This window comes from Dromiciops gliroides, chromosome 1 (genome assembly GCF_019393635.1).
Source record: "Dromiciops gliroides isolate mDroGli1 chromosome 1, mDroGli1.pri, whole genome shotgun sequence".
Lineage (NCBI taxonomy): Eukaryota > Metazoa > Chordata > Mammalia > Microbiotheria > Microbiotheriidae > Dromiciops > Dromiciops gliroides.
Window position 1 is genome coordinate 27465861 of NC_057861.1, and position 141524 is coordinate 27607384.

Below are 141524 nucleotides of genomic sequence, written 5' to 3' on the forward strand. Positions count from 1 at the left end.
TCTCTCTCTCCCTTCTCTTCTCTTCTCTTCCTCTCTTTCTCTCTCTCTCTCTCTCTTTCTCTCTCCATCTCTCTCTCTCTATCTCTATCTCTATCTATCTATCTCTCCCTTCTCTTCTCCTCTCTTCTCTTCCTCTCTCTCTCTCTCTCTCTCTCTCTCTCTCTCTCTCTCTCTCTCTCTCCTCTCTCTCTCCCTTCCCCCCTCCATCTCTCCCTCTCCCATCCCAGAGGTCTCGGTTGTTTACTAATTGCTCAGGGACCCAGGATACTCAGTCAGCAGCCAACCTCCCAATGGTCCCAGACACCTGCCCCCACACTACCTCTGAACCTTTGAAAGAAGGGGGAGAACTCAGTGCTCTGGGTAGCATTGTCCAGGACGGTGAGGCTCTGAGGGAGCTTCAGATTATTGTTGGGAATAGCAAAGCAGACTGTGCAGGTACTAACAAGTGTTCCTGAATAATGAAAGCAAAGATGGACAGAGCTGGGAGTGAGGGGATTGGGGTGGGGGGGGTGACTTTAGAAAAGAGCATAGCACAGTTGGGAAGGGTCTTAGAGCAAAAATGTCAGAGCTGGGAGGACCTTGGAATAGAGAGTGTTAAATCTGGGAGGGGCCCTTAGAACATGGAATGCCAAACCTGGGATGGGTCTTAAAACAGAGAATGTCATACATGGAAAGAACATTAAAACAGAGAACGTCAGAACAGAAAGGACTTTAGAGGCCAGCTAAACTAATCCCCTCATTTTACCGAGACAGAAATTGATGCACAAAGAATCAATCAATAAACATTTATTAGGCGTCTACTATGTGCCAGGCAGAGAAGGGAATGTACTTGCCCAAGGTCACACAGAATGCCAGTAGCAAAGCTGAGAGACACTACAGCCAATCTACTTTCCCCCACACCATACCACATGGGTGTTCTGGCTCACTTAGTCTAGGTCACATTCTTATTTTGAATGCATACATTCTCCATGACCTGAAGGCATCACTTCCATATTTTGAAGGCTACTTTCTCCTGAAATTGCCTTATTAAGACGGTTATTCAGGAGGACCTGAGTTCAAATTTGGTCTCAGACACTTGACACTTACTAGTTGTGTGACCCTGGGCAAGTCACTTAATGCTCATTGCTCCACAAAACAAAACAAAAACAAAGGAAAGAGAAGGTTAGCAACATTCCCTTAATTCTTTCATTACTTGACAATAATAGCTAGCATCTTTAAAGTTTGCAAAGCATTTGATATCTTTTATTTCATTTGATTCACCCAGTTACCCTATGAGGTGGGTGCTATTATCATCCCCATTTTCCAAATGAGGAAACTGAAACTCAACAAAGTTATAAGACTTGTCCAGGATCACTGAGCTAGTATCACAGACAGAACAGAAATCTAGATTGTGCTACAACACTCTTTACACAATATATACCCTACTGAATCTCCAGTCAGCCGGCCTCTCTCCCCGCCTTTACCTGAGTAAACCCTGTCGATTCTATGTCAAGATACTAAATTATCGTTTCCTTGAGGGCAGCGACTGTATCATATTTATCTCAACATCTCCCTCAGCTGCAAGCACATTGCACTGTATTTGGAAGGCATTTAAAAAATTTCAGTTGAACAAGCAAATTCACATTCAACAAATATTTAGTGTCAATATATCCCTACGTGCACGTCTCTGTGCTGGTTACTGGGGTTGAAATGATGACTGTTTTTCCACTGCCCTCTAATGGGTGGATATGACATATATACAATTTAGGATAATATGGGGTTAAAGGTAATAGGTCAGGGGCAGCTAGGTGGCGTCACTTAACCCCAATTGCCTCACCTGAAAAAAAAAAAAAAAAAGAAAGGGACCTAAATAGATAGAGATGGGCAGTGAGGCTGGAGGGGTCTATCCTAAGCTTCAGAGGCAGCATGAGCACAAGGCACAAAAGACAAGAATGATGATGGAGAAGAGTCCAGTTTCTTGAGAACATAAAGGAGATGGAGACTAAAACTTTTGGTTTTATTAGTATAAGGAATTCCTGGATGAAGAAATTCCCTCTACCAATGCAACTGAGTGTCTTCCCTGCAATTTGTATTCTCAGAGAGCTGCCTGGAAAATGGAGAGGTTGTCAGTCAATAAACATTTTTTTTAAGTGAGGCAATTGGGGTTAAGTGACTTGCCCAGGGTCACACAGCTAGTAAGTGTTAAGTGTCTGAGGCCGGATTTGAACTCAGGTACTCCTGACTCCAGGGCCGGTGCTCTATCCACTGTCAATAAACATTTTTAAGCATGTATTATGTGCCTAGCACTGTGCTACGTTCAGGAGATACAAGAAAAAGGAAAAGCCATCCCCTGCTTTTAGGAAACTTACAGTCTAATGAGGGAAATAACATAAAGACAACCATATACAAACAAGCTATAGACAGGAGAAACTGGAAATATTCAACAGAAGGGAGGCATTGAAATTAAGGGGGATCAGGAAAGATTTCCTGTAGAAGGTAAGATTTTAGCTAGGACTTGAAAGAAATGAGGAACCTGAGATGAGGAAAGAGAGCATTCAAAGCATGAAGGACAGCCAGTGAAAATACCTAAAGTTGGAGATGGACTGCCTTATAGATCACAGAGTTAAATGACCTGTCTAGGCTCACTCAGACAGTATCAGAAACAGGATCTGAACTCAGGTCTTCCTGGATCCAAGGTCAACTTTCTACCTGTTAAGCTATGTTGCCTCAAAGCATGAAAGGGAATAATATAAAATAAGGTTGGACAAAGGCAGCATGGTAGTGTGGTAGATAGAAGGCCAACCCCAGAGTTAGACAGATCTGGGTTCAAGTACCATCTTTGACATGGTAGAGTTACTCTGGGCTAGGCATATCTGTAAGACTAAGTTGCAGAGAAGATGCCAACTTGCACTGGTAGATGGAGGTTCTTCTTCTGGGAGTTCCCCATACCAATGAAATCACATGAACAGTCCCTATCCTATCCCAGGGCACACTAGAGTATTGTGTTTTCTTTTGGGCACCATATGTGAATTGTAGGATAAATATGTCAAGATAATGATATGAAGAATAACAAAAAGCTAATTTGACCTTGGATTTCATGAAAAGAAACACATTATGGGGGACTAGGGAAGTGATGATCCCACTCTATTCTGCCCCTGTTAGACCATATCAGGAGTATTGTGTTCAGTCCCACAATTTAAGAAAAAAAAAAAAAACACTGACCAACTAGAGAGTATCCAAGAAGATACCAAGGTGGTGGAGAGTCTCAAGTTCATATCATATGAGAATCAATTGAAGGAATTGGGGATGTTTTATGTGGAGAAGAAAAGACATGACAGATTTATTCAACTGCTGAAGGATTATCATATGACAGAGGAATGAGACTAATTCTCATTGGTCCCTAGAATATAGAACAAAGATCCATGGCAGGGGAGGGGTGGAGGGAAGTGAAGAGTTGCAGGAGGCAAAGAAGGGAAAGTTGCCCAACAATTAGAGGAAACCCAAAATGGAATGGGAGGTGATTGGGCTCCTAACCTGGGGTCCATGAACCCAAAGAGGTGGATGGATAAGTTCCAGGGGGGTCTGTGAACTTGGATGGAGGAAAATTACATCTTTATTTCCACTAACCTCTAATTGAAAGTTAGCATTTCCTTCAATGAGCAATGTGGACAACAGACTATTATTCTGAGAAGGGGTCCATAGGTGTCACCAGACTGCCAAGGCACCATGATCTAAAAAAGAGTGAAGAACCCTTTATTTTGAAGTTTTTGAATGGAGTCTAGATTGGGTGTGTCTATGTGCGCACATGTGCATGTGTGTAATATCTAGCCTCCATTTGAAAACTTCAAAATGTAAATGTGTGTGTGTGTGTGCGCGCGCGCAGAGACAGGGAGAAAGACAGAAAGACAGAGACAGAGAAGCAGACAGAAATAAAGAGAAAGGCAAAGAGAGAGAGGGACAGACAGACAGATACAGACAGACAGAGACAGACAGACAGACAGACAGAGACAGAGACAGAGACAGAGACAAAGACAGAGAGAGACAGAGACAGAGAGTCTCCCTCTCACACCCAGGCTGGAAGCTCAGAGACCACTGACAGGTTGATCCCACTACTGAGTGGCTCAGGAGCCTTGACCTGCTCTGTCTCTAGCTCCTCCTCAGGCAGCCTAATAGCCTCCCACTCCAAAGGATTCGCCATATTGGTGCTAGACTTTGTGTAGACACCTGATTGACTTTAGCCAACTCAGAACTCTTGAGATTAAGCAATCCACCCATCTTCTACCTTCCCATTCAGTGGGTCACTCAATGAGCTAGTACTTTATTAAGCACCTACTAGGTGCCAAACACTGGTCTAAGTGCTAGAGATACAAAAAAAAATTTCAAAAAACAGTCCCCAATCTCAAGGAGCTCACAGTGTAATGTAGTCCCAGTAACAGAGACTAGAGGCATGTGCCACCACACCCAATGACCAATTACTGAAAGATCCTAGAGAATCCAGATAAGGAGTGAACCAAAAGGCCTCTGAGGTCACCACCAACTCCAAGATTCATAGGGAATCACGTATTTAGAGTTGGAAGGGGCTTTAGAAGCCAGGCAGCCCCACTCCTTCATTTTACAAATGATAAAACTGGTTGCTGGAGAGTTCAAGTGATTTGTTTAAAGTCACACAGCTAATCAGTGGGAGGAGAGCTGGACTTCAAACCCCAGTCCTTGGAGCCCCAAATCCATTTCCGTTGTACCATGCTGCTGTGATTTCATGATTCATCATCCAGACATGGTACATTTCAACAATAATCAAGGACCGGAGCCCCACACATATGACAATTTTTATTTTTTACTTGTGTTTTTAGTTACCCTCTAACCTCTACCCCAGGATCACTTCATCCTCCTTAAGCCTCTTGAAGATTATTTAAAATAGCAGACATTCGGTGAAAGAGATTACTCTGTATTCAGAGCATTGCAAAAAGTAAGGATTTTAAGCCAGTGGAGATCCATATACCCAATGTACAAAATTAGACTCAATTATTTTTAAAACAATGCCTCTCTTAATTTGCAAATGAGCTGAATGGAATGTTAAATAGGGGCTTATTTTGGATGCCATCAACAGTAGCTTTTTCAATTGAAGAGTTCCAAAGGCTCTCTTCCCACTTTCCTGCAAACTGTTTATTAATAACTCAGTGTTTTCCTTGGTTGAAATTATCCTTAAATATCAAAACTAGTCTCGGCAGGGTAGATTACAGAATCCAAAAAGTCTTAATTCGATGAAACCAACATTTATTAAGTAGCTAGGGATACATGGACAAAATGAAAGTCCTTACGCTCAAGGAGCTTACATTCTACTGGGAGAGTACTACATACACACACACACACATATATATACATGTATGTATGTATATATACATGTATGTATGTGTATATATATATATATATGCAACCAAGTACAAAGTAATAAAAGGCAGCGGCAACTATTTTTTATACTAGATAGGATTGGACCTAGAATCTGAAATACCAGAGTTCAAATATAACCGTAGAAATTTAGAAGCTGTGTGACCCTGGGCAAGTCATTTAATCTCTGTCTGGGGGGCAGCTAGGTGACGAAGTGGATAAAGCACTGGCCCTGGAGTCAGGAGGACCTGAGTTCAAATCCGGTCTCAGACACTTAACACTAGCTGTGTGACCCTGGGCAAGTCACTTAACCCCCATTGCCCTACAAAAAAAAAAAATCTGTCTGCCTCAGTTTCCTATGTGTAGAATGGAAATAATAACAGCATTTACTTCCCAGGGTGGTTAAGAATATAAAATAAATATTTATAAAGTGCTTTGCAAACCTTAAAGCTCGATGTAAATAAATGCTTTTTGTTATTTGTTGAGCCATTTCAGTCGTGTCCAACTCTTCGAAACCCCTTTTGGGGTTTTCTTGGCAGATACTGGAGGGGTTTGTCACTTCCTTCTCCAGCTCATTTTACAGATGAGGAACTGAGGCCAACAGGGTTAAGTGACTTGGCCGGGGTCACACAGCTAGTAAGTGTGTGAGACCAGATTTGAATTCAGGAAGATGAGTCTTTCTGATTCCAAGCCTAGTGCTCTTTCTATTCACTGAGCCACCTAGGTGCCACGTAAATACTAGCTATTATTAACTTTAAGTTTAAGAAAGAAAAACTGTTAATGACTGGATCAGTCAAGAGCAGCTTCATGTCAACGATGGTACCTGAACTATGCTTTGAGGGAAGCTGGAGATTCTGAAGACTGAGGGGAGGAACAAGTGTACCTGCAGGTATGGGAGGCGGCTTAGACAAAGGCATGGAGATGGGAAATGCAACATCATATATGGAGAAGGGCTAGGAGACTGTTCTAGAGAGTTTGTGAGGGGGAGTAAAGTGAAAGAAGACTGGAAAAGAAGGCGAGAGCCAGATTTCAGAGTGCTTTAAATGCCAGGCTGAAGATAATATAGTAAAGCCACTTCCATTTTATGATTAGGGAAACAAAGGAAAAAAAGGAAAAAAACTTGACCCACCTGGTCCAGCTTATCAGTGGCAAATTCTGGTCAAAGCGACAAGCATTTATTAAGCACCTACTATGAGCCAGACCCTGTGCTAACTGCTAAGGATATAAAGAACAACAAAATGATCCAAAATGAGATTATCTGACTTGAAGTCCAAGTTGTCATCCCAAGATGTTGCTTGAAGTCCCCAGAGAGAAGCTCATTTGATTCTCTCAGACATTGGGAGATAGAAAGGACCCTGGAGGTCATCTGATCCAATCTGTGTCAGACCGAGAATCCCCTCTACTGCAGACCCAACACATAGTCATGCAGCCTCTGCTTGATTACCTCCAGTGATGGGAAATTAGCTTTTTTTCTGTCTAGCCTAAATATGCATCTTTGCAACTTCCCCTCCCCCCACACCATTCTTCCTAGTTCCTCACTCTGGTGCCAAGATTAATCCTTATCCCCTTTCCCTTTCTTTTTTTCTTTTTCCTTTCCTTTTTTTTTTTTGCTTTCTGTTTTTGTTTTTTGGTGTGTTTTTTTCTTATCTCCTTTATAAATAAAAGCACTTCGGGGCAGCTAGGTGGCACAGTGGATAAAGCACCGGCCCTGGAGTCAGGAGTACCTGAGTTCAAATCTGGCCTCAGACACTTAACACTTACTAGCTGTGTGACCCTGGGCAAGTCATTTAACCCCCATTGCCTCACTAAAAACAAATAAACAAACAAACAAACAAACAAATAAATAAATAGCCAGCTTTAAAAAAAAAGTAATTTCTTTAAAAATATATATATAAATAAATACATAAATAAAAGCACTTCAAATTCTCAAAGACAGCTCTGATAACCATCCCTCCTCTCCCAGTCTTCTCTTCTCTGGCTAAATATTCCCAGTTCCTTCAACCAATCCTCCTAAAACATGAACTCGAGGCCCTACTTTATTGGAGCCCCTCTCTCTCCAGCATACCAATACCTTTAAACTGTGGTGCCCAGAAATGAATACAGCCCTCCAGGTGTAGCTTCACCTCCCTCATCAAGGCCTCCATTTTCACCATCACAGGGTTTGGATCTGATCAGTTTCTGGTTGCTGGAGCAGGATTGGCTTTGAGACTAGTTGGATTTACCTGACTTATCCCAAATTATTACATAAGAGTTGTCACTTAGTTTCCCCCATTAATTAATTGCACAGATACCCAAAGGGAATGTTTGGGAAACCGAGGATAGGATGGCAGAGAACTTCCTTCCAAAGGGTTGTCTATTTGAGTTAATCTCATATGTTGTTTGTTTGGTTTTTTTGGGTTTTTTTGTTGTTGTTTTTGGTTTTGGTTTTTTTGCGGGGCAATGGGGGTTGAGTGACTTGCCCAGGGTCACACAGCTGGTAAGTGTCAAGTGTCTGAGGCCGGATTTGAACTCAGGTACTCCTGAATCCAGGGCCGGTGCTTTATCCACTGTGCCACCTAGCTGCCCCATTTGTTTGTTTTTAATTAGACTAGAAATGAAGCACCAAGGATTTTTTAATATCTTGACAGATATTGTTAAGCACTTAGTAAGCAGTTCAAGAAACATTTGTTAAGTGTCTACTATGTGCAAGGCTTTACATTTGCCCCCTGCAAGGTGGTCAATAGAACACAGGCAAAGAAAGTGTAGTTCTCAGGGGCAGCTAGGTGGCACAGTGGATAGAGAGCACTGGCCTTGGATTCAGGAGGACCTGAGTTCAAATCCAGCCTCAGACACTTGACACTTACTAGCTGTGTGACCCTGGGCAAGTCACTTAACCTTCATTGCCCTGAAAAAAGAAAAAAGGAAAGAAAAAAAGGAAAGAAAGAAAGTGTGGTTCTCCATCACCAGGGTTGTATGCACATTAATATTCGATGAACAATGTCATCAAGTGAGGTGAATTTGGAGTCACTAGAGGCATGGCTACATCTCTGACTATGACTAGTTGTGGAACCATGGACCAATCAAGATGATAAAGGACCTCCAATCCATACCTCAGGTTCAGCTGAAGGAAATTAGGATATCGAGACTGGAGATGAAGGAACTTGGGGCCCTGTGTTCAGGTGTCTGAAGGGCCTTCACATGAGAGAGGCATCATGCTTATTCTGCTTGGCCCCAGAGGGTACCACCAGTAGCAATGGGTGGAAGATGAAACCAGGCAAAATTGAGGCCGGATGTAAGGAAAAACTTTCTAACAAAGAGAGATGCCCCAACAAGGAACAGGCTATATCTGCCCTGAGAGATGATGAGCTCCCTGTCACTAGAGACCTTCAAAACAAAGGCTGGATGCCAATTCGACACATATGTTGTGGTAGGGGTGACTTTCAGAGATGGTTTGAACTGGATCCCCCCTGAAGTGCCTTAGAACTTTCCAATTCTATGATCCTGAAGGTAGGCATGAGGAAGGAGAGTTTTCCAGGCATGGGGAAAATGCACAGAGTCAGTCTTGTTCAAGGAACAGCAACAGGGGCTTTGTAGTTTGAATGGCAAAGTACATGAAGGGGAATGAAGGGTGAGGAACCTGGAAAAATAGGAAGGGGTGAGGTGGTGAAAGGCTTTAAAAGTCAGATTTTATATTTAATCCAAGAAGCTCCTAGAAGTTCTTGAGTAGGGTCAGAGACACATTTGAGAAAAATCACTCTGTGGGGCAGCTCGGTGGTGCAGTAGAGAGAGCACAGGCCCTGCAATCTGGAGGATCTGAGTTCAAATCCAGTCTCAGATACTTACTAGCTATGTGACCCTGGGCAAGTCACTTAACCCCATTGCCTCAAAAGAAAGAAAAAAAAAGTCACTTTGGCAGCTGAATGGAGGATGGATTGGAGTGAGGAGAGACTTAAGGCAGGGAGACCAATTAGGCCACACAACTATTAAGTATGTAAGGCAGGGTTTGAACCTTCACGACTAACAATATACTCACTATGTCACAAGCCTCTCTAACCAGTTCAATCCATTTCTCTCCAATCTAACCTGTGTATGTATGTGTGCGTGCATGTGTGTATGTAGATATGTTCATATATGTATTCATATGTTCAAAATGCTCATATATATATACACACACACACGCAATTTGCACATAGTTGTTTTGCATGCCATCTCCCCCATTAGACTGATCTCCTTGAAATCGAGGATTGTTTTTGCCTTAGTTATCTTAGCTCTTAGCATAGTGCTTAACACGTGGCAGGCAGTTGATAAATGCTTCTTGACTTGACTTGACTTAACTTACCATATGCCAGGCATTTCACTGTTGTGGTTCAATCATTACAGTTGGGGTTGACTCTCCATGACCTCATTTGGGGTTTCTTTGACAAAGATACTGGAGTGGTTGTCATTTCCTTCTCTAGCTCATTTGACAGATGAGAAAAACTGAGGTCATCAAAGTTGAGGGACTTGCCCAGGGTCACACAGCTAGTAAGTGTCTGAGATCAAATTTGAACTCAGATCTTCCTGACCCCAAGCTTGTTCCTCTCTCCGCGCTGAACCACCTAGCTGCTGGTGTTAAGGGCTAAAATTCTAGCTAGTCTGTCTAAAATATCTAATGAGTGGTCGCCAATAAATTATAAGCTTTAGCAAGAGTTAGACTTTTAAGCATTTATTAAGGAGAATAAGAATTTGGTAAAGAGAGAAAGGCCTAGATTCCTGTCTATTAAAGGGAGAGCGCATTTCTAGCTCCCTTCTCCACCAGCGTCCTCAGGAAAGAGAGCGAGTCAGAGCGCCTGGCTCTTCCTTCTTCCTCCCACTAGCAAATGTCACTTCCTGACGCCAAAGAAAAGACCCATGTTCTTGCCCTCAAAGACCTTCCTTTCATGGTGGAACTTTTCTACAGTAAGTCTCCAGCAGGTGGCGTCATTCCAATCGTTACACTGGCATTGTGCTGGGGGATATAAAGACAACAAAATTAAATAGTTCCTGCTCTCAAGGGAGCTTACATTCTCCCAGAAACTTTTTGTTTGTTTGTTTTGCGGGTTAATGAGGGTTGAGTGACTGGCCCAGGGTCACACAGCTAGTAAGTGTCAAGTGTCTGAGGCCAGATTTGAACTCAGGTCCTCCTAAATCCATGGCTGGTGCTTTATCCACTGTGCCACCTAGCTGCCCCCCTCCCAGAAACTTTTGACTTTGTCCTAATTAGAACCATGTCCTAAGTGGCCACAGCTTACATAATTGCGCCTCTATCTTCTTTACTTCTTCCTAAAGGTTCAGGACTTCTACCTCCTCCATTCCCATAGGCTCCATTTTAGCCTCTTTCCCCCTCTCCCCCACTTCTGTTAACAGCTTCTTGTTGCCCTTCCCAAGGAAGCCTCTTGAGACTCTTAATGGTCCCTCTACACAAGGAGGGAGTGTGAGAAAAGCACTGGAATGCTAACCACTGACTCCTCCCCTCACCCCAGAACACCCTAGCTGGGCACTCAGCTCTCACATTAAGCCACTGAGATTCACAAGAGCTGACTGTTCTTTGCAGTGGGCAGCCCCAGAGGTAGAGTCTTGGAAAGGTGCCAGCTGCTCCTCCACTCATCACTAAGCCAGCTGCAGGCAGGACACCTGCCAGGATGGATTTTTCAGGGGCTGTTCAGAAACAAGGGTTGGAACAGTGACTCAGGAATAAGCACCTTCTCCCTCCCACTCCCCAGCTCTCACCCACTGCTCCTGTCTGGTCCTTGTCATAGCCTCAGAGGCCAAGCAGAACAAAGCTAAATTCTCTTGAATATGATAGTCCCTAAAGTATATGAAGACAATTTCATTTGGGGAGATAGGACAGAGGAAGAAAGGAAGGAAGAGAGGAAGGAAGGAAGGAAGGAAGGAAGGAAGGAAGGAAGGAAGGAAGGAAGGAAGGAAGGAAGGAAGGAAGGAAGGAAGGAAGGAAGGAAGGGAGGGAGGGAGGGAGGGAGAGAGAGAGAGAGGAAGGAAGAAAGGAAGAGAGGAAGGAAGGAAGGAAGAAAAGAAGGAAGGGAGGGAGGGAGGAAGGGAGGGAGGAAGGAAGGAAGGAAGAGAAGAAGGAAGAGAGGGAGGGAGAAAGGAAGGAAGAAAGGAAAAGAGGAAGGAAGAGAGGAAGGAAGTGATTGATGTGGGGGAAGGGGAGTACCTTATTAATAAGACGGTAAAACAGCTTTGAAAGACTTCAGTATGTTGAAACCACCAACCATGATTCCACAGGAAACATAATACCCACCTCCTAAGAGAGAGGTGATGGAGTCAAGGTATAAAATGAGACAGGGGCAGCTAGGTGGCGCAGTGGATAGAGCCCTGGCCCTGGAGTCAGGAGTACCTGAGTTCAAATCCGACCTCAGACACTTAACACTACCTATGTGACCCTGGGCAAGTCGCTTAACCTCAATTACCTCACTAAAAAAAATAAATAAATAAAATTTTTTAAAAATAGAATGAGACATATTTGGGGAAGGTCATGGCCAATGTGGGAATTTGTTTTGCTGAACTAAACTATATATGTTAGTAGCGAGCTTATTTTTCTTTCTTTGTTTCTTTTCAATTAGAGGAGGAGGAAGAGAAAGTCAGATTTTTGATGATTAAAAAAAAGTAATTTTTTAAAAATACAATAAAAATAAACATCCCCCATTGACATAAGAGGAAATTGAGGACCAGGAAAAAATAATAACAGTTGGCATTTTACAGTTTGCTTAGATATCGGCATTTTACTAAAGGAATTCCATACAATAGACATCAGATATTGGTGAGTAGCTTACCAGAGCACTAGAGGTTATATTGTTTGTTGTACAGTCATTTCAGTCATGTCCAAATCTTCATGACCCCATTTGGGGTTTTCTTGACAGAGATACTGGAGTGGTTTGACATTTCTTTTGCCGGGGGCAAAAAGGGTTGACTTGCCCAGGGTCACACACCTAATAAGTGTCTGAGGCAAGATCTGAACTCAGGAAGATGTGTCTCCTTGACTCCAGGACCAGCATTGTATCTACTACACCACCTCACTGCCCCATTACAGGTCATACTATGCAATAATAACCTTCCTTGGTCAATAAAGCACTCACCCAACCCAAGATTCTCACCATTTAATGCTGGAGGAGTACAGGGAGCAAGAAGAAAAAGACCAAAAAAAAAAATTAAGCTATTTATAAATATTATGATAATTGATGATGATCAACTTTTTCCTGGACCTCAGGTTCTTGTATGTCAAGAGATTGGGGGGTGGGGGTTGGACTAGATGACCTCCAACATCTTTTTCATTTGCAGATCTATGAACCCAAGATCACACAGGTCACAAAGGGCAAAGCCAGGATTTGAACCTGGGTCCTTGGACTCCAAGTCTAGTGCTCTATTCCCCATACCACATTAGTCCCCACTACACCCTCTTCCAAACTCTTATTTGGCAGGAGAGGGCACAAAAGCCCAGAGAAGGAAGTAGTTTGCCAAAAGCACACAGATAGCAAGTAGCAGAATTGGGATTCGAACTCATGCCCTTGGACCCAATGGTCTTTCCACTGTACCACATATGGTACAAACTGAAAGAGTGTTTCAAGATCATCTACCCAAAGTCTCCCCTTTTTTTAAAAAGAGGAATCATAATCATGGAATCTTAGAATTGGGACCTCAAAGGCTATATAGTTCAACTTTTCCCCCACCCTTGACATATGAGGAAAGTGAGCCCAGGAAAAAGTTCATAGCAGCAATGACAACAACAATAATAACTAGCTTTTATATCGCTCTTTAAAGCTTGCAAAACACTTTACACACATTAACTAATGAGTCTCACAACAAAGCCCCTCTACAATAATAACCAATTAATCAATAAGCATTTATTAAGCACCTACTATGTTCCAGGCACCATGCTAACTGAAATGCTGACAAGAGGTGATTTAGCCTGCATATGAAGCTCTCCAGTGAGGGAGACCCCACCCCCCTGCCTCCCAAGGCAGCATCTTCCACCACCAGATAGTTCTCATTATAAGGAAATTTTCCCATCATACAACCAAAGTTAGCCTCTTGGCAACTTCCATTCATGGTTCTTTGCTCTGCCCCCTGGAGTCAAGCAGAAGCAAGTCTAATCTCTCTTGAATTTGACAGCCCTTCAAACACATGAAGACATTTTCAACTGGGGAGAGGGAGAGGGAGAGATAATTCAAGGACATGAAGAAAGCTCTAATATCCCTGTTAGATCTTTTCTACTTTTTTCAACCAATCCTTTCATGGCAGAGTCTCAGAGTCCTTCACCAATCTGGTTGCTCTACTGTGAGACTCTCTCTGTCTTGTTGAAGTCTTTTCCCAATTATGATCCCTAGATCCATACAAAATAGTCAAATTACAGACTGATCAGGGTGGAGGACAATGGGAAGATTGCACTGACTTCTGTTGGCAGCCATGTTATTGTTTTTTGTTTTTTGTTTTTTTTTAGTGAGGCAATTGGGGTTAAGTGACTTGCCCAGAGTCACACAGCTAGTAAGTGTCAAGTGTCTGAGGCCGGATTTGAACTCAGGTCCTCCCGACTCCAGGGCCGGTGCTCTATCCACTGCACCCCCTAACTGCCCCTAGCCATGTTATTGTAATGTTGACTTTTTTTGATTTATGTATGGGACTTACATTTCTCTCAGTTCTATTTCATCTAATTACATTCAGCCCAGCATTCTAGCCTGAAAAGATCTTTTTCTGTCATCCGACATGAGACTGTTCCACCACCCAAGCTTGAGCCATTGGATAATTTTATAAGGATGACCTCTATGCATTCTTCCAAGACACTGGTAACAATATTAAAAGAACACAGGCTCAGGGTCAGCTAGGTGGCGCAGTGGATAGAGCACCGGCCCTGGATTCAGGAGGACCTGAGTTCAAATCCAGCCTCAGACATTTGACACTTCCTAGCTGCGTGACCCTGGGCAAGTCACTTAACCCTCACTGCCCTGCCAAGAAGGGGGGAAAAAAAGAAAACTTGAAAAGAACACAGGCTCCCCTCCCAAGAAATCCAGATGTTAAACATTCATCATCACATCACTGGGATAGAGACTCCCCCTAGTCCCATACCCTCCCCCAAAAAAAGCGAGAACAGAAGTGCTAAAAGGAATCTTAGAAAGGGGGACAGCTTTAGAAATTACATGTTGAATTTATACGATACTTCAAAAGAAAAGCAAGTTCTTTGTAACGGAGATGTACAGTTTCGTGTACAATCTCCTAGTCTACAATATATATGGCAATGCTCACTTGATTTGATGTTTGTTAAGTTAATAAAACTTTTGGATGTCCTCTAACACGAAAGAAAGAAGGAAAGAAGGAAAGAAAGAAAGGAAGAAAGAAAGGAAGGAAGGAAGGAAGGAAGGAAGGAAGGAAGGAAGGAAGGAAGGAAGGAAGGAAGGAAGGAAGGAAGGAAGGAAGGAAGGAAGGAAGGAAGGAAGGAAGGAAGGAAGGAAGGAAAGAAGAAACGAAGAAACAAAGAAGAAAGAAAGAAAAGAAAAGAGCACAGGGCCAAAGACAGATCCCTGGGTCACTCTGCTATGGATCTCCATCAAAGCTGACATCAAACCATTAACGACCACCAGCTATTCAACAAGTTCTGAATCTGCCTAACAGCACAATCATCTAAAACCATATCTCCCCATCTTGCCCACCAGGATACCATGTGTGACTTTATCAGTACTTTTGCTTACGTGTGTTAGGACCACATAAGAAGAAACTGACACACAGAATAGAGAAATTATTTGCCAAATGCCTAATAATAATAACTGGGATTATATATCATTTTATAGCTAGGTAGTGCAGTGGCTAGAGCATTCCACCTGGAGTCAGGAAGACCTGAGTTTAAAACCAGCCTCAGATGCTTACTAGTTTTGTGATCAGACAAATCCCCTGAGCTCTGTGTGCCTTAGTTTTCCCCTCTTTAAAATGGGGATAATAATAGCACCTACCTCATAAAGTTATCATGAAGATTAAGTGAGCCAATAGGTCTATTGTCCTTTGACTTAGAGCATTCTATAAATGCTAGCTATTATGCAGTGCATAGCACAATACCTGGCACATAGTATGTGCTTAATAAATGCTAGTTGACTGACTGGATGATTATCTCATTTGAACCTCAAAATAATCCTAATGAAGTAGGGAATATAGATACCATTATCCCCAAGGCTCAGAGGTCAAATGAATTATCCATAATCACACAGCTAATAAATCACAGATTATAGAATTGGATCCAGAAGGAACCTTCAGAGGTCATCATTTGTGTCACTGATAATTTCACAAGGATGATCTCTATACATTCATGCAATCAAAAGCATCAGAGAGAAGGTAGAATTGTTTAATCCTTGTTTTGTTTCTTTTTTTTCCTTTCAAGGCTGAATGATCTTTGAACTGGAAATGACATAACAAACATTACTAATAAGGAATCAATACCCAAGAGAAGTAGGAAGACAGAGAGTTTCCAGCTGCTCCCAATGAGTTCAAGTCTCTAGGCCCAGATGAACCACCTTCAGGGTGCTGGGGGGGAACTGGCAGATGGGATTGTTAAACCACTGACAAGGATCTGGGTTTTTTTCTAATTAAATTTTTTTTTCAATTAACAAGCATCTGCCTTCTCTCTTCCCTATCTCCCACCACCCAGGTAATAAAAAGAGAAAAAGAAAACCTGCAACAAATAACCACAGTCAAACAAAACATTAGCCATGTCCAAAAATGTAGGTCTTGCTCTGCATAGCTAGTTTATTACCCACCCCCACCCCACCTCCTTCCACCCTCACCCACCCCACCCCACCAGGAGGTAGGAAGCATTCTACATCATCAGGCTTCTGGAATCCTGGCTGATCATATTTTAATCAGAGTTTTCAAGTTGCTCATTTTTACAATGTTGTTGTTATAAATTGTATTATTCCAGCCCCTCCAATCCCCCACCCCTTCCTACTTGTGTCACTGATTATGTAAAATAAATCCCCTCCCTTTCTTCCCTTTCCCTTCTCCTTTATGCACAGCAAAATATAACAAAACACTCCCAGAATGCATATTTTATTTAATTCCCTCTATGATCCCCATTGGCATCATGGTTCTTAGAAGAAGCTTGTATCAGTCCCCCATTACCTCCACTCACCCAGTCTTCCCCAGTAGAATGCAAACATCTCATCTTTATAAAGTCATTTCCTATTGTTCACTTGTATTTACCTTTTTATGTTTCTCTTTACTTCTGTTTTTGTTATTCAAAAATTCTACCAAACTCTAGAATTTTCATTAGGAATACCTGGGGTGGGGAGAGAAGGAATACTTGGAAGGGGGCAGCTAGGTGGCACAGTGGGTAGAACACTGGCCCTGGAGTCAGGAGGACCTGAGTTCAAATCAGGCCTCAGACACTTGACACTTACTAGCTGTGTGACCTTGGGCAAGTCACTTAACCCCAAATGCCTCACCAAAAAAAAAAAAAAAAACCACATAAAAAAAACCAGGAATGCTTGGAAGGTCCATTAATGCTCATTAAAAGTCTATTTTTCCCCTGTAGTATTTTACTGTTTTTCTGGATAACTTAATCTTCATTCTACTTTCTTTTCTTTTTTTTTTTTTTTGTGGGGTAATGAGGGTTAAGTGATTTGCCCAAGGTCACACAACTAATAAGTGTCAAGTGTCTGAGTCCAGATTTGAACTCAGGTCCTCCTGAATCCAAGGCTGATACTTTATCCACTGTGCCACCTAGCTGCCCCCCATTCACCATACTTAGATCATTGCAGGAGTAGTTTCTGGGGACAGCTGGGGTTTGCTACTTACTCCCTCACTCCACCATCTTGACTGTATCTCCATAGTCAATGATTATTACAAGATCATAGTAGATATTTTTGTGTGTGAGGCAATTAGGGTTAAGTGACTTGCCTAGGGTCACACAGCTAGTAAGTGTCAAGTGTCTGAGGTAAGATTTGAACTCAGGTCCTCCTGATTCCAGGGCCAGTGCTCTTATCCACTGAGCCACCTAGCTGCCCCACAAGATCATAGTAAATGGGAGAAGTACTATAATGGAAATGGGAAAAGGCAAAAGTTACAACATGGCCCAAAAAAACCAAGGGAAAGCTTCTTTCTCTCTCTCGCTTTCAGCCTCCTCCGGTCAATGGAGTGCCTGTTAGCGCAGGCTGTGGTGTAAAGATGGCTAAGTCTAAGAACCATACCACCCACAACCAATCAAGAAAATGGCATAGAAATGGCATCAAGAAACCTAGGTCACAGAGATACAAGTCTCTGAAAGGGGTTGACCCCAAGTTTCTGAGAAACATGCACTTTGCCAAGAAACACCACAAGAAGGGACTGAAGAAGATGCAGGCCAACAATGCCAAAGCCATCAAAGCCCTGAGCACCGAAACCTCCAAGGCCAAGTTCCTCAGGCACGAGATGCCCAAGATCCCCAAGGCCGGTGCCCGGCGTGCTGGCCTCAAGATGGCCACCAAGCGTCCAGGCCCTAGGGTCGGCATCAAACGCCCAGGCCCCAAGATCACAAAGCCTGCCTCTAAGGTTGCCAGGACCACTGACCCCAAGGCCACCAAGCCCACTGACCCCAAGGCTGCCAAGTCTGCCGACAAGGTCAATAAGTCTGGCCCCAAGGCAACTAAGTCTGATCCCAAGGCTGCTAAGCCTGCTGAGTCCAAACCCAAAGATGCTGAGGCTAAAGCTGCAAGTCCCAAGCCTTCAAAATAGATGCTTTATTCAGGACAGAAGGACTTGTTTAAACCCTCAAAACACCCATTTTTCCCAGACTGTATGGTTATTCACTATTTTGTACAAATAAAGGAAATGGTGAGTAAAAAAAAAAAACAAGGGAAAGAACAGCAAACAACAAAAGAGTTGTCTCTTCAAAGTTTTTCATTGACAGCCTTATATGCAATTTTAATAACTTGAAAGCAACCAAAATATCTGATCATAGGAGAATAGTTAAATAAATTGTGGCATGATAACTAAATATACCACCGTGATGCCATTTCTACCTATAGGCATTGATTCTATATAGTAGAAGCAGCACTTGTTCTGAAGTCAAAAGGACCTGGATTACAAAGCTGTGTCTGTCATTGTACTGTATGACCTTGGGCGAATCACTTAGCCTCTCTCTCTCTCTCTCTCTCTCTCTCTCTCTCTCTCTCTCTCTCTCTCTCTCTCTCTCTCTCTCTCTCTCTCTCTCTCTCTCTTGCTCTCGCTCTCCCCCTCCCTCCCTTCTTCTCTCTCTCTCTCTCTCTCTCTCACACACACACACACACACACACTTGTAAGATGAGAGGGTTAAACTAGATGTCCTCTGAAATCCCTTCCTACTTTAACCTCTATGATACCATGTAAAAAAGGCAATAAAGGAAGCCAAAGAGACATCTGGGAAGTAATATTAAAAGGACGAAAGTGGAATCCCTAAGACTAGAACACACAATAACCACATCAGAGGAAAAGTGAATGCAAATGAATGGATCCAAACAGAATAGTGATGGAGGTTTAGGAGTGGCTAGAAAGTTATGACATTTTATGAGATGAAATTAATTAATTTCAATGTAAATAGCTGCTAAGTAAGTTTAATTAGTTGTACTGATGCTCAGTATTAAGGCTTTAATAAATAGTTTAATTAAAAATTTGAACAGGTCATGCCAGAGTAACCTCATTTTCTTTTCTCACAGAACTATAAGATTGATGGATCATAAGAATGCTACAAATTTAATTTATGTAAATTATAGGAAAGCATTTGGGGAAAAAAATCCCCCATCCTATTCTTGAAGAAAAGGAGAGATATGAGACAATAGTATAATTAACTGGATTAACTGGCCAAATGACTGAAGAAGCAGTTGCTAATGGTTTGATGTCAGCTTGGAAGGTCTCCGATGGAGGATCGAAGGGGTCTGAGCTTGGCCACATGCTCTTTAATGTTTTTATCAATGACTTGGCTCAATGTATAGATGACCTGTTTATCAAAGCTACCTATGGCACAAATCAGGTAGAGTGCAAAAGCATCTCCTTGACAAGCTAGTTCAGGGGATGCAATCAAATACAATGAAAGGTACAGGGCATATATATATGTGTGTGTGTGTGTGTGTGTGTGTGTGTGTGTGTGTGTGTACACATATATATATGCATATGTATAATCTTTTGAGTTTAAAAATATCTGAGAGTGGTGCAGTGGCTAAAGCACCTGCCCTGGATTCAGGAGGACCTGAGTTCAAATCCGGCCTCAGACACTTGACACTTACTAGCTGTTAGACCCTGGGCAAGTCACTTAACCTTCATTGTCCCCGCAAAGGAGAAAAAATATATATCATCTGAATAAGATGGGGCAGTTATGGTCAGACCAGAGTCCATCTGAAAAAAAAAAAAAAAGATCTTGGAGTTGAATAGACTCCAAGCTCAATATAAGTCACCAATGTGACAGAGAAGAGGAAAAGAAAAAAAAGCTAAAATGATATTAGGATGTAGTCAAAGAGATCCAAGAGGAGGACAAGACAGCTGTATATTCTCCTAAAGATACTGCAGATGGGTTATTGTGTTCAGTTCTGGGTGGCACATTTTTGGAAGGATATTGACAAACTGGGGAGCTTACAGAGGAGTACAATCAGAATTCTAAAGGTCCTCAAGATTATGCCACACGAGGACTGGTTGTAGGAACTAGGGACATTTGACCCAAAGAAGAAAAGTCTTGGGGGCAGCTAGGTAGCTCAGTGGATAAAGCACCGGCCCTGGATTTAGGAAGACCTGAGTTCAAATCCAGCCTCAGACACTTGACACTAGCTGTGTGACTCTGGGCAAGTCACTTAACCTTCATTGCCCCCCCCCCAAAAAAAAAAATAAAAACTTTTGGGCAGCTAGGTGGCACAGTGGATAAAGCACCAGCCCTGGATTCCGGAGGACCTGAGTTCAAATCTAACCTCAGACACTTGACACCTACTAGCTGTGTGACCCTGGGCAAGTCACTTAACAAGCCCCCCCCAAAAAAGTCTTATGGAGGGCAGGATAACTATCTTCAAATAGTCAAATGTCTCTCATGTGATGGGCAGCAGGGTAGAGCAGGTAGAGAGCTCCAAGACCAGTTCTCTCTCCACTCCTCCCAGCTGGCTGTGTGCCTCAGTATGAACCTTCAGGGTTGGAGGTAACTTCAGAAGCCCATCAGTAGCAGAGCAAATATTGACCCGTGCTGGTAGAGAGACACCCTGGAAGCTCCTTCCACAAATAAAATAAGAGGTCCCATCTATTACAAAGGGCCATGGAAGTGAGCATGGCCCTATTGAGGTGGATAGTGAATTGGCCTCCAAGACAGAAAGACATGGATTCAAGACCTGACTCTGACACAGACTGGCTAGGTGACCCTGGGCAAGTCCCTTAACCTCTTGAGTCTGGGCAACTCTCTAAAAAGTAGCTGGGGGGGGTGGGCAGCTAGGTGGCACAGTGGATAGAGCACCAGCCCTGGATTCAGAAAGACCTGAGTTCAAATCTGGCCTCAGACACTTAACACTAGCTGTGTGACCCTGGGCAAGTCACTAAACCCCAATTGCCTCAAAAAAAAAAAAGAAAAATGAAAAAAAAAAAAGAAGTAGCTAGGGGACCCAGGTGGAAAGAGTGCTGGACTTGGAGTCAAGAAGGCCTGAGTTCAACTTCTGCCTCAGATACTTATTTAATCAGGTGACCCTGGACACACCCCTCTTAACTTCTCTGGGACTCAGTTTCCTAATCTGTAAAATAAAGATAAAAATAGTATTTCCGTTCTGAGGATAAAAGGAAATCCTATTTGTGAAGCATTTCTGCAAACCTTAATTATATAATGTGTCATACTATATAATATATAAAGTATATAACTATAATATAGTTCTCTAACATATAATATGTATCATCTATAATAGAATTCTATAATATATAGTGTATATCATCTAGAATAGAATTCTATGGCACACAATATGTAATATTTATAATATATTATGTAATGCGTAATATCTATAATATAATTCTATCATATTAATAGCTAGTATTATATAAATGCTAGCTCTTAAGTTTCAGAGAAGGTGAGGACCTGCATTTGTGGAGGGGGTTTCCTTACTTGGGAGTTCCCTATATCACTGCAGTCACAGGTCCAGTCCTGAACCCTATCCCTGGCCTAAAGATGCATATAATTCTTTTGCTTGGCCCACAGATGGGCAGGAGCTTCAAAGAGGTGGAGGTAGGACCCATATCAGGGAAGACATCTCGCAATGAAAGCTGTCCCGAAGGTGTATGGGCTGCCTCCAGAGGAGGAGGAAGAAGAGGGTGTCTGCTCCTGGAGGTGTTCCAGCAGAGTCTGAATGACCACTTGTCAGAGATGTTGGAGAAGGGATTCCTGTCCAGATAGGAGGTTGACCAGCTGGCCGCTTGGGTGCCTTCCAACTGAGAATCTGTCCTTCAGTTTTTATTTGTCTTCCAGCCTTTGGTATCTGGGGCAAACATTTTGCTCCAAATCATCAAAGCATCCCAACCTGCTTCCTCCCGCTTTGAGAATGTTCTCATCCCAGGCAAAACCTGCCACCTAAAGAGAAGCTTCAAAGTCATGTACAGTCTATAAGGGCTCCATTGTGCTGAATCTTTTCTAGATTATGCAGATTTCACTCTGCTATGCCCTCCTCCCTTCTCCCCATCACTTACGTGATGCCACATTTATAAGACAGAATGAGGGAGAGAGGCTGGAGGAAAACAGGATCATAATTGTGACTGAGGTCTAGCAGGGGCCCATAGATCTGGAAAGAGCTGAGAAGAGGGAGAATTTATACTTGAACAATTTACTTTCTTGTACATTGTCCTCACTTAAAATATGCAAACACCTGAGCCTTGTACCTGACAAAATATATCAAAATGAACCCCTTGTATAATGTGACTCTATCTCAAGGACACTCAGGAAGCTGATGAGAATGGCATTTCCATTGTGTATGTTGGGGGGGCGGGTCTTACTCAATTGTAAATCTGTCTAATTAACTGAGAATTATAGTCCACATTAGGAGATCCTAATGCATGGAGAAGCATTTTGTCTGTTGTTGTTTTTTTAAATAAATGAAGGGGGGGCAGCTAGGTGGTGCAGTGGATAGAGCACCGGCCCTGGAGTCAGGAGGACCTGAGTTCAAATCCAGCCTCAGACACTTGACACTTACTAGCTGTGTGACCCTGGGCAAGTCACTTAACCCTCATTGCCCTGAAAAACAAAAAACAAAAAACACGGAAAGCCTATGCAGAGCTGCAAAGACAAAAAGTGGGAGTGTCCCTGCCCTCAGGGATCTTACATTCTAAGGAAAGAGTGATAACAACAACAGCAAAGCAGTTAACATCTCTATAGTACTTACTTTGTGTCAGATACTGCTTTGTAACCTCATTTGATCCCCATAACCATCCTGGGAGGTAGGTGCTATTATGATTCCCATTTTACAGATGAAGAAACTGAAGCAAACCAAGGTTAAGGAACTTGTCCAAGGTCATTATAGCAGATAAGTGTCTTAAGTTGGATTTGAACTCAGGTCTTCCTCACTCCAAATCTAACACCCTACCCTCCTGTACCTCTTAGCTGCCCTGCTTCATCTTGCTGGTTCAGATTTAGTCCTGCTTGCTTTTCCTTCAAACTTTCTAGTCCCATAGGTTCACAGCCTTGCAGTCATCCCTGCCTCTCCTACTACCCCTGTATCCAAACAGTTATCAAGTTTTGTAGGTTCTTAACCTTACCATGGCACCCCCTCTTCAGTGGCTCTCTATTGCCTCTAAAAGGAGCAAAACTGGTCCTACATCCAAAGCTTCCAAGAAAAGTATGAATTGGTCTCAGGCCATAGAAGTGCTCAAAAAGAACTCTGAAAATAAAGTAAGAGAGGAAGAGGAAAAAATGCAAAGAGAAATGAGAGAGATGAAGGAAAGTCATGAAGAAAAAAAAGTCCAACAGCTTGAAAAGACAAATTGGCCAAATGGAAAAGAAGGTACAAAAGCTCTCTGAAGAAAATAATTGCTTAAAAATTAGGATTGAAGGTGGGGCAGCTAGGTGGTGCAGTGGATAGAGCACCGGCCCTGGATTCAGGAGGACCTGAGTTCAAATCCAGACTCAGACACTTAACAATTACTAGCTGTGTGACCCTGGGCAAGTCACTTAACCCCAATTGCCTCACAAAAAACAAACAGACAAAAAAAAATTAGGATTAAGAAAATGGAAGCTAATGACTTTATGAGAAATCAAGACACAATAAAGCAAAACCAAAAGAATGAAAAAATAGAACGCAATGTGAAATATGCCTTTGAAAAACAACTGAAAATAAATTTGAAAATAATTGGACTATCTGAAAACCATGATAAAAAAAAATAGAGCTTAGATATAGGGAAAATTGCCCTAATATTCTAGAAGCAGAAGGTAAAATAGAAATTGAAAGAATTCACCCATCACCTCCTGAAAGAGATCCCAAAATGAAAACTTCCAGGATTATTATAGCCAAATTCCAGAGATCCCAGGTCATGGAGAAAATATTGCAAGTAGCCAGAAAGAAAGAATTCAAGTATTGTGGAACCACAGTCAGGATAACACAAGATCTAGAAGCTTCTACATTAAAGGATAAGAGGACATGGGATATGATATTCCAGAGGGCAAAGGAACTAGGATTACAACCAAGAATAACCTACCCAGCAAAATTGAGTATAATCTTTTGGGGGAGGGGGGATGGAAATTCAATAAAAGAGAGGACTTTCAGGCATTCTTTTTTTTTTTTTTTTGGTGAGGCAATTGGGGTTAAGTGACTTGCCCAGGGTCACACAGCTAGTAAGTGTCAAGTGTCTGAGGCCAGATTTGAACTCAGGTACTCCTGACTCCAAGGCTGGTGCTCTTTCTACTGTGCCACCTAGCTGCCCCACTTTCAGGTATTCTTAATGAAAAAACCTGAAATGAATAGAAAATATGACTTTCAAATACAAGACCCTAGAGAAGTATAAAAATGTAAACAGGAAAGAGAAATCATGGGAGATATTAAAAGGTTAAACTGTTTACATTCCTACATGGGAAGATGATATGTCTAACTCATAAGAACTTTCTCATTATTAGTATAGCTGAATGCAGTATACTTAGAGGGCACAGGTGTGAGTTGAATATAAAAGGATGATATCTTTAAAGCATTTATTTTTTATTGGGTTTTTGCGGGGTTGGGGGACAGTCAGGGTTGGGTGGCTTGCTCAGGGTCATGTAGCTGGTGAGTGTTGGGTGTCTGAGGCCAGATTTGGGCTTGGGTCCTCCTGGGTCCAGGGCTGGTGCTTTGGCCACTGCACCACCTAACTGCCCCATGTTGATACCTTTTTAAAAATAAAATTAAGGTGGGGCAGCTAGGTGGTACAGTGGATAAAGCATCGGTCCTGGAGTCAGGAGGACCTGAGTTCAAATGTGACCTCAGACACTTGACACTTACTAGTTGTGTGACCCTGGGCAAGTCACTTAACCCCAATTGCCTCACAAAAAAAAAATTTTTAATTAAATTAAGGGGAGAGAAGAATGCACTGGGAGAAAGGGAAAAGTGGAATGCAGTAAAGTATCTCATAAAAGAAGCAAAAAAAAGCATATGTAGTGTAGGGGAAGATGGGGGAGGTGCGGGAAAGTGAGTGAGCCTTACTCTCATCAGAACTGGCTCAAAGAGGGAATAACATACACACTCAATTGGGTATAGTAATATATCTTATCCTGCGGGAAAGTGGGAGGGGAAGGGGATAAGGGGGGAGGGGTAAAGGAAGGGAGGGCAAATTGCAGGATGGGACAGTCAGAAGCAAAACACTTTTGAGGAGGGATAGGGTGAAAGAAGATAGAAAATAGAGGAAATATCAAAGGGAGGGAATTTGATAGAGGGTAATACAATTAGGAATAGTAACTGTGAAAAAATTTTAAAGCAAGTTTGTATGATAGGCCTCAGTTCTTAAACACATAGAGAACTGGAGATTGGTACCTCAGAGCCATGTGCTTTGTTCCATACCTATCTCCCCATGAGAAGCCCAAAGATTTCTTTCATGGTTTCCCTTCCCCACCCCTTCCCTTCCCTTGCCCCTAAATAAACTACCATCTTATTCTAGAAAAAAAAAAACACATAGAGAACTGAGTCAAATTTGTTAAAATGAGAGCCATTCCCCAATTGATAGATGATCAAAAGACCAAAAATAAAATAAAATAAAATAAAATGCAAAACCATCATCCTGGCATATAAATCCTTCCATGGCCTGATTCTGATCTAGCTTTTCATCTTATTTCATATTATGTATTTCCCTTCACACACTCACTACTCCAGTCATACAGGTCTTATTACTGTTCACTGGAGTGAGATTCCATCTCCCACCTCCCTAATCTCTACCCAGACTACTCTTCATGTCTGAGATGTGCATTCCTTCCTTACTTCTGCCATCTAGAACTCCTAGCTTCCTTCAAAACTTGAGCCACAGTTCATCTCCCACACAAAGCCTTTCCTAATCTATTAGTCCATTCTCTCCCTCTCCTCTCCTCTTCTCTCCTTTTTCCTCTTCTTCCTACTCCTCTTTCTCCTCTTTCCTCCTCCTCTTCTTCTTCATCTCCTTTTCCTTCTTCTTCTCCTCCTCCTTCTTCTTCTCTTCCTCTCTTTTTGTTTCTTCTCCCTCTTTGTCTCTCTCTCTATGTGTCTTTCCTTTTCTCTATCCTGTCTTTCCCCATTTCTCTCTTCCTCTCTTTTCTTCTCTTTCTCTGTCTCAGTCTGTCTCTTTCTCTGTCTCAATCTCTCTGTCTCTGTCTGTCTCTCTCTCTCCCCATCTTCCTTCTTATGCTCACACCAGAAGTACTAATCTTCTTGAACACACCCTACATCCCACCAAACATAGAAAGTGCTTAATAAATGCTTATTCCATTGAACTGGAAAAGAATTGTGCAATTATACACCATGATTAATTTTTTTTTTTTTAGTGAGGCAATTGGGGTTAAGTGACTTGCCCAGGGTCAAACAGCTAGTAAGTGTTAAGTGTCTGAGGCCGGATTGGAACTCAGGTACTCCTGACTCCAGGGCCGGTGCTCTATCCACTGCGCCACCTAGCTTCCCCCATGATTAATTCTTGAAAATACCCCTTCTATGAGAGATGTCATTCTTTTATCTTCTGGGCCACCATGCTCATGCTAATTATCATCCTGAAAATCTCTACAGAAATTCATGTGAGGGGCAGCTAGGTGGCGCAGTGGATAGAGCACCAGCCCTGGAGTCAGGAGGACCTGAGTTCCAATCCGGCCTCAGACACTTAACACTTACTAGCTGTGTGACCCTGGGCAAGTCACTTAACCCCAATTGCCTCACTAAAAAAAAAAAAAAATTCATGTGCCTTTTCTCCTTCCAGCCCCTGATTGAGGTCCAATATTTGGGAGATAAATAGTATATCCCAAACCCATTATTTCCCTTACCCCCTCATATTTCTAGAGAATACACTTGATTTGGTGCCCTGCCCTCCCCTTCCTTTTTGGACTCATCCTACTATTACCATCTTTTTTATTTGTTAATAACCTTTTAGCTTTCTATCTGTCCTCCCTCTAATCCATTCTGTGTACAGCTATTGATATTTCATTCCCCTACTCAAAAATCATCAATAGCACCTACTGTTTACAAGGTAAAGTCACCCACAGTCTTTTTGCCTAGCATTCATGATCCTTTACATCCTGGTCCCAACCTACCTTTTCAACTTTCATCTCCCATTTGGGGATAATGGAATGAGTCCATGCCATTAGCTCCATTATTTGCTAGCTGTGTGATCTTGGGCAAATTTGAGCCTCAGTTTCCTCATCTGAAAAAGGGTGTGCTACTTATACTACTACTTGGCAAGGTTGGTATGAGTTTAAAGTTTCATGTGAATGTGAGTCATCATCTCTCACTCTTCCCCTGAAATGAGCCCTCCCTCCACTCAAGCCAGACTGGTCTCCTCCCTGGTCTTCAGACATACCTTGTTTCTTTTCTGCCACTACACCTTTACATGTTTTACCTCATTTTTCCTGTTCATTTTATCACAGTCCCTTCCTGACTCTCTGGACTTTCTCTACTACCCCACAGAAGCCTCCTCACCAGGCCCCTTCTTCTGATTGACTGGTTCCTCGAAGAACCTCCATTTTAAGGAAAGCACTCAGACCAGCCTTATCTTTATTCCCGTTTCACTACCGACTCTCTGGACTTGCTCCTCTGAGCTCCTTCCCAGATGCCTCCTCTGTCCCCTCACCCTTGAGCTATCTTCTTCCCCCATTAGAATGTAAACTCCTGGAGGGCAGAAACTGTCTTTCTTTCAGTGTTGTATGTTTCTCCAGGGTTTAGCACAGTGCCTAGAACATAGTAGGCACTTAATAAATGCTTGTTGACTTGACACTGTTCCTCTCTAGCCCACCCAACCTCATCTACCCTCTCTCCTCTTCAGCCTGCCTAATTCCACTAATTCTTCAAGGTCTAGTTCAAATTCAATTCAAAGGGAGGTCAGATCTCTCTCTTCAAGTATCTAATGTACTAGATACATGATAATGCACTAGACAATGTACTGTCTTAATAAATGCTCATTTTACAGATGAGGAAACTCAGGCAAACAAAAGTTAAGTGACTTGCCCAGGGTCACACAGTTAGCATCTGAAACCCAGTGCTCAGTGCACTGTGGCGTCACCTAGACCAACAGTTAGAGTGGTCCAAAAATAGAAAGGGCTGCTGCAAGAGATGGCGGGTTAACTCTCAAGGGATGTCTCTGAGGAGAAACCGTTTGACTACTTGTCAGGTATGTGACAGTGGGGATCCCTCTGGGGATTTGGGTTGGATTAGATGGCTCTTGAGCTCCCTTGTGGCTCTGAAATGTTGATTCTAATTCAACCTCTTCTGCAATACCTTCCTCTTATCAGTCCAGGGCAGGCTTTTTCTCTCATTGGAACTCCTAGTATTCACCATACTAAGGGGTAACCTGATAAAATAACAACAACCACCAACCAACCAACCAACGTTTATATAGCATGTTAAGGTTTGCAAAACAGTTTACATTCGTTATCTTATTTGATCCTCACAATAACCTTATAAAGTAAGTGCTATTATTATCTCCATTTTGCAAATGAGGAAACTGAGAATTATTAGGGCTACATTGCTAAAAAATGTCTGAATCAGGATTCAAAACTCAGATCTTCCTGACATCAGGCCCAGCATTCTATCCACTATGCTATGCTGTTGCACCTAAAAAGCATTGGACACTTATTAAGCACCTACTATTTTATGCTTTGGGCAGCTAGGTGGCACCATAGTGCATAGAACACTGGTCTTGGAACCACAAAGACTTATCTTCATGAGTTCAAATCCAGCCTCAGACACTTACTATGTGACCCTGGGCAAGTCATTTAACCCTGTTTGCCTCACTTTCCTCATTTATAAAATGAGTTGGCAAACCATTCCAATATATTTGCCAAGAAAAGTCCAAAATGGGATCACAAACTGTCATACACGACTGAAAAATGATTTAATGATTTAAATTCTATGTTTGGTATTGGTAATACAAAAGGTGTTTTTTTTTTCTTTTTGATAACTTAATCCCAGCCCTTAAGAAGTTTCCATTCCACCTTGGCACTTTGGGAACAAGGAAAGAAATGTGTTTATTTATTTTTTTTTTAAGGAAAAAATTTAACATGGCCATATATAGGCAGGTAGGTGGCACAGTAGGTAAAGAACTTGGCCTGGAGTCAGGAAGACCCAAGTTCAAATCTGTCTTCAGACACTTACTAGTTGTGTGACCCTGGGCAAGTCACTTGACCTCTGTTTGCATCCATTTCCTCAACTGTAAAGTGGGAATAATAATAGTACCTATATAGCATGCAGTAGGTGCTACATAATTGCTTATTCCTTCCCTCAAATATAAGTATGAAAGAAAGTGAGGTATGATGGGATAAAAGAGTGCTTCAGGCAAAGCACTCAAGTTAGAAGAAACCTAGGTATGAATCCTGGCACCAAAAGCGGTGTGGCAGGGCAGCTAGGTGGCTCAGTGGATAGAGCACCAGCCCTGGAGTCATCAAATCCAACCTCAGACACTTAACACTTAGTAGCTGTGTGACCCTGGGCAAGTCACCTCTCATTGCCCTGGAAAGGAAGGAAGGAAGGAAGGAAGGAAGGAAGGAAGGAAGGAAGGAAGGAAGGAAGGAAGGAAGGAAGGAAGGAAGGAAAGAAGAAAGAAAGAAAGAAAGAAAGAAAGAAAGAAAGAAAGAAAGAAAGAAAGAAAGAAAGAAAGAAAGAAAGAAAGAAAGAAAGAAAGAAAGAAAGAAAGAAAGAAAGGAAGGAAGGAAGGAAGGAAGGAAGGAAGGAAGGAAGGAAGGAAGGAAGAAAGAAAGAAAGAAAGAAAGAAAGAAAGAAAGAAAGAAAGAAAGAAAGAAAGAAAGAAAGAAAGAAAGAAAGAAAGAAAGAAACTCAGGTATCTAAAAAGTACAGGTGAGGAATAGCAGGTATTTAATGACTATATCCGGATGGACTGATGTCTTCATCAACTCAATAACAGTCAATCATGCCCTCCAGGATTTAACCCTTCAAGCTCTGGCACACTCTCCCTTGGTCCTCAATGTCCTGATTAATGAAAGCCTCATGTGACCCACTATATCTAGATGATCCCAGCCATGCTTCACCTCGCTCCCCAACTCTAGGGGAGCAGGGTTTGTTTTTTGCTTTTGGGGGGTTGCTTGTATTTATTTTTCATTTTAATTTCTGAAGCTTTAACACCTAGCACAGCGTCTTTGCCCATAAATGCTTTCTCAATTGGATTAAATCTGGACTGAGGGAAAGTGCTTTAAAAACGCCAGGTTTTCCAGACTTTTCCCAGTTGGTAAAAAGCCAAAGAACACAGATTTTCATGGATGACCCCCTGCAATGTTCCATTAACAGCTGCCCAGAAAGAAACACATTCAGAAAGATTAAATAACTCTCTGCTCTCTTCTGAACAGCAGGGGGAAGAGGGGCCAGTTCCCGAAGGATCTCAGCATCTAAAAATATTATCACCAAAGGTACCTCTTCTCTCTTTGAGAGTCAAATCCCTAAAAAATGATAGCTGGGTACCCTCTAAATCAATCCATCAGCCTCTCTCCCACCATCTTAATCATCTTCTTCCCACCGAGTCTTTGGACTCCTCTGGACCATTCTGACATGTGAGCTTCTCTTATGGGGTCCAAGCCTCCATAAGACTTCCTTCCTGGCATCTCTTCAATATGCCATAGCGGGGGCAGCTAGGTGGTGCAGTGGATAGAGCACCAGCCCTGGAGTCAGGAGGACCTGAGTTCAAATCCGACCTCAGACACTTCATACTTACTAGCTGTGTGACCCTGGGCAAGTCACTTAACCCCAACTGCCTCACCAAAAAAAAAAAAAAAATGCCATAGGAAGCAAGTCACCCGTGCCCCTTCCCCATTGCTTTCCCCCATTAAAATGTCCCCTTGAGGACAGGGATTGTCTTGCTTGTTGGTATGTTTAAGCCCAAGGCCTACCTAGCACAATGTCTGACCTACTGTTTTGTTTTGGTTTTTTTAGTGAGGAAATTGGGCTTAGGTGACTTGCCTAGGGTCACACAGTTAGTAAGTGTTAAGTGTCTGAGGCTGGATTTGAACTCAGGAACTCCTGACTCCAGGGCCGATGCTCTATCCACTGTGCCACCTAGCTGACCCATGTCCGACCTATTGTAAGTGTTCAAGGCAGCTGGGTATCCAATAACTAGAGTGCTGAGTCTGGAGTCAAGAAGACCTGAATTCAAATCCAGCCTCAGACACTTACTAGGCTATGTGATTCTAGGCAAGTCATTTAACCCCAATGGCCTCAGTTTCCTCACCTGTAAAAAGAGCTGGATAAGGAAATGGCAAATCACTTCAGTATCTTTGCCAAGAAAACTCCAAATGGGGCCACCAAGGGTCAAATGAAGATGGATTTCAGGTCCTCCCTCCCAAAACTATCCTGTATTCATTTAGCATATATAGAGAAGGAAATATTTAGATATGTATACATTGTCTCCCTTGTAGAATGTCAGCTCCTACAAGGCAGGGATGGTTTCACTTTTTTCTTTGTATCACCAAAGCTTAGCACAGTACTTGGCACATAGTATGTGTTTAATAAACACTTGTTTAGTGATTATTTTATTTTGTCTTGTTAGATTTAGCTCAGTTTTCTAGCCTGTCAAGATCTTTTTGAACCTCTGCTTTGTCCTCTGGTGTGTTAATTAATTACAGGGGCCTGCTGTGGCTTCAGCCAAAGGAATTAATGGGTTTTCTGCACATCACAGTCACTGCACGTCCACCCAGAGATGATCCTAGGGTATTTACAATGCGTCAAAGTCAGCCCGTAGGCAGATGCATCTGCCTTCCTTCCTTTGTCATCTTCGTCCCTTAGCCCTGCAAAGTAGTACGTGTGTGTCTGTGTGTATTCTTGGGGGTCTGGGGGTATAGAAGGAATCACATCTCTAGCACCTGGTACACAGTAGGCACTTAATAAATGCTTGTGGGTTGATTGACTGACAGATAGACTCATAAAGTTAGTGCCATAAGGAACCTTTAGAGGTCATCTAATGATTTACACAGGTTCACACAGCTGGTCTTTGTCAGAGCTAGCTCTTGAACCCAGGTCTCCAGACTCCATGATCAGGATTCTTTCACCTAAATGCCCCATGATATGTCCCACACTGCCTCTAGGCAAAGGTAGACCATGATTGATAGAATCATAGCGGTCACCTTCTCTCACAGTTGTGGCAAAGGCATATTGAAGGTTCTGAAAAGGGCAGTATGGTCTACCACTTAGAGTAGGCTAGTCAGCCTATGGAATGGGTATTCTTGAAGGTTTCCTGGGATCAACATTCTCCAATTCCCTACCATAGGCATTTCCTCCTTTTCTTCTTATCTTTTCCTTCCCCCTTTCTTTTCCTCTGTCCTGTCATAAGGTCATTGATCTAGAGTAGGACTTCTTAACCCAAGGTCCATGAATTGATTAATATTTTGATAGCTGTGTTTTTATTAGTTATTTTATAATTATAATTTTATAATACTTCATAATTATGATATTTTATTCTCTTTTATCATATTTTTATAATTTTGGTATGTTAGAATTATGTTGTATATGCTATAATTATATGTTATTTTATAATATTCTAACTTATCATCTGTTAATAAATTAATCCTATTTTTCATTATATATTAGAGTTGGCCTACCTTGTAATCCCATATGTTGTTTTCCTTTACAATCTCATGTTTTATTTTATGCATTTAACAACATTCTGTAAAGGGATCCATATGGCTCGGCCAGACTCTACCAACAGGGACCATGATGCGAGAAAAGGTTAGGGAGCTTGAGTTCAGACTTAAAAGGATGTAAGAGGATGATAGAGTTCAAATTTCTCATTTGACAGATAAGGAAACTGGACCATGAATTAATCTGCCCAAGGTCCTATGGGTAGAAAGTGTCAGATGAAGGATTTGAACAGAAGCCCTCTCTTGCATGGGCTGATGATGAGTGAGATGAGCAGAACCAGAAGAACATTGTACACAGTATCATCAACATTGAGTGTTGATCTACTGTGATGGACTATACTCTTCTCACCAATGCAATGGTACAGAAGGGTTCCAGGGAACTCATGATGGAAGAGGTCTCCAAATCCAGGGGGGAAAAAAAAAAGAACTGCAGAGTACAGATGCTGAATGAACCATACTATTTCTTTTGGTTTTGGTGCTGTTGTTTTTTTCTATTTTGAGGTTTTTCATCATTGCTCTGATTTTTTCTCTTATAACATGACTAATGCAGAAATAGGATTAATGTTATTATGTGTGTATATATATAACCTATATCAGATTACCTGCTGTCTAGGGGAGGGGGGAGGGAGGGAAGGGAGGGAGAAAAATCTGAAATTGTAAAGCTTGTATAAACAAAAGTTGAGAACTATCTTTACATGTAACAGAAAAAAAATAAAATACTTTATTAATTAAAAAAAAAGAAAAACTGAACACAAGCCCTCTAGCTGCTGAGCCAGTGCTTTCTCCATCAAGATGTTTCCCAGTCTTTCATTGACAGGATTTTTCAAGGAGCACCTATGTCAGCCCAACCAGTGAAACTCAGAGCTGAAAAAAGAGCCAATCATGATTCTTTATGTTCTCAGTTTCCCCATCTGTAAAACGAAAGGGTTGGACTAAATGGCTATTCTCTTATAAATGCATGAGCTCATTGAGACCTGATCTCACCAGATGGGCTCAAATGGATTGATTCCATTCCAGTTCTCAGGATTTTGAGCACCAAGGTGGTAGGTTGGAAAGAGAACTGATCTTGGAGTCAGGAGATCTGGGTTTCAGCCCAAGACCTGCCCGCTGCTCACTGCACCACTATTAGGAAGGCACTCTTGTCTCTGAGTCTCAGTTGCCTTATATGTAAAGCTGGGAGAAAAATATCTCTATTAGTTCCCTCCCTTTGTGTTACAAGGAAAGTGTTTTGTAAAGCATAAAACCCTATATAAATGTGAACAATAGGGGGCAGCTAGGTGGCACAGTGGATAAAACACTGTCCCTGGATTCAGGAGTACCTGAGTTCAAATCCGCCCTCAGACACTTGACACTTACTAGCTGTGTGACCCTGGGCAAGTCACTTAACCCTCATTGCCCCACAGGAAAAAAAAAGCTAAAAAAAATTAATGTGAACAATAGTGAGCCAAAGTCTATCCAATGGGGTCAACTTTTAATGTCTCAATGCCTTACTTAAATATTTCAAGATTCTATGATTTATTGGTGTTGCCTAATCCCTTCACCCATATGTCTCAATCCCTTTGCAATTTAGTTGACAGTTTTCAAGAGTTTCTGTGACCCAAAATATTCAAAGCAAAAAAAAAAAAAAAATGGGGGGGGGAGAAGGAGTGGGGAGAGAAGGAGAGAGATGCTAATTGATAAGGGAATGGCTAAGCAAATCATGATACATGAATGTAATGGAACCTAAAGAAATGAGAAATAGGAAAAATACAAAGAAGCATGGGAAGACTCCCATGAACTAATGCAGAGTAAAGTAAACAGAACCGCGCACAGGGCCTGCTACAATAGAAACAGAAATAACTCAAAACTAAAACTGAGCACGATGTAATTATGTGCAAACTTGTGCCTGGAGAAGGGTTGAGAAAATGCACCTCCCTCTCTTTATTGCAGAGGTAGGGACTGATGAGTGTGGAATATTGAATATACAGTCAGATAAGGTTTATGTGTTGGTAAGGTCAGTCGAACTTTTCCTGTTTTTCTTTTTTCAATCTCTTACCTAAAGTGTTAGGGGAAGATTTGTTCTCCCACTCCAGGTTAATTGATGTCATCATAGATTACACACTGTTGTGCATTGATGAATTATGAAAACTTCCTCTCTAAATGAGTCAGAAATGGCAGTGGGGTTAGCTGTACTGAAAATTTGTCATACCTCTGGAGACTTTAAATGACTAAGACAAACTATCAGTTCCAGAGTTCAAGAGATGGGAACAATGAAGGCAGAAACAAGTGGTCAGGGAAGAATCTAGTTCTTCTCCCTTTTTTTTGGGGGGGGGGGAGTACAATGAGGGTTAAGTGACTTGCCCAGGGTCACACAGCTAGTTAATGTCAAGTATCTGAGGTTGGATTTGAACTCAGGTTCAGGTCCTCCTGAATCCAAGACCAGTGCTTTATCCACTGCACCACCTAGCTGCCCACTCTTTTCCTCTTTAAGGGAAAGGGGAGAATTTTTTCTCCTCCCCCTTTCATCAGACATGGTGTCTAACTATGGAGCTACTCACTCAGAGAGAAGTACCCCATCCAGCAGTCTAAGAATCAGCTCCATAGGTTTGAGACCCAATTAAAGAAAAAACATAGATACAGAATGACAGTCACTCAAAGTTATAAATTAACTCCAGAGAAATATAACCCTAATAAATTAAGATTTGAGCTTTGTGAAGATGCCAGCAGGAGAGAAAGGACTTCAAGATCCTGCAGTACCAGACTTATGAGTTGCCTTGGCCACATGTGTTACTTTAATGTATTCCATCATTGAACTATAAATTTAAGCCCACTTTTCCCATGGACACTAAGTATTTGTGGGGAAGATTGTTTTATAGTTACTGTTTCTACTATGCTGTATAGTAAATGTCTTTGCTATGAGCTAATTATATCTACTGGCTGACTATTAATGGGAAGCATACTGGTAGGGGCTTATGTGCTATAATTGATTGCCAAGGATAGCTATCAGGGCTTATGCTCCTTAAATCTCTTTCCGACCTTGAGGGGACTGGCTCTGTATCTATGAGTCTTCTTCAATAGCACCTCAAACTCTTTGGAGCTGACTCTGACTACTGAATGGAATGTCTCCTTCTGGAAAAGTGTCTCTAAAGATGGGGGAAAGAAGGTTGATGAGGAGGAGGAGGTAGAAAGAAATCCGCTCTACCCGCCCCCCAGGTGGTAAAGAGCTAAGTTTTTCACCCACTGCTGGCTCCTTTTTCAAAATCTCCAATCTTTGAACTCTTGAATTGTTTCCTATATCCCTGGCTTAGTTATTTGGAGCTGCCAAGAGCACAGCAAAATTTAAACCCACCCAATCCCTTTGCCCCTTCCGACTCAGAGAGAGGTGTTCCCACTTCATAAATGGATAACATGTTTCCATTAATGAATTAACACATTTTATCCTGTGCCTACATCAACTGGGCTGGGGTGAGGTAAGGAAACAAATCCCACCCCCATATACTTACAAGGCGTGGCTTACAGAGCATGAGATGGTGAGGTGACATATTTAGAAATAAAGGAAGGGGCATTAATAAAAATTAGATACAATCTTTAAAGTACTACTAACAGAATCACAGAACTGAAAGTTGTAAAGTAAATCAGCAGCCATACAGTCCAAACAATACACACGAGAAATCCCCACTATAAACTACATCATAATTCAATTTCTATTGTTTAAGATTTGGTTAGAACTTTATTTCATTATCTTTCGGTGCAGTGAAATCAGAGCTAGATTTGGGCTTGGGGGTCATGGGTTCATATTTTGATTAGTTATTTATTCATCATGTGACCTTAGGAGAGTCATTTCCCTTCTCTGTGCCTCAGTTTCTCCATCTGTAAAATGAGAGGATTAGATTAGATTATAGATGATCCCTGATGTCCCTTCCAGAATAAGCCACGAGCTCATTTCATCCTCACAGCAATCCTGTGAGGCAGAGACAGTAATACATCTCTATAACCTAACAGACAAGTGGTTTTCCCTGCCTAGGTATTATAAATGCCGGTGCCTTCTCCCCAGGAAATTATTATATGTAGATTTTTTAAATTAGTTTTCTCTGTATACAGTCACATGCACACGTTTTACATTCTAAATCTCTCCTTCACTCACTATCAAATTGATTTTCCTAAAGTATAGGCCTTTCCTCGAGGGAAAGACTTGTTTCATTTTTTTCTTTGAATGTCTAGTGCCTGGTACAGAGCAGGTATTTAATCAATTAACAAACATTTATTAAGCATCTACTATGTGCCAAGCACTGGGCTAGGCACTGAAGATATAAATGAAATGCCAAGAATGAAAAAACCCTATCCCTTATTGAGTTGAATGGACTTATGCCCATTTTGCAGATGCAGAAATTAAAGCCCTGAGCAGTGATATGACTTGCCCATAGACACAAGGCTAGCAAAGATTCAAACCCAGGTCCCCTGACCCCAACATCAACACTACTTCGACTACAAAACTGCAGGAAAGAACACTCAACTGGGAGGCCAGATAATTTACCTTTTTTTTTTTTTTGTAGGGCAATGAGGGTTAAGTGGCTTGCCCAGGGCCACAGAGCTATTAAGTGTCAAGTGTCTGAGGCCGGGTTTGAACTCAAGTCCTCCTGAATCCAGGGCCAGTGCTTTATGTACTGTGCCACCTAGCTGCCCCCCAGATAACTGACTTCTAGCCATGCTTCCATAACCATGAGACTGTGAGACCTTGGACAAGACACTTGACTGAACTTCAGTTTCCCTATCTATAACATGGGTGTGTGATGGGGGCAGTGGGGAAGACTAGACTATATGACCATAACCTTAGAGCTGGAAGAGTCTTCCCCATCTTACAGATGAGGAAACTGAGGCCCAACCAAGGGAAGCTAATTGGCAGAAGTGAGATTCGAACCCAGGTCCTCTGATTCCAGAATCAGAGCTCAACTAGATTATCACTAATGTCTGTTCCTTCTCTGACATCTTAGGACTTTATGGCTATAATTCCTCCCCTATTTGCCACTGTCCAGAGAACATAAGGGGGAGTGTGGCATAGTAGGTAAAGAACCAACCTCAAAGTCAGTTAGACCTGGGTTCAAATCCTCCTTCTGCATGGACACAGAAACCATAGGATCTCTAGAGATTCACCTAAGTGGTCAATGTCTCCCTGCAACTCTCAAACTAACAGCAGGTGCCAATATTCACTGGTAAAAGAAGTTCCTCACCTAGTAGCTCCCTAGGCCAATACAATTAGAGGTCCAGTCCCCTCCCTAGGAAAGGATATAAACTAGGTGGTACAGTGGTTAGAGTGCTGAGCCTGAAGTTGGGAAGGCCTGAGTTCAAATCTAACCTCAGACACTTACTAGCTGTGTAACCCTGGGAAAGTCACTTACCCCTGTTTCCTCATCTGTAAAGTGAAGTTAATAAAAGTGCCTACAAAAAAAGGCACCACCCTCAACCAAACCAAACTGGTCTCTCCTTGTGAGGAGTTTCAATTGACATATAGGAAAACAGACCCAGAGAGATTCAATAATTCACTCAATGTCACAAGATGGTTGTAAGGACCAAATGAGAGAATAATTGTCAAGCAATATTAAGTGCTGTATAAATGCTAGCTATTCGTAGTAGTATTTTTTACAGATGAGGACTGAAGCAAACAGGGTTCAGTGAATTGCCCAGGATCACACAGCTAATAAGTGTCTGAGGTTGGATTTGAACTCAGGTCTTCCTGACTCCAGGCTTAGCATTCTATCTACTGCACCACCTAGCTGCCATTACTAGTAATAGTATCAATCACCATCGTCCTCATCATCATTCTAAAACAAAGATTTGCTTTCTTTGTAAGAATATGCAAGAGGTGGTGGTGTAGCATGAACACTGGATTTGGATTCAGAAAACCTGAGTTCGAATCCTGGCTCTTCTACTTTACCAGCTGTGTGACCTTGGAGAATTGCTTTCCCTCTCTGCACCTTCTCCTCCTGGTGAAAATGGGGAGGGCAAAAGAGGGGGGCAGACTTGATGCTCTCTCTCAGAGCCCCATCGGCTCTAAATCCTCTGGTTGCGGGGACGTTTGGACCCGAGGTGAATGCAGCTGGCAAGGTAAGGTTTTATCTCCTTGGGTAAGCAGCCTGAAACAGCCCTGTCGCAGACAACTCACACAATCAATAAATCAAAAACAGCTCTGCAGAGTGTGCTCTCGTGCATACTTATGACCAGAAACAAGGAACCTACAGCTATTTCAGTGTTTAAATTGGTTTCAACCCTTAAGTCTCCTTTAACTCCAAAGGAGAAGAGGACACATCCCTGCCCCTGAAGGCAGTGGAAAGAGTGGCTTTGGGGGCCAGAGGAGCTAGGTTGAGATCCCAGGTCTGCAACTCGCAAGCTGTGTGACATTGAGTGAATCATTGAATCTCTCTGGGTCTCTGTTTTCCTATATGTCAATTGAAACTCCTCACAAGGAGGGACCAGTTTGGTTTGGTTGAGGGGGGTGCCTTTTTTTGTATCTCTAGTGTTTAGCTCAGTGACTGGCAATAGTAGGTGCCTAATAAATGTTTAACTGAATTACTTCAATGAAAGAGATAGCCCAGCATACCTAATCATTCCAGTAGAATGTGCCTCATAGAGTTGTTGTGATACTCAAAAGGGGAGGGAGAGAGAAAGGGAAGGAAGGAAGGAAGGAAGGAAGGAAGGAAGGAAGGAAGGAAGGAAGGAAGGAAGGAAGGAAGGAAGGAAGGAAGGAAGGAAGGAAGGAAGGAAGGAAGGAAGGAAGGAAGGAAGGAAGGAAGGAAGGAAGGAAGGGAGGGAGGGAGGGACGAAGGAAGGAAGGAAGGAATGTCAAGTGTTCTGCTAACTGGAAAGCATGCTTTATAAGTCAAATAGTAGTAATAGTAGTAGTAGTAGTAGTAGTAGTAGTAGTAGTAGTAGTAGTAGTAGTAGTAGTAAGAGCAGCAGTAGTAGTAGTAGCAGCAGTAGTAGTAGTAGCAGCAGTAGTAGTAGCAGTAGTGGTAGTAGTAGTAGTGTGTTGCCTAGGGTAGGATGGGAGGTGGCTAAGTGGATCTTCCCTCTCAGTGAATACCCTCAGCAAGGAAAAGCAAGACAAAGATATCCCACTCCTCTCTCCCTCAAAAGGATCATAGATTATTTTCTTCTGAAGCTAACTGCAGGGATATAGAGAGAAATGATATACATAAAGTAGAATGAAGACAATTATTTTAATGTTCTTTACACTCTTGAAATATAAGCAAATAAACTGGACTGTGTCAAAAACATTCTTTAATTTTTAAAAATGCATTATTAGGGGACAACTAGGTGGCACAGTGGATAAAGCACTGGCCTTGGATTCAGGACGACCTGAGTTCAAATCCAGCCTCAGACACTTGACACTAGTTGTGTGACCCTGGGCAAGTTACTTAACCCTAATTGCCCTGCAAAAACAAAACAAAACAAACAAACAAAAAGCATTATTAGGGGGCAGCTAGTTGGTGCAGTGGATAAAGCACCAGCCCTGGATTCAGGAGGACCTGAGTTTCAAATCCAGCCTCAGACACTTGACAACTTACTAGCTGTGTGACCTTGGGCAAGTCACTTAACCCTCCTTGCCCTGCCCCCCCAAAATGCATTATCTATTTGAACATTTATTAAACATCTACTATGTGTAATGTGCCCTGCTATCTCTTTAATTTCTCAATTTAAATATGTATATGAATACAGCCTAAGTCTGAACCAAATTCATTATATTCAGTGCCTTTTTCCTCAGGACATAAAGATGAGAATCTTCTGGTCAGGAAAGATGTTGGACAAATTTTGAAAGTGCAAAAGGTATGAAAAATGCAAAACCAATCCACTGAAGGACCTAGCTTCAGTTTTATTAGGATGAAGTGCAAAGATTTAAAGGTTTTTCCCTCCTCAAACCTTTCTAGAAATTCAAACTTATTAGTCATTTAAAGAAGCAGCACATCTAGCCACTCTTTTGAATGTGGAAATTGATTTAAATCTGGAAGATAAATGATGAAGGCAGTACAGAAAACTAAACTCATACATCCATGAAGAAGAAGAAATGTAACCTTAAAAGACATTTTATTATCTTTGGTTTTTACTTTTATTTCCAAATATATCCCTCTCCCACCTAGCTATCCATCCTTGGAACAAAAAAATAAAAATAATAATAGTGAGCATTTATATAGCATTTTAAGATTAGAAAAGTGCATTACATATCATCTGTGAGAAAATAATGGGTTTGGGGATGCCCAGAGGCATCTCACGGATTGACTCACATGGAGTTAACTTGATTGGAACCACACCTACCTGAAGGCCTGGCCCTCAGGGGGTGTGTTCTCCGAACCCTGACCTCAGCACATTCTGCTCACGGACCACCCTCAGGTCCAGTGGGCCAATGGAGTTGAGTGATGCTGGCCAATGAGCTTTGAGCAGTGTAGAAGGCCCGCCTCTCCTCCAGACCCAGAGGAAATTTCCACTCTCAGTTTGGCTCTTGGATGTGGAAGAGGACTTGAGGAACAAACAGGCCAAGCTGAGCTCTAGGCTAGATAGGCCTTTTCTTAACTTTCTTAGCCAAGTGTTCTCTCTTTACTAAGATTTGGCATACTTTAATAAATGCTTAATGCCCCAAAACTTGGCTAAAGCTTCTAATTTATAAGTAACAAATATATTAGAAACCCCAGTTAATTTACCCTAAACTTGAGACAGAAATAAGGCGACCACATATAATTTTATATGCCACACATCTCATTTGATCCTCACAGCAACGCTGTGAGGTAAGTATTATTGCTATTCCCATTTATTTTACAGTTGAAGAAACTTGAACCCAAGGGAGGTTAAGTGACTTGTCCATGGTCATACTCCTAGTAAATGATTCAGATGGGATTTGAACTCAGGTCTCCCTGACTCCAAATCCTGCGCTCTTACCCACTATGTCACCTACTTGCAAAAGGAAGGAAAGAGGGAAGGAAGGAAGGAAGGAAGGAAGGAAGGAAGGAAGGAAGGAAGGAAGGAAGGAAGGAAGGAAGGAAGGAAGGAAGGAAGGAAGGAAGGAAGGAAGGAAGGAAGGAAGGAAAGAAAGGAAAGAAAGGAAAGAAAGGAAAGAAAGGAAAGAGAAGGGAAAAAGAGTTTATCTCATATCCAAGGCTTACCTGTTCTTTAAAGTTTGTTTATATTTCTGTCTATTCATATTGACATTAAAAAGATATGGTCTTAACCCCAATTGCCTCACCAAAAATAAATAAACAAACAAACAAAAAGATATGGTCAACAATAGAATGTCTAGCTTGTATGTGTTCAATTTTTGGAAATGGTATGAGTGAGAGTGGGGCCATGGCTGGCAATTCACACAGAAAGACAGAATAAGATTGTTGGAAATGGTCAAGATCTGGGCTAGGGGCTCTGGAGATAAATGAAAGAGCTCCATTGATTTTTATTTTATAAATTTCAAAAGTGGGATAAAAGCCTGAATCCTGCTTTTCCTCTAAGCAAAAGGTAAGTTTAGAAGTTTCTGTCAAGTAGAGGGAGAAACAAGCTACTACAGGTCACTTTGCCCTCCCTATTATCTTACTCTGTCCATACTTAACTAGACTTCTCTATGGAGTGACTTTGATGGCAATGACTAGAAGAAAAAGTTATACCAATGGAAGAAGGGTGTGGCTAGTAAAGGGAGGCTCCAACCACACAAGGGTGGGGGCCATCACAGAGGGAGTAATTAGTTTTCCTCTTTGACCAAATACCTCCATATTCCAGACACAGCTACATATAAATGTAATAAAATATCATGGTTCTGTAAGAAACAACCAATATGCATGATTCAGAGAAGCATTTGAAGGCTTACAGGTACCAATGCAAAGTACAATACAATAGGTCCTGATTGGTATGATTAAAGAGATTAGATCCTAAGTCCTAATTAGAATGAAGTGGCTACATGTATTCAAATTAGCACTATTCAAAGTTATAATTATGGTAAAATATGGTCATTGGTTCCACCTTATTATAAATATAAAGTGCAAATTTGAATAAAGCTACCGTTCCTGGGACTCATTATTTGCATTAATTGAGGATCTAACTGTAAGTGAATCAGAAAAATAATATATACAATGACAACAAAGAAAATGGAAAGGACAATAGAACAAAACTAAACGATGTGTAATTATAACAAGAGAGAAGGAAATGGAACTCCCTCCTTTCCTACAGGGAGCTAGGTGGGGTGCTAGGTGGCACAGTGGATAAAGTGCTGGACTTGGAATCAGGAAAATTCATCTTTATGAGTTCAGATCCAGCCTAAGACACTTCCTAGTTGTGTGACCCTGGGCAAATCATTTAACCAAGTTTGTCTCAGTTTTCTTATCCATAAAATGCTGGAGAAGGAAATGGCAAACCACACCAGTATCTTTGCCAAGAAAACTCCAAATGGGGTAAAGAAGAATTGAACATGGCTAAACAACAATAACCTTTCAAAGAAGGGGGGGGGGGGACTATGGGTGTGGAATATTGCATATGCAAAGGCATCAAGAAACTTCATTAAATTTTCATTAAAACCTGAAAAGCCAGGAAAGGTATAACATACATATTGAGAAAGATAATAGATATATAAAACAGCTATATGTAATGCAAAATACCTTTTAAAAAAAAGTTCTAGATTGGAGAACTCATGTAATTCAGTAAGCACCTCAGGAGGTAATTCTCCTTTGTGTAAAAGAATTACACATTCGGAGAGATGAGGAATTTGATTTTTGAAAAAAACACATGTATACTTGACACATTAGCTGTGAGACCTTGGGCAAGTCACTTAACCCTCATTGCCCCACGGGGGGGGGGGGGAGCATACTTATTCAACAGAAGCAATGAGGTAAAAGCTACAAAAAGGCATCTTTCAGCTTGATATCAAGAAAAGTTTTCTAACAATGAGAGCAATCCAAAAGTAAAATGGGCTACCGTGAGTGGTGATATAGCTACAGCGGAAAGAACACTGCCTCTAGAGTCAAAGGACCTGAATCTGAATCCAGCCTCTATAATTTACTGTGTGACCTTGGGCATAGTTCACCCCCACCCTCCCCCATCTCAGTTACCTCATCTGTAAAATGAGGGGGTTGGACTCAATGGCCTATGAGATTTCTGATTCTCTTATTGAAAAAAAATAATACTGCATTAAAATTAACCCTTTCTGAATATGGGCCCCATCAGGCTCAATGGACAAAATTATTTTAAATAACCTGTAGAAATTGGTTGTTCTGAAATGATCCCCTGGGTCTTGCCTTATTATAATTGCTACCTTTACAGGTGGATTTTACTGTGTTAGCATTCAGGGATCAAAATGGTCTTACTTCAAATGCTGGTTGGTTTATTTTTTTTTTGGTTTTGTTTTTGTTTTTGTTTTTTAGGCAATGGGGGTTAAGTGACTTGCCCACAGTCACACAGCTAGTAAATGTCAAGTGTCTGAGGCCGGATTTGAATTCAGGTACTCCTGAATCCAGGGCCGGTGCTTTAACCACTGCGCCATTGGTTGGTTTCTTTTTAATCTCTCAGAACTTCTGATTGATAAACCATGTTAACATCTGATTTCCTATTCATTTCAGTTAAATGTATGCACAAACGAAGAGTCCCTAGCACAAAAAAAGCAGAACTGGCAAAAGTGTCATAGCTGCTGCTTCATTATTCTTGTTTCTAAGAAGAAAAATAAACTGATGTGACAACAGACATGCAATGGAATCTAATGACAGACTCCAAGAGTTTTTCTATTTTCAAGTTTATTGGATTTTAATACTTTTCTAAGCACTCAACCAACAACGATTTATTAAGTGATTAAGGCATGCCAAAATCTATGTCAAGAGCTAGGCTTCCAAATCAAAAGCAAAAATAATTCCTGCTCTCAAGGAACTTGAGGAACTATTACTAGCATTTCCAGAACTATTTCAAATAATAATGGAGAGAGTGACCATCTTTACCTTACTACTATATTTATTAGGAAAGCTTCTCATATATCTTCATTGCATATAACCTTGGGGTTTTTTTGTTTGTTTGTTTTAGATACTTTTATGAGCTTAAGAAAAGAATCCTCTATCTACTTTGTAAGACTTCTATTATAAATGGATGCTGTACTTTGTTAAAGGCTTTTTCTGCATCTCTTGAGATAATCATTTGGTTTTGGATGTTTTTGTTTTTAAAATTATTGCATTGATTATTTCCCTAATGTTGAGTCATCTACACATTCATTATACAAGGGGTATTTAACCCTTTTTGTTATGGGCCCCTTTGGCAGATTGGGGAAGCTTTTAGACCTCTTCTCAGAATGTTTTCAAATAATTGAAAGAAATGGTAAATTTCAATTAGAGGTTAGAGAAAATAAAGATGCAATTTTTATACAAGTTCTAAAACTATCTATAGACCTCCCAGGTCAAAAATCTCTTCATTATATTCTCTTAATTATTGATCTCATCAGCTCCCATGGCCACAATTATCATCTCTTTGCTGACGATTCCTAGTTCTATGTCAGGCAGCTAGGTGACAGTGGATAGAGTGTTCAATTTAAATCAGAAAGTCTTGAGTGCAAATCTAGCCCCAGAAACTAGCTGTATGATCCTGGGCAAGTCACTTCACCCTGTTTGCCTCAGTTTCCTCATCTTTAAAATGAGCTGAAGAAGGAAATGCCAAACCACTCCAGTATCTTTGCCAAGAAAACTGCAAAGAGACACAACTGAAGAATGTCCGAACAAAAAGATAGAGCTAGAAAGTGATATAAGATGATATAAAGCCGATGTAAAGTCACAGAAATGGGAAATGGAATCTTGTGGGTGAAGAACAATATAAGGACAGTGGTAGAAATATTGCATGCACAGAGGACAGTAATGTGTAAGAATTCTGAGAAGATAAGATGGGGATAAAGCCAAAGAAAGTATTTTTTTTTGGAGGCAATTGGGTTAAGTGACTTGCCCAGGGTCACACAACTAGTAAGTGTCTGAAGTCACATTTGAAGTCAAGTCCTCCCAACTTCAGGGCCAGGGCTCTATCCACTGCGCCACCTAGCTGCCCCATTCAGAAATGGCATAGGGGTTGGAAAGAAAGATAATTATACAACAGGCATATTGAGTTTGCAATGCCTATGAGACATCCAGTTGCAAATGTCTGATAGTGAGAGCAAGGATATGAAAGCCCAGAAAGGAGAGAGCACCTAGGAAAAGAGATAGTCATCAGTGTCAAATGCAAGAGTGGTCAAAGGAGGACTGAGAAAGAGACTTTAAGTTTGACAACTGAGATCAATAATCATATTTCAATTTTCATGTAGGTGGGAAATTATCTAAACTTTGCTTTAAAAAATAAACCAAGATTCTAATTTTCATATGGGCAAGGAAGAATGATCTAAACTTTGCTTCTTTTTCTTAACTACCATGATTTCAATTTTCACATAGGTAGGGATTTATCTAAACTTTCCCTTTTTTTTTAAACTATCAACAGTTCAATTTTCATGTGGGTAGAGAAGAATTAGTTAAACCTTGCAGGTTTGTGGGGTTTTTTAAATTATCCTAGTTGCATTCTCAATTTTCCACATATAGTAAGTATTTAATAAGAAGCCTGATAGAGTGGAAAGAGAACTTAGCTCTTAAGTCAGAGAATATGGGTTTAAATTTCAGCGCTATCGCTTACCTGTGTGACCTTGGACAAGTCTCTTGACCTCTAGGAGCCTGTTTCCTACTCAAAAATGAAGAGGATTAAGCTATATGATGCCTAAAGTCTTTCCCTGCTCATCATTCCACAAATGATCTTAAGCATTTGTTGAATTGGAGAAATGTGTGGTGTGAGATTCCTGGCACAATTATTTATTTGTTTGTTTGTTTGTTTGTTTATTTATTTATTTATTAGTGAGGCAATTGGGGTTAAGTGACTTGCCCAAGGTCCCACAGCTAGTAAGTGTTAAGTGTCTGAGGCCGGATTTGAACTCAGGTACTCCTGATTCCAGGGCCGGTGCTCTATCCACTGCGCCACCTAGCTGCCCCCTGGTACAATTTTTATTTGTTTTTATGTAGTTCCTCAGGGACATAAAAGTACAGTGTTATTAGAGAAATTTCTCTTCCACAATTTAAGGAACAGTATATCGTTTTACCTATGATGCAGACAGACTGGTACAAAGAATCATTGGGAAGAATTCCCAGATCTCTAGTACATATAACACCTTCTCTGAAAAACCATGTAGCAATAGCATAGTAGAGTAAGGGGATCATGAGCTTCACAGGTTTCCTGAGAACCAAAGAAAGAGAATCAGTGGCAGTTGAAATAAAGAAGTCCCCAAACACAGGATGACAAGAACTTCAAATACAACATCCAAGCCTATGTCCTTGAAAGTCTTCCATGGGCATCTTGCCTGTTTCTCCTTGCAGAGCTTAGGATATCGAAGCTGGGACCCCAGAGGGTGAATCCAAGGGTAAAATAAAGGAGGAATCCCATTCTACAACAAAAATTCACAGAAACTCAGATTTAGAGGGGACGGATCACTTTCCTTGCCCTAAATTATACCCTCCAACCCAGATATCTTTCTCCACCAAGCCTCAATGCAGGTAACTTTTGGACTTCATGTGTTGGCTTCCCCCATTAAAATATAAGCTCCTTGGGGGCAGCTAGGTGGTGAAGTGGTGCTTTCACCATCCCTGAATTCCAGAGGACCTGAGTTCAAATCCAGCCTCAGACACTTGACACTTACTAGCTGTGTGACCTTGAGCAAGTCACTTATTGCCTTAGGGGGAAAAAAGCTCCTTGAAGGCAGGAAGTGATTATCTTTTTATTTGTATCTGTATTCCAGGCCCTTATCATGGTGGCTGGCACAGTTAGTACTTAATAAATTTTGTTAATGAGCTGACTTCACCACATCCATTCAGTGGAACCACAAACATACCCAGGAGATTAAATTCCTTGGAAGGCAGGGACTGTTCTTCATTTTTGGCTTCTACCAAAGGGCAGACAAGTCAATAAGCATTTATAAGGCACCTAGTACATGCCAGGAATTGTACTAAGTGCTGCTGATACAAGGAAAGGCCCTCCTCCCCGAAAAGTTCCTGCTCTCAAGGAACTCATAGTCTTTTGGGGAGACAAAATGCAAGCAACAATGTACAAAGAAGAGACATCTTGCGGGACAGATTGAAGACAATCAACAGGGGGAAGGCTCTAGCATTAAGGAAAACCTGGAAAGGATTCTTATAGAAGGTGAGATTTTAGCTGAGACTTCAAAAGAAGCCAGAGAGGCTTGAAATAGAATGAGGACAAAGAGCTTTCATCGCAGGCAGTGCAGACACCGTGAAAATGCCCAGAGGGTGAGGATGGAGGGAACTGTGTGAGAAACAGCAAGGAGGCCAGTATCACTGGATCATAGAGCAGGAGGAAGAAAGAGGTAAGAAAACTGCAAAGGCAGGAAGAGGACAGGTTATGAAGGAAGGCCAGATGCCTTTAGAAAAGTTCGGTGAGTTACAAAGCATTAAGGTAGTAGTGAGCAATGGCCGGCCGCCTATTGGCTGAGACCATGGCAGAGAGAGAGACAAAGAATTAGCAAGCAAGCAAGCAAGCAGTGTAAGGGAAACCTAGCTCACCCTTGGTGTTTAGACAGGTGGTTTTTTTCCCCTTTTTTTCTCCCCTTTGATCTTTTTGGTAATACATGTCTTATTTCTATTTCAAGTTAGAAGATGGTGGAGGAGAGGCTGTGACTCCCACAAGCTCCAGATAAACCTATCCATTCACACCCAAGTAATGCAGTAAAAAAACAAAAATCAAAACACAAGTTAACTGATTTTTTATATATTATCGTTCTTGTGCAGTTGTGGTTCCTTCCCCCACCAATAGCAGAACACAAGGTCCACGAGAGCAGGCGCCATTTTCTCATTTTCCTTCTATCTCCACTGTTTAGTACCAAGTTTTGATCACTAGGAAATGGGGAGGAGTCTAAATCTATGATTTCATTTGCGTAGGGGGTCGCCAATGCCTGCCCTGCAAGTTATATCAGAGTTGCCTTGTACATATTAAGTATTTAATAAGGAATGTTAGATTGAATTTGTATCCATACCATCCTATGCTCACTTGTTGCGCTCTCTCCCTCTCCTCCCTCTCTCTTCCTCTCTCTCTGTCTGTCTCTCTCTCCCCCCTGCCCTCACCTCCCTCTTTGGGGTCCTTAGTCTTCCATAGCCAAATATCTGTGCTTACCTAGTCACCTCTACACAAGGCATCCCTAAGTACTGAATGGTATCCACTAGAGGTAAAAGTGGAATCCAGAAGAATAACCTCTTTTAAGATGCCTTAAGACCACAAAAATGGGATGCTTCCTCCAAGTCTAACCATAATATTTACTGAATGCAAGAAAGCTTTCCTCATGTAGTAACCACATTCCTATAACCCCTTAATGCCCAACCTTCTCACCCCAGTGGTTCTACATCCTGTTTCCAATATATTTATTTGGCTCACCTTATCCCTCATTTTGCTTTCTTGATTGTTCTTGAGGTGTTTCAGTGGTAGATATCACCAAACCAGAAAGTCTTCCAAACCTAGATGATCTATGTTCCTCTCTGTGGACTTCCAAAGGCTGTGCATACAGTGTACCAAATAAATGCAATGTGAATGAACTTATTTTCTTCATTCCAATGGACATTCTGATTCACAGCCATCTACAAATCAGCCCTTGCTCATGGATGGCAAGGATTATTTCACATTTGCCTTTATGTCACCAGCTCTTAACACACTACCCAGGCCATAGTAGGCACTTAATTGTCACTGCTATTGTTTGTCCTTCATTCTCAAAGAGGACCATGACATGGGGGTGATGTCATGACTTGTAGTGAATTAGATTAAAGTGAGGCAGGGCCCTTTCAAGGTTCACCAGCCTCACTCTTCTCCTGTGGAGCATTCTAGGTCTAGTGCAAAGATATAAATCAGGATAACTAGAGATGGTTCCTACATTGAGGCAAGGGTTGCAGTGAATGATGGGCTTCTTATTCTCTTCCTCCCTCCCTATCCTCCCAAATCCCAAAAAGTCCAAGTGGGAAAGAAAAAGAAGGCTGAGGGATCGTGGGGTTAATAGTACTGGCAGAAGGAGGAGGATCACCATTGCTAATAACGGTCATTTTTAGGCACTTCATAAATGTTTGTTGAGTGGTCTTTCCATTGTGCTTTCAGAATTTTTAATGAAATAAACAAGAACACCAGAAAATAAGAAAATGATTTTATTCCTAATTTTGAGTTCTGATACAGTTTACAAATACACTTTTACTCTGATAATTCAGCCTTGCCACTAGCAAAGCTGCTGAGCTAACACCCATAAATACAGGTCAGGAGGAGATTAACATCCACTATTGTTTCTATGCATAAACTATTCTTTTAATGTCGTTTTTTTTTTTTGACAACTGAAAATCAACTACATAATACGGGTGGGCAAAAAGGCAATAAGTGAGTCTTTTGAAACACTAAATGTATAATAAACACAGCGCATATTATCAACATTTACATGATTCACATCAAATTGATGACATCCTAAAATGTATTCCTTTTAAAGGATAGATTTTCAATAAAATATTACATTTCATTTAATACTCTGGTACAATACTTCATACACTGCAGGAAAATTAAAAGTAGGCCTAGTCATCAGCTTAAGAAAGGATCCCTTCTCATTAGCCTTTAGTAATAAAAAGAATCACAATTATGTCATAAATAAACAGACAAAATTAATAATTACAAGTTTTGAGGTTGAGCGTGGAAACATTTTTCAAATTAGTTTTGAGTAATAAAAAGTTATGAAAAACACTGAAATGAGCTCCTAGATTTATATGCAATCTGCCCCAAACAAACAAAAGAGGAGCAAACATTTTAGTGAGGATACAATAACAATAAACTATATTTCTAAACTAATATTGAAGAGGGAAAATTAAAAGTTCTGTCCAAATTAATGGCTAGCAGTCCTAATAATATAACCATAAATCAGCGTGACCATTTGCTATAAACCTTTTTTTTTAATTTTTATATTTTTTTTCTTACAATGCACAGTCAACGAAAACTGTACCAGGTTTGTACTGGTAAAAAATATATCCTATATATAGATATGTGTGTGTGTTGTGCCTCAGGAGTTACACTCTTAAGTTTTCTTGTGGTGTAAGTAATCTATAACCAAATATTTCTAACTCAGTTCTTTTTCCCATTCCACTGAACTAGAAATAATCCATGATGCCAAATTATTTTTTAAAAACACCTACTAGAATATCTCGAGATACAATGGGAGTCGATAAATAAGGTGAACTTGAAGGGAGCTTCAAAACAGTTCATTCCAGAAACATGAACATGCACTTTTGTCGGTGGAATCCCCTACTCCCTGGACACACTTTCTAGCAATCGATTAGCTATTATTTAATCCATCAGAGAAGGGTGGAATGAACAGGGTTGGGGAGGGGCGGGACCAAAGGCGAGCCAATTAAGCACCACCATTTTAAACATCTGTATTAGCTCTGGACATGCATTCCTTTCCCCCTTGGTGCAGCCCAAAGTTGAGAAAATCAGAAAGGACTCAGTGTGGACTTCCTTTACACAGGGGATGCAGGGGATGCAGCAGGGTCTCCTAGTATAACTACCTGCTTTGTTAACATGGGAGCAAATATTGCTCCATTACAAAAGAACACCCATTAGGGAACCACACTTTTTAAAAATAACTAGATTACTGACTTCACAGTGCCTCAAAAAAGTTCACAGTACGATGCCCTTGTCACTGCACATTTGTCTTTGTGCAAACACACCGCCAAACTCAACACATGCTACCATCTTCCCAGCAAAGGGGTTGGCTTTTTTTTTTTTTTGGAGGGGGTGGAGGCTGGTAGACAATGTGTGTGCTTACCTGGATAATCTACCCTTTGTTCTCAGTACAGAAGGGTGCCCCACATATCTGAACAATTCACACCTCTCTGTATTTAGATTTTTGTTTTATTTTGTTTTTTAAATGATTAGTTTTACGCCTTCCAATAGCAAAAAGCTGAATGGCACTTTGATGTTTTTAACTGTAACTAAATCTGAAAGAAAGGTCCCCACATCGGAAAACTGGCTGTTGGTGACAGTGTTGTGTTGTCAGTTTTATGCACGGACTACATATGAGTGCTCTGAGTTCAGACGTGCAGGTAATGAAGATATGTAGTCAGGAGCACATGCTGGTATGTGTGCAAGAAATGGAAATCCACCTTAATCATGGACTCTCACAGCTAACAGGACAATCTCCTCTACTTGTACCAAAGCACATTTCCAGCCTGTACAAGGACCTGGCCTGGAGATGCTCAAGATAATCCCTCCATCTCTCTCTCCCTTCCCCCTCCCCAATCAACCACATGAAAAAGTACATTCCTTTCAACTTGAGCAAACTGCCATGGTTTTCAGCAGGGCCACACACTAGGTAGAAGCTTCTGGTTTTCCCCTAAAGGAGTCATAAACTCTGAAATCTTCTTGAATTCATTGGTTTAATTCGGTTTTAATTCCAATACCCCATTCCAGACAAATTCTCCAGCTCAAAACACAGAATCCTAGTTTCATAACTTAAAAGAGCCAGCTCACTTTTGGACGATATGTAAATGACAGGAAACTCAGAATAAGGACCACAGGGGGCAAGGTAGGCAGTTGGCCAGAGTGCTACAATCAAGCATGGATACTTCAAATGAAAACAGGTTTTGAATGAATGTGCACACACACATTTTTGTGCCAAAAATTCCACTGTTCACGGCATGGCTCTCCTTGAGGGCAGATGCTATCTCTCTCTCTCTCTCTGTTTTTATTTTTGTTTTTTTAAATCTTGGCATCCCCCAAGAACCTAGCAAAGTGCCCTGGTGCTCACTAACAAACTAACTATTAATTCAGTTGAATAACTTATACCGTATGTGACTTGAACAATATGAAGCCTTGAAGCCTTCACATGGAACAATTTCCAAATCTTAGTGAAGGCATTCCAATATTTTTTCAACTCTGGTAGCAAAATTCATTTGTTGGCCACAGAATGAATGGGACTTCAAACACAACTCGAGGTCATCTGATTCATCCATCACTGACTGCTTCTGCCCCTGGTTCTGCTGCTCCTCATAAACCGCCTTTTCTAAACTACTGATTCTGCGAGCTCCACTTGCCAATCTGTCATGGCTCGTGCCCTACACTGTGCCCTACTGAGCATCACACAAGCTCACGTGCAATTTGGTAATATGTGACCAAGTTCTGATGACGCTTCATGGCTGCAAACTGTGGACTACCAGCCTTGGAAAGGTTAAAGCTGCAGGTCACCAGGGGCATGGGCGTGACAAGGCATACAGCACTTTAGCAACAAAGAATCAGACAGACAGAAGAGCAGAAAAGAGAGAGGAGGCACAGTCATGGAGCAAGAGCATGAGATCGCCACGCCCCCCGGCACTCACACAGTGTCCAGGGATCTAGAGGCAGACCCTGGGGGCACTGGGTCTTCCCTCTGGGGAAGAGTCACAGGACAGCATGGACGAGGGCTGAGCAAGACAAGAAGGTGTGGATGGGCTTTCACTGGCATCGTCACAAAGAGTGTCCGCCCATCTTGAGGAGATCCCAGCTCCACTGAGGGATCCAGTGCTCAATGATCATTCAGCGATCTGGCAGAACTAAGATAGTTTGACAATACTGTGATACTATACTTATTTAGGAAAATAAGAAAAGGTTTCATTAAACCAGTGTCCCAAACAGGACTTCACAAAGCCAAATGAAAGGAGTTACCTCACCATCAAGTTACAGGACAAGTTGTGTTCAGAGAGTGCAAATACTACTGATTCTACCCGACAGGCATTGACATTAATGCAACAAATACATTTGCACAATCAAACCATTGTACAAATATAAGGATATATGCTGGTGAAAGTCTATCCCAAAGTCAAGAGTCCAAAGTACTACAATAAAGTAGAGGCAAACAGAAGAGTTTCCAATTGTGCAATCAAAAGATGCACTCACCTCAATTCCCACAAACACAGGCTCTATACAGCCCCCTTTGGCAGAGGACCTGAATTCTCTCTCATCTCAGGCCCAGCCGCACCCAGCCTGATTGATGCAGTGGAAGCCCTCCACGGATCCCACATAATACAGCCAGCCAGTCTCACTGTGGTCTAGCAAAGGGCAAGGCGTTGGCCCTTCTGCTTGTGGGAATGACCAAGCAGGTCTTCCCAAATGACTGCAGGGAAAACCAATACTCTGGCCCAGCTCTACTGGAAAGAAGCTTCCCCCCTTGGTGATTCAGGCCTGATCTAGTCATTGAGTCGGCTCCACTCTGCCTCTGAGACAGAAATGAAAGACAGCCACAGGGCAAGGAACCTGAGTAGTTATCACAGGGGCTCAAAAGGAAAGTCACTAGAGGAGCTTATTAGTCTTTACAAACATGACCAAAAATACTTCAGCTGAAATAAACACAATGAAGACTGGTGGAACACAGAGAGCAGAGAGGGATGTGGCTCTGGAAGGCACTTAAGGTAAAAGAAGGTTGGTGAAAATCCCATTCAATGAAACAGAAACGAGCTACTGCTGGTAATCCTGCCCCCAGTCCTGGTGCAGACTCCTTCTTGCCTTGCTATGCCAACCCTCTGTGCTCACACAGATAGATCCACTTGAGGGGCCTGGCTCACACTGGCTCCTTCCACTGGATTCTGAAGTACAGATCACCTAGAGATGTGTAAGGCCTTACTGAAAACCAGAGGAGCCCCAAGCATGGGGAAAGGGTTCCACATATCAGCTCACACATGGCACAGCACGGAGGCAGGGGCTGAGCAATCATAAAGAATCACCAGATGCTCACTCAAAGGTCTTCTGCCTCCAACTGTCAAACCGCTAGATGATCATGATGCCCACAGGAGTCACCCCGGGCTGCTGCCACCTCCTGCCACTGCTACAAGCTGCCGCTTCTCTGAATGGCTGCGAATGTTCCCTCCAACACTGGTCATCAGCAGAAGGATTTTCCCTTGAGCATAAAGACAGTGACTCTGGTTCAAAGAAAACCTTCCACGACTAGGCTGAGGAGTAAATCAGCCATCTGCTAACAAAAGAAGGCACCTCCTCTCCAAAAGCCGTTGTCACCTTCCACTTTGAAGTGGCCAATTAGAAAGGAAATGCTCAACTCTGTGAGCTTTAGACATTAGGACATGATTCTATCCCCTATCATTTATAACAGATAGTAAAAAATTGTTCCCATTTGTACTGGATGTTATTTTGACAGATTTTCCGAAATCATTGCTCCTTCAAAAAGTGCCCTTTCATGCCTCACAGAGAGAAAGAGAATAAATCTGCTCCAATTTTAAAAAGAAAAATGCTGATCACTTGAATTTTAATCACCATCATCTGCAAAATGTGGAAATGAAAATTTAATAGCTTCCTCAATTTAAAACAAAATTCTATAAAATATAATATTGTCTACATTGTAGAGATGATTTCTTCTTATTTAAAAAACAAGCAATTGTAAATCAGGTATTGTTGAGAGAGAAAATCATGTTTCTTATATGGTTTTGCACTTTGCTTATTAGCGGAAGTTATTAAACAGTCAGAATGCAAACCTTCCAAATTCATTCTTCACATGAAAGTCCGTGCATCTTTCTTGACCTTTTGGGGGTGGGGAGGAATAGTCATATCTGGAAAGAGAAGAAAAAAAAAAAAGCAAGATATTGTTTAGGAATACATATCCAAAATGTTAATAAAAATAAAAACATTTTAAAGTAAGCATGAAACTAATAATGTGGAATTAATTCTATGGTGGAAAAAATAAACTCATGGAAAACCCTAACTTTCTATTTGTTAGTAAGAAGGACTTTTGTCTCTAATCTGAAGAGTTAAACCTTCTGAAAAGGTGTTAGGGCCAATAGCAGGGTAGAATATTTAAAAATCAGGCAGGATCACTGACTCAGAAGTGATCAGCTAGTCTAATTCCTTTAGTTTACAGAGGGGAGAGTGGTCTCTTGTGCAGTGCACGGACGATCTGATCCTAACCCTGTTGCACTGGATGGCTTGCTCCACCGCTGGCACAAAAGTGGGGGCCAACACTAACTGGTTCCAAAAATATCACGGTACATCAGAAAGTTGGCGGAAAGCTTCCTTACTCAATAAGAAATCTAGCTTCTCTGATACAGTGGACTTCAATAGGAATAGAGCGTACATCCCTACTACACTCGGCTACCCAGGCACAGCTGAGGGAGACAGCACTCTGGTAAATGCAAGTCCAGTACATCAACAGTGTGACGTAGCAAGAAAAGAGCCTACTGCACTTCTAAGCTCGGTCAACAGTGACAGCCTCTGGAATGAGGAGGTAACCATCACCTGGGCCCTGGCCTGGCCAGGCCCCATCTGCAGTACCATTTTCACTCCTGGGCATGACACCCATAAGATGGGGCAGACCCATAAGATAGTGAGCAGAAGAATGAAAGGACAAGGAACCATGCCCCCTGGAGTCAGGTGAAGGAAACAGGGCACACTTTGCCTAGAAACTAGAAGATCTGGAAGTATAAGGGGCTCAAGATGTCTTAAAGGATCTGAAAGACTTTCATGTGGAAGACAGGAAGCCCAGTAATGGTCAACGGGATAATCTTAGGAAGCTAAGGGAACTAGGGCCACACTGAGAGAGGCACAGGATCCAGGGATAAGAAAGAGCTGATCCTGCTGTCCTAACAGGCCTCATTTGAATGACTACGGTCATTTCTGGCAGCACAGGTCAAGAATGGCACTGATGAGCTGGACAATGTCCCGAGGAGGCCAACTCCGAGGGGGAAAGGCCTTCAGTCTGTGCCATATGAGAATCAACCGAAGGAAAGGGTTCAAGTTGGGGGAGGAGGGCACATCATGGATGTCTCCCAGGATTTCAAGGCTATCGCAGAGAAGAAAGGCTATTGAGACGGCCACTCGTTCTACTTAGTCTCAGAAAGAAAAACCAGAAACAAAAGTAACAGGCCAGAGTTGGCTCAACGTCTAGAAAAACCCCCTTCTAACTCTAGCCATCCACAAGTGGAACGGGACGCCATGAGAGGCGGCGGGCTCTCCTTCACTTGAGGACATGAGAAGAGGCTCCCTAACAATTTGTCAGACACATCATACAGGGTTTGCTTTTCACAGGTCCTGGTCCCATGGAGAGGCCCCAGAGAGCCTATCCAACGCTGAGATATGGGGATTCTCTTTTATCTGCTTGGTCTCAGAGGACAGAATTACAAGCAGGAGGTGAAAGCCACAGAAGAACAAGCTTCCTAAGAAGGAAAGCTTTCTAATAGAGGAAGGGGCTGCCTCTGGAGGCAGTAAGTACCCCAACATTCAAGGTGTCAGGTAGAGTCTAGAGAGCTGAGGATTGGCCTGGAATGAGCTCAACTCTGGACTTCTGCAACTTTTCTCAGGGGCACCCAACTGGTCTGGGGAAGAGCAAGGAAGAGAGCCAAGAGTTCTTAATTCCTAGGGGGATGCTCCTCTTTCCACATGCCCCGCGGCATCACTACCAGTTGTGTTCTAGGCAGCCTCAGCACTTGCCACTTAGCAATTCAGGAAACGGCATGTTTGCTCTAAGTGTCCCATGGGAATTAATGCCCAAGAGAGACGTGACGTTACCCTCAAGGAATGAATTCTGCCTTTTGTTGTAAGTACTGAATGGATTCTGAAATCATCCCAACAGAAAATGGCTGTCAAACTGAACAGTGGCAGAATGTTGCCATGGGGTGGGACTAGCTTAGAAAAGTTTTTAACACAATTTGAACAGCAGTACATTTTAATCAAATATTCACAAATGTTAATCTGAAAGAAATCAAATAGATCACAAACCATATTGAACAGTAATCTATGACAGCAATAAAAGATTCTGAATTGAATTACCCAGCTCTGAGCTGAAACCTTGGCAGGTCTTCTCATCTAAAACTCTTCTGCTGCTGCACCAATCCCACATTTTCATATACTCTAGCACTATCTTCTCTCATTCTGAAAAAGACATTTACAAAAATGCAAACCAGGTGGAAGAAAGTTATCTTGTTAGATTGTCGCTAACTGGGATAGCAATAACTTAGGCTACTGGAAAATGTTATGCCACAACTTTCAGATCTAAAATTGCTAAGTCAGTACAAGGGAAAGAAGTCACTTGGCAGTACAGTGCCAAGGAAGCCTGCATACTGCTCATCAATAAAGAAATCCATTGACCAAACTAGCTCTCTCATTGTGGTAAAAAGAGGCCAAAGAGGAGGAAGAGGAAAAGAAGGAAGCAGCAGTTGTCTGCTAGAGGAAACACATCTGGTAGAAGATATACCACTTAATGATTAAATTAGAAGCACACATATGATTACTCACCTTACATGTAGCCTAAACCATTTGCATGGAAAATTAATGACAGATTATACACATAGACTATAACAGTATATAAAAAAACTTAACAACAGCAACAAAATCCAAAAAAAAGTACAGAAATAAAAGATCAAAGGAGGACACCGAGGCAAACAAGATTTGCTGTTATTTTTGTTCAAGTTAATACATATTCTTAAAAAAACAAGTTTATGGTTTTATAGAGATCAATTTTGTTTTGTATTTCAATGTTTGTTTTTGTTGAGTTGCCAAGTTCAGAATAAATTAATGAATGAACGAATAAAAAGACGAATGAATGAATGAAAGGGCGGACAAATAAATACAGATAAATATATGAACAAATAAATGAATGAATGAATGTGAGGCCAAAGGCAGCAAGAATTTGAAAATATAAACCAGTAGGAAAGTGCCAATAGGAGTCTTGTGAGAATTAATGTAGAGAGGCAAATGTTACCCAAAGGGACCAATAATGTTAGCTTCTTGTAGCTCCTGACAGAATCAATCTGACAAGTGTCTTTAAATTATATTTTGCAGATAAAGTATCCCAAACTCATATCTATCAATTAATATAATCTAAGGGCTCACTTATTTAATTGGTTTCCAAAAAACTGCTGCCGCTCCCCCCATCCCCACCCCCACCCCACAAAAGTAAAGGCAAGGAGGCAAGGACAACAAGCAACCATTAGCCTTGGGAACAAAAAGATATATAAACCTAATGTGGTACTCCGCTAGGCTCAACAAAGATGGCTTTGATATATTAATAACCCCCAGGGAAGGCAACAGTGAGCCAGCCATTAGTTAAATAAACCAGCTGGGGCTTTGAGAAGTATTAACAAGGCACGAGCTACTAATTTGCTAATTGCTAATGGACATTATTAGCCGGCTGATTAGCCACAGCATATGTCCACGGAAGTCTTGGGCTGCAAAGAGAGCCATTTTACAGAAGGATTTTCAGAGAAAAACACCAATTCCCTCCCTACTACTTACTCTGGACAGGTTGGAGTCGGGGTACAGGGTGGGAGAGGACTCTGATCGCCACTTGTCTGGTCCGCTAGGGAATACTTGATGTTTGTATATTCATGCCCTTTTCTCTTGCTTTTCTGAAAACCAAAGAAGATAAAACAGTTTAAGTTTCAGGAAGACCTGAAAACAGAAGACATTTTAATGAAGGAGCCTAAAATCCTGGTCTTTAGATGGTCCAACAACTGGTAAACATTCAGGGGACACCAAGACACTGTCAGAAGCTGAATGGATAAGAATTCCTCTTTCCAACTACAAGCCCACAGAATTTGAGAGCAAGACAAAGCCATGTATAACAACTTCAGCCCGGCTCAGACCAAACCTGCCAAGGGAAAGAAGAATTCTCTTAGTCACCATTTCACAGCTCTGTTGCAGTACAGCTTTGTCAGCCCCAGGTACACAAGCAGAAGAGATTCTTGGAAGAGACTGAAGCCCAGCAGAACTGGCCCTGCAGGCCCAACCACCCTAGCCCTGAGCAGTGCAGAAGGAAATGTGTTGTTTGAAATATTGGGGGGAAGCCTGTCCCTGTTCTAAGTTATTGGCGAACTTAGCTGGGTTTCTAACATAGTGCTACTTTTAAATTAGAGGCTACTGCACACTGTTTGGCATTAAGCATTTATTAATCATATCAAATGTTATTAAAGAGAGAGAGCACATGGGTCCAAGTAGAGTTCGGAAGCCCTACATTACCTAGATAGAGAGGAGAGCGCGGAAGGACTCGTGGCTGCCTCCTCTTGCATCCCAGGCCAAGCAAGTGCAAACCTCTTGCGGACCAGAGGAGAGACAGTCCTTACACACTGCAAAGCTAATTGACTCGCATCATTCAATTCTATTGGTTGACAGGACCTGAGGGTGGTCCGTATCAAAAGGAGCAGTCCCTGCTGAGGTCAGAGTCCAGTGAAAGACAGACCCCGTGAGGGGAAAAGGCTTTCACATAGGTGTGATTTCTCTCTCTACTGCCGAGTCTGATTTGCATTTCTATAGTCTCTGAACTGGCTCTGAGAAACCAGCCAGAATTCCTGAGTGGGGGGAGGGGTCTCTGGGCTCCCCCAAAACTCATTATTAATAATTATTTTCTGAGAAATGGCTCACTGATGGGAGGAAAGGCAGCACAGACACCTGACAGTGTCCCCTCCACACCACTCCTCACCCGGTGAAGGGCCCTTTGGACCCCTCAATGCTTCTGAAAACATCTCCCAGGAAGCATGTCACTGCAGCTCACACACAAGCTGAGCCACAATGGTGGCAAACCTCTAAATGAAATCACTTGGACCTTGCTCACCTGAAAACGAAATGCACCTCGAAGGGATCAACTGGCTAAAAATTAAGAATCCCTCTCCACTGATGCCCACACCATTAAATCAGAACCTAATGACCTCTTCAAATTATCAATATCATTGTGAAATTTATCTTTCAAGTTGGGGGCAACCTCAAAGAAACATTCACTATCTGGGATTTGCAGAATTTCTGCCCTAATTATAAAGTAACTCTTAGACCAAATAACACCAACCATCATTTAAATGTGAGGCAATAACAGACAGTGGACACAGAGCTGTCCATGAGGAGCCAGGAAGCCCTGGGTTACCCCAGTCTGGTTAGCCCCATCACTGAACTCCCAGAGCTCCAGACAATGCCAAGAAGGTGCAGGTCCTTCCTTCTATCAATGAAATCACTGACCTAGCCCCTGTCCCCAAACCGCCCCCCATACAGATTGGGCTCAACCTAAACGAAACTAACAACCACCATCCCTTATTAAACAACCAGCTTAATTAAATCTCTACACTAATACTGCACCCTCCCCACACCCAGACAGTGGCATGGGGAGGCAGGGGAGCCTGAGTGGGAAGCTGGGACTTGGAAAGGCAAGAGCAACAGGTAGGAGGCAGGCAGGTGACCCTGAGTGGTTGAAGACTATGCAAGCTCAAACAAGAAAGGCCTCTGCCACACTCCCAATGGCTCCTTCTCTATTTTCTTTGGACAATATACAGCTCTGCCCAGCTATTTGTGGTCAGCCACATATCCGCCCCCAGGGCACATGTTGCCACTGAACATTCTCTGGATGATGCATGAATAACAAAGCGAACCTTCACTGGTGGCACATGGTCAGCCCGTAGCTTTTCTTACTCCTGCATCTCTCTGCTACTGTCCTCTACACCACTTCTCTATAATTCACCACTTTTCATGTTCTGACACCTTCCCAAGCCCAACAGACACTTGGGTGGGCTAGAGAGATGACTGGGTGCCTGGTGTCCTAAGACCTGTCCAGCCAAGTGCAACAAGGATTCCACCCCACCCCACCCCCAGTCATGGGACCAGCCACCTTATGCTCAATTTCTGAGGCTTGGTGACTCATGAAAAACAGCTCTTGAGTCATGGAGGGGCTCAGAAGCTGCACTGGCCAGGAAGTATCCAGTGTGATGACAACACGGAGCCCTGAAGCCCAGAAATAACAAGCATCCTTACATTACAGATCCAAACTACGATTCTGTGACCTGACCAGGACAAGTCTGTGTCTAATAATACCTGCTTTTATTCACATGCTAAGTTCACTCGTGGTGGGTAGGAAGGTAGGTGCCTAAGGGCACACTAGGGACCAGTATTACCTTAGCAAGGAGAGCATCCGAAGGTCACAGTTAAAACCTTTTGTGGGCCAGGGCCAGACCCCAGTCCTCTCATGATTACTTCTAGCTAACTACCTTGAGAATGTCAGTCAACAGGTATGAGGCACACTTGAGGGAGATACTTTAATACTTAATATCCAGAACAACTACCAGGCAAATGGCTGAAAGATGACATTCCGTGCATGATGAATAGTGCCATTTTTGTATATGAAGTGTGTTGCATATTGCAACACGTGTCAGCAACAACAACAAGCTCCTTGCTTACATTCACTCGAGTCTATGTTGGAGTAACTTCTATACAAACACCCCAAGAACTTCAGAGTCCATGAATTTTAGCACTGAAATCTCAGCCCAAATGATATAAAATCTTCTAGAAAAAGTAGAACACATGAAGACCTACAAAACAAGCTCTTCTCATTAATTCTTTCCTCAAGACCGAGAGAAATTCTTTTTTACACTGAAGTATTTGTAAAAAGTCGGCAGTTCTTTTAATTCAGAGGAATATAAGTGGGATAGGAATGGCTGCAGTGACTCCAGGAATCCCAAGCTCCAATTCTCTAGGCCTAGGGTTCCTAGGACTTCTGTAGCAACTTGAGGATAATCATGGATGGAGCCGAATGATGGGGAGCTGGCTCAGCTGAATGGAGCCTTTCTGTTTCACTGGCTGCCTGAAACACTAAGAAAAATTCCAGATGAAATTTAAAATTTTTCCATACAAGCTTTAGGGAAGGATGTACTTTGAGACACTGGGAAGCAACCTGAAACAGATTCTTCCCTCTACCGGATTTCATTGACAGCAGGATTTCCAAGACTTTTTAAAATTTCTATGAATCCAATTGCCTCATCGACTGTTTTGTAGCCAAGACCTTCAGCTGGTTAGGGATAAAGACGATTGGCAAGCTCTGAAATCATCTGGTAACACAGATACAGAGATAGAGATAGAACACGTGCCCCCCCCCTCTCTCTTTCTCCATGTGAGGTAACTATAGGTTCTTTTCATCTCTTAACTCTTCAAAAGAGAATCACAGTCTGGGTCTTCTTTCACCTTTCCCCACCTCCCACCCTCAGGAAGCCACCAACCTGAGTCTCTGCATGATGAGAAAAAAAGAAAACAAAAACCCCATGTCCGCATTCAAAAAAAAAAAAAAAACCTGAGAAAGTTGCCCAAAATGCTTTGTGTGTCCAAATGTCAAGAAACAAAGAAAGACAAGGACTAAATCATGAGGTGACTAAAGCAGAGGCCTTTATTTAGTGTAATCTAACAGAGAGTAAATGTATGCTACACAAAAAGCTTTGTGCTGGCAATGAAATAAAATAGCCTCTGTCCTCAAGGGATTTATACTTTTAAAAAATATATAACTAAATTAAATTGATGTTTTTCTTCTGTGTAGGGAAAAAAAAAGTCATCCGCTCCAACTTAGCACTTTAAACAATTAAGAATTTGATGACCAATTGAAGTAGAAATGAGGTACTAAGAAAGTTCAGGAGCTTTCCTAGTGGGGAAGAAGAGGCCCCAAATTCATCAAAACAAAAAGTTTGACCACTTTTCAGAAGTCCTGAGGTATTTGATGAATAACACCAATTAATGTAAGAGGCCTCTAGTCTCATCAATTACATGCATCTAACCCTAAACTCAAACTTCTAAAAAAAAATCCCCATTTTCCTAGCCAAATTTTCCTCTCCTAACTCCTCATTATGTGTTTGCTGTCTTCCCCCATTAGAATGCAAATTTCATGAGGTCAGGGCCTGCCTTTCAACGCTTAGCACAATGTCTGGCACCTAGTATCATCATCAAAAACCATTTATTGAGTGCTGACTCTGTGTCTGGCACTGTGCGAAGCACACTGTGCTAAGTACTAGGGACACAAAGGCAAAAAACGAGGTCCACGCTCAGAAGGAGCTCACGATATGCAAACAACTGTGGACACTCAAGTTTCAGTGGGAGATACGAAGCATTTTTAAAATGTTCTATTCTTTCTTACCTTGAATTAAGAGAGACAAAATATGGCCATAGATTCAGAGCTAGGAGTCCAACCTCCTCGTTTGATTAGAGAAGGAAAGTGGTGTCCAGAAAGGCTGATGTGGACAGAGGCCCAGCAGCACTAAGCAGCATAGCACCCCCAGGCCAGCCCTGGGCCCTTTCCACTAGGGTGCACTGCCCTCCCAATTTGTGCTACTCTATTCACAAAGTCTTAAATGTGGATTTAAGGAACAAAGAGCTTACAAGTCATAAACCTTAAAAACTCCCTGAGCCGGCCTTTGCAGACAATGACATGGAAGATCCTGGCAAGCAAACGGAATGAAGACCGAGCTCTGTTCCCAAACCATTAGGCCTTGTGTTCCAGCTAACTGAGCCCTGGCAAGGTGGCTGCTATTTCTCCATCCTAGAAGTCACCCAATAAAGCGCCCATTACCATTCTTAGGAGAGCTTCAGGCTGTGGCCTAGACCTTTGCAAGGCAATCACAGTAACACTGACAAACCACTTTGATCTTTGGTGACTTCAGTAGCAGCAGCAGCTATGCTAAGGGAAAATGCCATTCTACTTCTTTTCTTAATCTCAGCATATTCCTCATTAACTCAGCTTTGTGTTTGATATGAATAGCTTTAGATGAGAAACTTCAATCTCAAATTCTTCTTCATTACTCAAATCTTATTAAAACTGAAATTTCACTACTTCCAACTACTCGACGGCACTCAAAATTGGCCACCCCAAAGCCTGGGCGTTATGGGAGTGACCACATTCAGACTAACAAGTAGAAATGGGAAAATGAGATCCAGCCAAAACCTTGAAGTCACAGTAATGGACCAAGAACTCAGGGGCTCAGGGTTCTAAGCCTGGCTCTTCCATCAGCTGCACAATCCAAGGAAAACCAGAACCTTCCTGTTCAGTCACTGCCTCCTCCTCCCTCCTTCTAGGAGGTCAAACAGCAAGTCCATGAAAGCTCCTAACATGGGTGAGGCCTGCCTTTCCTACCTGCTCCAAGAGAGGAGCCTCCTATTGGGCACTGGCTCCTGGCTCAGGAGGAGGTGAACGTATACAGCCACTGATATGCTTGGGACCTGCAGAGAAGCACCTGCCTGCAAAGGGCTGGAGCTGTGCGACAACTGTACCTGCTCCTCCTCAATCCGGCGCTGCAGCGTCTCGATATAATGCTGCACAGCCATGTAGATAAACCTGTACTGGGCTTCTGTCTGGACCATCCCTGACCTCTGTGATCTCACCATCTGAATGGTCTTGGGAACATCAATGTCACAGTCCACACCTAGAAGAAAACAAAGGGTAGAGCTGACCCCACACTGCTCAGTGCCCGGCTAGGCCTCTGCCCACGACCATCATCGCTGGCCCCAGTGACTTCCACATCCCACAAAGCAGTGTGTGGGTGGCCCTAAGGGACACAGGTATGTGGTTTCCAGTGCAGGCTCTGCTGACTGTGCCTGGTGTTCTTGTCACCAGCTAGGCCCAGGTGCTCGGGAAAGAGACAGGGTTGGTAGTCCCATTTAATTCCTTTCTCCTACTGACATGGTCACTTGCTTTCTCCCCCAAAAACATGGAAACAGGCATTTGAGCTTCTGACCCTACAGCCGACTTACCCTTCTCTCTGATAATGTCAATAAGGATATCAATCACAATGAAAGTTCCTGTCCTGCCGATCCCAGCACTGTGGGTGAAAAAAACAAAAAGCTGTCAATTTTTCTTCCAATCTGAGCAAAGCCCTTCAAGGGATGGATGGATATGGTTTCGTGGGGGGGGGGGGTGTGCATGCACATGCATGCCCACATTGTGTTGGGGAGGTGTTCAAAATAAGAATATTGATAATAGTCCAAATGTCAGGGGAGGGGGATTATTTTTAACAAGGCATATTTTAATTAAGTTGTACAAATAACTCAAGTTAAGTGACCTCCCACACATCTACTTGCCCACTGTGGTGCAAATATAATTTACAAAAATAAAGTCTCTTTCTGACACACACAGCTTACCCCAAACATGGGGCATGACACACTTGTGGGCACCAGTGTGAAGGCATGAGATCACAGCTCCCACCAAAGCCCTGCATGGGAACTGGTCCATGTCTATTTAAAGCAATCAACAGTAGCTTGTGGGGGGTAGGGGGGTAGGAGCTCTTCTTTGCATATTAAGAGATCAGAACTACAACCAAATCAGAGCCGAAAATCCTACACACACACACACACACACACACACACACACGCACACACGCACACACACACGCACACACGCACACGCACACGCACACACACGCACACACGCACACACACACACGCACACACACACACGCACACGCACACACGCACACACACACACACACGCACACACACGCACACACGCGCACACACGCACACACGCACACGCACACGCACACACGCACGCACACACACACACGCACACGCACACGCACACGCACACACGCACGCACACACACGCACGCACACACACGCACACGCACACGCACACGCACACGCACACGCACACACGCACGCACACACATCGAACAAGATCATAGACTCCTTCAAGCCAGGGATTGTGCGGTATCCTTTTTTCACCACTGCAATACCCCACGCAGCCCTAGCTTCAGCACTCTGCTTATAGCAGCCTGAATGGCTGCTGTGAATATCTGCTGACTGAAGTTCTGGTCTCTGAGGACTCAGTCAGGATCACGTTCCCAGGTGACAAATGTGCTTTTCTCATACCATTTATCTGGATTTCTTACAAATGCTCCTGTTTTGCCCTCGGAGCAGGGAGGTGGGAAATGGGGGAGCGGGTAGCATGCATCCCCCTCCTTTGGGAAACTAAGGCCCCATCCCCCCAGAACCACACCAAGGCCCAACCACGGTCTGGACGATTACCTGCAATGCACCACCACAGGGCCCGCATCAGAAATGCTCTCCTGCTTGTGATGGACCTCTTCTAAAAAGTCCAGAACCCCCCCAGGGTCAGTAGGCACGCCATGATCAGGCCAGGTTCTAAAATGATACTGCCACACTGTTCTCTCCGTGTTCCCCTGAAGTAGAGCCAAGAAGCAGCAAGAAAGAATTAAATACTCCAAGGGGGAGAACTTCCCTAAATCAGGAACAATTAGGGATCCAGAGAAACTGGCATTTACAAGTGAGAACATTCCCACAAAAAAGCTGAAGTTACCATCTCTGGGACCTCTCTAGCTGGACTTGGGCCTAGTCCTTCCTTCTAAAGGCAATTTCATACGAGAGTCACAATCTTCACGGGTAAGCTTTTCGCACTTGGGCAATCAGTCTTTTAGAATAAGGAAGCCACCCCCCAATACTGAGAGATCTTTAAGCAGAAGCCAAATGGCCTCTTGACATGGACACTGGACTAGGGAAGAGTAAGAGCTCAAATCTGTAGAGCACAGGGGAGCTGTAAGCACTCTGCCTACATGCCCCTCCTTTGATCAGCTCTGAGACTGACTCCTACCCCATACCTGCTGGGATAACCTGCTGAAAACCCACTGCTGATCTTCAAGCACTAAGTAAATGTGAGCGGCTCCTACGTGCTGAAGACACTAGACCTTGGTTCTAGCCCAAAGCCTAGCACAGCCTGTCCACCCTTACCTCACATATTAGTCCATTAGCACAGTTACCGGTCATAGCCAAACTGGACCTGAACTAAGGTCTCTCCACTCCTTCCATAAGGGGGAGTGGTCTCCCCTCCATCTCTGTCTCTTGACCTCTTTCTCTTCCTTCAAGGCCCAAATCATCCACCATTTCCTCCATGAAGTCCCTGCCACAAATTTCTCTCTCCTCATATTTCTTACTCAATTCAGAAGCACTGATTAAATCTCTCTTCTGCGTGAGGAGCTGTTAGGTATGGGAAATATAAAGGCAAGACCAAACAAGTACTGGCCCTCGAAGGGTTTATTTTCTCCTGGGTAGATACAACACACGTGCCCAGCATAAGGAGAACATGAGAGGGAGGGGAAGAACCCTAGCAAACAGCACTTTATGTGGACCTCTCCTCTGTCCTCATTTTATTCTCCATCATGTCATAGGGCATCAATTTCCAGTCTAGTCCCACCTAAGAAATGGAGGCATGTGATTTGCCTATCTGTCCTCCTCCTGTCAGACAGACTATTATCAGTTCCCTGACATATGCTGTCCTCCTCTCTAAACGCCCAGCATCAAGCACCACACCTTATGTATACTGCAGTTAAAAACCCATTCTGGGCATTCCCTCCACCAATGAAAGTTAGAACCCCTCGCTGACCTAGAGAGAAGCTGGAGGCACAAAAAGGTGAGTGTCTCACCCAGAGTCCTTCAGCTCAGTGTCAGAGGCAGGATGTAGCCTGGTCTTCCTGACCTCGAGGCCGGCATTCTACCACTAAGTTCCAGTGCCTCTGCCTTACACACAGCAGGTATTTTTTTTTAAAGTGAGGCAATTGGGGTTGAGTGACGCCCAGGGTCACACAGCTAGTAAGTGTCAAGTGTCTGAGGCCAGATTTCATCTCAGGTCCTCCTGAATCCAGGGCCAGTGCTCTATTCACTGTGCCACCTACCTGCCCCCACAGCAGGTATTTAATATATGTTGGCTGAGTTGAACCAAGGGTGGTCTATTTTAGGCCAATCTATCTATAGTTCTCTTAAATTTTCTCACCGTGAATAATTCATAGCAAACACAGGGTGGTCTAGACCTGGAAGGGAAGTTGGAGGTGATTTTATCCAAACTCCTCATTTTACAAATTAAAAAGTTTAGGCTATGGGGCAGCTAGGTGGCACAGTGGATAAAGCGCCGGCCCTGGAGTCAGGGAGGACCTGAGTTCAAATCCGGCCTCAGACACTTAACACTTACTAGCTGTGTGACCCTGGGCAAGTCACTTAACCCCAATTGCCTCACTAAAAAAAAAAAAGTTTAGGCTACATGACAAGGTCACTGGTCCCAGCCCCTCTGCTCTCGGTCCAAGGCTTCCTCCAGTACATTACAGCTGCCCCAATTCAAATGACTGAGATAAGGAGCCTCTGATCTCCTCCCTACAGCTCCATGAGGCAGTGATAGGACAGACACCACAAACCACAATAGGGGAGCCTTGGAACCTCAGTTTCCTCCTCTGCCTGAGTAACTTCACCTCCCACAGAAATGCAATGTGATAACATATAGAAAAGCAACTAGAAAAAACTCCAAAGTGCCACACAGCAGGTGAGATAACAATGCTGCTAATGCTGATGGGAGAGAAAACAACACTTGTATGTGGTAAAAACAAGGATCCTGTCCCATCTGCTACCGAGAGACATCAGATAACATCAAGACTGGCAGAATGGTTGCTTGCAGAAAACTGAACCTTCATTCTCTAGCTAGCCCACTCTCATTTCTATCCCACAGCCTCCTCCCCAAATGGCCTCACTTCTTCACTACGATAAATCATCATATCCAAATCACTCCATGGCAGTTGGGTTGTACAGGTCATAGAGGGCTTAAGGGTAAACCCAAATCACTCCATTTGGATCTGATCCTCTGACAGAAGGAAAGCATATCAGGACTCCAAGGGGCGCCCACCCACAAATTCCTCCATGAAAAGCCACCAAAGACCCTAAAGTATATCCATGTACTTACTTGTCCAACCTTGGAGAGCTTAAGCTCTCTGAGCGTATAGTCATGAGCAGCGCTTTCTTTGACGTTCCTAACGCGCATAGCCCCATACTCCTTCAGAGCATATTCATCGGGCCAGTACTTCACACATTTACTCTGTAAGAATCAAAAATGAATTAGCCCCTATAGATTGTTAAGTAGAAATCGAAATATTCAGAAAACATAATGTATCTTAAAGTCTCACTTAATGGTTATCTGGACAAAGCTACTAAGACAAATAAAGACTCAACTCTGGCATCTTAACACCATTTCAATTTTTTTTTTTAAAGGGGAAGGAAATTCAATTTAAAAAATTATTAAGCTGGCACTGAGCTACACTTTGAAAATAGATACACCAAATGCCAGCCCTGGATTCAGGAGGATCTGAGTTCAAATCCAGCTTTAGACAATTGATACTTACTAGCTGTGTGACCCTGGGCAAGTCACTTAACCCTCATTGCCCCACAAAAAAAAAGAAAGAGAAAAAAAAAGAAAAAGAAAATAGATACACTACAGTTTCTGCTCTGAGTTCATTATTTAAAAGGAAAAAAATCATACACACACGAATGCCTATGACAACAAAGGAAAATGTGATGAGTGTAAGGGAGGGTTCCAGGCAAAGTATTAAAAGAACTATGTAAACAGATAATTTTCCGTTGGGAGTGAGGATGGAAGAGGAAGGGGTCTGGCGAGATTTTGTGGAGAAGATGGCATTGGTATTGAGCCTTGAAGGAAAAGAGGAATTTGAACAGCTACAGATAGAAGTGAGGGAGGGGGAGGGACTGCCCACTCTAGAATAGGGCATATGTTGCTGGCACACTGCTAGATAAGGAGAGTGACCTTGGAAAGTACATTTGTTTGAGGCAAAAGTATGCTTCAATGTTCTATGACAGTAGTTGCTCATATGCATATGACAAGAAATCTGGGATGAATACAGGACAAAGTTTGATTCAGTGACCATGGGCAAGTCACTTCACCCTGTTTGCCTCAGTTTCCTCATCTGTAAAATATGCTGGAGAAGGATGTGGCAAACCACTCCAGTATCTCTAATAAGGTCACAAAAAGTTGTACATAACTGAAAATGACTGAATAATAAAATTACAGATTTCACGGTCTCATGTACAAACTCCTTTTTCTGTAACTACCTTGAAAATGGAAATTGGCATTTTATTGGTGTCAAGTTCAGAATTTTTAAAATATAATTTTTATTAAAAAATTAAAATGAAAATACTGCTTCAAAGGTACAAATGAAAATAAAAACAATGAAGCTAATAGCTAGAAAAATATGAGCACCAGGTCTGTTTTATGATTATGAGACAACTGTATTTTACCTGACAGCGTAGTACTGGAAGATGAGCATGTGATTACTAAGAAAAGGTGAGCTCTCACGGAGTGGAGCCAGCTGATGAACCAGGAAGATAGATTGGCAAACCACAGACTTCAGGGACATGTTAAAGACAGGCTATAATTTGGTCAGAGAGAAGTTGGGTTTTTCTCTCTCTACCACTACCTGATGCAGAGAATAGAAGACAGAAGATACTTTCTGCAAGATGTAGAGAAGAAGAATCTAAAATAGAAGCAAAATCAGAGAGGCTTTTGCCAATATTAGGACAAAGGTCATTACCTTTTCCTAAAAGTGTCTAACACTACTTCAGATGAATGAATCAACTGAGATGCTACTGGAGAGCAAGCCCAGATGAGAAGAGGAACAACCTAGAAGAAGACAAAGAGACTGTACCAGGAAATTAATCTGCCTAGATGAGATGCCATGACTAGTGAGGGATTAATCCAGCACAGTTTGGAATAGCTCAGCTTAGCAAAGGCATCCACACAATGCTCACCAGGGATATTTTTATGGAAAGTTCCTGAGAGAGAAGATAATGAAGTCTACAACTCCAGAGCCATGAGTTGACTGGGCCACACATATTTTCTCCAAATATGTTCTCTATTACCCTGAGACTTGAAGCATATACCTACTATTCCCACAGACACAAAGTGCATTGAGAAAGACGGTGACTGATGCTTATGAGAGGAATGATATGTAAATGTTCTCTATTTGCTTTGTATCTTCAGTCAATGTTGGTTAAGACTAAGTATTAATAACAGATTTATTCATGGAAAATACATGGATGGGGGCTCAAGACCTACAGTTTTAGTAGAAAAAGTCGCCCACCAGGATTACCCCAGAGAACTTGAAAATGTTGAATCAAAGCAGCAACTATGCTTCTAGGGAATCTCCCATCTACCAGCATGGCAGCAGATAAGGAGGAAATAAGCTACTGAAAGAGTAAATGACGAGGAAAAGAAGGTCCGTGAACAAGTCACATTCAGGAAAAGCAGCAGCAGATTAGAACTTGATCTGGATGCCAAGATCCAGAATTTTCAATTATTCAGCAGAGAATGAAGAGCCACTAGAGGTGTGAGAACAGTGGCTGATGATCAGACTAATGCAATAGGGAAATTACTTTATCAGCAGTGTGAAGAATGGGTTGGAGAAAGGAGACAGGGAAAACAATTAGAAACTACGGGGAAAAAAATGAGTCTGAACTAGGGTGGCTGTAGTAATCTAGAAAGAAGATGGATATGAGAAATATTTTGAACAAAGCTCTCTGATAAATCTCATTTCCAAGACACATAAGGAACTAATTCAAAATTATAAAAATAAAAGCCATTTCTAATTGATAAGTGGTCAAAGTATATAAATAGAAAGTTCTTGGGGCAGCTAGGTGGCGCAGTGGATAAGGCACCAGCCTTGGATTCAGAAGGACCTGAGTTCCAACCCAGCCTCAGACACTTACTAACTGTGTGACCCTGGGCAAGTCACTTAACCCCCATTGCCCTGCCAAAAACAAACAAACAAACAAAAAAATTAATAAATAGAAAGTTCTCAAGGAAGACATCCAAGCTATTAACAGTCATATAAAAAATACTACAGGGGGCGGCTAGGTGGCGAAGTGGATAAAGACTCCAGCCCTGGATTCAGGAGTTCCTGAGTTCAAATCCAGCCTCAGACACTTGACACTTACTGGCTGTGTGACCCTGGGCAAGTCACTTAACCCCCATTGCCCCATAAAAAAAAATTAATTAATTTTAAAAATACTACAAATAACTATTAAAGAAATGTAAATTAAAAGAACCTTGAAGTTCTACCTCATACATATCAGACTGACAAAGGTTTAAAAAAAAAAAAAAGGAAAATGACCATTGCTAGAAATATAATTAGTGTTGGTAGGGATATATGTTGGTCCAGGCATTCAAGAAAGCAATTTGGAACTATGCCTCGAAAGTCAATAAGTTGTGTACAGTCAATTCTCAACATCTGCGAGTTTAACTTTCGCAACTTCAAGTCCCATGATTTTATTAGTAATTTCATTTTCACTTCTGCATTGGCAAAAATCACGTCAGTGGTTTTGTGCAGTAGAAAAAAAAAAAAAGAGAGAGGCACGATACAGGCAAGTTTCTATCAACAAAAAAAGTAGGGAAATGTTCCTAATAGTGTTCATGGATCTGCCCCAGAATGTGCTAAATCTTGCAAGGGTCCAATGAGGGAACTGAAAAAAAAAAAAAAGGAAAAGCAGCTAAGTTTGTGGGTAAATGAGATGGTGATCATCCCCTCCCTTCATCTTCCTCCCCACCTCTGCCCTCTGGGCACAGTGGAGCAAGTGGTCTGGCCTCCCCTGCTGCCCACGGCTCAGTGCTGAGTGGCTGCCCTCACCATGGCCCAGGGCAACTGGGCCTGGCCAGTTCTGAGCTCAGACTGGGCCGCTCACCCCAAGACATGTCCTTGTCACAGTGAACAGTTGAAACACAAAGCCAAAAGGGAGACTAGAGATGGCAGGCTGCCCTTTTCCCTTTTCTAACTCAGGGTTTTTCTTCTGACATCACAGCCCCTGCTCCTCCCTGTCCACTGTCTCTCCTCTCCCCTACATGTTATGACAAAAATATTTATAGCAACTCTTTTTGTAGTAGCAAAGAACTGGAAACAAAGAGGGTGCTCATTAATTTGAGAATGGCTGAACAAATTACCTCACATTAATGGAATAGAAGGGAAAAGGCATTTATTAAGCACTTCTTATGTGCCAGGAATTATGCTACGTGCTTTAAAAACATTATCTCATTTGATCCTGACAATAACTTTTGGAGGTAGGTGACATTATTATCCCCATTTTTTTTCCAATTGAGGAAACTGAGGCAAAGGTTAAGTGACTTCCCCAGTAAACAGTAAATGTCTGGGGCAGCTAGGTGGCACAGTGGATAAAGCACCAGCCCTGGATTCAGGACTCCCTGAGTTCAAATCCAGCCTCAGACACTTGACACTTAACTAGCTGTGTGACCCTGGGCAAGTCACTTAATACTCACTGCCCCAACCAAAAAAAAAAAAAAAAAAAAAAAGAATGATGGGGACAGTTTCAGAGAAACCTAGGAAGACCTGTATGAACTGATACAGAGAGAAGGAAGTAGAACCAGAAGAACAATTTATACAACAGCACTGTAAAGACAGTTTTATAAGACTTTAAAGACTCCTACTGCTGTCATGACCAGCCATCATCCTGGTCTACCTCTCGTCCCTGAGATAACGGATACAGCACGAAGAATAAGACAGACATTTCTGGGCATGGCTAATGCAGGAATTTATCGGACAAATATTTGTTACAAGAGTTTTTTTCTTTTAAAAAAGGAGAAAGAGAGAGAGGAAGTGAGGAGAGAAAATAAGTGCTTGTTAATTATAAAATGAAAACCACATAGAACTGACACAACTTGGCAACTCAGTAGTTATGGAAAAGAGAGTATCAAGAACGGCTTGATGATGAGTTCAAGGGACTCAAATAACAGTGATGCCGCCACCACTAGAGTAAAGATCTGAGGAAGGAAGGCAAGGTCAGTTTGGGGAACACTGGCTTAAAGGGGCAGCTGGCCAGCAGGCAACTGTAAATAGGAGACTAGAGCTGAAGGCAAAGAGAAAGGCTAGGGAGTCATCAGCATATAGGGGGTATTAATGGAGGCCTCGGGATTGGACAAGATGACTAAGAGAACGTGTGTGTGAAAAGAGATGGCAAAGGACAGAATCTTGTAGGACTATCAATAGCTGAAGGATTAAGGAGAGGGAGAAAATAGGGGGAAAAAAGCTAACTGAAATAATTAGGAAAAGTTGAGTTCAGCTGAGGAAAATGGAGGAAGCAGCTTTTTTGCATAGTTTTCCTATACTGAATACCTCCTCTGAGCAGAGACACAAAAGAATAATAATAATTACCCAGCATGTTAAAAGAAATCCAATGCTCATTTATGTTTTTAACATAACAAAGAAACAAAACTAAATAAAACAGGAAGGAACTGCTCCATATCCAACCTTCCCAGCAAAGTTAGAGCTACAGCAGCTACTACATATGTCACCACGGAGGAGACCCTTCCCTCAGCTGCATCTGGGAGGTGGCCAAGTTCCCCACAGCTGCTGGCTTCACTAACAGGCAGATTGAAAAAGATGGCACCAAAAAACCGTTTCTTGCCGGCAACAAGGAGAGCTTTTATGCTAAATAAGAGATGTGCTCCTGATCACTGGCAATCCATTCTGCACGTGGGCTCCCTTTTGGTACTATTTCTTTTTTCTGTGGCATCCCCACCTTGAGCCCCAGTATACTTTCCCTAACTCCCAAAGGCCAAACTACAGGAGAAGAAATCCGCCTTCTGCACTTAGGACCCATAGTAATTTCCAGTAAAGCTATGGCCACTGAGAGAACAAGTACCAGTATACACACCCAAAGAGCTACATGATTCACATACTCTTTGAATGGCCACATGGAGACAGAAGATGGGCGGAGATGCTAATGGTAGGCTGTTTCCTATGGCTTTTCAGTCCAAACCTCTCTCTGCTTTCCCCTTGAGCACAATTCTGATCTGAGCTTCTTGTGGACAGATTCAATACAGTTTTCATGTTCCCTAAGTAAGCCATTCTCCCACTCCTGACTAAATCCAATGCAGTCACTGGCCAACTGATTCTAGTAGCAGCTTCTGGCCACTCCCGATAGCAGAGAACTCTACAGAAGATTATAAGACAAAATCATGATCCTGGAGATTCAGCTCTGGCAGATTCCCAGATACCACTGGGACCTTCAGCAAATTAATTCTGAAATTTAGGGTTCATTTGTAGGCTTTTAAATGAAAACACAGAAAGGTTCTGGTTTCTTTCAGTGCACCACAAAGTTATTTCAAAATAAAGCACACACACCTTGACTTCTCCCCCAATGCACTAGGCCAACAAGTAGGTTGGGGGGATATGGAAAGGAGGATACAAAAAGGAGCTTCCAAAGAGTACCAGTAGCCTATTTCTAGGGGAAAGGGGACAAGGCTGGGAGCACACTGGCACCGGGTGAAGAAGTTCCCCTTCCAATACATCTCACCCATCTCATCTGCTTAGGGCAGCTCATCGGGGAGAAAAGCATCCCAGTCACTCTGAAGTCATTGCAGCTACTTTCCCTTCTTCAAGGACAGTCAGGAACCTGCATTTGCACTCAGGCACGAGCCTGGATGGAGGGCAGGACCCAAGGGAGGAAGCCCCAGGCCTCAGGCTCATCCCCTTCAGACCCAGGAAACTCAAAAGAGATCACGCTCTCAGATTTATGAAGGCACTTCAAGGTTGGCAATAATCAAATCTGAGTTCCACACAATAAATCCAAGGATAATTAATGATACCGCAGTTCCCTTTGGGAAAAAGATGTTAAATTTTCATTGTACATAAGCCTCCTCACAAAGGTCTTTAATGCTATGCTGTAAGTAGCAAACTTATGTAATGGGCTTTACAAAAAAAGAAAAAAAGAAAAGAAAGAAAAGAAAAAGGAAAAAGCAATGTCCCAGTTCTCTACTATCCTAATATAAAAATGATCTGAAGAATGCCAACAAAGATTCGTGTGCTCCAGTACCCCTGCTACAAAGGGTCAAGCACAATATGTCTTTTTATCCAGAAGCCAAATAACCAAGCAGTGGTTTCAGGTATTTTGTATAGACATGACTAATACAAAACCAATGAAATTTTTTCAAAAATGAAAAAAATTTCACCTTGGACACAACAAAAACAGAAACCTTGATGAATGAAAAGCTTCTAGTTTGTTGTATGATCAGTGTTTATTAAATGGGACTTCAGTCAGCTGACAGAATTGGGTGATTCTCCAAAAATGTCATCTTGTTCATCAATCATCAGTTTGAGAAAGTTCAGATTTCTTACAGAAGATGATTCACTCCCACCACAGTCAATTTAAACTTTCCAATGGTCCCAAAATATTTCATCACAAAAACAAACAGAAAAAAACCCAATGCATTGCAACAACTCATGGGGTAGGAGGCCACAGGCCTATGCCAGGCTAAGGATGGCAACCTTGAACAAGTCTCTTGCTATGACAGAGGTTGATTTCCCTTGGTCTCCAAGGTCCCAGCTCTCCCATAATGCACCACTACATTTTATACTCTACCTTGCCTCTCTCTACTTCTTTTGTTGTCATGACAATAACTCGTGAATTCTCCTGGAACACCATCCTCCAGAAGTCATTCACTGTGTTCTGCAGACAGCCTTGAGTTGCAATATAACTCTTTTTGGGCTTTGAATTGTTGCACTTGGTCTCAAATTCAGGCTAGAAATCAAAACAAATGTACCTTAAACAATGACAAGATTCTACTTGGAAGTCATTTTTCTAGATGAAAGGAAGAAAAAATACAAATATTGTCAGCCCATAGCCGGGACCGTAGAGTGCAAATGCAGAGCTTACCATGATAATGTTTGCATTAATGTAATCTGAAACTGGTTCATTTGGATCCCCGTCATGTAGGACAACCCTGGTATGATCAACTAGAAAGAGAAACCACAAAGTCATTAATACCATTTTGACAAGTTTCAGTCACTTACACAAAGAAATTTCTAGTTTGTCAAGCAATTAATCCAAAATGCAACAACACTGATATTTCCTTTAGATAAAGAATTATGCCAAGAGTCCATCCCCAATAAGGGCAATGAAAGTACACCTGAATTACACATCAAGTTGCCTAAAGTGCTTTAAAAAAATAGAATCAGCGAAAAAAACAACATCAACCTAGTAGAGAGAAAGCCTAAGAGATTGAGTTGGGTTTTGTAAATACAAAAAAAAATTGTTCTAAACCTGATCCTGAGTAGAAATTCAAACTACTAAATCTTACCAGGTTCTGCTACAGAGCCCCAGTAGTCTACCTGTCTTTGTCAATAGCAGGAGTGGCCAGGGGGCAGCTAGGTGGCACAGTGGATAAAGCACCAGCACTGGATTCAGGAAGACCCACCTTCAAATCTGGCTTCAGACACTTGATACTTATTAGCTGTGTGACCCTGGGCAAGTCACTTAACACTCATTGCCCCCCCCCAAGGGGGGGGGGGCAGGGGAGGACGGACAGAAAATAGCAGGAGTGGCCAAACTGAACTAGACTGGCCCTTGGGAAAACAGGTACGGGTCTATTGCTGGGCCTTTCCAGCTTGGAAGGACTAGTTAGAGTTTGTGTTCCTCTGGCATGGCCCTCAAGAACGTGTCACTTCTATGCCATGATCAAGTCCCAGAAGACAACACCAACACCTCCCAAGCTATCCTCAATAGCATGGCACCAGCCTGGGTAGGCCCTTCTCTGTACTCTTTCCTTCCCCCAAAAGGCAATCCTGTCCCTACCAGAATTTGTTATTTTAAAGAGGAAGCTACCCCCGGGAACTTTCCCAATATCCTCTTCTAAGCAGAGTTCAAATATTACATTTTCTTATCAACAGTCAACATGAAATACTCAAGATGATCTAACAATTAAATAACAATCTTCAGCTTTGCTCTTACAGAGTCTGAACTAAACAAGTGGTGAGATCCCCCCAACACTAAGATTCTCCAATTCTCCAATCAATCATAGTGCTAGGGACATGGAAGTTCAACGAACAAAGGCCTGGTTTCCCACTAAATCTGGTCATTACAGATGCTGCCTAAAATTAAAAGAAATTAAGGATTCTAAGGTGGTGAGATGGACATGAGGCCACTGTCTCTCCAGCATTATCAGGGGAAAGCACAATTACTGGAAGTGACTAGCAAGGGAAATGCAGACTATTGATACTCACATGGCAAAATGTTCTTGTATCTGTTTTTGTTTTTATTTTCTGGCCGCTGACCCTCTTTACGGCTATATAGGAGCTTGCATTCCTGCTGTTGTAAAGTCTGGATAAAAATGAGAGGAAATGCTGTTAGGAATTCAAGAAATACTTCTCAACTACCTGTGCTAGGAAATCTAGGTGATAAAAAGAAGTAGAATACAAGTGAGACAAGTGATGGGCACTAGTACATGCTCTTAAGATTTCCTAAAACTTTGTAATGTCTCCATGTTTCTCTCTCTCTCTCTCTCTCTCTCTCTCTCTCTCTCTCTCTCTCTCTCTCTCTCTCTTTTTTATGAGGCAATTGGGGTTAAGTGACTTGCCTAGGGTCACACAGCTAGTTAAGTGTCTGAGGCCGGATTTGAACTCAGGTCCTCCTGACTCCAGGGCCGATGCTCTATCCACTGCGCCACCTAGCTGCCCCTTTTTTTTGGGGGGGGGGGGGCGGGGGGAGGGAGGCAATTGGATTTAAGTGACTTGCCTAGGGTCACACAGCTAGTAACTGTTAAATGTCCGAGGCTGGATTTGAACTCAGGTCCTACTGAATCCAGGGCCAGTGCTCTATCCACTGCGCCACTTAGCTGCCCCCATGTTTCTCATTTTTACACACACACACCCTCCTCTTTTCCTATACTTCCTAGCCATACAAACCCTAAGGAAAACAAAAAAAATAGGGGCAGGTAAGGAAGGAGAGAAAGCAGAAGACAAATTGCATCCAAAAAAATGCAGGGAATGAGAGAGGAAGGGAAGGATGAAGGGAAAGGGAAAGAGACAAAGAGAGAGACCACAAACATTAAGCAGTAAGTATGTGCTGTGCACACAAATACAAACAAGGCAATCCCTGGAATTCAGAGAAGAAAAAGGTATGTACTCACACATGGGCACACACAAGCATACATATATATATAAGAACACAAAGAAATTCAGGAATCCTACATAGGTAGCACTTTGTAACCTTTGTCATCCACGTAATTCCAGGTAGTTTCTGATCCTTTGGGGTTAGGGAAATGTTATTTCTTGGTGCCTTTTGAGCCTGGTTAAGTTAATTTTTAACACTTTAATGTCTATCTTTACCAGATATGCCCCCCCCAAGAATCATTAATGAATGCCCACATAGACACTCTCCCAAACCCAGAGGCGTGAGTCTAGACAAATGGGGCAAGAATAATTAACAGTTAGTGCTTATGTAGTACCTACTATGTGCAAGGCACTGTGTTAAGCACTTCACAATTATTGTCTCATTTAACCCTCACAACAACCCTGAGAGGAAGGTGCTATTATTACCCACATTTTACAGATAAGGAAACTGGGGCAAACAGAGGTTAAGTAACTTGCCCAGTGTCACACTGGATTTGAACTCAGGATGGATTTCCTGACTCCAGGCTGAGACTTCTCTAGCTGCCTATAGAAGAAAGCTGTCCCAAGAAGAAAGACATTCATAGAGGCCAGAGAACCTGACACACCATCAAAGTCCATGCGATAAAAAGCACAGTTCTGCAAAAGACCAGGAAGGAAACAAGGAAAGAAATGGGGCCACAAAGGAAGGGGACAAGAAAGTAGGCGCCAGGAAGTGAGGCAGCCCTAGAATGAGAGAGACACTGGAAAGTAGAGAAGAAGCCTAGGTAGGAAGGGAGCTAACTCAGAAGAGGGACAGTCAGGTGGGCTAAAGATAGGCCGCCAGGCAAGCTTCAACTGATGGAGGAGAAAATGTGCCTCACTGGGTACTACTGAATCCAAGATGCAGGAAATAGTAGCAAATTATGAATTGTCAAATCAACAATGTAAAAGACACAGAGAGGAAAGAAACCCAACAAATTTGGAATATCCAAGTGATTTGTCACCAAGAAATTTTACCACAGAGAGCAGGCTGAATTTCACATAATAATTAAATTTCCACTTTGTTACTTTGAATTTCAGAGAGGTATAAACCAAGTTTGAATTGGCATTTCAATCTTAGTTTCCTAATGCAATATTCAACCTTGTGAGAAAGCTCACGATACAAGTCATTTGGCTGGTTAAAACTTGAAAGAGAAAGAGAGTACATTTAATGCAGAAGTTTCCGAACAAAAAGGTCATTCCAATCCAAAAATGACCCCAGATTAAGAACCGAAGGCCATTCAATGCCTCATAACTGCCCCTCTCAGGAATTCTTGGCCAGTTTTCACAATCAATATTGCCACATTATAGAAAAGGCTCCTTCTGGGCTTGGAGACGCAGAGCTCAAAGATGAATTCAAAACTGGATTAGAGCAATTGCTTCAAATGCCACTAAACAAGCAAAAGTAAAAGCACAAAGGTTTGCCACAAATAACCAGCTCCTTGGCCCAGAACAAAACTTTAGCAGTTAAAAAGAGAAGTTTCACTTCAAGTCTTCCCCATGGGATGATGCTATCTGTGTTAGCATCAGGCCACTAAAGAGAAAGCATAGTCGGAGATGCAGAGACAGTAGTAATACCTGAGCAAAGCTTCCAAGAACTGGGAGAACAAAGGGGAAAGGGAAGTCGAGGAGGAGGGAAAAAAAGCCTAGAGAAGCCTAGGACAGCTAAGGGGTACAATGGATAGAGGACTAGGCCTGGAGTCAGGGAGACCTGAGTTCAAATCAGTCTCAGACACTGGGTAAGTCACTCAACCTCTGTTTGCCTGTTTCCTCATCTGTAAAGTGGGAATAATAACAGGTTGTTGTGAGGGTAAAATGAGATAATTGTAAGGTGCTTAGCACAGTGCAGGGCACATAGTAAGCCCTACAGAAATGTTCCCCAGTAGGCATATCAAGAATGATCAAAGAGGTGCCAAGTACCACCTTCTATTACCTCGGATGTCAACCCGAAGGACAAAAGAGCTTCATAATCCTTGCAGAGAACGCTAGAACAAAGCACAGCAAACCGAGTCCCAAGCCAGGGGAAACTCTATGGCCAGCCCGGCTTTCAGGCCAGCTCCCAGCATCCTCTTCTCCCATGCAGACTGTGTATTCTAATAAGCCACCGTCTGAGACTGTCCTTACCCCTGTGAGGACAGTCTAAAGGACAGGCGAGGGACCCTTTATCCTGAGCACAGTGAGGAGCTAATTACTGCATGGCTGGCAGCTGTCTAGGCCTAATGAGGAATAATACCTCATCTCTTCCTCAGCTCCCTTCATCTGAGGATCTCAATATACTTGGCAAACATGAATCCATCCTCACCACACCCCAGAGACATGATCTAACATAACACATCTCAGTTTCCAAACAGAAAAAGTGAAGCAGAGATTGAAGAGAAGTGACCCTGGGAAAATCAAGAATTCCTGCCTTTCAAACCACGGCCCCCCCCCATGCCCATCAGAGCACAAGCCTTCCTCCATAAAGCCTGAGGCCCTCTCGACTACCCACAGAAACCTGGATGGCCCCTGCATTCCGAGCTGCCCCTCAAGGAAGATTAATTATTAAACTCGCACTCTAGACAGCAAGCTTCTAGGAAAACATTCTTTCTCCATTGACAAAAGTTACTAATGATCAGTCAGGATGAATGTTAATTGTTTCCGACGTGTTATCTGTGCTCTGTCCTACCCTTCCCTCACCCTCTTCCAAAGCACCCTCTAGCAGAGATGCTAATGATGAGAGAACAGGTAGGAGGCATTCAGCAAAAGGAGGAGAAAAGGGCAAGAAGGAAACTGGAAATCAGATCATTTGGCCTGGTTAGCTGAGAGCTGAAAGCGTACAAGGGAATGTGACCTAGAACGAAAGGGCTTCCGCCACCTTAAAGAGGTCCAGAAACAAGCTGAAGGAGAGCCACATGCAAGAAAGGCGTTCACAAGGGACTGGGAAGGCATGCTCCCCCCCAGCAGTCCCCCAGAGCGAGCAGGTGATCAATCCTATCACTAGGTGAGGAGAGCAGAGGGAGGCAAGCAGGCAAACCCATCGAGGGAGCGGCATGCTCCATGACAGCCTCCCAAGGGCAAGCTCTCTCAGTCTGTCCTTCACCAGCCAAGCCTAAGTGCTGAGTAGCAATGACCATTCAGAGTGGAATCATACTGATCTTTCATTGCTAAAAGATAATGCCACTCCCTCCCCCCAGAAATAGCCTGAAGGGCTCCTTCCTCCCCAGCACCTTGCTGCTGCAGCAGAAGAAAAAGGGGGGGGGGGCCTGAGAAAGTGTGTCTGCCAGGCCACCCCTCTGGTTTCAATCCCTGGAATTACAGGGGTAACCATCTGGATGTCTCCAAAGCCAAGCTTTCTACCGGGTCCCAGTGAATTTCAGGTTGTTCCTTTGGCACTGGCCTCAACTCAAGGGAACACTTCAACTCTATCTGATTCTCCCTCTCAGAAACACTGCGGTGCACAAGAGTAAGACAGGAAATAGCACCAGGTTCTAGAAATTACCCTGCATGAGTCCATCCCTTTGCTGGGACCATGGACTCCAGAGGACTCTTGCTAGACAAATCTCAAGAGTATTAAGGAACAACTCGGTTGAACAAACAAGGCCCACAACGATCTGGGGCATCTACTTTGTGTTCAAGTACAGAAGACACAGGCCTTCCCTCAGAAAGCTTACAATCTAATTAGGGAAGGAGGACTCACCTTTTTTCTTTTTCTTTTTTTTTTTTTTTTAGTGAGGCAATTGGGGTTAAGTGACTTGCCCAGGGTCACACAGCTAGTAAGTGTTAAGTGTCTGAGGCCGGATTTGAACTCAGGTCCTCCTGACTCCAGGGCTGGTGCTCTATCTCCTGAGCCACCTAGCTGCCCCAACTCACCTACTTTAAGCAATATAAGAGAATATATAATTAAGTCAAACTGTGGTGACAGTTGTAGAACCCACTTGCTATGGGCAGTCACAGAAGGGGGGCACCAGTGAGAACTAGAGCAGTCAGCCAGTAAACGCTTCCAGGAAGAGTTAAAATGTGAAATGGTCACTGAAAAATGGGTAAGACTCAGCTGGGCAGTGAAGAGAAAAGACAGGGAATTCCAAGGGAGGGCAATAAGAGAGGCAGAAATGAATGTGGTTATGTTGACAAAGGAGCCAAGTGAGGACTGCACACTGAGGAGGCCTGAAATCAAGGCTGGACAGGCAAGGCTGGGTCCACTTATGGAAAGCCTTCGATGCTCAGCAGAGTGTAGACACACTGTGTGACACTAAACGGGGACTCACCAAATACTTTTTTTTTTTAAGTGAGGCAATTGGGGTCAAGTGACTTGCCCAGGGTCACACAGCTAGTAAGTGTTAAGTGTCTGAGGCCAGATTTGAACTCAGGTCCTCCTGACTCCAGGGCTGGTGCTCTATCCACTGTGCCACCTAGCTGCCCCCCACCAAATACTTTTGATCAGGTATGAGTGACCTGATGAGATAGTATTTAAGGAAGAGTGGTCCTCACGAATTGGGGAAGAGATCAAAGTTCCTAACTGTCCACAGATCCATGGATGAAGCAAAGACTCGGGACAAAGGCAGTGGCCTAATGGGGAAGAGGAGGCAAATTCTGAAGAAATAAAAAGCAACAGGACTTTGTGTCATAGCTCAAAAGGATAAAAAAGGATGAGTTGAAGTCAATGGTTACCAGCCTGGGAGACAAAGAGAATAGCGGTATCTTTTACAGAGATAAGATCATTGGAAAGAGAAGTGAATGAGTTCAATCTTGAACGTGTTGAATTTGAAGATATGACCCGATCCAAGTAGAAACGTAAAGAAGGCAAGGGGAAACAGGATTAGCGACCGAGTAATAGGAGAGGGCTACATATATAGACCTGGGAGTCAATCAATAAGAATTTACTAAATACCTAATCAACGAATCCATAAACATTTATTTAAGCTCCTACCATATCCCTGGACGCTGTGCTAAGTGCCAGGGCTACAAAAAGAGGCAAAAGGCAGTCCCTGCCTTTAAGGAGCTTCCAATCAAATGGGAAAGACTACATGCAAACAAGTTTATACACAGCCAGCCACATACAGGACAAATAGGAAATAATTATAGAAGGAAGGTACTAGAATGAAGAAGGGCTGGGAAAGGCATCCTGTTTGAGGTGTCTGATAGGCGGCTGGACCGTCAGCAGGAAGTCAGGAGAGAGGTTGGATGAGCAGATCTGAAGAATCATCAGCAGAGATGAGTTCACAGAAGTTGATGAGATCACCAAGTGAAATATCCTAGAGGGAAAAGAGGGCCCAGGACAGAGCCCTGGGGGGACACTCAGAGTTAATGTGTGTGACCCAGAGGAAGATCCAGAGACAGAAGAGGGGTCAGATAGGCCGGAGGAGAACCAGGACAGTGTCCCACAAACGTAGAAATAAGAGAGTATCAAGAAGATAATAATCTGCGGTGTGAAAGGCTACCAAGAGGTCACAAAGGATAAAGATGGAGGAAAGACCATTAGATTTAGCATTAAGAATTTACTGGTTCCACTGCTGGGTTTATATCCCAAAGACATCCCCAAAAAGAGAAAAAAGACCTATTTGTACAAAAATATTTATAGCAGCAGGTTTTGCGATGGCTAAGAATTGGAAATCAAAGGAATGCCCATCCATTGGGGAATGTCTAAACAAGCTGTGGTATATGATGGTGATGGAATATTATTGTGCGGTAAGAAATGACAAGCAGGATGACTTCAGAAAAGCCTGGAAAGACTTGTATGAACTGAAGTATAGTGAAGTGAGCAGAACCAGGAGAACATTATGCACAGAGACAGCAATAATGTTTGATGAAGAACTGTGAATGACTTAACTATTCTCGACAATACGATGATCCAAGGCAATGCCAAAGGTCTAATGATGAAGCATGCTATCCACCTCCAAAGAACTGACATTGATGGAACACAGACTGAAGCAGGCGATTTTTCACTTTCTTTCATTTTTTTTCTTTTATTTAAGTTTTCTTGTACAAAATGACTAATAGGGTCATGTTTTATATAATTGCACTTGCATAACCCATATCTGATTGCTTACCAGCTCAGGGAGGGGGAGGGAAAAGGGGGAAGGAGGGATAAAAACTGGAACTCAAAACTATAAATAAAAATGTTTATTTTTTTTTAAAAAGAATTTATTGAATAACTTTGGAGAAAGGATTTGGGGTTGAATGATGAGGCCTGAAGCCAGACTGTAGAAAGTTAGGAAGAGAAGGGGAGAAAAGGAAGTGATGGCCTCGATCATAGGTGGCCTCTTCAATGAGTTTAGCCACAAAAAGGAGAAGAGCTATGGCATGATAACTAGTTGTGATGGACTGATCAAGTGAGGACTTTAGAGGACGTGGGAAAGATCAGCATGTGTATAAACAGTAAGGCAGTAAATAGTGAGAGCAGGAGATTGGCTATAAGTACACGAGTAAGAATGAAGACTGTGAATGGCTGCAGTAAAACAGTGCATTAGGGAGATGTGAAAGGAGTGCCTTGCTGCAGCGGAGGGCCTAGTGAGATTACGTAACATGAATGTGCAATGCATCCAATCAGCCTAGTTCCATGATATTTTTTCCAGCTTTGTTCAGCTGCACATGAGTAGGAATGAAGGTTGTGAGTAGTGGAGTAATCCAAGGCTGAGGCTGGACAGGATAAGGTAGCCATGGACTCAAGAAAAGAAGTCAGTGTAGAGATGAACTAGTTCACCAAAGGGTCAAGACAGAGAAGAGAGAAGATTGCGGCCGCTTAGGAAAGAATGAGGGCTCATGGGACTGGAGGTCACAATGAGGTCAAACAACAGCATGGGGTTTTAAGGCAGAGAAAGAAGCAGAAAGACAACAGACTGTGATTAGGTAAGGAAATTTCTGAGTCCATCAATATGAAAATGGTACATCTGTGGGTGATGACAAGATCAAGGTTATGACCATCTCTAGGTATTACAGAACACGAAGCCCAAGGAAAGATTTTCAATAACGTGGTCAGTAATGTCAGACACAACTGAGATCATGGAGAATGAACACAAAGAAAAGCCCACTGGGCTGGCAATAAAGTCTCTGCTTGCTCAATATTGGTGGAAACAAATACCCCCCAAAATGGAGGCAGCAAGTAGAGACCACCCAGTGGAAAAACTTGGCTATGAAAGCCCAGCCAAAAATAGGCCAGTAGGGAGCACAGCAGGGGCAAGTGAATGTGGGTGTTTGGTGGTTTGGTTTTTTTAAGATGAGGAGACCCATGTATACGTGACAATGAAAAAGAAGCAGCAGTAGAGGGGGAGGGACCAAAGAATCCAACAACATTTCAAGGACTTGTATTCTTCGAAGCAATGAAAAAGTGCTTCAGCTACTCAAAACAGCCTGTTCTTCCAACAGTGACAGCAGCCTCCTCTGCAGTGGCAGCGGACACACAAAGGGGAAAAATGACCCAAGTACAGCGATCAGCAGGAGACCAGATCATTCCAGGCCCGCAGGGGCTTACACGGGCCTATATCTGTGTGAAGACTGAACACTGCCTACCTTGAGAATCTTGGATCTAGCCCGCAGTTTGCTCTGTATTACTTATTTCCCATCTGGAAAACTTTTAAGTACTAAACCTCTTTTGGAGGAGCATGAGGGAGAATGGAATTTCCACAAGGGTGCTGCTTCTTTGTCACTGGGGGCAACTGCTACTAAAAAAAACACCAGAACACATTATGGTATGGTAGGGTATAGCATTCTCCCCAGCCGGGCACAGACTGCCTAGAGTCTGTCTTGCCTCCCAAGGACACACAGGGAATCCAGTTTGGAGTACAACCAACCAATGACGGCAGCTTCAGGGGTTCTTTCTTGACACATTCAGGGACTCTTACATGCTCTGGGTCCAGTGTTTCTGGAAAATATGGCAATTCAAAAAGACAAGTTTGGGGCAGCTAGGTGGCACAGTGGATAGAGTACCGGCCCTGGATTCAGGAGGAGCTGAGTTCAAATGTGACCTCAGACACTTGACACTTACTAGCTGTGTGACCCTGGGCAAGTCACTTAACCCCAATTGCCTCACTTAAAAACAAAAAAGACAAGTTCAGGGGAGCCCTTAACAGCCCTTAAGCAAGTGACCTATTCTCTCTCTAAGGCTTAGTTTCTTACTCTATAAAATGAAAGGGCTGGACTGTATCATGGGGTCTTAACCAGAACTCATGAACTTTTTAATATTTGGATAAATAAATGCATTTCAATATAACTGGTTTCCTTTATTTTATTTTAAAATCTTTATTTATTTGGAAGCAATCAGGGTTAAATGACTTGCCCCAGATCACACAACTAGTAAGTGTCTATGGCTGGGGACAGCTAGGTGGCGCAGTGGATAGAGCACCAGCCCTGGATTCAGGAGGACCTGAGTTCAAATCCAGACTCAGACCCTTGACACTTACTAGCTGTGTGACCCTGGGCAAGTCACTTAACTTAACCCCAATTGCCTCACCAAAAAAAAACAAAGTATCTATGGCTGGAACTGAACTAGGGTGGTCCTGACTCCCAGGCCAGTGTTCTGTCCATTGTAGGAGCCGCCCAGCTGCCCCCAATTGGTTTCCTTTTTAATCCTTTGTATTTTATTTTCTGCATTTAAAAGCATGTTTCTGGGCTTCTCTGCCAAAGAGGTTCAGAACCCCGGGTCTAAAGGATGCTTCAGGACCTTTCCAGCTCAAAATCCTAGTATTTATTCAGGACCAAAGGACACTACCCACGGCTTTTATGTGGAGTTGAAATAAAACTGCATCCTCACCAAAGGGAAAGCCACAGATTGCCAAAGAAGGAAACAGTAACATTTAAGGGGAATTAACAGGGGCTGTGGCTTGCAGGCGGACACTAGTTTCTACCAGCCTCACCAGAGGATTTCACAACATCTGTTTAGCCGTCGGTGAGATGGCTGCAGTACGCTAGGCCTGGGCAAACTGAAAAAAGCTCCAGATCTGACTTAGCAACATCCCCACTGGAGAAACGCAGGGACTTCAGTGACAAAACGAAACTGGGCTTGATGGAGACACAGACATGAGCACCAGCAAATCAGAATCTCGCGTCCCACAAGGCCCTCAGCTTACAGGCAGGCAGCTAGCTCCTCGCAAGCCTCCGCCATGGGACAGTCTGCAAGGCTGGTGCAGGAAGGCCCTGCTCCCTCCCCCCAAACCAGAGAACAGGCACATCTACCCAGAAGAGGAGCCTGGGACCAAGCTGAAGATTTTCATCTAAAATCCGGGCCCCTTCTCCCCTCACTGTAAACAGCAGCATCCTTCAAATACTCTCAGGGATCTGAAGGCCGGCAGGCTGTGTCTTTTATGTAACTGGTTACCAACAAACAGCTTAGAGCTGCTTTTGTCAGTTATAATGACTCTCCTTAAGAGTCACCCCAAAGTGGATAAAATCCAAACCTCAATAACCCACAGATGAGTGTAAGAATTGCTTGTGCCAGTGCCTGTAGTACTTGCTTTCATTAGCTTTGAAGGCACCTCAGATAACTTCAGTGGGTAGGGAATAAGTCTCAAATCAGGAAGGACGTTAACACAGAGAAATCTAAAAGGGGGGAGGAAGGGACGGACCCGATCCCTCCGCTTGTGTCATTCTGGCTCAAAGACTGGACAATGAGGCGATGCATTCAGATCTCTGAAGTGGGGCCACCCAATAAAGAGAAAGGCTCAGGGGAATTTCTTCGGGCCAATGGGGTGGCAGAAAGCTGCTGGATGGGTAGAGGAGGAGGACGAAGGTGGGGAAAGGAGGAGCCAGGCACCGTGTCCTCTGCTTAGCTCCTGCAGTGGCCAGCAGCAAGATTTGCCATTCCTGTTTAGGTCACAGCGCCCCCTGGCTGCCTCAGGTGAGAGTGCTCAGCAGAAGTGAATGCAGCACTGGACACACATCTCATGCAGAATGCACAACGGCTCTGGCTGGGCTCTTTTCTGAGATAATCTGTAGAGCCCAGAACACCGACTGCCAGTGTTAAACCCTGCCTCCACACCGGTCCATCCCGTGTGTCTCAGCACAGTGCCCCTGCCTCCCTGGGCACAGGCACACGAACTGGCTCTACAGAATAGCCAAGCTCTCAATCCTTGGCACTCCTTTTCACATCCCAAGCCCGTAAGAAAAGTCAGCCACCTGCAATCGTTTGTGACGTGAGGGGAATGGGGGGAAAACACTCTGAAAAGCGAGTCCTATCGGCCCCTCTCTATTGGCCAAGTGTCTAAAAAGCAAGTCATTTCTAAAAGCCAGAATCTGGGCCAGCTGACTATCCATGACAAACGAAGAACTTTCCAGAGATCCAAGAGTCTCCACAGAGACAAACAAGCCATGGTTGTGGCAGGTAAATTAATGGCAGGATTAACATTTTATGAAGCTGGCTCCTTTCAAAGGCCATCCCATCCCACTGGAAGAGCACATCATTAAGCTGACGGCATCAGTTTTCTCAGATCAGTTCTCCTATCTAAGCATCTGCCTCCACAGAGCCCACTCTTCCTTAACAGTTTGTTCTGTCCCCAGCCACCAGCCAGAGGCTGTCCTTAAAGCTGACACAATGAAAACCAGAGCACGCAACGAGCAGGGGTAAGGGAGCAGAGAAAGGCTTGGGGCGGCAGGCCGATCTGGCTCCCTCCCCGACTGGCTGGGCCGCTGCGTAGCAGACCTTTCAGAAGATGGCAGGCATCTGCCCCTTTCCTCCCTAGGCCAGCCCGGCTGTGCCTGTCTCTTGGTTTTCACAATGTTCCACAGAGCACTTGGGGGGGGGGGGTGTTTGTGTGTGGTCCAGGAGCCTGAACAGGCCAGCGCTGCATTTAGAACAAACCCTCTTTTTCCAGGACCAGGAGGGGAAGACTAACGCTCCAATCCCAAATCTTGACACAATCAAGAACAACAAGGAGGAAATCCGTATTACAACAAGCTCTCTGCAAAGATCTGAGTCCACAGTGAAAAAGGCAGAAATGAGATCATTCTGTGACCTCCTCCTCCCTGCCCAAGCCACTGTCTTTGTCCTCTTTCACTTTTACGAAGTTAATAGTTACTTGAGTGGAAAACCTATGGTCGTGAAGAGTCATCTCAGGTACAACTTAAAATAGAGGGCCACTTTCCAGCAGCGTAAGCATGGCAAATGTGTTCCCTGGAGTCCACCACAATGAACAGGAGTCCTGAGGCTCAAGGCCCAGCCTAGCCACTTCCTATGGAAGACCCTGGGCAAGCGAAGCTCAGTTCTGTACAATGAGATGACCATGAAGCCCCCTTCCAGCTCACAACCCTATGACCAAAATGAATGGCGGCTACCCACAATGCTCTTTGGTTTCTCGTGCATCTTTTTTATTGGTTGGAAAAGGGGGGCAGAGGAGACCAGGCTGGATTCATGGGATGGAAAGCTGGTGAAGAACCTCCCTCTAGCCATGCAGGCTGGCATCCCCATTCCACTCAGAGGTGGAGGGACTAGCCCAGGGTCACAGCTGGTACGGAGCAGAGAGGACACCTGAATCCAGGTCTTCCTAACTTAAAGGTTGACACTGTCCACTAGACACTGCCTCTTGGATCTTGGAACAGTGTTAAATCCTTCATTATTAGATGATGGTGTCATAAAGAACAGGCCTTTTAAACAAGAGCTGAAGCTTCCATGTAATGTTTGGTGACTTTCTGAAAGAGTCTTTCATGAGAATTTTGTCATAACAAAGGAATGATACTATTAGTCTAAGTTAGCCAAAAAACCCTGGGCCTGAAAGTCAGAAGACCTGAGTTCAAATCCACCCTCAGCCACTAACTAGCTGCAAGCCCCTGAGAAAGTTGCCTTACTTCTGTTTGCTTCAGTTTCCTCAAATGCAGAATGGGGATAACAACAGCACCTGCCTCCTAGGGCTGTTGGGAGGCTCTAATGGGTCAATATTTCTATTAGGTGCTTAGCACAGGGACTGACACAGAGCGGGCATTCTGGAGGTGTTTATTCTCTTCCCTTCCCTGAACATACACTATCCTACAGTGCCATCCCTGATTCTTTTCTACCAAGTGTGTGCGTGTACACACACACACAACACACACACACACACACACACACACACACACACAGAATTGATTGCTTCCTCTATCAAAAGTAATGACCTTTGTTCCCTTGTGTTCTGATTCTTCTTTCACAACATGACTAACACTGAAATATGTTTAATGTGATTGTACATATATAACCTATATCAGATTGCTTGCTGTCTTGGGAAGGGGGGAGGGAAGGAGAAAAATTTAGAACTCAAAATGTTATAAAAACGAATGTTATGGGGCAGCTAGGTGGTACGATGGATAAAGCACCGGCCCTGGAGTCAGGAGGACCTGAGTTCAAATCCGGCCTCAGACACTTAACACTTACTAGCTGTGTGACCCTGGGCAAGTCACTTAACCCCAATTGCCTCACTAAAAAAAAATAAAAAATAAAAACGAATATTGAAAACTATCTCTACATGTAACTGGAAAAAAAATACTTTTTTTTCCTATCATAATAGTAATGACCTTGAACTTTTACAATACAATGAGATTTTTCTTTCTTCGCTCTTTGCAATATTGCTTTCTTCCAGCAATCCATCCTATCTAAGACAGCCAAGCAAAGCTGCTGGGCCTACATCTTCAATGTAAACAGCCACATCCATCCTCCCAGAATAGCACACCCTTTCAATTTACAAGCAGCGCCCCTCCTCCCCTTCAGTAAACTGTTCAATAGCAACACTAAGACACTCAGAGCCCCAATGCTCCAATTGAAAACACTAGACCAATTTATCTCCCATCTCAATGAACATCTGTTCAAAAGTATTAACTTACCTCAAATTCTTCCCAAAAACCTTGTTTCACTTTATCTGTGGTCTCAGCTAATTTGCTTAATTCTCTCACACGGCTTTCAATCTCCGCAGCATTGATTCGAGTTGTATTCAGGGGCTGATCACAACGATCATTTGATATAAAATGAAGAAAACATTAAAGAAGCTTCATTAATACCAAGACTAGCTCCCACGTTACATAACAAAGTCATTATCCAGAGAATCAAAGGGGTCTAGAATATCCAACAATTCACAAAAAAAAAAAGTTAAAATGCAAAGCTCCATTTTCTATTCTGCTCTGCACATAAAGGATATCACTCTTCTCATATAGTCTGACATGCTGACTAACATACAGAGGTTGCTGGGGCTGCCTGTACAATTAAATGTGTTCGATCTTTTTGGTGCAATGGCTCCACCCCTTTTTAAAGTAAGTGACCTCAGCCAGTTGCTTCACCTTTTTTGGCCTAAGTTTCCTGGATGCAGAACAAAGACACTGGACCAGGTGAGCTTTATTGTTGCTTCTCTAGTTCTAAGGTTTTGTGACTCTTTGTAAGTGGGCTTCAGAGTTGGCTGGAAGTGGGACGATATTCACCACTAAGGCACACAGATTTTCAAACAATGATCATGTCTAAGACTGCAAAGCAGTTTGCATCCTTGGAATAAATCAAATGAGTAAACATGTGAAAAGCTGATGTAAACTCTTCTGAAGCGCAGAGCTGTGAGCCCTAAAGTAAGAGACGGTCTCCTTTTTTTTTTTGGTTGGGGGGGGGGGAAGCTTACCTGCTTAAGCTGAAGCACTGTGCCCAGAGTTTCCACCATGGGGTTCTTCTTGTAATGCTCCACAAGGTCTGTTAAAGAATCGAACTTCTCTCCTCCACCAACATCATATTTCAGATCCTTCCAAGACAAAAAATAGCCCACAGTGATTTCCAGCCACTCGAAGTCCTGGGATAGATCAATCCTCCTTTTCCAAAGGAGGTCAGAGGTTCAAGACTGATCAGAAGGCATACAGGGAAGGGAAACAGCAGTGACCAAGCGTGAGACTGCCCCACGAGGAGATAGTTGATAGGGTAACAGAGAGAGCAGCTTGGCAAAGTAACATTAACAATGTGCTCCCTTCTCTTCAGGCAGTACCCACAGGTAACAAGCAGTGTTGGAAGGACATATAACTAGAAGTGAAGGATTGAAACTAGGAAAGGGATAGCCTCCTAAGTAGCCTCCTCTGGGCCTTCTGTCAATGAAGGGGATGAGCAGCACAACTACAGGGTACAGAGCTGAGAGGTGGTCAGCACCCCAGATTCTAGTCCTGGCAATGCCTCCCCTTCATTCTGTGGTTCTTACGGTCACTTTCTCTCCCTGGCCTCAGTTTCCCTATCTTGACTCTATGAAAGACACCCAGAGTCCTGGCCTTCCTTCCTCTTCAAACTGCCAGTCCTTCCCTGACCATTTCCCTTCTATCTAACAAATTAGGAGACCAGAAAAAAGGCTATTTGGGGAAATGACACAAAGATATTCAAGATGATATTAAAAAGTGTAAGCATTTGGGATGGCTGATTTTTTTCAAAAAACTGCAGAAAGATGAGGACGATTTTTATATAGAATATGACTTTACAAATAAAATAGCAAACAAATAGAGCTCTCTAGTTGGGCCTTCTCTCTGGCACAAAGCAACCCCCTCCCTCCCAGATCTATTCCCCAAAGATCCATCATGCAGGGAATCTAGCGCAGAATGGCAAATGTAGTCAAGGCGCAGACTGCAACAATCCTAAAAAGATCTGTGGTCATAAACTCCGGCAGATAAGCCTCAGAGACAGACTTCAGATGCAATCAAATATAAACATATTAGAGATGCTGCAGGGAAGAAGATTCAACACGCATGGGCCGGACTGAAAGTAAAAAACTTAATAGAGTCTTGAAACAATCAGTCCATTTTAATACACAACACAGGGCAAACACAGAGGCCCCAGGCTAGGAGCCACAAGCACAGTCCAGCGGCACCCCCAGCTCCGATCCTGTAGTAGCATGGACACCACCGCGCGTGCCCCTGGGGCTTTACCTGACAGCGAATCATGACGTGTGTCACTTTTGACTTGCCATCGTTACTCTCGCCTTTATCATCCCCCGTGCGGACAGAGAGAACAAAGTCCCCCGGGTGGCTCTGGCTCTCCCGCACTAGGAAGCTTCCATGTTTGCCTTTCTCAGTTAGTAATTTCTCTGCTTCTTTCCCAGAGAGGTGCCCATGAAACCACCTGAAATTGAAATAACATAAATAAATCCTGGGGCTGTCCCGGCTTTCCATCTTATACCAAGCTTCAAACGATTATAAAGTATCAGACTCCCTAAGCACAATTAAAAAGATAGGGTCCTCCCCTAGGCAGCTCCCAAGTGACCAAGAGAAATAGCAGAGCAGCCAGACAAGCTGAAGGGTGCTTATCAAATTGCTTCTATTCAATTCAGATCAACAAACTATGAAATGCTCACGTCCAAGTCCTTGTGCTGGGCCCAGGAATGTGAAAAGGAAAAACTGTCCTAAAGAAGTTTAATTTTAATGAAGGAGATTGGGGGAGACAACGTAGTGGAAAGAGGGGAAAGAAGAGAGGGGAAAGAGGCGGGGAGTGGGAAGAGGAGGGGGAAGAGGGGGGAAGGAGAGAGAAGAGGAGGGGGAGAGTAGGAAGATGGGGAGGAAGAAGGGGAGGAGGAAGAAGAGGGGGAGAAAGGGGAAGGGGGAATAGAACCTAAACCACTATTAATACATCAGAAATCTTCTGCAAAGTCAAGTATTCTCTGTACTCCCCACCTCTGGGGAGATCATGGCAGTTGAACACTGCCTATCATGTCACTTAGTTGATGGTGGTGTGTGTGTGTGTTAGTTCTGATGAACCATATTTTCTCCCTGTTTCTTCTTTCTTCTTTGTTCTATGGGATGGCTCTCTGGGTGATGGAGACTGGGGAAGATGTTGAGAAATGGAGCTGATAATAATAAAAAAACATTTTGAAAGGTAAGCATCCTCATCTTTTCCCATTTCCTCTTTCACTTTGTATTTGCCCACCTAGAGCTACTAAAGCAAGAGGAAGGACCCTCCAAGCTCACTGCTGACTCAAAGACTAATAGATATGAGCCCTTATGAGGCAGTAGAGGCAGAGAAAGAACCCTACCCCCTGCATGTAGCCTCCAGATAAAGGACCTCCACCACAAATGAAATCAGTGAAAATGATCCGTAATTCCAAGCTGGATCACAGCTGCCTCCAGATATGGAGTGAAAACCAGCTGCTGGCTATGGAGTCAGAGGCTGGATTGACTAAGGACAAAGATCCTCCACCACCTCTGGTTACCAACACGCCTTCCTTTCTCCTCAGAAGCCCTACAGGGCAGCCAGGTGCCAACCTTTCTACATGAAGGTAATAACATGGATCCTCTAACAAGACTCTATTGTTTTTCAGCAAGAATAGGCCTGATGAGCCAGCCATACTCTGAAGCAGAAAAGAAAATTCAGAAAATACTTTTAAGCCAGCTAGGTGATAGGGCTATTAGCTGCAGAAACACCATGACAGGCAATTACCCACCACAGCAATGAGGCTGTAGACTTAAAAGCAGCGGATATGCAAATCTAATTGGGAACCCTTAAATTTTTTCTAAGATCAGAGAATGTCTTGGGAACACAAAAACCAAGCAAACCATCAAGGGGACTTTGATGAGCTGTAGTTTCCATTTTGTCCCCTGTACCACATTACAGACCAATACCAGTTCAGGAGGGTTCTTTCCAAGTCAAGTCCTTTCTGCACACGTGTGGAACCTAATTTAACACAACAGATGAAAAACTCTGGCTCTCTGATTCTCATACTTTCTCCACTTGTGAGGTTAAGCTGACATCTGTTGGCAGTGCTGCTGAACAACTGGCCAAGTGCACTCCCAAAGAGAATGGCTCTTTATGCCTCTCATGTGCCATCCTCTAGCAGCCAACCTCTCTGTGACAATCACTAAATTAGAGGCACAGAATCATATTCCAGAGACGCCCGTCCCAGAGGAAGCCTCCTTGGCTTGAAGCTGGGATAGCCAACAAGCTTCTGGACACAGTTGGTGGCTTTGTAAGGCTACAAAGCTGTAGAATCAACTGCACAAGTTCTATGGGAGACCTATGCCCCCCGGCTTCCCCTGGCGAATGTGGAAAAGCCCACGGTGCCTACGTTTCCTGGGGACTCACTGCACTGACCTTTCCGAGGTAGGATCTGCACAGTTCAGCGGGTATTTGAGTTCGATAACATCACCATTCTTTTCTTTCAGCTGCCCATGATGCTCCATGTAATACTGCACTAACTCAGCCAGCGTGGCAAACTTCTCCCCGCCATACAGGTCATAATAGTCGCCAGTGTTCTGAATCTTGATGTGAGTGACGGCACCATTCCGCCTACAATTGGGGAACACGGATGAGGAAAGGGCAAGAAGGGTTACTCTTTAACAGTGAATCTCCTACAGGACTTCTGATGTTATCTTTCCTTAAATCAGAGAACTGCAGAACTGAAAGAGATCCTGCCCACACCTGAACTGTCTCCCACCAGAAGTGGCAGAAATAAACCCCACAGTCCCAGTGCACACCTAACAAATTCAACAACTATACATGTTCAACGACATGCTCCAGGTAGGGCTTAACACAATGACACCAGTACAACTTCTAGTCATTATGCTTTTAAAATCCTCCACCAAAGTCCTGCTTTTTCACACTAAGGCTATAGCAACAAGGTACCGGGGGCAGCAGGCTTTACCAATGAGGAATGGATTTGAGCATGGACCCCTTGTCATTTGAGCCACAAGGCAGAGTGCTGAGATAGGCAAACTGGGTGGGCCAAAGCCGGCGCCTCCTATTTTGTCCAGCCCAATGAGCTAAGGCTCTCTGGCCCTCAGGCTATAGTCTAATGACCCCTGCCTGATGGAGTGTTGAGGGCACTGGTCTTAGAGTTACAAAGATTTCCATTCTAACCCCATCTCAGACACTTATTACCTAGGGGGCCCTAGAGAAGTCACAACCTCCCTGGGACTCAGTTTCCTCTTCAACCAAGGTCCCCTCTAGCCCTAAATCCGTGATCCTGTGATGAAAGGATCATTGCCACGTGAGTGGCTATTTTTTCCCCTCCAATTTCTAAAACTACAATTCTATTTTAATTGAAGGACCTCATTGTCTCCCCCTTGCCCTTCTGGCCTTTTATCAATCCCATCAGTGGAGGTCCTCCGTCCACACGGAGCTACGGACCACAACCCTTTCACCCTGGGCAGTCCTGGTCTGCGTCTCTCCACAGATCTCAAAGCACTCAAAGCCCAAAGGGCTATAAAACTGTGCATACCCTCTGACAATCCCAATGCTCCACTTGTAGCTCACAGAGACCAAAGGAAAAGGACCTACTTGTACAAAAATATGTATAGCAGCTCTTTTTGTGGTGGCTAAGAATTGTAAATGGAGGAGATGCCTAGCAATTGGGGAACAGATGAACAACTTCTAGGAAAAGACTGTGATGGAGTACTACTGTGCTTTAAAAAATGACAAGGGGGCAGCTAGATGGCACAGTGGAGAAATCACCAGCCCTGGATTCAGGAGGACCTGAGTTCAAATCCAGCCTCAGATACTTGACACTAGTTGTGTGACCCTGGGCAAGTCACTTAACCCTCATTGCCCTGCAAAACAAAACAAAAAAAATAGTTGCTGTGGTCAAAAAGATTCATGCCACTGCAGTCAACCTGATAAAGAACCTCTCTAAGCTTTGAGAGATATAAGGGACAACACCATCACCACATTCAGAGCTTTCTTAGCTTCATAGGATATATCAGACTGACTGAACTAGCATCACCTTTCAGAACCAAGGTCTCCTCTACTACTATTAGCAAGGACCACACTCTGATGAAACAGTGCAGGTTTCCATTTAAATAAAGCACAATTAAGTTTCAATGGAAGCAGAAAAACTGCAATAATAGAAGGCACCTAGGTGGCACAGTAGAGAGTGAAGGGCCTGGAGTCAGGAAGACCCCAATTCAAATCTGGCCTCAGACACTTACTAGCTGTGAAATCTTGGGCAAGTCACTTACCCTATGTGTGCCTCAATTTCCTCATCTGTAAACTGGAAATAATAATAGCACCTACCTCTCAAAGTTGTTATTAGAATAAAATGAGTCAGTATAAAGCACCAAACACAGTGCCTGGCACATAGTAAGTGCTACAAAAATGCTACATATTATCATCCTCATTCTCATCCTTATTGTTGTTACCACCACCACCACCACCCCCACTACATAAACCAGGTTCCAACAAGGCTGGGATCAACTCAGGGGTAGAACTTTCATTCATTATTGGTTTCCTTTGCTCCCCAAGAGTTTAGTAGTCACTTACACACTAGACATTTACTTATTGAGCTGAATTGTTTCTAGGTTTTGCTGAGAAGTGAGCACCTTTTTTGTTAAATGGGTGACGATCTAACTAATGGAAGCAGAATCCCCAAACTTCCCAAGCAGGGTGCACAAGTCTGGCCTTTGGCCCGATGTTCCTGCTTACCCTTTAACAGAGAGAGGCAGGGAAGCCTCGAAAACATCTTAGTTAATATCAATGGCAGCAAATTGTTGAGGCCTGATCTTATGACTGCCCAAGATTCCATAACCTCTTCGTACCCTGAAAGTGCTCCCAAAGTTCCCTCTTCTGAGGTGTGTTATGAGAAAGGACTTTGGCTCCGTCACTTATTTACCGTCACCTATATGACCTTGGGCGAACCACTTAGCTTCCATGAGTAAAATGAGAGCGTCCAACTATATGGCCCCTGAGGTCCCTCCCAGATAGAGATCTCCACCCAACTTACCTAACAGAAAGTGTGAAGTCTCCTGGATTACTCTTACTGGGCCTGGCCAAGAAGCTGCCATCAACGCCTCGTGTCAGCAGTAAATTTTCTGCCTCCACTCCAGTGATATTTGGGTGAAACCATCTTAGGGAGGAAAAGAAAAAAGGAGATTTTAAATCATATTTCCCACACTATCACAGAGAGTATAAATGACTGGTGAGCCATTGACCAAAATATCTATCATGAAAAGAAATCACCTCTTGAATACTGATCCATTAGAGTCAGAAAGTTTCAGCAAGAGAACTTCCTTCATGGATACCCCAAAGGGGAATGGAAAGAAATCCATGACATAAGTCAATCCAACGTATGCTGGCCATAATAGTGTGGAAGAACCTAATTTCAAATGCTCCTTCATATACTTACTAGCTGGATGACCCTGGATCACTTAAGTCACTTAACCTTTCTCTGCCTCAGTTTCCTCATTGTAAAATGGGGTAATAGCAAGTAGTTCACAAGGTTGTTTCAAGAAACAAATGAGAAAACATGTAAAGTGCTTTGCAAACATTTAAATCACTATGTAGGTACTAGCTATTATTACAATTAATTCAGCTCGATGCCTTGAATTGTATTCAATGATAAATTGATCGTGTCTACAACAACGTTCAATATAAAAAGAGATATAATAATGCTAACTCAAGAGGCCAACCAACATTATCCCAATTCAAGTATGATACAACAGCTGAGGTGCTACAGGCCTCAGTGGTCTCCATATGAAGTCCAGTAAGGACAGAGAAGGCATGAGTCCTCCTACTCAAATGTTTCTGAATACAATCCCCTCTCCAACAGGGCAAACAGCAACCCAATAAAAGCGACTCCTCTCGCTACTCTCCTCCGTGTCTTCCCATAAATCCTGCCCTGAGAAGCCACCCAACACACTGAAAGCTCCCCTACGTCTGTTGCCATTATATGGGCACCAGTATCATACCCAGGCTGTCCAAGCTCTTACTATATAACCAGCCCAAGTCCTTTGACCAATTCTACACTTTCTGCAGCATGTCTTCAATGCCATTTCTTAAAGGAAATCGGCTTGGCAGAAATGAGCTGAGACCAGCATCTTGGACAATGCACAATAAGCTCAAAATGAACAAGCAACCTGAATATGAAAGGGCACATCATACAAAAAAATTAAAAGACAGCAGGGATCTGAAACCTTTTACAACTATTGCTAGAGAAAGAACTCTTAACCCAACAAAGGACAGGGGGGAATCACAAAAGATAAAATAGATCATTTTAATCAGGTGAAAAAAAATCAGTGCAGCTTACCTAATAAGGTAAACTGCTGACTAAGGAAAAAATCCTATCAGATATAAGTGGCTAACATCAAAGATAATGTAGGAAATTAACATAAAAATATAAGATCAAAAGCCATTCCCCAATGGATGAGTGAACAAAGAATACAAGTCTCAAAAGAATGGTAAACTATTATGCATCTGAAAGATTGTTCCAAATCACTAAGAAAATGGCAAATCAAAACAATTCTAAGTTCCACTTCACCACCATCACCACCCACCCCCACCCACCCCACCCCACCCCCTTCTCTCTCCCCTCCCTCAGGGCAAAAATATATTACTTTACCTACTTCAGTATGTAGGTTAGTCCCTCTTTGATCTCTCAGATCTTTAAAAAAAAACCACTCTACTTGAGAAACAGGAAGAAGCTGACAGCCAGTACCAGAAGCCTCCACAAAGGAACCCTTAGGAGCACTCAGATGCCAAGGGTCCCCTCTCCCTCTTTGAGCAGAACTGACCAGCACCGGCCTTTTCCCCCTAAGCAGCAGGTGGTTTTCACCTGGGCACCCTCAGGCCAAGCTCAGTGGTACCAGAGGACCTGAGCCAGGGCCTCAAGCACTGCTACTACTATACCCGAGCTATTGCTAGGCTTCTCCACCTCGTCCTGGCTCCTCTAGCACAAAATCCTCAGCAAGCAATCCAATGATTATTTTGCAAAGACAACCTGTGGGTGGATACAGAAGATTTGACAAAAACTGCAAACAAAACAGGCCTCAATGTGGAGAAGTCTGAAAAAGCTTCAATCGATCAGGAAGTCGAGCAAGAAAATGCAAACAATGCTTCTTCAGAAGAGGCCCCAGGAAAAGGCTAAAACGACAGCCAACTGACTGTTAGATACCAAGAGGGCTTCTCAGACAGACTAGGCTTCCTGGGGGGCATGCAGGAACCAAAGCACAGAAGGTCAAGAAGGGCAAAAAGAATTCTAAACACTAGAAGTTGAAGGGAGAGAAGAAAGAAGTTTGATTTTGTCAGGAAGAAGAAACGGTTCCCGTGGAAGACTCTTAGGAGCTAGCTACAATGATGGGACCAGAACAGTTGAGAGCAGGGGCCCCCAAAAGAGGTGTAGGCAGAAAATGTTTATTAAGAGACTGGAAAACAAGTGACTGAGAAATGAAGAAAAAGGCTTGCTGCAGCCACTCTGATACAACGACCCAGGAAGAAATAGAGGAAACAGAAGGGAAAAAAATCTTTCATTTGACCTCCTCATCACCTTAAGCCTCATCCTATCTATCTCTTCCCTTTCCTCCAGAACTAAACTCCTAGGCCAAAAGAAGGAATCTACACTCTTCTACAAACACAGTCTGCACAGACTTCCTCTCTCCTCTCTCACTTCTCACCCCTTCCGATCTGGGGGTTCCAACAGCACTCAACAGAAACTCCTCTTTAAGGTTACTAATAATTTCCTCTTCATTAAAACCTGGAAAGTTTCCTTGGCCCTCACCCTTGGTCTCTCCAAAGTAACTGATCCCACTGGCCAAGACAGTGGACACTTCCTCCTGAGGATGCAGCTCTCTGGAGCTCCCAGTTCTTCCCTACTCCTTTGCTGGGTTCTCAGCCAAGCCATGCCCTCCAGCCATGAGGGTCACCAGCCTTGGTCCGAGGCCCTCTTCTCTCTCTCTCTGCTCTCTGTCATTTCAACAATTACCATGGTTCAATTATGATCTCTCTGCAGTTGACTTCCGTATCTAGATATCCTGCCTTAACGTCTCTCGGAGCTCAATCCCACAGCACCAACTGCCTAGCAGACAGCTCCAACTATATATCCCATAGGTATTTTCCAAACTCAAGTTATGTCCAAAACAAAACTCATTATCCTAATCTTCTCCCTTTGGGGGGAAGGGGACATAATCTTTCTAGGACCCAATCACCAAAGCTCAGTCACCCCTACGCTACACTACCCTTCAAGCCCCAAGTCTTATCAATTCTATCTCTCCCATGATCTCCTGCATCCATCCTCTTCTCCCCCAAAGCCTAGTCCCTCCTCACTTCTCACCTCCGATCAGACAATTACAATAGCCTCCTAAATCTCTCCTGGCCCTTCATCTCCCCCCTAGCCAATCCAACCTCCAAATAAGCTGCCAAACTGATATGCCCAAGTGCAGCTCTGACCACGTCAGCCCCTGCTCAGGAAACTCCCTGCTGACCAAATGCTCATTCCTCTGCCTGTCGCTTCACAGTCCTTCACCACGTGGCTTTGTGCTCCCTTTTCAGACTCATCTCATAGTCCCCTTCCTGTTTCCCCCCAACAGCACTCCATCTCCCACCCCCAGGCCTTCACCTAGGCTGTGCCCCAGGACTGGAATGCTCTCACTCTTCATACACATCTCTTGGAATCCTGAGCTCCCTTCAAAGTTCATCATCTCCTCCTAGAAGAGGAATTTCCTGCTTCCTCTTGTTAATGCCTTCACACACACACATACACACACACACACACACACACACACACACACCAGAAATATATCTATTTTGTATTTATTTTGTACTGTCTTACTTATTTACATGTAGTTCCCCTCTGGTACAAGCTCCTTATGAGCAGGGACTGTTTTGTTTTTTACTTTGTTTAAAAAAAAAAATCCCCAGCCCTAGAGCCTAGGACATAAGTAGGTGCTTAATAAATGTTTGCTGACCGAACTGGTACATTTCAAATCTGCCACTCTCCAAATGATTCCCACTTCTGGGGTTTTTTGGCTCACTATTCCCCACGTCCCTGTTCCTCTCCATCTAAATCTATTGTCCCCAAAGCCTGTTTCTTCATCTGTAAAATGGAGACGAAAATACACTACATTCTTCAGAGGATTGCTGTGAGGAAAGTGTTTTGTAAACCATAAAGCTCTAGAGAAATGCAACTCATTGTTGTGATTGTCCCAACCAACTCAATTTCAATCAAATTTCTTATTTTTTTCCAATTGAACAAGAATTTATCAAGCATTTATTGTGTGCCAGTCATTGTGCTATGTGTTGAGAATACAAATCTAAGCAAAAAGAAAGTCAGACCCTACCCTCAAAGAGCTTACTTTTTTTTTTTTGGTGAGGCAATTGGGGTTAAGTGACTTGCCCAGGGTCACGTAGCTAGTAAGTGTCAAGTGTCTCAGGTCATATTTGAACCCAGATCCTCCTGCCTCCAGGGCTGGTGCTCTATCTACTGCACCACCCAGCTGTCCCTTATATTTTTCTAATCATAAAAGTACTTTAGCATTTTCCAGTTACACGTAAAGATCGTTTTCAACATTTGTTTTCACAAGATTTTTAGTTGCAAATTTCTTAAGCAGCCGCTGCGGATAACTAGCATGGCTCTGTTAGTTATCACAAAGAGACAATTCATGAGTAAAGGAAAAAGACAGATGCAAAAGATGCTGTGGAGGTGTGGAGACTTTGACGAGGCCCAGCTCAAGTCTCACACATTCCCTATGAAAACTTCCCGCACCATCCCAGCACATGGTGATCTCCCTTTGCCCCCAGTCACAGGAGCACATACTGGGTACGGAATCCAACTGGCTATCTCTCTCTCTCTCTCTCTCTCTCTCTCTCTCTCTCTCACACACACACACACACACACACACACACACACACTCTCCCTTCTTAAATGTCTCCCCAACTAAACTGTAAATTCCATTAGGGCAAGGACTACATTTTCTGCTTTATTATATTCTACACAGTAATTGACACATAGTAGATACTGAATAAATATTCGGTGATCGACTACAGCACAGAGTCAATATTAAAAACCACAAGATATAGCCAAACCCAAGTCTGAGGGGTTATGCTCCAAGTAAAATAGAAACTCACTCAGTTCAGGACTAGAATTCAAATTTTAATAACCATTTAAAATGGCACAACAATGCTCTAGAGTATTATTTCCAGGTGGCAGCCAGCTGAGTTCAAATCCTGTCACACCTCAGTCTTTCCAAGTCCCCCACAAGGCATCTGGGGCAGGAGAAGAGAAATCAGTGCTTGTTGTCCCCAGTTAGAGCTCCTTCAATGAACCCACTCACACTCAAAAGACCAAGAAAATAAAGCCCTTCTCTTTAGAGGCAGACAATTCACTTTTGCCCACAAGACCAACAAGGGGCCAGCACCACACTGACAGTGGCACTGTGCCAGACCCTTCAGTACCATCCACAGCCTGGACCCTGTTCAAGGAAAGAATGTGCTCCAAGGCCCAGGCAAACAGCCAGGGTTCAAGCTGGAGGCAGGAGTTTGCTCTCCCCGGCATTTATTCATTGCTTTACAGACCAGCAGGACAGGCCTCCCACAAAAATCAATACGAGAGAAAAGAAAACATTATTGAAAGATAAATAAAAATAATCTAATAGGAAATAACCTTTCATACGTCCCACTTGTCCTATGCAGCTTTGTGAAGTAGAGGAGAGGTCACAGAACTAGGAATGAAGGTACTTTTGAAGAGGCTTCAGAGTATAGTGGAAAGAACGCTCTGTTCACAATCAGAAAATCTGGGTTCCAGTCCTGGCTTGGCCACTTACTAGTGTAGCCACGTGATCATGCTTTAGGTATACTGCTTTATTCCTCTGCACAGTGCCCGGCACACAGTAGGCGCTTAATAAGTATTTATGGATTGATTAACTGGAAAGAGTTGACCTTAATTTTATCGTGGTTTTTGCCCAAGTCTCTGGAAGAGCCAAGAATCCAGGCAGGTAGATTCCAACATGGCTGATGCCACCTTTGATGGTTCTAAGTCAGCATGCCAGGGGGTCTCTAGTGGAGGAGACAAGTGATCTGTATAAATTTAGCTGACCTTGAGCTGCCAATGTCTCAGACAAAAGTCTAGATGGCATGCTCATCAAATTTTCACATGACACCAAAATGGGAGGAATAATTAACACAGTAGATGACAAAGTCAGGATGCAGAAGCATCCTGGAAAGACTGCCGGCACTTGGTTAAATCTAATAAGATGAAATTCAATAGAGATAATAAATGTAAAGTCTTACACTTGGGAACAAAAAATAATCCACTTCGGGGCAGCTAGGTGGCGCAGTGGATAGGGCACCGGCCCTGGAGTCAGGAGAACCTGAGTTCAAATCCAGCCTCAGACACTTAACACTTACTAGCTGTGTGACCCTGGGCAAGTCACTTAACCCCCATTGCCTCACCAAAAAAATAATAATAATAATAATAATAATCCACTTCACCAGGATAAGACTGGGGAGCAATGAATAGACAGAGCTTGGTCTAAAGTGAGCTGTCAGCTCACCGAGTCAGCTGAGTAAGGTGCTAAAGCCATCTTGGGCTTCTATAGAGGGGCAGAGCCTCCAGGAAGAGGGAAATGCTTGTCCTTCTGTACTCTGCCCTTAGGAAACCTCATTTGGAGCCATGGCTGAAAAGGGATGTTGGTAAACTGGAGGGTGCCCAGAACAGGGCAACCAGGATGGCCAAAGGTCAAATCTGTTATAAGGACTGGCTGAAAGAACTGGGCCTGCTTAGTGTGGAGAAGACACAGGGAGGACATAAGAGCTGTCTTCAAATATCAATAGGGATGTCACAGGAAGGGTGAACTAAGCTTTTCCATTTGGCCCCAGGGTCCAGAACCAGAAGTAATGGATAGAAATTGAAAAGAAGCAAATTTCAGCTCAAGAGAAAACTTCCTAACAATGAGAACTGTCCCTAAGTAGAACAGGCCATCTGGAAAAGCAGTGGGCTACGGGGAAGCTAGGTGGTGCAGTGAATAGAGCACCAGCCCTGGAGTCAGGAGGACCTGAGTTCAAATATGGCCTCAAACACTTGACACTTACTAGCTGTGTGACCCTGGGCAAGTCATTTAACCCTCACTACCCCATTTAAAATTTTTTAATTTTTTTTAAGAAAACTGGTGGGCTCTTCCTTCTTGCAGGTCTTCAAGCAAGGGATGGTCAAGCACTTGTTGGGGATGTTAGAGTGTAGATTCATCTGTCCCTCTCAACTCTCAAATTCCATGAAAGCAAAGACAATAATGCACGTACCATCTACCTCACAGGATTATTAATAATAACTGCTCATATAGCAGTGTAAGATTTACAAAGCCCTTTTGGAGAAAGTGCTTTGCCAACTGTATAATGTTCAAACTCCATCTCCAATACTTACCACCTTTGTGACCTTGGCCAAGTCACCTTACCTTCCTGGGCCATAGTGTCCTTAGATGTAGAGTGAAAGGGTTAGCCCAGGTGACTGCTAAGGTCCCTGTCAGCTCTACATCTATAAGCCAATGATCTGGGAGGGTTGGCCACCTCATATTTAGCAGATTGGTAAAGTTGGCAAAAAAAAAAAAATTATCAATGTTGAAAGAGCTGTGGGAAAATCAAGCATATTTAATGCCCTCTCAGTGGGGCTTTGAACTCATTCAGCCATTCTGGAAAGAAATATGAAATATGAAAACTATGTTCAAAAATGTACTACACTATACATACCCTTTGACCCAGTGATACCAGTGCTAAGCCTAGACCCCAAAGAGATCAAAGAAAGAGGAAGAGTACTCATGTATACAAGGACATTAATAGCAGTTCTTTTTGTAGTGGCAAAACCTAGCAGCTTTAGGGATGCCTGTCAATTGGAAAATGCCTAAACAAATGATGGTATATGAATGGAGCAGAATGCTACTAGGCTATGAGAGATGACAAAGGGCACAATTTCAAAGAAACCTAGAAAGAAAAACCTTACATGACCTGATAGAGTGAAGTGAGGGGCAGCTAGGTGGCGCAGTGGATAGAGCACCAGCCCTGGAGTCAGGAGGACCTGAGTTCAAATCTGGCCTCAGACACTTAACACTTACTAGCTGTGTGACCCTGGGCAAGTCACTTGACCCCAATTGCCTCACCAAAAAAAAGAGCGAAGTGAGCTGAATCAGGAGGACAACATATATATACAGTAACAACAAAGCAGTAAAGACAAAACTTTGAAAGACTTAAGAGCTCTGATCAATGAAATGACCTATCAGGATTCCAGAAGATACATGATGCTATCCATCACCTGACAGAGAAGTGATGGATTCAGGGTACAAAATGAGACATATATTCTTTGGACATGACCATTGCCCAGATTTCTTTTATTTGATTATACCATTGTTGCAAGGGTTTTTGCTAAATTTGGAGGTTTTTTTTCATGGTGTGGAGGCAGAGAGGGAAGAAGAGAAAATACATTTTTGTTCATCTAAAAAAATGTAAACTTTAGATTTTTTTAAAAAAGGAAAAAAATTAAGAGATCTGACAAGATGACCTCAGAGGTCTGTATCCAGTGCTATATCAATTTGAGCTGCTGTTGTTACCTTGGGGCAAGTAAAGTACTCAAGGATTTTCTAATTCTCCTTTTCCCAGCTTTTCTCTAACTACCATGGTATAACAGCCCACAAGGACAGAAGAATGCCATTCATTTCTACAAGGCAAAAGGCCATTGTGTTGTCTCACCCAAGCCCAGATCACAAAGGAAAGTCTTCAGCAGCTTCTCTCAAAAGCAACCCTTAGGGTACTTGACGCCATTTTCTTCTTTCTCCCCAAACATAAACTCTCATTTTGTGGCTAATCTGGAAGGAGAGTTGCTCCTTAACTTGTTTTAGGTTGGCGCGGCAATCCCGGCCCCCCCCATGAAAACTGGCCAAAGTAGACCACACAGAGTGGGCTCATTTAGGGCAATGAAGCTTCTCCCTCCATTGGGCAGCAGTGGGGTGCCCTGAGAGGGTAGGAGAAAGAAGCAAGAACCAAAATTCCCCAACTGAAGTTTGGTTTCCAGCCCCATAATGGCCCTTTCTTTTAACCTCCATTTTCCACAGAAAGCCCAAGATCAGAGAAGACCAATGCTGTTCATATAAGCAGGTCCAAAAGGGAAAAAGAAAAAAAAAAAAAGAAAAAGACGAGTCCCCAGCCACAGCCGGATTCCATTTTTAGCCAGCTATCAACATGACAAAGTCACACAAGAATGCCACAGCCAACTGGGCTGCCCCTGGTACAGGCAAGGCTTCATAAAAGAGCAGGTGACTAGAGTAACAAGGTTGGCCATTGGCCACAGAGGTGAAGACGGAGTGCTGCCTAAAAAGATGAAATCGAAAAGCATCTCCCCTCACCAAGCCCATCAGAGTCTGCTCAGCCAAAGGCAATGGAAGAACGCAGAAGCTTTGATTTGGCTGCAGAAGGAGACGGCCAGAAGGCTAAAGCAGGCGATAAGACCCAGATGAGGGCCTCCTTCTGCCACTAACTCAGGCAATCTTCAAGGGCCCAGTTATTGATGTCTGTCTAAGTTTAACGGCGGTGGAGAGACGGGCTATAGAGCTAACTCACAGGGGAGGGAATGGATTTAACTGATGTCACACCGACTTCAATCTAGTTTAAATCATTAGTCAGAAGACTTTAATTTAATGACCATTTTTTCTACAAAGCTCGTTCTTGTTGTTAGATATAACCTGAATACCAAATGTAGTCTTCCCATTTCAGATATGATTTTAAATGCACCTCATACTTACAAGCCATGATTCCTTTTGATAGACTTTCCAGATTATTTTTTATAATGGTGTCAGAAAACTCTATGATTGTCTGGTTATTTTCCTTACAAAAAATACCTGAAAGATACTTTTGAAGTCACTGGGAAGTAATTAGTCTCTTATCCATCGATATTTAGAAAATGTTTTTGCCACACTATTTTTCCATCCAAAATAACATTTGTAGTATTTTATTTAACTAAGCAACAAATCTCTGTGTTCTGGATTTTTTGAAATAAAACAAGAATTTCTGGAATTATGTTATAAATATAAATGTGTTTATCCTCAAAGGAAAATTAAACACACCCATGCAGCTGGATCACCACGAGACAAACTCTAACTGCAGCTAATACTGTCTCCACCTTGTTTCTTATTATTCACCAACTGGAAAAGGGAGAGATGCTTTCCTGCTTTTTCAACTGTCAAATGATTCATCAATTTAGAATGAATTAGTTCAAAGAAGGGGAGAAATATCCTCATCGGATTTGCAGAAAGTTTCTGCTGTTATTAGCTAGACCCTCATTTCAAAAGTCTCCAGTAACTCCAGGTTCTTCAGTTACCTCTAAGAGTTTACTGACATGACTCATTAAAACCTTATCAATGCTTTGGATGAGATAGATACAATTTTCCTGGACTTATTTGGAAGGAGGGAAGTGTCACATTCAAAAATCAATGGGATGTAATAAACAAAAGGCATCAAGAAAAGTGAAAAAATAATTAAATTTTCTTAATTGGTTCCCTACTTGCCTTAAACTATATTGTACTTTGGATCAGGAAGGGATTATTGCTGTATGGCTATATTCTAGTCAACTTTTAGGATTATAGGGCAATTGACTTTAAAACTGAAAGGGCTTGGGGCAGCTAGGTGGTGCAGTGGATAAAGCAAGGGCCCTGGAGTCAGGAGGACCTGAATTCAAATCTGGCCTCAGACACTTAACACTTACTAGCTGTGTGACCCTGGGCAAGTCACTTAACCCCCCCATTGCCCGCCAAAAAAAAGAAAAAGAAAAAGAAAAAGAAAAAAAAAATTCATTCTGACAAATGAGGAAAGTGAGCCCAAAGTGGTTCAATGACTTGCCCAAGATAACACAGGGAGTAAAGAGCAGAGTTGAAATTCAAATCCACGCCCTCTGCCTCCCAACCCAGAGCTCCTTCCACTGTACCACACAGTTCAGACCTGATTTCAGGGCAGACGTGCTTTACAAAATGACATAATCACACCATCTGAGAGGTGCAATGGACATCAGGTCACCTAATCCAACCCCTACACCACCAGATTTAAAAGGCTCCTCAAGCTCGCAAGTGCTCTCTCACTCACTCTCCCCCCTACACACACCACAAGGACAGAACTGCCAGCTCACTGAGTCAGCATCATAGATGACAGTCAAACGCCATCTTGGGCAGAGCTTCCAGGAAGAGTGATGTGCTGGTCCCCCTGCACTCTGCCCTCAGCAAACTTCCCTTGCAGCATTGTGTTCAGTCTAGGTGCCATGGTTTACAAAGAGAGTGCCCAAAGGTCTCATGTCCCTGTCCTGAGGCCTGATTGAAAGAACTGGGCATGGACTCAAGAAAACATGAGAGCTGTCTTCAAACATCTAAAGGGCTGTCATGAGGACAGACTAGACTTGTTCCATTTGGGCCCAGAGGACAAGACCAAGAACAATGGGCCACAAAGAGGCACATTTCAGTCTGATGTCTGGAAAAGCTCCCCAACAAGGACCCTCCCAAAGTGGAATGGCCTGATAGTGACGGCAGGCTCCGCTCCTTGGAGGTCTTCAAGCAGAAGTCAAACATCATGGAGATTCCTTTTTTGAAGGGGTTGGATTAGATGGCCAATGAGGTTCCTTCCAACTCTCAAACTGAGTAACTCTATGAGTTGAGATTGACTTTAATGTTGTAAACACAGGTCACAAGGAAAATGGTGGCACCCTCACAAGAAAGGGAAATAAGAAAGAGTGGGTTTAGGGGAAAGGGGAATGAGTTACTCTGGGAAACTTAGGAACTTTGATCAATGCAATGACCAACCCCAACTCCATAGTACATAGTAGTCACCTCCTAAGAGAGGTGAAAGAATCAGCATTCAGAATGAGACATAAATCTTTGGACACAGTTAACATGAGGATTGTATTTTGCTTGGTTTCTTTCTTCCTGCCACCCCCCCCCCCAGCCCCAATTCGGGAGAGGAGGGTAGAAGAAAAAACAAGGGGCTTTGGATTGGGTTGCCAAAAAGAAAAACAAAGTAAAAGAAAAAAAGATCGCTGAAGTATTTTTAAAGGTACAGAAGAAAATTTAAAGAAGTTCAGGAGGATATACAAAAAAGTAGGACAGTTTGAAAAGTTGCTTATTAAACTTAGAATTTTTTTTAAGTGACTTATTATGTAGAGCTCTACAAAATAGAGTGACAAGTTTCAAAGACAATCTTCTTCTCCTGATCTACTATGCATATGGGAATGCTCGTTTTATTTGGCATTTAAGGCTAGCATTTTAAATTAGAATTTGGAATGAATATAAGGATTAATGAGTTCTGTTTTGGACACATTTAATTTGAGAAACCTAAGGGATATCCAGTGGAGCTATGCATCAGGAAGCTGGTGACTCCAGCACAGAAGAAAAACTGGGGGGTGGATATATATTATATGGAAGTCCACTTCATAGAGGTAGTAATTGAACCCATGGGATCTAACGAGATCATTAAGAGTATAAAGGGAAGAGGACCCAAGATAGAACCCTGGCAGGACAGAGATGATGACTCAGCAAAGGAGACTGAAATAGACCAGTCCAGATAGGCAAGAGGAAATCCAGATGATGATGGGTCACAAAAGCCCAGGAAAGACAGAATATCCAGGAAGAGGGTTCAACAGTATCAACAGGGGCAGGGTCTAAGGAGGATGCTGATTGAAAAAAGACCAATGGAAGTTGCAATTCAAAGCCCATTAGTCCTTGGAGCCATAAATCTCACTCCTGGGCATTTATGCCAACAAGATCAGAAACAGAAGAAAGCCCCCTATATTCACCAATATATCCACAGCAGTCCTTTTGTGGGAGCCAAAAATTGGAGACAAAGAGAGTGTCCATCGATGATGAATTGGCTGAACCAATTATGGTACATGAAAGTAATAGAAACGACTATGGGGAATTCAAGAGAAATCTGGAAAGACTTTTATGAACTAATACTGAGTGAAGTAGGCAGAACCAAGAGAGCAATATACATAATTATGCATAATAATCATCATGTAAATGAAAAGAACACAGAGAAGCTCAACACAGGCTAATGATAATGATCAATCTCGGCCCTAGGAAAGAAATACGGAAGCAGCTCTCTCCTTTCCAGAGAGGAGGGCCAAGGAAATCAAATGCTGCAGACGCCATCCCGGCGATGGAGGGCTGGGGAGCTGTGCCCTATCCAGACACGATGCAATTTAGAAACCAAGAGTCGACAAAGCTACCTTTTTGTTTTTGAAGAGCGATGGCTAGGACCTGAAGGAGCAATCCGGTAGCAGGTTGAAAGCCAGAATGCAAAGGCCTGAGAAATAAGTGGGAGATGAGAAAGTAGAGGTGACAACTATAGACAGCTTCTTCTAGGAGGATGGGTCCAGAAGCACAACTATACTTTTAAATCACCCCTAGATGGGGCAGCTGCTAATATCAATTATATTTCAGGTTTGTTAACTGAAGCTATGAGAGGAAATAGAAGAGCAGCATTAACCTAAAATGTTTATGTCCCAGGATGGCCTTCCAGGGGGAAGCACTAATTGTGCCTCCAGGTGTTATTTGAGATCAACTCCCCATACTCCACCCCCATAAACTTCAACAAAGCTGAACACTGTCTCCAAAAGACAGTAATTAAAATGGACATGTATTAGCAGGGACAAAAAGGCGACTGTCATTTATTCATTTATCAGATTAGCCAGCTGACATTTGAGAAATGGGAGAGGGTGCACGTGGGGTTTACTGCAAGTGGGACACTGTTTCATTGATTGATCACCTGTTCATAGACCTAGAGCTGGTAGGACCCTAAGACCAGCCAGCCCAACCTCCTCATTTGACATATGAAGCAACTGAGACCCAGAGAAAGTAAACAACTTGTGCAAAGTCCCAGAGGTTATAAAGCATCAGAGGTTGGGTTTGAGCCTCGCTCATGACTCCAAAGCCAGTGATGTTTGCATGTATGGCTGCCTCCCTAAATGTTTGTCGATCAAGAAATGGAGGGGAAGAGGGAGCAAGGGAGTCAAAAGTTAGCCTGAAGGCATAGCCAAGGTGGACTTAGAGCCAGAGGGAGCTTACATGCTGACTAATCCAATCCCTCACTTTACAGAGGAGGAAACTGAGGCCCTGGAAGGTTAAATGATTTCTCCCAACTCATATAGGTAAAAAGAGGCAAAGGTTAAATTAAACACGTCCTCTTTTCCCACTCCTACCTACCAATGCCTGTCCAATCTCATGACCTCTCCATATAAACTTCTGAGCCATTGCCTAGTATCCTGTTAGTTACTAAATGTCTAAAAGAACACGGTGCTACATTAAGCACTACTAACTGTAAGAACCGCCCCCCAAAAAAATCATGAGAATAACCAAAATCAGAAAGTGCTTCTCAGAAGCCTGTGTGCCCAGCACTGTGTCTACAAGTTTTTTAGCAGCTAAGATATGAGAAATCATACTTGCCCAGTCAAATTGAAAATTTCAAATCTCATTCTGGAAGCCTTGATTTTGAGACACAGTATCAGGTAATGGTTAAAATGCTGGTTCTAAAGACCTGGGTTCCAATCCTACCTGACACTAGCTGTGTGACTTCCCCTCCTGGCCTCGGTTTCTTCCTCTGTCAAGGGTTGGACTAGATAGCCTCTGATGTCCCTTCCAGCCCATTTTATGACCCTGTGACCCAGCAGGAGTCAAAGGTTAACACTGGGCAAAGTAACAAATAGAGCAAAGCTGCTTTATTTATCTCTTGGGCTGTACCTCCAGGAATGTCATTCCTCCACTCCAAATCTCAGTCGCTACCTATTATTGTTGTTCTCAAAGAGGGGTTTAAGTGAGGGAGAGCTGTGCAGAGTTACCAACCTCACTTTTTCCTCCAGAGCCATCTGGGTTCAGTGGCAAGATATACATCAGGATGACTGGAGACAGTCCCAAATGTTGAAGGCAACTTGGGTTAAGTGACTTGCCCAGGGTCACACAGCTAGTAAGTGTCTGAGGTGAAATTTGAATTCAAATCTTCCCAACTTCAGGGCCAGTGCTCTATCAACTGTGCCACCTAGCTGCCCCACTGTCTGTGAAAGAAAGTATGAGTTCTTGCCCCTGGAATTTAAGGTTCATGTGATGTGGCTCCAAACCACCTGGGTGGCCTTTTTTCTCCTGCCAGCCTTCTGCCACCTCTATCCCCAACTCAGCTAGTCTCCTAGGCCCAGCAGAAGGGGGTACTTGCATGATACCCATTCATATCCTGCCCTCTGGTCCTGGGCCTTTGCTCACACCACTCCCCATGCTAGCCAGGAGGAGAATCTTCCCAGCACCCTTCAGATCTCCTTTCCTTAAAGTAATTCCTTTCCTTCAGAAGAGCACAAGTGGGTGATGCCGGCAAGAAACTTTCCCTTCTCACTGACCCCTAAACATCTCAGAACCCTTTGCCTGTCTGTCAGGGCCACTGCTCTCACATTGGCATCCCATTTCAAACCAGAAGCCCCTCCAAAGTCAGGACCAGCTGGTCTTTGCCTTTGCCATGTCCGTATCTAGCCCAGGGCAGAAGCTTAAGAAACAGGGCCAAAGCTGTCCAAGGGGCTGCCTGGTGTTAGAGGTGCCACCGCTGGGCAGCAGCAGAATTCTCCTTTCAGCTCCTTACGAAGCAAAGTGATTCTAACCCACTCAAGAAAGCGCTAACGCTTGTCTTTGGAAGAAAGTATTCTATACAGTGGTTTCTAATTAAGGAATTTCTGATTGCTGGAAGAATAGCCTGTGTTTTGAAAGAAATTAATGTCTCTTTTTCTATGGGATAAGTATAGCTCATGCGCAGCGGCAGGTAATTGGTACCAGGACAGTAATAGCTCCCATTTCTATAGTGCTTGAAGGCTTATAAAGTGCTTTTCTCATAATCCCTCCAACAAGGTAGACAGCACATGCATTGCAAGCTCCATTTTAAAGGTAACTGAAGTTCAGAGACGTGATAAGAGTTGTTTGTGATGGCGCAGAGTGAGCAGAGCCTTGGGACTCAAGTCAGGAAGACCTGAGTTCAAATCGTGCCTCAGACACTTACCAGTGGTGTGGCCCTGGGCAAGTCACTTCACCTCCATCTATCTCAGCTTCCTCAACTGTAAAATGGGGATAATAATAGCACCTACCTCCCAAGGTTGTCGTGAGGACCCAATTGAGATGATATTTGTAAAAAAAACACTTAGCACATTGCCTAGAACTTAGTAGCTGATTGATAAATACTTATATGTTCCTTCCACTTAGTGAAGGGTCTTTCCAGATTCCAAGTCTAGCCACCTTTCGACTATTCTATGAGACTTCACACAATACAAGGCACAAATTAAGAGAAATAGAAAAGGGCAGCTAGGTGGCACAGTGGATAAAGCATCAGCCCTGGATTCAGGAGGACCTGAGTTCAAATCCAGCCTCAGACACTTGACACTTACTAGCTGTGTGACCCTGGGCAAGTCACTTAACCCTCATTCTCCCACCAAAAAGAAAAAAAAAAGAGAAATAGAAAAAGCTTTCTTATTGGCAATGTACTATCGATCTTAATAAATCGTTATCTTCTAATGAAGTTTCAATACTGAGTATCTTTGTGCTTTGATGTTGTCCATGCAGAGAGCACTAGATTTGGAGTCAGGGAGAAGTGGCTTCAAATCCCACCTCAAACACATACTTGCTGTGTGACCCTGGACAAGTCATTTGATGTTGGCTCATTTCCTCATCTGTAAAATTAGGGCATTGGACCAGCTGGGCTATGAGGTCTCAGGTCTCCTTCAGCTCTAGATCTAAGTTTTTAAAAAATGCTAGGAATAAGAGCCAGGGGAAAGAACACAGAAGGAAAACAGATCTGAAGGGACATAGAAGCAAAGTAGTTTGGGTTTTTTAAGTTAACATACCCTTTAAAAAAGTCAAATAACAGGGCAGCTAGGTGGCGCAGTGGATAAAGCACTGGCCCTGGAGTCAGGAGGACCTGAGTTCAAATCCGGATCAGACACTTAACACTTACTAGCTGTGTGACCCTGGGCAAGTCACTTAACCCCAATTGCCTCACTAAAAAAAACAAACAAAAGTCAAATAACTTGAAAATCATAGTTTTATGAACATTCATTTTTACTGTAATGTTTGCTTTTTGTATATAGTTACTAATATATGAGAGGTTACACACATAATATTATGAAATCTTATTGGGGGAGATCAAGGCAGGCTTCTCAGAATAGACAGCATTTGAGTTGGGCTTTAAAGGATGGATAAAAATTGGGGAGGTGGGGGTGGAAGGACACATTTCAGGCACAGAAATACTATGAACAAAAAAAAAAAAAATTGAAGAGGCAGAAGGGAGCAGGGTTTGTAGAGGGGACAGCAGTAAACAGGGCTCCTAAAAAGGAGTGTCACTGCTCCCCAAAAGGCAGCCCTGAGACCCAGACTAAGAAGGAGCGTGACTGCTGAGCTTGCTTTGGGAAGCACCAAAGTTATGAGCAGAGAAAGGACGTGTCCATGGGCTAGCAGAGAGAATCCTGGACTTGGGATCAGGAGGCCCTGGCTTCATGTCCCAGTTCTAACATGGAACAGTTAGGGACACTGGGCAAATCACTTTTTAACTTCCTCCCCGTTTCCTCAGCTACAAAAAGTGAAAAATGGATCTAATAAAGCACCTACTTCACAGGGTTGTTGCAAGGATCAGATAATATATACAAGGTACCCCCAAAGCTTTAAGCTTTAAGAGCTTCTACCTGCAAGAAGATTTTTGGGACACCATATGAAAGTTATTACCCTATAGGTAAGGAATATAAGTCCAGCAATGTGAAAAGGGGGTGGGGGTGGGGGGTCAGAATGGGTTGTTAAAAAAAAATGTAGAGGGGGGCAGCTAGGTGGTGCAGTGGATAGAGCACCAGCCCTGGATTCAGGAGGACCTGAGTTCAAATCCAGCCTCAGACACTTGACACTTACTAGCTGTGTGACCCTGGGCAAGTCACTTAACCCCCACTGCCCTGCAAAAAAAAAAAAAAAAGCAGAAATTCTCAACCTGTGATATGAATATCACAAGGGGGTATGTGAATCTTGTCTGGGGTGGCGCAGAGAACATTTAGTAAATAACTGCATTCTTCTATTGAAATTAATCTATTGTTAGGGGGCAGCTAGGTGGCACAGTGGATAGAGCACTGGTCCTGGATTCAGGAGGGCCTGAGTTCAAATCCAGTCTCAGACACTTGACACTTACTAGCTGTGTGACCCTGGGCAAGTCACCTAACGCTCATTGCCTTGCCCCCCCCCCCAAAAAAAGCCTATATAATAATTACAATATTACTTCCCTCTTCAATAGAGAGGGGAGAGATGGTGAGTGTAGAATGTTGAATATGCTATTAGGAAAGTCACCATCAGTTGAGTTTGATTATTTTTCTTTGTTATATGGAAAGGGGGAATATATCTGGAATGATGATGATGATGATGTAAAAACAAAAGATGTCAATAAAATATTTTAAAATGAACAAAACATCCCATCTTATGGGGAGACAAAGAAAGGGAGACAGAGGGAGAAAAGAGAGAGAGAGAGAGACTGAGAGAGAGGAGAGGAAAGAAGAGAGACGAGAAAAGAGAAAAGGGAGGGAAAGAGAGAGCAGTGCCAAGAGTCCAGGCCAGTAGTTGGGGAAAAAGTCCTACACGACTGGGGTGTAGAAGAAGGGGAAAAGAAAGGGGAAGGGGGAGACGGCTACAAGAGTAACAGTTTTCTTTCCTTTCTTTTAAAGAGCCATGCTGGACAGCAAGGCCCGCCCTGGCTTTCCCAAAGGTAAAGGTTTTAGCAGATTTTCTCCATCTGCTCTCTTGGCCCCAACAAAGGACACGGTTGCTAGAAACGACTGTTTATGAATCAGCCTGCACCTTAGCAAGCCCATGGACTTCCTCTGTAACTTTATAGCAGTGGGACCCATTGACAGAACCCTGAAGCAGAAAATATGTAATCCAAGCAGAGGGGTCTCTATTTCTCCAGCTCAGGGGAAAACCTGACATTAAATAGGAATATAATGTTAAGAATATCGACAGGCAAGCATAGCCGCGAGTATTTCAGTAAGGCAAGTTTATTTATTTCCTACACTTGAGCTAAATATACAAGGCCACCAGTGATAGCCTCCAACTAAATTAAACAACCAGAGATAAAGGAAAGGGCTAATCTTCATTTCAGGGGGGAGGAGAGGGCAGCAAAATGACAAAGATAAAGGAAGTCTTGCGCGAGGAGCAGCAAACTATAGCTGAGGCAGAGGCAGTCCCACCTCCCCATGCTAATCTCAGCTCTGTCATCAAACCATAGCAAAAAAACTAAGGCTAAGCAGTGATTGCTCAGTCCCTCCAGTTCCCTGAGATGTGGAAGTCCCACACGAACAGCTGAGGGGAAGAGGAAAAGGTCTGGAGTTGGAAAGTGTGGACGGCCTCCAAACGGACTACAGCTCACTAAGCTATAGACAGCGGCAAAGCACTTCACCTCAGATCCTCCAGTTCTTCAAGATAGGGATTAGTAACATTGTGAGGGTGGGTGTAGATAATGGATGTAGAAGAGCTTTGCAGATGAGGGGAAGGGCTGACTGAGACCCAAAAAGGTCTTGTGGCCAGCCCAGGCCCCCAGTTAGCATGACAGAATCGGAACCCGGGTCTTGGGGCCTCCAAGGCCCCGGCCTATTATCACAATCATTATTCTTAGGCTGCTGTTAACCAGGCACCGGCAGGAGTGAATGGGGCTTCAGTCATTAGAAGTTGATTTAGACCCATTTGGGGGGCTCTGCCTAGCCAAGACTCTGCAGTCCCTAAAACACACCAGGCTGCACGACATAACTCTTCCTAAGGAGCCCCTTTCCTGTCCCCCAACCTTTTCATGTCCTAGAAAGGCAGATCCTTCGTGGTTGGGAATAGCAGACCCTGAACCAAGGCTCAATGATTACTTTGAGAGATTAAGTAACAGACAGACAAAGGCTCCGGGAGGGAGCGAATTTAAGGCCACACAGAGCCTTGCTGAGATGCAGTCACACATGCCCCACATCAGGCAGAGCTTGGCCTCAAACCTGCCCAGGGGATTCGCCTCCGAAAGTGTTCAGGTTGGAGTTTTATCTGCCCCAAAACAATCATGGAAACTGACAGAGAGACACACACACACACACACACATATATATATGCAGACACACGCACACAGACAGACATACACATATATATACAGACATACGCACACAGACACACATATATATGCAGAGACACACACACACATACACACACACACACGAAAGACAAAAAGATAGAGACAGAGAGAATGTTCGGGAAATATTCCTAATTTCTGAAGAAGTTTCTCATTTGGATCCCACCCTAGCTCAACACCATTGTTTAAATGTCACAAAAAAGAGGCGATGTTTTTGCACTAAACAAAACAGGGCAGTCACCCAAAAAAATTAAAATTAAAAAAAGATGGGAGCATAACCTATAAAGGGTTGGCAATATTTGCTAGTAATGACAGGTCAGACTAAGATCAATGAGGTGACTATGATATTGAAACAGATCTTCCATGCTTAATTAACAGCTAGAAGGTAAATCATTCCTTCTTTAGCCCAAAGCTTCTTAAACTTTTTCCACTCACAACCCCTTCCCTCTCCCCCCACCCCAGAAATTTTTACTCAACCCCTGGGTGTGTAGGTATATAAAATGGGGACACAAATCAAACATTTGCTGCCAAAGCTTTTGCAACCCCCACATTCGGCTATGGGGTCCCGACCCCCAGTTTAAGAAGCTTTGCTTTAGCCTACATCTTTTCATTTAAGGAGCCCAAGGCACCTGGACATCAATTCTCACTAATGCCATTGATCCTATCCAGAAAAGGAAAGAGCTTGAAAACGTCCAAGATTTGAACACATGAGAAATTTCACTAAGGACAGAAAACTCCACCAAGGCTTACTTCGGGTCTGCCTAACTAAGTACAGGCCCAGGGAGACACAATGCTGAAGGACATACTAACTAACAGTGGCTAACTAGGGGCACTGAAAGAACTCTTCTCCCTCCTATCATGCACCAAGCCCGAAGAACCTCTCCCCCAAAGGAGGCCTGTTATTTCTGAATAATTATTAGGCAATTTTCATGAAGCAATGAGGAAGGAATGCAGTACACAACGATGACCCACTTCAGCTTTGCATCTTCAGCCTGCAAACAATACCTGCCTGCCAGTTTGGAGGCCTTAGAAAAGTCATTCCTCAGGGGACAGTGAAATGAATGAAAAGATCACGAAAGAGAAGAGAGGCTGGGGGGGCAGACTCTTTGCCCTCTTAGATGAGGACAGGAGAAAAGAAGGTGGAGCACAAAGGGGGGGCACCCAAGCTGAAGATTCACTTCTGATACTTATTAGCAACATGGTCATGAGCCAATGTCTTCTTCACCTCTATGAGCCTCAGTTTCCTCCTCCATCAAATGGGAATAATAAGGCTTGCATCTCACAAGGTTATTATGAGAAAAGTGCTTTTAAACCTCATGGAAATGTAAGTGATCATTACTCTTCCAATACCAAAGGCTAAACATACATAGGAAGGTGATAGAAACACCATTGGGAAGGGGGAAGCAAGAGCTGGAATATCGCTGGGGAGAGAAGGGGATCAAGAGATCCACACCTAGCAAGAGCAGCAGATTCCTGAAGCAGTAAAAGGGAGAAGGAAGGAAAAGAGAAGAGGGAAAAGGAGTGAGTTAATCAGTCAGTTAACAAATTCTGCTAAGCGCTGGAGAGACACAAAGAAAGACAAAAGGGCAGTCTCTGCTTACCAGGAGGAAGGAGGGACAAAGGAAGAGAGGAAGGAAAGAGAGAAAGGGAGAGAAGAGAGGGAGGAAGAAGACAAGGGAAAGAGAGAAGGAAGGAGGAGAAAAAAGGGAAAGAAGAGGGAAAAGAGAGAAGAGGGGAAGGGAATAAGCATTAAGAGCCTACTGTGTGTATCAGGCCTGCTGCAAAGCTCTTTACAAATAGTTTCTCCTTTGATCCTCACAGCAAAAAGGGGGGGGGGGGGTGAGAAAGTGAAAACAAGAGGAGGGGGAGGAGTGAAGAGAAGGGAAAGGGAAGGGGGGAATAACGATGAGGAAGGAGGGAAGAAGAGAGTCAGAAAAAAAGAGATGAAAAGAAAGAGGGAAGGGGAGTGAGAGGGGAAAGGGAGAGAAAAGAGAAGAGGGAAAGGGGGAGACGGAAGGGATATAGGAGGGAGAAAAAAAAGGTGAAAAGAGAAGGGAAAGGGGGCAGGGAGGGGAGGGGAGGAAGAGGGGATGGAGGAGGGAGAAAGGGGAGTAAGAAAGGAGAAGAGATAAAAGAGAAGAGGAAGAGGGAAAGAGGGAGGGCGGAGGGGGAGGGGAGAAAGATGAAAAGAGGGGGAAGGGGTGTGAGAGAGAAGGGGAGAAGGGGAAGGGAAGAAAAGGGAAGGGGAAGGGGAGAGAAAGAAGGGGGAGGGGAGGGGGAGGGGCAGAAGGGTAAGAGCCAGAGGAGACTGGGGGAAGGGAAAGAACTGACTCCTCCGCCCCTCCCCCCGAACTCCCGGTGGGGGAGGGGGTCTCGCGGCCTGGAGAGGGGGAGGGGCGCGCGGTGCTTTGTGGGCGGACGGGGGTCGCGGGGGTCGCGGCGCTCACCTCCGGGATGTCATGTTCCTCCCGCTCCCGGGCTCCTCCTCGGATCCGCTTCCTCAGGGGCCGGGCCGGGCCGAGGCTTAGCGCGGAGCCCGCGGCGCTCCGGCCGCCATCCAGGCCTCGGGATCCCGGAGACGAGAGTAGAGCCGCCCCCCCCGCCCCCCAAGCGCCTCCGCTGCGCTCCGCTCCCCCGCGCCTCCGCCCCCGCCCCTCACCGCCCGGCACCGCGATAGTGACGCCATCGGCCTGCGACGCCAACCTCCCGCCAGGCCGCCGGTCGGCCCAAAAAGCCTACCGCCGGCCGCGCGTGCGCCGCGCACTTCCGGCTTCCCCCGGGCAGGCAACTGCGCCCCGCGCCGGGGGTTCCGCCCAGCCGCCTGGGCCCCCAGCTCTGGCTGCCCCCAGCGTCGAGCGGCCGCGAGGGGGCGCGAAGACGCAAGGAAGACGCGGCCGCCTGCAAGCCGGTTCTAATCATGCCAGCTCCCCGAGCTAGGATCCCGCGCCTTCTGCTGCGCCGGGCACTGGGCTGGGCGCTGCTCGCCGGGGGCAGCAGTGAAGCCCTCCAGGCCCGCCCTCGGGAAGCTTACAGGCTGGCAGAGTGTAAACTCCTCCGGGGCAGGAACCGGCTCGCTTCCGTCTTCTTCTGCAGGCCTGGCACGGTCCTGGTTAATTTCGCCTTCTGCCTTTCACGTGGTGGGCGGCTGAACAGCGGCCGCGGGTAAACAGCTGGAGGGTCAGAGTTCGGATCCAGCCTCAGACCCTGAGCAAGGCGTTCAATCTCTGCCTCCGTTTCCTCATCTGTAAAATGATAAGAATAAAACGACAGTCTGATCACGGCACACGCACCCCCACACACACACACTCAATAAATTCCCATGGCTCCCTATTAACCGCAGGAGCCGGTACGAACCCGTTTGGCAATCAAAGCCCTCTCCCACCTTTCCAGTCTCCTTACACCCTTCTTCCCAACCTGTCCTCTGCGATCCAGGCCTCTTGGCTGTTCTAGCAACCAGACGCTCCGTCTCTCGGCGCTGGACATTCTCTCGGGCTGACCCCGTGGCTGGAATGTTGTCCCTCCTCATCTCCGGCTACTGAACTTTCAGGCTTCCTTGAAGGACCAACTAAAATTCCACCTCCTACAAGCTTTCCCCAACCCTTTTATGCTAGTGCCTTCCCTGGGTTGGTTATTCCTTATTTATGCATGTATAGCTCTCTTTGTACTTCTTTGTTTCCCATCTTATCTCCCCCACTGGATTGTAAGTTCCTTGAGGTCCAGCACTGTATTTTGCCTCTTTTTGGTATTCCCAGTACTTATCACATAGTAGGTACTTAATAAATCTTGATTGAATTGAATTGAATTGAACTCCCAAAAATGTTGTAAGGATAAAAAATGAAGTAGTATTTCTAAAGTTGTTTGCAAACCTTAAAGAGCTATATATATCTAGCTGATAGTCTCTTATCTAAGGCCCCTCACAGCTCTGACATTCCCTGTTCTAAAGACCCTCCCAGCACTGACATTCTCTGTGCTAAGGCCCCTCCTAGTTCTGACATTCCTTGTTCTAAGGGCCCTCCCAGCCCTGACATTCCCAGTCCTAAGGGTCCTCCTCTATTAAGATGGAAATAACCAGTAGAACAAAGGATTTCTAAGATTTAAAAAAAAACAAAAACAAAAAAAAATGCATTCATGCTGTTAGAACTCAAGCAAAGCCAAATGTCTGAAAAATGATCTTAGTCCTCCCACAAACACTCAACAGGTTTTTATGTGGGAGCTATAGACATATTAGGTTAAATCTGTTATTTTTGTCAGGATATGGAATTTCTTACATTTGTTTCTTAAGCCCTTTGGCAAAATGGAGAGAGCCCTGGGTCTAGGGTCAGGAAGGCCTGAGTTCAGAGCCAGCTCAGACATTTACCAGCTGCTTGATCCTAGGCAAGTCACTTAACTTCTGTGTGCCTCAGTTTCCTCAACTGTAAAATGGGGATATTAATAGCACTGACCTCCTAGGATTGTTACAAGGATCAAATGAGATAACGTTTGTAAAAGAAATGAAGAAGTACTTAGCATGGTACCTGGCACATGTTTAGTCAATCAGTCACGTCTGACTTTTTGTGACCCCATTTGGGGTTTTCTGGGTGTATGGGGTAGGTGGACTTGAGTCAGTTTAGATTCCGAGGATGGCATCTGGAATGTACCCAGCTCCCAGTCCCTATTATAGTCAGATCATTTTGTTCATGTATTATTCCATAGACTATAATAGAAATCATGTATCTTGTCTTACTGAACCAGATGTACCTTGGTACCCCTTCCTCTCAACCTCTGCCTACATTCCAAACCCCCAGTCCTTGTTATGGGTTAGTTATGCTGTTGCTACAACATACCTCATGCCCAGGCAGGAGAAGATGACTCTTGTTAGTGCTAGAGTGGACCCCACCCAAATACTACCCCTCTTTTGCATTCCTAAGTCCTAACCACCCCCACCACCCCCCACCCCCAGGCCCTGTACCAGCTCCTGGTACCATCACTCCATTCTTCCCCCTTGCCCCTCCTTACCCAGGTGGAATGGTTTGGAGAGGTTTCACCCCTCCCATGGTTTCCCCCTTTCTCCCTCCCTTGGTTTGACCTTTTCCCCCTCCCCTTTCCCCCAAGATCTCAGACATAGCTGAGCATGCATTCATACCCTGATCATGAGCTGAACACACACCCTGGATGAGAGAGGATTGGATGTTAGATTGTGAGCTCACCCTGTGCACGAGGGGACCCCCCCCCCAATCTCTATAAAAACCCAACTTGTAGGGGGCAGCTAGGTGGCACAGTGGATAAAGCACTGGCCCTGGATTCAGGAGGACCTGAGTTCAAAGCCGGCCTCAGACACTTAACGCTTACTAGCCGTGTGACTCTGGGCAAGTCACTTAACCCCATGGCCCCACCAAAAAAAACAAAAAAAAACCCCCCAACTTGTGAGCCCATTACTGCACACCTCATCTCTGGCATGGGGTCGCCTGTTCTCATGAGAATGCAATAAATCTGTCTCTGCTTGACTTGGTGGTCTCAAGTTATTTGGGTAAACCCAGGCAATTTTGTCCCAAACATGGGTAAAGACACTGGAGTGGTTTTGCCATTTCCTTCTCTAGCTCATTTGACAGATGAGGAAACTGAGGCAGATAGGGTGAAGTGACTTGCCCCGGGTCACACAGCTATTATCTATGGTTGGATTTGAACTCAGATCCTCCTAACTCCAGGGCTGGCACTCCATCCACAGTGCCATCTAACTGCCCACCTGACACACAGTAGGCACTAGATGTGTACTTATTTCTTTTCTTTCCCCCAGTTTGAGCACTGAATAGTAGTAATAAGCTAAGATGTCCACAGCGATTTAAAGCTTGTGATATACTTTGCTTATATTATTATATGACTACCCATTTTACAGATTGGGAAAGCACAACTGAGAGAGGTTAAGTGACTTGACCTCTACTTGACAGCTCCTAAAATCTGACTTGGGATTCAAACTCCAGCCTCCCTGGCTCTAAGCTTGGCACTCTGTATACTGCTCCAAGTCTGCAGTCATATAAACTGGTAGGCTCATAGTTGTATTTCCAACCAGTTGCCACAGAACTTCTTTGGAGAATTAAGAAGTTACAAAGCATTTCATCCCCAAGTAGCCACTAGAACAAAAGATTTCTAAGACCAAAAAATGGAGGTCCATGGGACAGTTGGGAAAAGTTTCATCGAGTCAGAAGACCTGATTCTGAATCTTGGCTGCTACTTATAACTTGTGTGACTTTCAACAAATCACTTCTCCCTCTGCAGGCCTTGTTTCCTCACTTGGAAATGGGGGTGGTGGGTGAGACAACCCTTCCAGATCTAAATATAGGGTCCTGTGTTGGAAAGTCCCTTCCAGCTTAGAAATTGTCTGATTCTGTAGAAGCAGATACCCTGGGACACTGGAGTTTTGAAAAGAGCCCTAGATTGAAAATCCCAATAAATGAGGAGGGGATCCCTCACCTGCAGATTAACCAACAGTCAGTTAGGGGAATGTCTACCCCAAGCACATGAAGACTCCCTCAGAGGAAGAGGTAGATGAGAACAATTTGTTCCAACAGTCACTGTGGGGCACTTAGAGCTTGGACAGACAATGAAGGCACCAAGGTCATCCATCCACTGCAATGGAAGTCACCTCCAATCATCTTGACTTTTGTCTTGCTACTGGACTTCAGTGTCTCTGGAAGAGAGGGTGAGGCTGATGACATTGTGCCTCACTTAAATCCAATTCACAGGCAATTCACCCAATCCCACATCTTGATGTCATTGGTCTTCAAAAAAAACAAAGGCTGGGCTGCTAGGTGGCGCAGTGGATAGAGCACTGGCCCTGGATTCAGGAGTACCTGAGTTCAAATCTGGCCTCAGACACTTAACACTTACTAGCAGTGTGACCCTGGGCAAGTCACTTAACCCCAATTGCCTCACTTAAAAAACAAAACAAAACAAAACAAAAAACCAAAGGCTGAACACCAACAAGATTTGTTCATCTCAAAGGTAACCTGGTGTAATGAACAAGAATACTGGACCTGAACCTACCTCCCAGGGTCCTTGTGAGGATGAAATGGGATAATATCATATATTGTTTTGCAAACCAAACAGCACTATGTCAATGAGAGCCATTTGAGTATTTTCATATAAATACTCATCACCTACATAGTAGCTGTATGATCACATATAAGTCACTCCCCTTCTCATAGCCTCAGTTTCTTCCTCTGTAAATTGAGGCTAAAAATAATTGTCTTCTTTGTTATGAGATAAGTGCTATGTACGAATATGAGGGTTTCTTTTTTCATTTTTATATTAGATAGGACCTGTGGTATAAGGTATGTCCAAGAAATTCTGTCTTCCAATGCAGGTCTAGGTGAAGTGACTTGCCTAGAGTCTCCCAGCCAATAGGTATCCAAAGCAGGATGCCAACCCAGGTCTTCCTGACCCCGGGGAGGGTGGAGGAGGGGCTTTCTATCTTCCACTCCACACTCTCTTATTATTATTATTATTTTTTTTTTTTAGTGAGGCAATTGGGGTGAAGTGACTTGCCCAGGGTCACACAGCTAGTAAGTGTTAAGTGTCTGAGGCCAGATTTGAACTCAGGTACTCCTGACTCCAGGGCCGGTGCTCTATCACTGCGCCACCTAGCTGCCCCTATTATTATTAATAAAATAAAGAGGTTAGACCAGATAAAAACATTGTTTCTCATAAATTCTGACATTCTGTGATTGCAGACAACTACGTTATTCCTACATTGTGTCCTACGCTTTGCCAGGCATCTCTCTAAGACTGTGTCTGAGAACATACCAACCTGAATTAGCAAGGAGTTTCCTAATCTGGAAATTCCTTCTGTCAATGAAATCTCAGGCCCACCGGTCCCTCTCCTATAATTCAGGCACTGTACTAGCCACTTGGGACACAAAGACCTTGAATTTATTTTATTTTATTTTATTTTTTAAGTGAGGCAATTGAGGTTAAGTGACTTGCCCAGGGTCACACAGCTAGTAAGTGTTAAGTGTCTGAGGCTGGATTTGAACTCAGGGACTCCTGACTCCAGGGTCGGTGCTCTATCCACTGCACTGTAACGATTGGAATAACGCCACCTGCTGGATACTTACTGTAGAAGAGTTCTGCCCATGAAGGGAAGGTCTTTGAGGGCAAGACCAGGAGTCAGGAAGTGACGCGGGCTAGTGGGAGGAGGAAGGAAGAGACTGGCGCTCAGTCTCGCGCTCTTTTCCTCTGGACTCTGGTGGAGAAGGGAGCTAGAAATGTGCTCTCCCTTTAATAGATAGAAATCTAGGCCTTTTTCTCTCTCTTTACCAAATTCTTATTCTCCTTAATAAATGCTTAAAAGTCTAACTCTTGCTAAAGCTTATAATTTATTGGCGACCACTCATTAGATATTTTAGACAGTTTAGCTAGAATTTTAGCCCTTAACAGATGGCAACCACGAAGGGGAAAGCTAACCCTCAGTCTTCTGATCTGCTGGTTGGGTAAGAAATTTCCCCTCCCTCTCCCTTTAACTGCTAAGTACTGGCGCACTGGCTGTGTTTTCCTTTAAATTTTTTCGAATGGACCTTTTAAACTCCCTAATTACCCTATTTTTGATTTTAGTCTGTTTAACCAGACAAATGGGAGATAAGATCATGTTAATGCTTTGTTTTTGTGGATTTTCTATTTTTCTTTTTATTTTTGTTAAAAGAGCCAGCAACTTACTCACACAAGGAAATATCTCTCCCTCTCCCAACCATGCTTTTTCAGAGAAACCTGAAGAGATTCCTGCTGCTTTTCCCAGTTCCAACACTAATTGTTGCTCTAATTTTGCATGCCTGGAGGCAATGACCCACCCTCTAGAAGCTTTTAATCCCCTAGCACCTGGAGGCAAAGTGGGGGAAGAGGAATCCAGGCCTGAGTTCAAAATCAAGTCGGATTCAAATTGAGCTGGTCCCTCCCCTCCTCCCCAGACCCCACCCTCTACTCCTCCTATGGCCAAGCCCATAGCTTCCCCTGCCTGGGAAGTCCAGAGATCTGATGCGCATGCTCAACTTTTTCTACCTGCATTTGCAGCTTCAGGCTCAGCCCTTCCCCGGCCTGGCTGTGCTTTTGAGACAATCTTAGAAAACTCTTTAAATTCCAGATATGCTTGTTTTGTTCATAATTTTGCTAACCTGCTTTTGTCTTTAATTAGTAATCTTATAAAGCATTTGTATGGTGAAAAGACTGACAGACAATATAAAGGGGTTAAAGAAGAAAAACTTAAGCTGAATAAGAATGACAATCAACATAGTTCAAGACTCTGCTTCTTTTGCCATGGAAGGGTATATATTTTACAGAAATGTAGAAGTAAGCAGCAAGGTATTGATATGAGTATTGGGGATTTTAGATATCGGAATCAAGAGTGTTCTGAATTCACTCAGATTATTAATGTCAGTTCAGAGGTTACATAGGATTTCTATGCTATTACATATACATTTTGGAATTAATGGTATAGGTTTATTTTCATAGAGATTTTAATGCTTTTGAGATTGTGTCTTATACTTAGTTTCTAAAACAAGGAGAATATTTGTAAAAGCTTTTTATAGTCATGCGATCAAGTTTATATTTTGTAATACTCTTATTAATATTAAGTTCATATTCATTTAGATTTCCCTAGTTTGAATTTCATTGTCTTTTATTATTCCACGTGTATTTTCTTCTATTCATTCATCTATCTAATTTTGAAACATGGTTTTGATTTCATAATACAATGTTAATTCTAGGAGTATTGTGCTCCCATATTCTGAGTTATTTGTTTTTGCTATTCTTTTCCTCAACTGATTATTTGATCAAACGCTTTAAAGCATTTCCCTGGCAAATTGGTTGTCATGGCAAGTGTAAATTGATTCTAGAAGTATTATTTTTGATAAGCATATTCCCAAAAAAAAAAAAAAGAGGGGAACATTTGTAAAAGTTTTCTTTTTTCAAAAAAAAAAAAGTTCTTTGAGATTCTGTTATGCTTTAACTTGTATTTAAATATATTCAGATTTTTCACAAAAGTAATTGTATACTAAGTTTTTAAAAAAGGGGTATTATTTGAAATTGTTGCATAATTATATATTGTGTTCTGAGTCAAGATGTATTCACATTTTTTGCAATCATTTATTATCCTCAATTTTTAAATACATATGAGACTTGGATTATGGGAACTTATCATTTAAGACATTAATTGCCTTTATTCTGAGTTATCAGATGCCAGTTGGCCAAGATGCCATCCAATCACAAGAGGAATACACATGAGGGGAGACATGCATGAAGTCAAGGTATGGCCAAGGGAACGGCTTTTGACAAATGTTGAGGTTGGATTCTCTTGGTTTAATATTTTATTTTATTTTTCCCCACAATATTGTACAGATGGCTGGAAGTATTGATCCCACCCATCTCACTTCTACACCTGGCTTCTATGCTCCCTCCTATATGCCTGATGCCATGGACATCTCAATCCCATGCATCTGATTAAGTCTGACTCAGTTTCTTCCAATATGTTCGGTGGCATGGACATATATTCCATCCACCTCTTTTAAGCCTGGCATACTGTATGGGCAGTACATACTGCTCAAGTGTGGGAATGCTCATATCCCATCATTTCTCTGTTCTTTTATGGTAACCCCCATAATTATCTCAGGTGTCATGATAAATACAGTGTTGAATTTGGCCTTGACACCTGTTACCAATTATATTAGATTTTTTAATTTCTCATAATGGCATGAGGATAATTAGGCAGATGATGCAAAAAGTGATGAAACAAAGATAAAAATTTATTTTTAATAATTAATATCGCAGCAATTGTCTTCTCAATTACCCTCCATAAGGGGGGGACTATAGTAATATTATAATTTTAAAGAATGGTTCAATTTTTGTTTTATTATATGTTTCATGTGTAACAACTAAGATTCTGAATTCCCTTAGACATGTTTTTGAGAACTTTCATTGTTTGATTTGATTATTGACAAAGCTATTTTAAAGTTGTGTTAAGCTCAATTTTGTAGGAAATTTTCCTGGCTGATTACCAGCATCCACACATCAACCCCTGAAAAGACTTCCATTCCACGACTACACCTAGAGGACATCTGAGAAAAGACTTTCAGAGACTTTAAATGAACAGTTTTGATTTGTTCTTTTTGTTGGTTTTTTTCTCTTTCTGTTATAATATACACCATCTGTAACATGTATTCTCTGCAGAGGCCCTCCCTTTGCAAGACTAATGTCAAAGCGTCGGTTCATGAGGACAAAAAAAATCGCCCCTCTGGACAAAACTTTCCTCTCTTCCTTTTCTATATTGTTGTTCACATATTATTAGTTAGCAATAGTTATCATATTGTTTTTACTGTTCCGTCAAGGAAACATTTTGTTTCTTGAGGAACAACAGGGGGGACTGTAACGATTGGAATAACGCCACCTGCTGGATACTTACTGTAGAAGAGTTCTGCCCATGAAGGGAAGGTCTTTGAGGGCAAGACCAGGAGTCAGGAAGTGACGCGGGCTAGTGGGAGGAGGAAGGAAGAGACTGGCGCTCAGTCTCGCGCTCTTTTCCTCTGGACTCTGGTGGAGAAGGGAGCTAGAAATGTGCTCTCCCTTTAATAGATAGAAATCTAGGCCTTTTTCTCTCTCTTTACCAAATTCTTATTCTCCTTAATAAATGCTTAAAAGTCTAACTCTTGCTAAAGCTTATAATTTATTGGCGACCACTCATTAGATATTTTAGACAGTTTAGCTAGAATTTTAGCCCTTAACAGCGCCACCTAGCTGCCCCTGGATTTATTTATTTAATTTTTTTTTTTGAGGGGCAATGAGGGTTAAGTGACTTGCCCAGGGTCACACAGCTAGTAAGTGTCAAGTGTCTGAGGCTGGATTTGAACTCAGGTCCTCCTGAATCTAGGGCCGGTGCTTTATCCACTTCGCCACCTAGCTGCGCCTATCTTTGGGTGTCACTTGTCACAGATGAAAGGTCTATCAGTCAAACCAAAATTACCAGGACCTCTGGTCAGATCCCTTTGTTTTACAGGGAAAACTGAGCCCCAGAATGGACAAGTGACACCCAAAGATGGAAAGGAAGTCAGCAGCATGGCTCTAATTGAAACCAGGAAGACCCTCCGGCTGCAAATCCAGAGCTCTTTGCACTAGACCACAGCTGCCTAACATCTGGAGGCAGATGTTGGCTTGACCCTGGCTCTAATAGTTCCTAAGGGAATTAGGATAAGTCACTTCATAAAACCTGAGCTCAGGTCACCCACTGGTCAAAGGAGAAGGTTGGAGGAAGTGATCCCTGAGGGCCCTTAGGCCTCTAGAGTGTGTTGTCTCCAATCTGTTCCCTGGTTCATCTTTTGTGTTCGCTTCCTTGGAGTCAGAAAGAACCAGGAGCTCCCCGGAGTAATGAGGAGCCAATGTCTATATGGATAAAGAATGATGAGAACATCTCATCCATCTCTTAAGAATCACCACTGGAGGGGGCGCAGTGGATAAAGCACCGGCCCTGGATTCAGGAGGACCTGAGTTCAAATTTGGCCTTAGATGCTTGACACTTACTAGCTGTGTGACCCTGGGCAAATCACTTAACCCCCATTGCCCTGCAAGAAAAAAACAAAAACAAAACAAAACAAAAGAATCACCACTGGATTTTGAGCTGGAAAGGACTTCAGAGATGGCCTAATCCAGGGCTTCTTAAACTTTTTCTCTCTTGACCCCTTTTCACCCAAGACATTTTTACCCAACCTCAGGTATATAGGTATATGAGGAAGGTATACAGCCTCAGACACTTGACACTTCCTAGCTATGTGACCCTGGGCAAGTCACTTTAACCCTTGTTGTTCCACCAAAAATAAATAAGTAAATAAAATAATTACACCCTATGGGGCAGATAGGTGGCGCAATGGATAGAGCACTGGCCCTGGATTCAGGAGGACCTGAGTTCAAATCCAGACACTTGACACTAGCTGTGTGACCCTGGGCAAGTCACTTAACCCTCATTGCCCCACAAAAAAAAAGAAGAAGAAGAAGAAAAAGAAGATATACATAACCTTTTACTGCTGCCAGATTGTTCTCGACCCCCACATTCAGTTACACAACCCCTTTTGGGGTTGAGACCCACAGTTTAAGAAGCTTTGGTCTAATTCAACTTCCTCATTTCATATATGGGAAATGTTCTGGGCTGGACCTGAACTGAACCAGTTCTGTGGTAATTTATGTTGATAGTAGAATGAAATGAGACACCCATTCAAGAGTTAAGAAAATTAGATTTACTTAAACCACAGCAGGAGAATATTCAACAAGGATGTGGATTGAGGATACAGTGAGCTGATGCTGTGTGAGTTGCCCACCATGCTCTGCCAGCCAAGCAGCAAGGCTCGCTGGATGCTCCTCCTGGCTGTTTTGTACTCAGATCACCAACAAGCTATGTTAAAAGCCTATAGCTATCGGGGCAGCTAGGTGGCGCAGTGGATAGAGCACTAGCCCTGCCCTAGACTCAGGAGGACCTAAGTTCAAATCTGGCCTCAGACACTTAACACTCGCTAGCTGTATGACCCTGGGCAAGTCACTTAACCTCAATTGCTTCAACAAAAACAAAACAAAACAAAAAAAAAAGCCTATAGCTATCAGAACCAATCAAGTCTCAGGGATAGTATATATAGTATGCCTCCACCGGTTGCGGATGACCATGGATCAACTTGGCCTTGAAGAGCCACAGGCCACAGTGTGGCTGTGCAGTCCAGACTATATGGGAGCTGCAGCTCCTGAATGACTTATAACTGGTAACTGCCGCATCCCAGGTTGTATCTACCCCATGAGGAGTAGCTGGAGTGTCCTCTCCAGAGTGCTGGCCTGGGCGGATCAATTGGAAAACAAGCTGTTGCCCATGCAACAGGTTTTCCCTCTCCGTGACACTGGTGGATCCAAAGGAGAGGCAGAGCCAATACAGTTTGGCACCAGTGCTGCCGCAGGAGTTGCCAGAGGGATGTGATGTCCAACATCCAACTGCCTAAGGGACTCGACTCCTGATTTTTCCTCGGGGTTAACTCCCGAAGCCTTTCCCATATATGCCACAAGGCAGCAGAGGTTTAAAATCAGGGTTCCTTCCCCTAGGCGTGTTGCCTGCCAAGGCTGATGAACCCGACCTGCCTGAAGCACCGGTGACTCGCCTTCGCCCCTTCTCCTGTTAGTGAAAACAGTTCTGCCATATATATATATATATATATATATATATATCTTTTTTTTTTTTAAGTGAGGCAATTGGTGTTAAGTGACTTGCCCAGGGTCACACAGCTAGTAAGTGTTAAGTGTCTAAGGCCGGATTTGAACCCAGGTACTCCTGACTCCAGGGCCAATGCTTTATCCACTGTGCCACCTAGCTGCCTCTTATATATATATATATATATATATATATATATATATATATATATATATATATATATATATATATATATATATATATATATATATATATATCTTTTAAGGGAAAACTATCCCAACTTGTATGGCAGCAGAAGTTAGGATATTGCTCCCACCACGGGGAAACTGGGGCCCATAAAGGGGAAATCACTTGCTTGTTGTCACACAAAGGACTTGAATCCAAGCCTTCTCTTTCAATGTTCTCTCTACTACAGAGAAGCTGCATCATCTATATATACAAAGTTGTTGAATATGAGAACTAGAAGGGAAGCTATCGTTGGACAGATGAGGAAACTGAGGCCCAAAGACCTCCCAAAGGTCACACAGGTGAACTCAACAATAGTATTATTAGTATAACAGTAATACTAGTTTATATGACTCATGAAGAGTCAGACATGACTGAAAAACAACTGAACTGAATGTTTGATTATAATTTTATTTTGTTAAATATTTCCTAATAACGTGGTTTTTTTTGGTGGGACAATGAGGGTTAAGTGACTTGCCCAGGGTCACACAGCTAGTAAGTGTCAAATGTCTGAGGACAGATTTGAACTCAGGTCCTCCTGAATCCAGGGCCGGTGCTTTATCCACTTCGCCACCTAGCTGTCCCCCCAATAATATTTTAATCTAGTTCCAAGCACTGAGAAATGTAGACCTCTGGGTGAGTCTGACACAACTGGGTTAAAATCTACCTCAGATATTGACTAACTGTGTGACTCTGCATTGGTCACTTAACCTCACTGTTCCTCAGTTTCCTCATCTGGAAAATGAGGATTTTGGACTAAAAAGCCTGAGGTCTCTTGCAACTTTAAACCCCATGATATGTTAATAAAATTAGGGCATTAGAATAAAATTAGACTTTAGAAAATTACAAAACAGAATATACTAATTTGAAATAGTAATTCAAACAACATTACAAATTCAAATACTATAACACTATTTCAAATACTAATTCAAAATAAGATATTTTCTTTTGTAATTTTTTATAGAATTTTTTTTTTAGGAAGGCTATTTTTATTCTATTTTTTTATCCCCAGAACCTGGCACGCAATGAGCACTTTTTTTTGGTGGGGCAGTGGGGAACTTGCCCAGGGTCACACAGCTAGTAAGTGTCAAGTGTCTGAGGCCAGATTTGAACTCAGGTACTCCTGAATCCAGGGCGGGTGCTTTATCCACTGCACCACCTAGCTGCCCCCACAATGAGCACTTTTAAAATTCTTGTTGCATTAGCTCTTTTTGTGGTGACAAACAATTGGAAATTGAGGGGATGCCTATCAGTTGGGGAATGGCTGAACAAGTTTTGGCATGTAATTGTGATGGAATAATATTGTGCTATAGGAATGATGAGCAGGATGTCTCAGAAAAACCAGGAAAGACTTATTTGAACTGAGGCAAAATGAAGTGAGTAGAAAAGGATTAGAACCAGGGAGTAGAACAACATTGTATACAGTAACAGGAATATTATATGATGATCAACTGAGAATGGCTTAGCTCTTCAAAGCAACACAGTGATCCATGACAATTCCAAAGGACTCATGATGAAAATTTCTATTCACCTCCAGAGAGAAAAATTGATGAACTCTTAAAAACAGATCAAAACATACTTTTCCACTTAATCTATTTTTCTTGCTATTTTTGCAACATAGCTAATAGGTAAATATGTTTTGCATGAAATGAAAATTCTTGTTGCATTAAATTGATGGAGAGACTCAGAGAAAGTTGTTGGGCAATCAGGGAAGATGGTAAGAAACAAAGGGATGGGAAAACAAGCATTTATTAAGAACATACTATGTTTCAGGCACTGTGCTAAGCACTTTAAAATGTTTTCTCCTTTGATCTTCATAACACTGGGAGATGTGATTATTATCCCCATTTTGCAGTTGAGGAAACAGGTATGTAAAGGTTAAGTCATGCTCAACACTTTATGACCCCGTTTTGGGGTTTTCTTGGCAAAGATACTGGAATGGTTTACCATTTCCTTCTCCAACTCATTTTATAGATGAGGAATTGAGGCAAAAAGTGCCTCCAAAAAAAAAATGACTTGTCCAGGGTCACATAGTTAATAAGTGTCTGAGGCTGGATTTGAACTCAGATCTTCCTGACTTTAGGTCCAGCACTCTATTCACTGTGCCTCTTTAATTACTTGTCCTCTGAAGGATTCCTTATTCAAAGAGAAGGAGGAAAGGCTTTTTAGGCTTAGGAAAAGAGGTTATGAGGGAGCAGCTAGGTGACACAGTGGATAAAGCACTGGCCCTGGATTCAGGAGGATCTGAGTTCAAATCTGGCCTCAGACACTTGACACTTACTAGCTGTATGACCCTGGGCAAGTCACTTAACCTTCATTGCCCTGCAAAAAAAAAAAAAGAAAAGAAAAGAAAAGAAAGAAAGAAAGGAAAAAAAAAGAAAAGAGGTTATGGAGGTTAGAAAATGCAGTGGACTGAGCAGGGAGGTTCAGTGAGAAGAATATGAGGAGGGGAGAACTACTCAATAACTTTAGAAAGATGGGGAAGATCAGCTGTGAATGGTCTTGTATGTCAGGCAGAAGAGTTTGAACTTGCATCTTCATAATAGGAAGCTACTGCAGAATTGGGGGCAGATGTATTGTTGGATGACCGGCTTGCTACATTAAAGAAGTTCCAGCTTTGATTTGTTGTTTCTCAGAGAGCTGTGGTGGCCAGAGAACAGATGAAACCCTCTAGTTCCACCCCAAAGGGTGACAGAAACAAAGCTTCAAGCTTGGCAAAACCACATAATTCTTTGCCTTTACTGCATAGAAAAGAAAATCTCACATGCCTCACACAGTGCCAGGCACAAGCAAAAATACTTATGGATGGATTGTCCATCAGTCCTGCAAAGTCAAGCTTTGAGAGCAATGGGTTTTTTTAGGTACAATCATGTTTAAATACATTTTCACATTGTTGTTCAAGAAGAGAACCATGACACCTGGGTGATGTCATGACTTACATTGAATTGGATTTAAGTGAGGGAGGGCAGTGCAAGGTCACCAGCCTCACTCTCTCCTCCAGAGCCATCTGAGTTCAGTAGTCATCAGGATGACTGGAGATGGTGCTGGATGTCTTAAGGTAATTGGGGTTAAGTGACTTGCCCAGGGTCACACAGCTAGTAAGTGTCTGAGGTGACATTTGAACTCAGGTCTTCCTGATTCCAGGGCCAGTGCTTTATCCACTGTGCTACCTAGATGCCCCAATTTTTCACATTTTCACATTAGCGTGTTGTGAAAGAAGAATTAGAACAAAAGGGGAAAACCACAAGAAAGAAAAAAACAAAACAAAAAAAAGTGAAAAGAATATGCTTCAGTCTTCATTCAGACCCCATAGTTCTTTTTCCCTCATGAGTCCTTTGGCACTGTCTTGGATCATTGTATTCCTGAGAACTAAGTCTATCATAGTTGATCACACAATGTTGTTGTCACTGTGTACAGTGTTCTCCTGGTTCTGCTCACTTCACTCAGCATCAATTCATAAAAGTCTTTCCAGGTTTTTCTGAAAGCTGCTTGCTCATCATTTTCTTACAGCACAATAGTATCAGGATCAGAGTTTTAAAGCCTATGAATGAACAAATGAATGAATGAAGCATTTTGGGGGGGTCGGGGCAATGGGGGTTAAGTGACTTGCCCAGGGTCACACAGCTAGTAAGTGTCAAGTGTCTGAGGCTGGATTTGAACTCAGGTACTCCTGAATCCAGGGCCGGTGCTTTATCCACTGTGCCACCTAGCTGCCCCAAATGAAGCATTTATTAATCACTTCCTCCGTGCAAAGGACTGTGCCAAGCACTGGGGATACAAATGTAAAAGTCTGACAGCCCTGGCTCCCAAGACACTCATATTCTGATGAGGAACACAGCACATAAGGATGGCTACAGTTTCAGAGTCAGATGGAAAGTCCCATAGCCCTTAGGGTACAGTGGTAAAGCAGATCGTGATGCCTCTTATTTAATGTCACTTCCACTGATAAAAATCATACCATTTTCTCACGTAGAACTATTATTATTGTTAGTGAGGCAATTGGGGTTAAGTGACTTGCCCAGGGTCACACAGCTAGTAAGTGTTAAGTGTCTCAGGCTGGGTTTGAACTCAGGTACTCCTGACTCCAGGGCCGGTGCTCTATCTATCTACTGCGCCACCTAGCTGCCCTCACGTTGAACTATTTGACCAAGGTACCGTTGGTGGAAAGAACTTTTCTGTGGGTGTCTTCTACAGATTTGGCTGTAGGAGCAGTTGCCAGGCTACATTTCCATACAGGATGCTTCCTAGGATGATAGCTGGGGGAAATAAGCTAGAAGCAGTGCTGCTCCTGAGGTCTTGGGTCCCCGCCTGTGTACCCTGGTCAGGACAAGGTAGTGGTAGTGTTTCAATCTGCTTGGCACATGCTGCCCTTTCTCCGAGCTGACTCCCTTATCCCCTCTCCACCCCTCCTTGCTATTTTCTTGAGGCCGGCTTACTTGCCCTGTGTGCAGCAGTTGATTGACAGTTTTGACAGGATTGTTGTGACAGGATTGACAGTTCTCCACAGGACTTGCTTCCCAGTAGCTACTTAAAGCAAGCATATTAACTAGTAACTGCTTGTTGACCGAGACCGTGTGGTACAGTGAAAAGAATGCTGGATTTGGAGTCAGAGAACATAGGCTCAAATTTCCACTCTGGCTTACAACATGTGTGACCTTGGGCAAGTCCCTTAATCTTTCTAGGCTTGTTTCCTCCTCTGTAAAATGAGGATATTAGAAGTGTTGTAAGGTCCTTTTCCATATCCAAGTCTACGGTCTTATGGTCATAGTTTTAATTGTTCTCCTGGCTATCTTTCCTTTGCTCTGCACCTGTTCACCCAAGTTTCTTTGAACATTTTCTGGAATTCTAATTCTCATGGTGGCGGGGATGACAGACGTAGAAACTACATTTCCCATGATGCTCAGGAACCGGAAAGGAAGTGCTCTCCCGCTTCGGCCCCTGCTTATAGACCGGAAGTCCGGACCTTAAGTCTCTTTCCCGACTCTCAAGGTAGGAATGGCTGGCGGGGGCTGGACTCTGTTCGCTTTCACGTTTCGAATCCGCTGCCATCCGGGCTCTTATGGCTGCGTGTCGACACCAGCATCGCTCGCACGTTCTCAGGGCCTGTCTCGGGGCTCCCCGGGCGCCGACGTTCCTCCAGGAGTAGGAGCCGCCGGCCGACTCGGCGGCGTTGGAGGCGCAGGCCGCTGAGAAGGCCCTGCCGCCGGGCCTGCCGCAGACACGTCGGCGCGGGGCGGGAAGGGGCCTTGCGGGCACCCGTAGCGCGTGCGGCCGGGAGCGGCCTGCTGGGTCGGCATGTGGGGCCGCTCGGGAGGGAGGTGTCGCCGGGGCCGGGGCCCGGGGGCCAAGACCCTCCGAGGGTCGCCGCCCCCAGGAAGGGGGAAAGGGGCTTTAAGGAGTGCGTCGGTCGCTGATCTGCACTCGGGGCGGGGGCAGGGAGGGTGGCGGCTTCCACCTTGGGAAGAGCCACGACCCCGAAACCCCCCACCCGTCTCGCCCTCCTTCTTTCCCCCGTGCCCAAGACACTCCTAGGCATTGCGGGGAGACCCGGGTTCCAATCCAGCCGCCGAAGTCCCGACCGCCCGTGTGACTCTCCCCGAGTCTGCAAAATGGGGGAGTGATAAAAGCACCGACTCCCCCCCTTCCCCGGGACTGTCGCAAAGATAAAACCAGATAGTCGGGAAACGCTTTGCAGCCGCACTTAGGCACGGGTTACTGATGGATGTGTGATTGTTACGGATCGAAGCAGCCTCTGCTAAGAGGAGCTCAGGGAGACCGGGAAACGCAGCGACTTTGGGGGGGGGGGGGATGAATTAAGGTGAGCTTTGGAGGAAGCCCCGGGCGTGGGGTGCCAGAAGGTGCTTTTTTTTTTTAATAACTTAAAGGCAAAGCCTTTTTATGGGGAAGGGGAGCTTTTTAGCTCTCCCCCTTGCCTTTACCTAACACATGTGTAATTGGTGCTTGGTAAATGGTTGGTTTGAAGTGATTTTGTGCGTGATCGGTAGCTTGCTCTTAAAACCATGTGAGGCTTCTCTGGCTTTAGCTTTAACACCAAGTATTCCGGCCCTGTGTGTCAGGGTTCAAGCCTGGCTTTCCAAGTCTCTTTGCCGAGTTAGTTGGGTATTAGAGTAGCTAGAGATTTTTTAGGGCTTTAACGTTTATTTTTTTGTTTTTTTTGCGGGGCAATGGGGTTAAGTGACTTGCCCAGGGTCACACAGCTAGTAAAGTGTCAAGTGTCTGAGGCCGGATTTGAACTCAGGTACTCCTGAATCCAGGGCCGGTGCTTTATCCACTGCGCCACCTAGCTGCCCTGCTTTAACGTTTATAAAGTACCTTGTTTTCTTGAATTGTTCGAGGCCCCTGTTATATGAAAGACATAGGGTTCGAAATTGGGAGTTTTTCGGTTATTTCTGACTCTTGGTTAGCCATTTGAAGCTTTCTTGGCAGAGATACTGGAATGGTTTGCCATTTCCTTCTCCAGCTCCTTTTTTAACGGATGAGCAGGCGAATAGGGTTAAATGACTTGCCCAGGGTCACACTGCTAATAAGCGTCTGAGGCTAGATTTTAAATTAATAAAAACGAGTCTTTCTTATTGCAAGGCCAGTGCTCTACCTGCTGCCCCTGAACTGGGAATACAAAGGTGAAAAGGACTTTTGAAGTGTCTGGAGCTTAGAGTGAGGGAGAAGGGGGTGTGTGGGCTAGGTTGTGTACATGACTGCAGTGGACACCAGTCTTGAGGTGGGGAAGGGGGAGACTTCCTGGAAGAGGAAAGCCTTCCCTGGGCTGAACCTTGAGGAGAAAGCTCAGTAAACTGAGGGAATAGCCAGCCTTTCTTGTCTTGGTTGGATCCAAAGAGAAGGTGTTTGTGTATGTGAGAAATAAGATTGGAAAAAAGTATTGGAGCCACATTCTGGAGGCCTAATTGTGTGTGGTGTTTTTTTCATAAGCATTTGGGAGTCATGGTGGGTTTTCAAGCAGAGAATTAACAAGTCCTGTCAGGATATTTTGAGCAAAAAATATGTAGGATATTCATGTGGGAGGGGGACGAGACCGCAGCCTAGGAAACAAGTTAGGTGGCTGTTGTGCTGTTGAAGATGAGCATGTGATGCTTACCTGTTATGAGAATTAGGATGGTGTTACAATTCATTTAACCACTATTTCTGTATTGACAGATGGCGGACCAAAACCCCCCAAAGGAGCTAAAGGAAAAAAAGGTCAAAAAAGAAAAAAAGGAAAAGAAGCCCAAAAAGGAAGATGCTGCTGAGAAGGTGGTGAAAAAGCCTCGAAAGCATTGCAGCCGCAACCCGGTCCTGGCCAGAGGGATTGGCAGATACTCAAGGTCTGCCATGTATTCCAGGCGGGCCATGTACAAACGCAAGTACACTGCACCCAAAACCCGGATTGAAAGGAAAAAGAAAGAGAAGGTACCTGCTACCATCTCAAAGCCAGTTGGTGGGGATAAGAATGGAGGAAACCGAGTGGTGAAGATCCGCAAAATGGTAAGATTTTTGAGACAGAAACACCAATTGTCTTTTTAAATCATAAAGTGTTATTTTCCAGTTACATGTAACTGGAAGCATGTAAAGGTAGTTTTTAACATTTGTTTTCCTGAAGTTTATTTTATTTTATTTTTTTTAGTGAGGCAATTGGGGTTAAGTGACATGCCCAGGGTCACACAGCTAGTTAAGTGTCTGAGGCCTGATTTGAACTCAGGTACTCTTGACTCCAGGGCTGGTGCTCTATCCACTGCACCACCTAGCTGCCCTCCTGAAGTTTTTAGTTCCAAATTTTTCCCCTCCCCAAGACGGAGAACAATCTGATATAAGTTATATATGTACAATGACATTAAACATTTCCACATGAGTAGTCATGTTGTGAAAGAAGAATCAGAACAAAAGGGGGGGGGAGTAAGAACAGTATGATTCAATCTGCATTCAGAATCCACAATTCTTTTTTCTGGATGAGATTTTCCATCATGAGTCCTTTGGAGTTGTCTTGGATCATTGTGTTGCTGAGGAAAGTCTATCACAGTTGATCATCTCAGTGTTTCTGTTACAATGGACAACATTCTCCTGGTTCTGCTTACCCAACTCAACATCAGTCCACTTAAGTTGAACCAATCATTTGCTGGTACAGTTCAGGAAGGGGGCAGGGTCTGTACTGTCCTTTAAAAAGAATTACCTATAAAGCAATCCTTGGTCTAAATGAGGGGGAAATTGTATGGTTCCTGTTTGAGAGGCAAGTGCCCTGTGTCTTAACCATTTACA

General features: G+C 43.3%; 3 protein-coding genes across 6 annotated transcripts in view; 2 read left to right on the plus strand and 1 right to left on the minus strand.

The window, feature by feature from the left end:
• The first annotated feature begins 17523 nt into the window (after nucleotides 1-17523).
• Nucleotides 17524-18069, plus strand: LOC122736851 (60S ribosomal protein L29-like). Its single transcript, XM_043979267.1, has one exon. The coding sequence runs from the start codon at nucleotides 17524-17526 to the stop codon at nucleotides 18067-18069; it is 546 nt and encodes a 181-aa protein (XP_043835202.1).
• A 31669-nt stretch (nucleotides 18070-49738) lies between these two features.
• On the minus strand, nucleotides 49739-121442 carry PTPN11 (protein tyrosine phosphatase non-receptor type 11). 4 transcript variants are annotated; one of them, XM_043982168.1, is made up of 16 exons: nucleotides 121285-121442; nucleotides 98688-98810; nucleotides 96065-96259; nucleotides 93910-94102; nucleotides 92634-92750; nucleotides 91858-91971; nucleotides 78196-78292; nucleotides 76850-76929; nucleotides 76556-76714; nucleotides 69081-69212; nucleotides 66368-66522; nucleotides 65096-65163; nucleotides 64616-64767; nucleotides 58850-58962; nucleotides 57386-57487; nucleotides 49739-55173 (listed from the first exon to the last, which is right to left on the minus strand). In XM_043982168.1, the coding sequence occupies exons 1-15, from the start codon at nucleotides 121296-121298 to the stop codon at nucleotides 57418-57420; spliced, it is 1782 nt and encodes a 593-aa protein (XP_043838103.1). In that variant the 5' UTR covers nucleotides 121299-121442; the 3' UTR covers nucleotides 49739-55173; nucleotides 57386-57417. The 4 variants fall into 4 exon arrangements, with proteins under 4 accessions (XP_043838103.1, XP_043838093.1, XP_043838088.1 ...); XM_043982158.1 differs by having other exon boundaries at nucleotides 66368-66534; XM_043982153.1 differs by lacking the exon at nucleotides 57386-57487.
• Nucleotides 121443-138190: 16748 nt separating this feature from the next.
• The window catches only part of RPL6 (ribosomal protein L6), a 5514-nt gene continuing 2180 nt past the window's right edge, over nucleotides 138191-141524 (plus strand). The window contains exons 1-2 of the mRNA XM_043977408.1: nucleotides 138191-138245; nucleotides 140430-140756. Coding sequence (XP_043833343.1) covers nucleotides 140430-140756 — 327 coding nt within the window. The 5' untranslated portion in view covers nucleotides 138191-138245. The remainder of the gene's footprint in view (nucleotides 138246-140429; nucleotides 140757-141524) is intronic.

Coding starts and splice junctions, on each gene's coding strand:
- LOC122736851 (XM_043979267.1), top strand. CDS start 17,524: ATGGCTAAGTCTAAGAACCATACCACCCACAACCAATCAAGAAAATGG.
- PTPN11 (XM_043982144.1), bottom strand. Junction 65,164..66,367: donor CCTGTGGTGGTGCATTGCAG/GTAATCGTCCAG, acceptor TTTCACCCACAG/TGCTGGGATCGGCAGGACAG. Junction 55,174..58,849: donor CCGACTCCAACCTGTCCAGA/GTAAGTAGTAGG, acceptor TTCTCTTTCCAG/ATATGACTATTCCTCCCCAC.